The sequence below is a fragment of the Erpetoichthys calabaricus genome, chromosome 3 (genome assembly GCF_900747795.2).
Source record: "Erpetoichthys calabaricus chromosome 3, fErpCal1.3, whole genome shotgun sequence".
Classification (NCBI taxonomy): Eukaryota; Metazoa; Chordata; class Cladistia; order Polypteriformes; family Polypteridae; genus Erpetoichthys; species Erpetoichthys calabaricus.
The window spans coordinates 282,182,028-282,326,206 of NC_041396.2; the positions used below are offsets into that span (position 1 = coordinate 282,182,028).

Sequence of the window (144,179 nt, forward strand, 5' to 3'; positions counted from 1 at the left end):
GGGAGACTAATCAGAGTTAGGGAAGGAAGAATGCAAGCAAGTACTGCAAAATCATTAAATAAAACCTGCTCCAGAATGCAGGTTAAATGACTGAGGTGTGCTTGCTCAGCCAAAACTCAAACTTAAACCCCATTGAACATCTGTGGAGAGACCTGAAGATGGCAGTTTGTAAGAGAATCATCCAAAAAGATTGGGGTAAACAGCCCAAGTCCAGGTGTGCAAAGCTTGTAGAGTCTTACCCAAAAAGATCTGAAGCTGCTACAGGTGCTTCTACAAAGTACTAAATAAAGGGGTTGAAAATTTATATGAATGAGAGATTTCAGTGGATTTTGACAATCTGCAAATCTTTCTGAAAACGTTTTTTTTCACTTTGTTATTATGGGTTATTGGGAGTAGATTAATGAGCAAAAATTATAAATGTACCCATTTACAAAAAAATCAGAAAGTGAAGGGCTCTGAATATTTTTCGAATTTACTGTATAGCAATGAAAAATACCAGCAAGCGAATGCAGAGTTTCAATAACAGATTGGTTTCTAATTTAGGAATCGCACAAGAGTGAAAACGTGCAGCCACTGTCGCCCTCTAGTATGTGACTAGAAGACTCGGGACACTAAAGTTTTAAGATTTGCTTGTCTTCACTTGCGGATCTTTCACCTAAACAAATACTGGGGGAAAAGCGAGCACGCTCTTGTAATGTACTAGCATTTCCTTTTTATTTTATTGATTACTTGTACTTCCGCTTTTACCTTACCTCCAACAGAATCGGTTTCGTGTTTCTTGGCGATCCTATTTTGGCTTGATCGCGTTCCAAAAATGACGAGAAATTAGAAGTAAAAAAACAGCAAAGGCCAGCAGACCACGCGCGAGGATGACGTCATTTCCGTTAGCGCTTTCCCACGCCCTCTCCTCCCTGTCTTTTTCCAAAGGGAAGGTGTACACGGCACGTAGCGGAGGATGGGATTAAGTAGGTGTTGCACTGGAACGTGCCGAGTAAACTTCGAGTCAATCCGGTAAAAACAGAAATCTGTATTAGAATAAATCATCGCAAGGAGATTTCTGGGAGAGGAACAAGGGAGAACGAACAGAGAAAAGCCAATGAAATAAAAAGGTAAGCGCTAGCGGTAATTGAGGTGCACGTAGGGATACCTCCACCTGTCGGAGGCCACTTGTTGTGAAGAGCGTGAAAAAGAATGAAACATTTAAAGGATGCAGTGCTTTTATAACTTTCGTATTTTGACGCTTGGTGGTGTGCGTTAGACCTGTCAGTAAAGTTTCGAGTAATTTTATGTTTTTACACTGAGAAAAACGCGTGTTTGGATTTAGAACGTGAACGTCTCCATACGCAGGCTACGCCGTTTCTGTTACGCTGACTTTTTTCACGGATTCAGTGTGGTAGAAAATAATATATCTATGTGATGAACGAATGATTACATACTAAAAAACACTTCTTACGAAAAGTAACGGACCTTAAGGCCCGCATGCTGCAGTATCTGCTATGTACTTGCACACGCTCGGATTCCCAGTTTCTGCGTGAAAACTGCGCATGCGCTAGGATGACCACGCTGTCCAAAGTCTGGAAAATTGACTTTTAGCCTCCATAATCGGGTCAGTGGTTTAGCAGATAGGAATACACAAAAATAAGATTGTCCTTGTTTATTTTTATTGTATTGTTTTAAGTTTTTCTTTACACACCATTTTGTGTTTTGGGACATTTTAAAAAGTATAATTGGTAGAAAACATTTTTAGTGTGATGAGCTTTGTGCAAGAAATCTTGGTTAGTCTGAGGAAAATGACAGGCTTGTTGAGGTTTTTTTTTTGAAAGTATGAGGATGCTGTCTAGTCGACTACCTGTTCTAAAGCTTTACACAGGTTAATCCTAAAAGATAACTGGGATTTTCACTACGTTATTTGAGTTCCAACAGTGACAGTTTATCTATTCAATTAGTTTTCAGCTGTTTTTTTTCTTCCTCATTTTTCTTGACTAAAGGTCATGTCATAGTTGTTGTTAATGATTATGATTAGTATCGGGGTGGTATTTACATTGAAGTCTTGTTCAAAATTTTTGAAGGAAGCATCCACCCCACAAATGAGCCTCTATCCCAAATTCTAAACTAACTTGTGCCAGAAAACTGGGTGTTATTGTATTTATCATGTAAAGCTGTCCCCACTAGACTTTCAGTTCCATTTATCTTGTCTTCCTTCAGTGATTTTTCTCTCAGTGTGTGCTTGCTGGAGAGATGGGTGCAAGTTTTAGATAGTGTCGCATCAGGAATGCTGAGTTGCATAAAAGACAGGCAAGGGAGGTCTGAGTAAGCTGAACTATTATTTTGGAACTTACAATCTTTATTCAATCAAAGTACTCCAATTCAAATGCTCAGCAAAGCAGACAACTCCCTAGTTGTCTCAGTTACAGCGACTTCAATTATTGAATTTAGAAGAACTTGCAGGTGTCTTCTTTGAGAGGAGTTGACTGTAGACAGAGGTGCAGCAGGAGCTTGGATGGGGTCACAGGCCATCTTCACAGGAGAGCAAGTGAATGAAGTGACTTTAAAGATTGCTTGGTACTTGTGTACTAAATGGACGGACGGCATGACAAAGGAAAACAGAAGTGTTTTGACAAATTAATAACATTTATTGGGATAAAAAAGTGTAGAAATTTACAGAAATTGGAATACAGTACACCCCCAAAATTTGCGGGGGTTATGTTCCTAGAGCACCGGCGAATTGTGAAAAACCGCAACTTTTGGATGTGGTTAAAAAATGCCTTTTAAATGCCTATTTTTATAGTATGCCCCCAAAGCACTTTAATTTCGTTGCAAACTCAGCTTAATACATTACCTAAAGAATTAGCATAATATATTACCTAAAAACAGAATGTAAAGTTAAACCTGTATACTGTACAGTACTGTACTGTTATGTCTCCCGCGGTTCTAGAATGTAAAATTCCGATGGTACCACTCTACGTACTGTAATTCATGCAAGCGTGTTTTCTTTGGTATGTGCTGTCATTTTCTTTGTTATAAATAAAAATACATAATAATTTAATTTAATCACAATACAGTAAAATGTATGGGTACTCGCCAATGATGAATGATATTGTTGATGAAGTAGCTGTGCAGTACAGTGCAGAGGATTTAAAACTCTTTGGTGGCGCCTCATCTTCAGGCGCTTCAGAAGGAGTCGTATCTTTGGACGGTCTTCTTCTGGTGGGGTTTCGTGCTGGCTTTTCTTTATAGGTTTCAGGAACATTCTGATGGGAAGTTGCTACATTGTCTCCTGTAGCGAACTACAATTTCTGTGCTTTCTCACAGATGATGTTACCGTCCAAGAGGATGTTCTTCTTCTTGCAGTCGGTGATCCACAATGCCAAGGCAGATTCCATCCTGACGATATTTTTATTCCTTACGGTCGTTACCTTTTTGGCATTATCACAGAAACTTACAGATACGGTACTCCAGATCGCTGCTTCGTTCTTCTTTATGTAGCATGCAGTGCTTTCATTAATGCCATAGTGGCGTGCTACTGCAGCATACCTTTTTAGTTCCTTGAGCAATTCCAGTAGTTCAACCTTCTCCTGGAGTGTTTTAAACTTCTTATGGCACTTAGGCTCAGTGCAAGAAGCCTTAGAAGGTGCAGGGCGTTTTGCCAACATCTTGTGCGCTTAAGAATAACAAAATGAATACAATAATAAAAAGGAAAGCATGAGGATACTCAGCTGGAGACGCGTCGCAGGGCAGCAGTCAATCAGCAGCAAGGGGAAATGAATAACGCTCTCAGATTGGCTACTTTCGCCATCCCAAACCGCATTTCCCTCAGCGGTTGCGTCCTGTTCTCTCTACAGCACAGTATTGCCATGAAAAAAGCCGTAAAAAAATTGAGGAATATATTTGCGCTTTCTGCTAACAATTAATAGTTAGGTTCTAAGGAAAAATCTGCGAACGACTGAGTCCGCGAACCCTGAACTGCAACTTCGCGGGGGTCTACTGTATTATAGAAATACGCACAATTGTTTTGACGAATTCATAACATATTTATTGGGATAAAAAAAAATATATAGAAATTTTTCCCCCTACCCATTCTAGTGTTGGGCTCAGTGGGGGAGGTTTCACTGCCGTCCGTTTAGTACACAAATACCGATTGCTTTTATGGAGTGCTTTATGCAGTATGGCATTCGCCAAACAAGCAACTGCCACCCAGAGCCTGTGCTTCTTTTGCATTAGAATGCTGGATAAAAGAGGGTTTTCCTTAAGGCTGAAAATGTGCCAGAGGACAACGTGCAGTGCGAATGGTCACAATAGCTGTAATTTACTAGCCGTCCCCTGCAGTTCCGCCTGCATAGTGGTGAAACAGGACAAGCTTTAAAAATCAATAAACAAACGGGTATTGCTAGCTAAGTAGAGGCAAGGAACACTCCAAAACGCAGAGGTTAGAACGACTTGGACGGGGGCTGGCGTGTGAGTGAGAAGGACCCTGCCCAGCTCCCCACTCCTGGTGTCACGCTTCCCCCTCCTCTTGGCCCATAGCCTCTGTCTCGGATCAGCACGAATATATTGCTCCTGCAAGCGAACTGTGATTCTTAGCACGATGAGAGAAGACACAAAATCAACCGAAATGTTCAAGCCAATTATAGAAAAAAACCCGATCTAAATCTGTTAAGTAGTTCTCTCACTCGCTAGCGTAGCAGAGTTAAGGTGAGGCTGGCACTTGAATGTGGAGGGCCCCGACCCCCAACAAATACCCAGTTGCTTCTCTCAAGTCGCAAAATCAACCGGAATGTTCAAGTAAATTATAGAAATAAAAACCTGATCTAAACCCGTTAAGTAGTTCTCTCATTTGCAGTCTAAGCGGAGGTAAGGTACACGCCCTGAGGCTGGCGCTTGAATAAGGAGGGCCCCGCCCCCAAAACCTCGGCCCCCTGCGTCTCTCTTAATTGCGGAAATAAATCGGAACCGCAAGCGAACTATGAGAGAAGTCACAAAATCAACCGGAATATTCAAGCAAATTATAGAAAAAAACAGATCTAAATCCGTTAAGTACTTCTCTCGTGAATAGCGGATTGAAATACAGACAGATGTTGGATTTTATATATATATATATATATAGATAGATAGTTACATGTCAACTTCCTAAACAGTCGACAGATGGCACTTCAGTAAATGTTCCTAGCGCCAACTGGATGATAACATACATACGAGACTGCAAGATTGTTACCATCTGCTTTATATATAAAATTTGTCCCCAGGAGGAAATTAAAACTTCACAGAAGCTCAACAGAGAGAAAACATAACTTTTATCATAAACAAACAACACACCCCAAAACACACATCTGCCGTCAATATCAAGCTTTTATATGGTGAAGATGGTCTAAGCTTTGCAGGTCTACCTTTGAATTCAGCAGGTCTGCCATGTTGTGTTTAGAAGTTTGCTCCATCCAAAGTTCCCTTACTTGAAGTCCCCAAAATTCAGAATAACTTATCATTTTATGGTAGCATTTTAGAAGAAGTTAACAACTAGAATCCTGCAAATGTTTGTATGAGGGCTTTGCATTTTCATGTTACTTGAAGCTTTAATATAGCTAAAGTCGCCATTAAAAACCCTTTCTGATCGTTAAAACTAAGCCTAACATGGGCAACACCATGCAGAAGACAGGAAGTGACTCTTATATTGGAATGCCAGCCCGTCACTGAGAACACCCCCAATGGGGCTGATTCAGAAGTCACAGTGTACCTATCTGGCATGATTTTGGGATGTTGCGGGATGTCCCACATGGACATTGGGTGGACATGCACATTTCACACAGACAATACTAGGGCTGGAACTCAAACCAAAGATTACAAGGTATGAGGGAGGAGTACTAATCATTGTGCCACTGCCATCTCCTTAACAAAATCTTAATTCTAGAGAAAAATGTGCTGATATTTTCTTCTGTTTATATAATTATTACCATGCCCAAAAGACACAGATCCATTTGAAATGAAATTCCAGTTATTTAACAAGTACATGCAAAATTCTGTGTTGTACTGATGAAGAACTTTGATTAGTAAAAAAATTACTTTTAATAATGTAAACAAATATTGTGATATAGTGAACTTTTTTTGTCAAGAAGCAACTTAATACAAATGGGGAAAAGTACAGTTTATAAACCAGCTAAAATTATCTGCTTTGGGGTAACTATGTGATCAAATAAAGGACTTTGATCAGTAAAGTAGCCTACTTAGGTAGATTGCTGCCCTTGTAACTTACGCATTTGTGTGTGGAGACCAGTGGCCAACATCCATTGCGTCAAGATGTGACTCAGCTTTTGCTGTCCTTAGCACTTTGGTCCTGTACCACACCTGAGGTAAACTGTATTACCTAAAACACAGTAGACAGCATTGTTTTAGTTCCATTTAAATTCTGTGTAATCAAGTCGCTGTATTCACTTCGCTCTTACTCTTGGCAGGAGTAATTGTTGGCACATTCATGCACATTCCCACATTTGCTCCCAAAGAGTCCATGGCGGATTACCAGTTAACTGAACACACACACTCCTCTGTGATGTGGATGGATAGTTAGAGCACCCAGAGAAAATCCTGTGCAGACATGGGTAAAGTGTACAAAGTCCGCACACACATGCAGTGTCCAGGGCTGGCATTTGTACTTGCCACTGTGCCAAATAGGACACGTCAAATCAGATTACAGTATCCTTTGTTATTTAAAATGGAAGGGTGCCATAAAAAGCTCTTTCACATACAAGCTTAGCAGCCTTATATACAGGTGCTGGTCATAAAATTAGAATATCATGACAAAGTTGATTTATTTCAGTAATTCCATTCAAAAAGTGAAACTTGTATATTAGATTCATTCATTACACACAAACTGATGTATTTCAAATGTTTATTTCTTTTAATGTTGATGATTATAACTGACAACTAATGAAAGTCCCAAATTCAGTATCTCGGAAAATTAGAATATCAATTAAGACCAATGCAAAAAAAGGATTTTTAGAAATGTTGGCCAACTGAAAGGTATGAACATGAAAAGTATGAGCATGTACAGCACTCAATATTTAGTTGGGTCTCCTTTGGCCTGGATTACTGCAGCAATGCGGCGTGGCATGGAGTCGATCAGTCTGTGGCACTGCTCAGGTGTTATGAGAGTCCATGTTGCTCTGATAGTGGCCTTCAGCTCTTCTGAATTGTTGGGTCTGGCGTATTGCATCTTCCTCTTCACAATACCTCATAGATTTTCTATGGGGTTAAGGTCAGGCGAGTTTGCTGGCCAATCAAGAACAGGGATACCATGGTCCTTAAACCAGGTACTGGTAGCTTTGGCACTGTGTGCAGGTGCCAGGTCCTGTTGGAAAATGAACTCTGCATCTCCATAAAGTTCGTCAGCAGCAGGAAGCATGAAGTGCTCTAAAACTTCCTGGTAGATGGCTGCGTTGACCTTGGACCTCAGAAAACACAATGGACCAACACCAGCAGATGACATGGCACCCCAAACCATCACTGACTGTGGAAACTTTACACTGGACCTCACGCAACGTGGATTCTGTGCCTCTCCTCTCTTCCTCCAGACTCTGGGACCTTGATTTCCAAAGGAAATGCAAAATTTACTTTCATCAGAGAACAAAACTTTGGACCACTCAGCAGCAGTCCAGTCCTTTTTGTCTTTAGCCCAGGCGAGATGCTTCTGATGCTGTCTCTTGTTCAAGATTGGCTTGACACAAGGAATGCGACAGCTGAAACCCATGTTTTGCATACGTCTGTGCGTGGTGGTTCTTGAAGCACTGACTCCAGCTGCAGTCCACTTTTTGTGAATCTCCCCCACATTTTTGAATGGGTTTTGTTTCACAATCCTCTCCAGGGTGCGGTTATCCCTATTGCTTTTACACTTTTTTCTACCACATCTTGTCCTTCCCTTCACCTCTCTATTAATGTGCTTGGACACAGAGCTCTGTGAACAGCCAGCCTCTTTAGCAATGACCTTTTGTGTCTTGCCCTTCCTTGTGCAAGGTGTCAATGGTCGTCTTTTGGAGAACTGTCAAGTCAGCAGTCTTCACCATGATTGTGTAGCCTACAGAACTAGACTGAGAGACCATTTAAAGGCTTTTGCAGGTGTTTTGAGTTAATTAGCTGATTAGAGTGTGGCACCAGGTGTCTTCAATATTGAACCTTTTCACAATATTCTAATTTTCCCAGATACTGAATTTGGGACTTTCATTAGTTGTCAGTTATAATCATCAAAATTAAAAGAAATAAACATTTGATTAAACATCAGTCTGTGTGTAATGAATGAATCTAATATATAAGTTTCACTTTTTGAATGGAATTACTGAAATCAACTTTGTCATGATATTCTAATTTTATGACCGGCACCTGTATACTAGTGAAAAAATATAGCCATGTGGAAGAAAAACACGTTAAAATACACAGACTATATACAAACACTTTTATGCAAAGATTTGGGCACCCTTAATCGCTTTGCCTGTTTCACTGAATCTTTCACTGGAAAAGTCATACACAGTATGTGAATTTGTGAATTTCCCCTTGGGTGTGAATTTCCCCTTGGGATTAATAAAGTATCCATCCATCCATCCAGAGAGAGAGACTATATTTTCTGAGTTACCGGATTGAAAAATAAATACCGACGGAATCTTGGAGCAGGCAGTATGGCCAAAATTACAAATCATTGTCTAATGAAGCATTCTGACAGTTTTGTTACCAACTGGTTTAATGTACCTGTATATACTTTTCTTAATGGTGTGCAACAACAACAACAACATTTATTTATATAGCACATTTTCATACAAAAAGTAGCTCAAAGTGCTTTACATAATGAAGAAAAGAAGAATAAAAGACAAATAAGAAATTAAAATAAGACAACCTTAGTTAACATAAAAAGGAGTAAGGTCCGATGGCCAGGGTGGACAGAAAAAACAAAAAAAAAAAACTCCAGAAGGCTGGAGAAAAAAATAAAATCTGTAGGGGTTCCAGGCCACGAGACCGCCCAGTCCCCTTTGGGCATTCTACCTAACATAAATGAAATAGTCCTCTTTGTAGTTAGGGTTCTCACGGAGTCACTTTATGCTGATGGTTATACAGACTTCTGGCTTTTAATCCATCCATCATTGTTGGAACATCATGGTGCTTTGGGTAGATGGTGGTGGCACAAGCCACCACCAATAGGACACCGGAAAAGGAAACAGAAGAGAGAGTAGGGGTTAGTACAAATTTTGAATGAATAGTTATTATAATGAATTGGATATACAGAGTGTCAGGATTAAATTACAGTGAAGTTATGAGAAGGCCATGTTAAAGTAATGTGTTTTCAGTAGTTTTTTAAAGTGCTCCACTGTATTAGCCTGGCGAATTCCTACTGGCAGGCTATTCCAGATTTTAGGTGCATAACAGCAGAAGGCCGCCTCACCACTTCTTTTAAGTTTTGCTCTTGGAATTCTAAGGAGACACTCAGTTGAGGATCTGAGGTTGCGATTTGGAATATAAGGTGTCAGACATTCCGATATATAAGACGGGGCGAGATTATTTAAAGCTTTATAAACCATAAGCAGAATTTTAAAGTCAATTCTGAATGACACAGGTAACCAGTGTAGTGACATCAAAACTGGAGAAATGTGTTCGGATTTTCTTTTCCTGGTAAGGACTTGTGTGCCTCTTATCTGTCAAAATACTGATTGACACTTTTCTACTCAGATAGATTTGACAGCAGTATTTCTCTCTTGTGTGAGCAGATAAAAGTAAAGTTTTTTTGGTTGCTTGCTTGTTCATGCTGCAGCTCCTGTACCATGTCCTCCAAGCAAACAAAGCATAAAACACAGCTTCTCTTTGTCTTACCTTCATATATGCATTGATCAGTTTGAACCTCAATAAGTCTCATCATACCAAAGAGTTCAATTGTTGACTCGTCAGACCAGAGAATCTGTCTCCTTGTGCTCTCAGGGTCTTTTAAACTGCTGTATGCCTTCTACTCAAGAGTGGCTTATATCTATCTGCTCTCACACAGCATTCTGGGTAATACAATTAATGGGGTACGCTCATGTATAGTTAACATACAAGGCCATACACAAAGGCATTGCCTTCATGACATTTATACACTGACAGAAAATCAGATTTCCCAGTTCCTTTTACATGTACATTTAATTGTGTGTGAAAGTTTTCCATCAATTTTTAGCTTACTAGAATGTTTTTCTTTTATGATATCCATTCTGTAAGAATTTCATCTGGTATACTAGATTAACCATTATATGACACACACCTGTGGTTTTAATTTTTTTTTAAGATATTGCCTTGATACATGATTGATTGATTATTAAAGGAATACTTAACCCAAAAATATTTATCTGTTCCTTACTCTTCATAGTTTGTAGTGATGGCCTGAAAGAAATTTTTAATCTTGCATTTTTACAGAGGATGCAGATAACAAATATCCTCATATAATGAGCATTAGTGGGGACCAGTGGTGGCAAGACCCTAAATATCAGCAAAAAGTATGAAAATGTGCACAAGAAAGTTGTTTGTGTTGTATAGTCCACATGTCAGGTATCCAGTATGCTTACAACATTCAAACCACATGTGTTTTATACTAAAACTAGGGGGCTCCGCCCCCTGCTCGCTTCGCTCGCCAACCCCTGGCGTTGGGACATGACAAAGAGTGCGATGTATGAATTAGATATAGAATAGTGTGCAGCTTTGGATGATGCGCATATAAATAACAAATAGAGTGTTTGGCATATATTAATGTTTTATTGGAATATTTCTTTGTATGTAACATTAGTAGTAAAGATGGTGTCTTGTCCTTGAATGAGTCTTCCTTGGCATGGATCATTTATAATTTTAACTCTAACGTCAGATGAACGTCGAACACGTGAGAAGGCAACATTGCGTTGGAATGTAGGTGTGTTGTTTTTATCAGGACGTAAATGTAGAACAATATCTCTGTGAAATGGAGGCTCACCATCTTTACTTTGAAAGACAATTGCCACTTCATTAAAGACGGGCAGATTGTATCGTCTTGGATCTTGTTCTTTGTCCTTTATCAAGACCAAAGCAATTGTAGTTGCCGCTATACCTTCTGCATTTGCTTTTGTATTTGCCTCCTTTTCAACTTCATGTAGCATTTTTATAGACTTAGCTAATGGGTGATTGTTTATGACATGAGTGACGTTTCTCATTATAAGCTCTGTGCATTGTTTGTTTTCAGGAAGGTTCATGCGTTGATAGATTGCCTCATCTGGATCTAGGATGTAGATTTGTGCATATTTGCGTTGTTGATTTGTTTCAGGGTGCACTGTTCCAATGCGATGCAATATTTGTCCACATATGCGAAAGCAGTATGGGCCATTGCCTTTTGGTGGCCTGATATGTACTCTTTCTTCAATAGTGGATTCCTTATTGAAGGCATTTTCAGCCATTTGGCGTAAGCGTTTAACAGGTGTGTGGCGTTGATGTCCGCGACGGGCATGTTTTGCTTTTTGCGTTTGATTGACTTTTTGTTGCATGTCCATTATTTGTGACGCGCAATTTTTTTCTTTTTTTTTATTCGCCTCCGCTTTGCGCAAAGTCCGTTTCAGTCTACGCCGTGCATTGTTTGTATCGAGCCTTGTCCGTTTTTGTATGTCGGTCATTTGAGCTTGGTGCTTTTCGCGTCTTGCTTTTTTTTTTTTCTGTCAGTTCATTTGCGTGTTGTTCACGTCTCCGTTCATTTATTCTGTCTCTTCGCTCCCTTTTTTGTATGTCTGATACGCGAGCTCTTTCGGTTTGAAATCGTGCTTCTTTCGATGCAGCACTTTGACACGCGCGCTGAATGAGTCTACGTGCATTGTGTCGGTCCATTTGGGCACGTTCCCGTTATCCTTTCCGAATCGTTTTGTACCCGTGACTGTGTATTCATCACTTGTTTCTTTCTCAGCATGCGAAATATGGATAAGTAATAAGGAGGATCGCACTCACTGTTAATATGTATCTTTTTCTGCAGTTGAACGGTTAATAGTGCTTTATTGAAAGGACATCCACCTATGCTGACACCTATGCCGACACCTATGCTGCCTAGTGTGAAGGTGTCGACGTTCACTTTAGAATATGTGGCTTTGGGTGTCACTTCTTATGGATGTGTGGGAGGGATTGTTGTTGCGCGAGCGTCTTCTTTCTTTTTGTGTTCCTGTGTCTTGTTTGAATCCACCTCTTTGTGTGTGTCCCGTCCCTTGCTTGTAGGGTCTGTGGGGTGGTTTTGTGTTCTTTTTTTTTGTCTTCCATGGGCTTGTTGAATCCCCCTCTTGGTGTGTGTCCCGTTCCGTCCCGTGCCTGTAGGGGGGGGGGGGGGGGGGTGTGTGTGTGGTCGTGCCTTGCTGTTGTGCGCTCGTATGTTCTTTTTTTTTGGTGTGTCTAGTTTCGTGTGCAATGTGTTTTGTGCTTTCCCCGCGTCTGACTACTTTTTTATGTGCCTTTTCCTTTTTTCGGTGCGTGCTCACTCCTTGTTTCTGTGGTCTTGTCCGCCTCTCGCGGCCCCTCATCCGCCTTTGTCGCCCTCTTTTGTCCGCCTTTCTCCGACTCTCGCGGACTCTTTTTGTGCCTGCGCCTCTCGCGGACCCTCATCCGCCTCTCTCGCCCTCTTTTGTCCGCCTTTCTCGGCTCCTCAGCCGACTCTCGCAGACTCTTTTTGCGCCTGCGCAGTACGTCTTTTTGCAGCTACGGCCCATGGCCGGATGTGCCTGCGTCCATCATCCGGTTTAGCATTCTCGGTTAGTAATATGGATATTATGAAGTAAATGAGTAGTGCACAAAAGTAAAGAGCATTAAAGTGAATTTGATCTTTTGAATTGGAAACTCGCCTCATGCTCTTATTTATTAGTTGAGCCCTGTATGCATAAAAAAAAAAACTTTCTCCATGAATACATGGCAATATTATCTCGGCCATTACTAAAAACAACATGGGGTTTGCGATGGTTGAAATACACTGTATATACGGCCTGTCTGGATTTAGTATTTTGTAATAATCAGGATAGTATTGAGGGTGTAGAAGTGATTGAACCACTAGGGTCAAGTGACCATAATGTAATACAATTCTCAGTATTTTGTAAGAGTACAGATGCAAAGACTAAAATTAAGTTGAACTTTGGTAGGGCTAATTTTGAGCAGTTGCAACAATGTCTAAGTAGGATACACTGGGATAAGCTTTTAAGTGTGGAGACAGTCGAGGAGCAGTGGAACAGGTTTAAAAATCTTTTACATGTAATGCAGGACAGATACATACCTAAATTTGGAATTAATAGGAAACGAAAAAAAACTCCATGGTGGATTAATAAAGATTTAAAAAGAAGTTGCAAAGGAAAAAATGGCTTTATAAGGCATATAAGACTAATTACTGCAAAGTGAATTGTAGAGCATATGAGAAGATGAGGGCAACCATTAAGAAGGATATCAGGGAAGCTAAAAGATAGTTGGAGAGGAATATAGCAGATAAAGCGAAAGAGATTCTAAGATATTCTTTCAGCATTTTAGTAGTAAAAGAACAGTCAACGAGGCGGTCAAGTGCTTCAGAAATAGTAAAGGGGAATTAAAAGATACAGACAGTGAAAAACCGGACGCCCTAAACTTACATTTTTCTGAGATGTTTACAAGTGAGCAAGGGATAACCTCCCAGAGGTAACAGGGACTACTAAGGAGGTACTGAGGTATTTGGAAATTGTAGAGGGAAAAGTGCTGCTCAGATTAAATAAGCTGAAATCAAACAAATCACTAGGACCAGATAATATTTACCCTCGAGTCCTTAAGTAGGCTAGCAAGTACATAGAGAAACCCTTGACACATTTTTAGGAAGTCACTGTGCACTGGAGAGATTCCGAAGGACTGGAAAATGGCAACTATCATCCCATTATATAAAAAGGGTGACAGGGCAGATCCAAGAAACTATAGGCAACTAAGCTTAACATGCATCACAGGTAAATTAATGGAAGGAATTATTAAGGATAAGATTGAGCAACACCTGGCAAGGACAGGAGTTATTCTGAACAGTCAGCATGGGTTCAGAAGAGGGAGGTTGTGTTTTACTAACATGCTGGAATTCTATGCGGAGGCAACAAAAGGATATGATCAAAGTGGAGCATATGATATTATTTATCTGGACTTTCAGAAAGCATTTGATAAGGTGCCACATGAGAGGTTGGACATCAAATTAAAAGAAGTGGGAGTTTAGGGTGATGTTTTTAGATGGGTGCAGAATTGGCTCAGACACAGGAAGCAGAGGGTGATTGTGCGAGGAACCTTATTACAATTGGCCAATTTTAAGAGTGGTGTTCCACAGGGATAATTAATCTTTTAATTTCTGGTACATGCTTCCTCAGTTGGTTTGCCCAGTTGATTTCATACAAGGGACGCTATTGGCAGATGGCTGAGAAGCTACCCAACTTACTTTTCTCTCTCTCTTGCGCTGATTTTCTCTGATCCTGACGTAGGGGGATTGAGCAGGGGGGCTGTTTGCACACCTAGACGATACGGACACTCGTCTAAAAATGCTGAAAGATTATCTTCACGTTGCTACCTTCTGTGCAGCTGCTTCCTGAAGCGACATGCTGCACGGTGCTTCGCATACTTAAAAGCTCGAAGGGCATGTATTGATTTTTGATTGAAAAACAAACTCTGTCTCTCTCTCTCTCTCTCTCTCTCTTTCTCTGCTCCTGACGGAGGGGGTGTGAGCTGCCGCCTTCAACAGCTTTGTGCCACGGTACTTCGCATACTTAAAAGCAAAACAGCCCTATTGATTTGTTTGCTTTTCTCTATCTCTCTGACATGCTCTGCTCCTGACGCGCACTCCTTTGAAGAGGAAGATATGTTTGCATTCTTTTAATTGTGAGACGGAACTGTCATCTCTGTCTTGTCATGGAGCACAGTTTAAACTTTTGAAAAAGAGACAAATGTTTGTTTGCAGTGTTTGAATAACGTTCCTGTCTCTCTACAACCTCCTGTGTTTCTGCGCAAATCTGTGACCCAAGCATGACAATATAAAAATAACCATATAAACATATGGTTTCTACTTCGCAGATTTTCTTATTTCGCGGGTGGCTCTGGAACGCAACCCCCGCGATGGAGGAGGGATTACTGTAATTTGGAATCCATTTTATCATTACAGAAGGACTTGGATAGCATACAGGCTTGGGCAGATTTGTGGCAGATGAAATTTAATGTCAGTAAATGTAAAGTATTACACATAGGAAGTAAAAATGTTAGGTTTGAATACGCAATGGGCGGTCAGAAAATCGAGATTACACCTTATGAGAAGGACATAGGAGTCATAATGGACTCTAAACTGTTGACTTCCTGACAGTGTTCATGAGCCATTAAGAAGGCTAACAGAATGTTAGGTTATATAACATGATGTGTGGAGTACAAGTGCAAGGAGGTTCTGCTCAACCTTTATAAGGCACTAGTGAAGCCTCATCTTGAGTCCTGTGTGCAGTTTTGGTCTCCAGGCTACAAAAAGGACATAGCAGCACTAGAAAAGTTCCAGAGAAGAGCGATTAGGCTGATTCCAGGGCTACAGCGGTTGAATTATGAGGAAACATTAAAAGAGCTGAGCCTTTACAGTTTAAGCAAAAGAAGATTAAGAGGTGACATGATTGAAGTGTTTAAAATTATGAAGGGAATTAGTACAGTGGATCGAGACTGTTATTTTAAAATGAGTTCATCAAGAACACGGGGACACAGTTGGTAACTTGTTAAGGGTAAATTTCGCACAAACATTAGGAAGTTTTTCTTTACACAAAGAACGATAGACACTTGGAATAAGCTACCAAATAGTGTGGTAGACAGTAAGACATTGGGGACTTTCAAGACTTTTCAAGACTTGATGTTTTTTTGGAAGAAATAAGTGGTTAGGACTGGCGAGCTTTGTTGGGCTGAATGGCCTGTTCTCGTCTAGAGTGTTCTAATGTTCTAGTGTTCTACTGTATGTCTGCTTTTCACAAGAGAACTACTTAATGGATTTAGATCGTGTTTTTTTCTATAATTTGCTTGAACATTACGATTGACTTTGCGAGTTTTGTCATCGCACAAAGTATCAATAGTTCACAAGTAGGAGCGATTTATTCTCGCTAATCCAAGACAGCGGCTGCGGGCCGAGGGGAGGGGGAAGAGTGACGTCAGGAGTGAGGAGCCAGGCAGGGCACTCCTCACTCACACGTCAGCTTCCGTTTGAGTTGGTTTACCACTGGTCACGTTTTGGAGCGTAACTTGCCTCCACTTAGCTAGTGAATCTTGTTTGTTTATCATCATTAAGTAATTGAAGTTAATAGAACATTTAAGTCAAGGCAGGGTCTAGAAGACCAACAAAAATTTCTGAGCTGCTTGGTGATTGATGGTACATTCAAAGAGCAACCCACTGTAAAGAACCTGCAGAGACACCAGAGTGGTGGGCACAATACAGCACTAATTACACAAACATTGTGTTCATAAAAGAATTTTTAAGAGGAAGACCATTTTACAACCTCACTTTAAAAGTCAGTGTTTCAAGAATGTAAAACATTTTTTGGATTAGAAAGTCTTTGGATAAACATACTATGGACTGAACAGAAATAGACGTTTTTGGCCATGTTGCCAAAATATACACTTGGATGATCAGGGGGATGGGAGGGAATTTAAGACAAACACCTTGCCCTCTCTTAAGTATGGAAGAGTACCCACTGTGCTTTTGGATTTTCTGGCAGCCTTTAGCCCAGGGAATAATAATGGAAGAAGCAATGAACTTGACTAAATATCAGCAAATCTTAATTTTTCAGATTAAAAAGATTAAAATTGTATAAAACCAATATAAAACTGCACATCTTTTCTAAACATTTCAGTTGTGGCCTTATTTACATAATCTCAATGCAGTCTTAGAAAGCTGCAGTCACAGTTTGTGCCGTTACCTTAATTTACGTAGTGTGACACTACCAGAGACTTCTTTCTAGTGCTGTACTGTTCACTGCAACACAATCAAACTGCTTTGGTTTTACCATAATCCATCACAAGGTGTATAGGTGGGCTTTGCTTTCTGTTGGAATTAACAATCAATGAGTGCTCAACTCACCCTAAACATTGGTTCCTGCAATGAAAGTTGGAAAGCAAGTGTTTTGGTCTGTACAGAAGAAAGAATTGTCTAATTTTGGAGCCAGATCCAAATGTGTTTTTTTTTTTTTTTTTCTTCTTTTTTGCAGCTTATTTTGATTGTCTACCAGAATGAGGCTACTACTTTCAGAGTTCAACACAAAATTTGGAAACATGATGTAAAGTTCTGAGGAAATGTGTAATATTGCTTCATTCTATTTACCATGAAAGTTGGATGTCAGAGCTGGGAAAGACATCACATCCTAGTTGACCGCTTTCAGGGTAAAAATTCGAAAAAAAACAATATGGACACCTTTAAGAAAACCTTGTTGTGCTGCTGGAATACAGACACCTATTGAACTACACAGTATTTTGCCCATCCAAACATTTTAGCAACCTGTTCAGAGATAAAAGTTAGATAGTACTGTGTGTATGACTGATTTAATGAGACACAACAAACAGGAGTGCTACTAAATAGTATACTGTACTACTACAGCTTTCACTTCTGCCAATGCACGGTGCAGTCATCTTGGATTTTGTGGTTGGGGTTGGTGAGTCTCTCCCAACTTTCCAAGTAGGAAATCCAACTTGGGGGCATTCAAGTTAAATCTACCTGGGAAGTTCAAATGGAATGCAGTATCTAGTCAGAAAATTTGACACCCTCAGAAGCATTGTGATTTAGTAACTGCAGCCATTAAATGAAATGCAGTCTAAATGGAAGTTTCCTACAATGTGACACAAGCCTAAGTCATTTAGTGCTGGCTGACCTTATTAGTAACGACATTCAGTGTTGTTATTTTTACTTTTTGCTTATTCAGTCTGTTAAATTTAGCAGTTAAATGATTATTGTGCATTAAACTTTATAGAGATTTCATGTTCGTTCCCTGCAGCGTCACCACAATCAATTCCCCAAAGTTTTGCATTTTAGTACTGCTAAATTAGGACTTTTCAGCAGAATACCATAACTGTCTGACATTTCTCTGTCATGAATAACAATACTTCCACTCCATGATAAACTTTATGCTATGCAGTATTCTGAGAAGAAAAAAGAAAATTCTCAGTAACAGTTGATCCAAACAGTTGCCACAATAATTAAATAAGCAATATGCACAGCCATAACAGCAGTTCTAATGGGACAAAATTAGTAATGCATTGATGATTCTGCTTTTTCGTGGAAAGTTCTGTTTGGTTTCACCAGTTTTCTGAGTATAAAGTAGTGCTGGGCGGTATACTGGTTCATACCGAAAACTGTTTTTTATTTTTCTTATGATATGGTTTTTTCTTATACCGCAACACCGATTTAAATTGCCTAAACAACGTTCGGAACGTGGTGCAGCGGGAAACTGTTCAGGTGGGGACCTTTTTCACTGCTACACCACTAAACACAGATTTGTTGCACTAGGGCTCTTTTTCACTGCTACACCACCAAATAGTGGGCGGTAGCATAGGTATGCCGCGTGGTGAAAATGGACAGAGAGCCGAAAAAAGCAGTCACATCTGTCGCCTGGAGATGCTTTAGTTTTAAAAGGTCAGATGTGTAAATACTGTTTCTATACTACTGGATAATACTGCAAGCCAAGTTGTACTTGTTTTATTTGTTTTCAATACAGTGTAATGTACCTGGGTACTGTGTAATAGTGTGACAACATTTTGACTTTATTCTCGACATTTCCACTTTAATCTTGACGCTTATGACAAGAATATATTCTTTTGACTTTATTCTCTTAATTTGTCATTAAAGTAGAACATCGTAAACTAAACTTCATCATAAAATGAATATTTAATTTACTAGATTTTGTCAAACCCCGTCATAAGTTATATAGCACATTAAATGCTTTGTGTTAAGTGATTCGTTCAGAGATGGGCGCAACTCTGAATGGATGGCATAATTAACACTAGCATTACCAGAGCCTACGAAAAAACTCGTATATCCGGCCCACCTTAAATCGCTTCTTAAATCCGTTCACACCTCTCCGCCAGCATCCTTTGTCCTCTAAATGTGCTGATAAAAGACAAGCTGCCAGCAGCTGGCTATTCCATCCCCCCACCGACTTAGAACGTGAGCGAACTTTTCCCAGCTCACGACTTGATTGTTTACCTGGGAGTGAAGTGCAGTTTTATAGTGGAAATGATAGATCGTTATTTGGAAGACACGCATGAAATGCGTGTTCCGTTTCTAAAGTAATCTGTGTAAACACATTGTTAAAACAGAAACTTTTTCATATTTTAGTAATAAATGTTACAAAATGTAGTAGGCATAAACTATAGAATATATAAAGCCCGAATTCCAAAGATCAAATAAACACTTTCACAAAAGCTTCAAGAGTGATTCAACAGCTTCTGTGGCGTAGCGCGCTAAGATTTGCCTCTTAGCGCAGAGCAGCTTTTCCTTGCCTCACAGACCTGAGTTCGATTCCCCGCTGGGGATGAAGTGTTGCTTTTTTTTTCTTTTCTTTTAAACCTCAAACGGACATAAAATTTATACATTGGTATGCACTGTCAGTTACTGAGATCGTTATATTTTCATGTGGGATGCTCCTTTTAAAATATTTTTTTAACAATTGAGACTGCAATTAACAGGAACAACTGTCCTTATAACTTATTTTTAAGATCCATAACACACAGACAGACAGAGCACTGCGTAATAGAGAGACAGACAGGCAGAGAAGTCACTAGATATATAAATAAAAAGGGAAGCCACGTGTACTGAAAGAAAAAAAGAACAACATGTGCGTTGTCCCTGCTGTACTGAATAAGCGCAGGCGCTCTAACATCACCCCTCCCCCCATCTTACTTAGAGAGTCAGATGTCTCAATTGTTAAAAAAATATTTTAAAAGGAGCATCCCACATGAAAATCTCAGTAACTGACAGTGCATACCAATGTATAAATTTTATGTCCGTTTGAGGTTTAAAAGAAAAGAAAAAAAAAGCAACACTTCATCCCCAGCGGGGAATTGAACTCAGGTCTGTGAGGCAAGGAAAAGCTGCTCTGCGCTAAAAGGCAAATCTTAGCGCGCTACGCCACAGAAGCTGTTGACTCACTCTTGAAGCTTTTGTGAAAGTGTTTATTTGATCTTTGGAATTCGGGCTTTATATATTCTATAGTTTATGCCTACTACATTTTGTAACATTTATTACTAAAATATGAAAAAGCTTCTGTTTTAACAATGTGTTTACACAGATTACTTTAGAAACGGAACACGCATTTCATGCGTGTCTTCCAAATAACGATCTATCATTTTCACTGTAAAACTGCACTTCACTCCCAGGTTAAACATTTATAACGAAGATATTTTTAAAGTTCTGAACACTCCGTGGGCTAAGTTTATAACTAGTTTTAATTTCACAAAGACGTTTATCATGTGGTGATTGGTTATGTGGTGAAAGAAAAATGAAGGATAGGAACTGGGGTTTTGGTAGCCTACGTCAGATAGAGACAGCATGCATGCAATAAAGAGAGCCCGCTCAGAAGAACATGCATTGAATTCTGTGTTCGTGTCTCCGACCAGCAGATCACAAACCCAACATTTACACAATATTTAAGTTAAATCTATGCGATAGCTATTCATACATCCAGTTTTTTGGAGCCTTGTCACACCTGCTATAAAGTTCTCTACACTGAACATACACCTGGGGACCCCTTACTGTGAGGGAGCAGCACTACCGTGCATGTGTAATACCTGCTTTAATGCATTTCATCATGAAAATGATATCAAGTATTTATCTTAGCATTCTAAATTTTCAGAAAGCAGGAATATCATGAAGTGAATGGATTCTGTATGGTGATCGCTTAAGAAGCGTAGTGATTAACCATTGGGTCGGGGAACGTAACACAACGCATTTAATGTGCTGCATTAATTTATGACGGGGTAAATCAAGTAATTGATTAAACATTGATTTTAGGAAGAAGTTTAGTTTACGACATTCTACTTTAATTATGAAGTAAACTATGAGAATAAAGTGGAAATGTCAACTTTAATCTCGACATAAACGGCAAGAATAAAGTGGAAATGTTGACTTTGTTCTCGACATATAGTTTGTTTTTTTCTTCCCAGTATAGCTTAGCTTGAAGCAAGGTCCATATTAATGCAGTTTGCCTAAATGATGGTTCAGCTGGTAAAGATGTCATCACCAAGTTGCACTTGTTGTATTTTATTTTAATTTGGTGAATACTGCGTAATGCACCTGGGCTTGAAGTCTTGAAGTAATAGTGCAACTATCAGTAATAATACTATTATTTATTTTATTGTTATTATTTATTATTTTAAATATTATGCAGTTTAATGATGATAAAGTTGTTTAAAAAGTCACTTTAACGTGTCAGTGGACAGAGATTGTTAACATTAACAGAAAGTGTAGTTGGTTTACAAAAAATATTTACTATTTATTCCTTTTCTAAGACATATTCGGTGCAATACAATTTTTGACAAGCACTTCTGGATATTTTACTAAGTCTAAATGCCTCTTTGTATGGTTGAAAATATGTTGTCAAAATTATAGTTTGTTTTTGCAAAATTTTTTCAATAAAAAGGTTCTATATTTTGACTGCATCTGTCATGCAATGTGATACCTTCTCCATTAGTGCCACCCCCTTGAAAACTATCACTTTATGGGGCAATGCAAAACTGTATTAATACTTGTGTGCACATTAAAATGTTTTTTTTTGTACAATGTACAATACTCTTGACAGTGGAATAGGTTATTCTTAGCCAGTAATTGCAGTGGAAAATGTGGTTAACATCCACTCATGTATGGGGAAAAAAAATACCGTCGAATACCGTGAAACCGGGATAATTTAGAAAAATACCGTGATATACAATTTTGGTCATACCGCCCACCCCTAGTAGAAAGACTAAACTATCATTCTCCCTGCTGGTGTATTGGATTCAAAAGTATATTTGTGCGTGTTATGCAAGGGTGGGAAAGTATTGTCACATTATTTGAATATTTTTTTTATTTGTATGACTTATTTTATTTCACTAATAATTTTATTTTGAAATATTAAGTTTTGTTTTGATTTTCATTGCAATGTATTTAGATCTTTTCTGTCAAACCTGTTCATTCTGCTAATATGCTTATTATCTAATGTACTTCCAGTTTATAAGCACATTGTATTTTCAAATATGTAAAATATTATGTTGAAGCCATTATAAATATGATGAGTTAAAGAACACTGAAGCCATCATTCTCGAACAGCTGCTTATGAAGTAAACATCAAATAAGGAGACAGAAGAGTAAAAATTGAGAGCAAATTAACAAATTAAAAAAATGTAAATATACATAAATATAAAAAAAACATGTAGCTTTTGGAATTGGGAAAAAGATACTGTTGGTAATAGTCAGTGATAAAACTCATTGCCAAGTGTTTCTGTTATTCATGAGTAACCTGGTTAAATATTACATCATTAGGGCAATCTGGATGAGAACAGGCACATTCAGCCCAACAAAGCTCGCCAGTCCTATCCATTTAATTCTTCTAAAAAAGAAATCAAGTTGAGTTTTGAAAGTCCCTAAAGTCTTACTGTCTACCACACTACTTGGTAGCTTATTCCAAGTGTAAAGAAGAACTTTGTAATGTTTGTGCGAAATTTACCCTTAACAAGTTTCCAACTGTTCTCCGTTGTTCTTGTTGAACTCATTTTAAAATAACAGTCTCGATCCACTGGACTAATTCCCTTCATAATTTTAAACATTTCAGTCATGTCACCTCTTAACCTTCTTTTGCTTAAACTGAAAAGCCTCAGCCCTTTTACTCTTTCTTCATAATTCTTTGGACTTTTTCCAGCACTGCTATGTCCTTTTTGTATCATGGAGACCAAAACTGCCTCCAGATGAGGCCTCACCAGTGGGTTATAAAGCTTGAGCAGAACCTTCTTGGACATGTTCTCCACGCAGCAAGGCACTATATAACCAGACATTCTCTTAGCCTTCTTAATGGCTTCTGATCACTGTCTGGAAGGTGATAGCGTAGAGCCCACTATGACTCCTAAATTCTTCTCATAAGGTGTAATCTCGATTTTCAGACTTCCTATTGTATATTCAATCCTAACATTTTTACTTCCTGTGTCTAATACTTTACATTTACTGACATTAAATTTCATGTGCCACAAATCTGCTCAAACCTTTAAATCTGCCCAACCACTGACCCCTGCGGCACACCACTCTTACCATCGGCCATAAGGTTCCTCACACCATCACCCTCTACTTTCTGTGTCTGATCCAATTCTGCACCCATCTACGAACAGCACAGTGAACTCCCACTTCTTTAGTTTGATGCCCAACCTCTCATGAGGCACCTTATCAAATGCTTTCTGTAAGGCAAGATAAATAATATCATAAGCTTGTGAGGATGCGGGTTCGCTGCATGCTCCTGTCTGCTGTCCGGGAGCCCTTAAACCCAACACCGTCGGTAATGCCTCCGATGAGCTAGGCAGTGAAGCAACAACAATGGAGCAAGGGGATGGTGTATAAAAGTGCCAAGTGCTTTTATTTAAACAATAATCAAAAACAATGTTCACAAAGTACAGTGCCTTCCAAAACAGTCTTCCTTAAATAAAGAATTCATAAAAACAGATGTGAAAAGTGAAGGTTAAAACAATAGAAAAAAATCTTTAAAACAACAAGGTTAAAATACTGTAGGAAGCAGTCTTTTAAAAACCACAACAAGAAGCCCGGTGACTTTTTACCTGGCGGCTCCCCTGCTTCCCCTGTCTGGACCTCTCAATAGGGGAGTCGCCCTACTTGCAGCTGACCTTCACTCTGCCTGCTTCGGCTGTTCAGTTTGCCTTTCCGATCTCTGGCTCCAGTAGGCTTCTCCTGACAGCGACTTGGGTTCCTCAACAACCAGGGCGCCCACGCTGAGGAATACACTCCCCAAGTCCCGACTCCCACTGCCTTCTGCGGCCTTACGCGGAGAGTCATCCACCTTCCGGTCATTCCTGCTCCATGATCAGTCAGCGGGGGTGACCACTACTACTATTCCCCGGGTGTCGGCCCAACACCCAGGCTCCCTGTCCAGCTGCAACGCGAGCCTGCACTCGCTCTCCCGCACAGACTTTCTCCTCCTGCTGCTGCTTCCTGTCTTCTCCTGCAACCACCGTTCTTTTCTTTTTCCCTTCTACCTCCTTAGCTGACCCGCGCTTCTATATATCAAGAGGGCATGGCAGCTGTGGCAAATCAGCAGTCCCAGGAACAATCACGGATGTGGATGGTCTCTCACCTGTGCAGTTAGGTGAGAAACGCCCACATCGTGAATCGCCCTGAGAACTACTTCAGCCGCACAACCACCATGCCCCCTCACCAAGCCGTGAGCGCGGTGATTATTTTAAAACTGGCCTTAGAACGGGAGCTGTGGACCCGATATACCACAAAGCTCCACTTTGATCATATCCTTTTTTTGCTTCCTCACAGAATTCTAGCATGTTAGTAAAACACGACCTCCCTCTTCTGACCCTATGCTGAATGTTCAGTAAAACTCCTGCACTTGCCATGTGCTCCTCAATCTTATCCTTCATAATTCCTTCCATTAATTTTCCTGTGATGCACATTAAGCTTACTGGCCTATAGTTGCTTGGATCTGCCTGGTCACGCTTTTTATATAACGGGATGATATGTGCCATTTTCCAGTCCTTCAGAATGTCTCCAGTGCACACAATATGTCAAGGGTTTCTCTATGTGCTTACTAGCCTCCTTAAGAGCTCAAGGGTAAATATGATCTGGTCCTAGTAATTTGTGTCATTTCAGCCTATTTCATCTGAGTTGCACTTCTCCCTCTACAATTTCTAAATCCCTCAGTACCTTCTTAGTAGCCCCGTTTACCACTGGGATGTTATCCACCTCCTCACTTGTGAAGACCTCAGAAAAATTAAAGTTTAGGGCATCCGCTATTTCACTGTCTGTATCTTTTAATTCCTCTGTACTATTCCTGATGCATTTCACTTCCTCCTTGACTATTCTTTAACTACTAAAATACTGAAAGAATCTGTGAGGGTCATCTTTCACCTTATCTGCTATATTCCTCTCCAGCTGTCTTTTAGCCTCCCTGATATCCTTCTTAATGGTTTCCCTCATGCCATCAAATGTCCTACAATTCACTTTGGAGTTATTAGTCTTGTATGCCTTATTTGTCTGTTTTTTTTCCTTTGCAACATCTTTTTTTTAACTCTTTATTAACCCACTGCAAAGTTTGTTTTTTTTATTTCCTATTAATTCCAAATTTAGGTATGTACCTATCCTGAATTACATGTACAACTTTTTTTTAACCTGTTCCACTGCTCCTCGACTGTCTCCACACTTAAAAGCTTATCCCAGTCTATCCTCTTTAGACTTTGCCACATCACCTCAAAATTTACCCAACCAAACTTAACAATTTTAGTCTTTGCATCCGCACTGAGAATTGTATTACTGTATATTATGGTGACTTGACCCTAGTGGTTCAGTCACCTCTGCACCCTCAGTTCTATCCTGAATATTACAAAAAACTAAATCCAGACAGGCTTTACCCTGTACTTTAAAATATTGTGTTTAAAAACAGTAAAAAAAACAGTAACAAAACAGTAACTGATTATGATATTATGTCACTTCATTGCCAATGAAGAATAATATTACTGACATTTTGGTATATGGTGAAGATTTATGAAGTTATTTCTAAAAAGTGTAGAGTCATTTCTGCTTTTCATCTTTCAACTCTGTGACTATTTGCCAGATCTTGAGTTTGCACAGCCATGACATGGGATCACCTGAAAACAACAGCAACGATGTATTTCTTATTTAAACCAAAATCAAGCAATGTAGGCCCTGTATTTTGACAGTCTCCCCAGTCTTGACTCCCTAAGAAGATAATAACTCCCCCCCAAAAAGCCTTGTAGAGGAGAAAAATGGAAGAATAAGAAAACAAAACACATCAGACTAATGGTGATATTTCTCTCCCACTCACACTTGAAGATAATTCAGCAGCACTCTAAATGTCACTTCCTTTTCTTCTGGCAGCTCAAACTTCTTACCTGACATTGTAGAATCCAAGCTGTCAACAATATACAAACTTTTTATTTTTTATGACGGCAGTGGCTGCTTTTGATAACACACTATAAGGAGAAAAGAGGCTTGCGGTTTGTAAGACTTGGTTCATCTTGTAGTGTTTGCTCTCATATAGCGGACAAAAATCAAACAATATACTCTAGACAACTTTGGTCAACATTTACCAGGGATTTCAGCCTTTCCACCCCTTAATGTTGTATTTTGCTGACAACTGCTTAGACCATTGCTAACATGATTTGTTGCTATGCACATTTTTGGCAAATGTAATTTTAGAGCATATATGTGCAATTTTTAGGAAAGAGAGTATTGTGCAAGGAATAAAACATTTCACATTTGAATAAAATAATAATTCATAATTTTAATCTCCCCGATAAATCAATAATTGTAGTTATGATTACCCAACTAATTGGAAAATTGCCATTAGTTGCAGACTTTTTATTGTTAAAATTTTATGTTAACATTAATTTTAACATTTTAAATTTTTTTTTTTATTATTTATGAAATATTAAACAATTATGTATATGAAAATAATATATGGTACAATGATAATGTTAAATATTAGATCAGTAAGTTGCAAACAAAAAATGTACAAACATGATAATCATAAATCAGAGTACAACAATAGGGCCTTCCGATACAATATAATACTGGCAAAATTATAATATACTGTACATACATACAGGGGTGAGCAAAAATACGTTTACAGTTGTTTTTATGGAAAAAGACATGCAGATTGTGATTATTACAATAGCTTTATTAACAGTCCATTTAGGTACAATCGCGTAAGTACTGAAATTGCTCGCCTTGTGTATTCACAACATAAAAACCTACTTTTCCCCACCCCTTTATTTATATATATATATTATATATTTATAATATATTATTTTTTCCTGCTTTGGTACTGTGTTTCTTAGGAGAATCCTTGGGTACTGGTGGTTTGACTTTCTGTTGAGTGAGTGTTTGCTCACGGGGTCCCGAATGAGGCATATTACCTGCATTGTATGAGAGTTGCCAACCGGGATCCCAAGCTCTTTCATCATGTTGTGGTTGCAGCGTCAAGCTGTACCTAGTGCATTCTCCCCGACCTGACCTTTATTTTCTGATAACCTTGAGGATGCCCGTTAAGATGCAGTAGTAGAAAAAAAAGATGAGGGCAAATACACTTTAGTTGTAATGTATAAAGGGTATAGAAAAGACTCACCCCCCCCCCCCCCCCCATTCAAAATATTAACATTTTGTTGCTTTGCAGCCTCAAAGGAAGACGTACACAAAAAATATTTTTTCAGCTGTATTTATAGCAGCCAAGAGAAAGATATAATAGCAACAGTTCAAACAAATTAAAAAGTAAAAATGCAGAGTCACTGAGATGCTTAAAGGATCACACCACTCCTTTGTTGCAAAGCAACAAAATGTGAATATTTTGAAGGGGGGTGGTTAATTCTTTTCTATACCCACTGCACATACAGGTAACAATGCATAAATACACTAATCAATCACAACATTAAAAACCACCTGCCTCATATTGTGTATGTCCCCCTCGTACTACCAAAACAGCTGTGACCCTCTAAGACATGAACTCTACAAAATCATCTGGAAAGTTCCAGCACTATCTGGTACCAACACTGGAGTAGCAGGTCATTTAAGTTCTGTAACTTGTGAGGTGGGGCCTCAATCTATGGGGCTTGTTTTTCCAACACAGCCCACAGATGCTCAATCACATTGTGGTCTGGGGCATTTGGAGGCCAAGTCCACTTGTTCAACTGTTTGTCGTGTTCCTCAAACCATTCCTGGAAAACTGGGCACATTATCCTGCTGAAAGAGGCCACTGCCGCCAGGAAGTACCACTGTCATGAAGGTTGTAGCAATTCTTATGTAAGTGGTATGTGTCAAATTAACATCCACATGAATGCCAGGACCCAGCGTTTCCCAGCTGAACTTTGCCTCTTTGAGCGTTCCTTCTTCCCATAGTGCTTCCTGTTGCCGTCTCTTCCACCAGGGAAACAACACGTTACTCGGCTATCCACATGATCTAAAAGAAAACATGATTATTCAGACCAGGCCACCTTCTTTCATTGTTCTGTGGTCCAGTTTTGATGCTCATGTGCTCTTTGTTGGGGGTGGACAGGGGTCAGCATGAGCACTGTGACCAGTCAGCAGGTGCGCAGCCTTATATGAAGCAAGCTGCGATGCACTGTAGGTTGGCCTACCTTGGACAACTTTTGGTAGTTACTGACCATTACATACTGGGAACACCACACAAGACCTGCTGTTTTGGAGATGCTGTCACGTAGTTGTCTTGCCATCACTATGTGTCCCTAATCAGAGTTGCTCAGATCCTTATACTTGCCCATTTTTCCTGTTACCAACACATCACCTTCAAGAACTGAATGTTGACTTGCTGCCTAATGTATCCCACCCCTTGATGGGTGTCATTGTAACAATATAATCAATATGATTTGCTTCATCAGACAGTGGTTTTAATGTTGTGCCTGACTGGTGTATATATGACATCTTTGACCCCAGGTACCACAAAAATTTATGTGTTGCTTCAGAACAGTTAATATATTTATTAATGTAAAAAATGTGCTCAATCTTAGCAAGTCAGGTTATGTTTCATTAAGACAATACATGTGTGTAAATTTCCCCTTGGGGATTATCGATCTATCTAAATGAGCGGGAGGTCAGTGGAATGGTGAGGATGCAAGGAGTACAGATGGCAAAGGTGGATGAGTTTAAATACTTGGGATCAACAGTACAGAGTAATGGGGGTTGTGGAAGAGTGGTGAAAAAGAGAGTGCAGGCAGAGTGGAATGGGTGGAGAAGAGTGTCAGGAGTGATTTGTGACAGACGGGTACCAGCAAGAGTGAAAGGTAAAGCCTACAGGACGGTAGTGAGACCAGCTATGTTACATGGGTTGGAGACGATGGCACTGACCAGAAAGCAGGAGACAGAGCTGGAGGTAGCAGAGTTAAAGATACTAAGATTTGTACTGGGTGTGACGAGGTTGGATAGGATTAGAAATGAGTACATTAGATGGTCGGCTCATGTTGGACGGTTGGGACGCAAAGTCAGAGAGACAACATTGTGTTGGTTAGGACATGTGCAGAGGAGAGATGCTGGGTATATTGGGAGAAGGATGCTAAAGATAGAGCTGCCAGGGAAGAGGAAAAGTGGAAGGCCTAAGACAAGATGTATGGATGTGGTGAGAGGAGACATGCAGGTGATGGGTGTAACAGAGCATGATGCAGAGGATAGAAAGATGTGGAAGAAGATGATCCACTGTGGCGACCCCTAACGGAAGTAGCTGAAAGGAGAAGATTTATATAGTGCCTTTCTCATGCTGAAGGTGCAATTTTTTTTTTAAATCTTTAATGTAAAAATACAAAATAAATAGGGTGTATATCATATATTGGCAGAATTCATTAAAATGTCAAGATTTTCTTGTCATATCACCTAGCCCTTGAAGCAGTATTATATTTGAGCCAATGATTGTAAAAAGGCAAAAAGTAAATGCATGACCAGTGGCTCTGTACTACTGTTAATCTTCTTTTTCTTTTGGCTGCTCCCGTTAGGGGTTGCCACAGCTAATCATCTGTCCGTGTCACCAGTGCCAGTAACATTTTAATCTCCTCTTTTATTTGGTTTCTTCATCAAAATAATGGTGTTTGTATCTTTGGCCCACAGTATAGAATTTCCTTCTAGAGTATACTCTTCTGTTTAAAACCAATGGAGTGATTCTCTGTTCATTCTTAACAGGTGGTTTAATGCTGTAAAAATGAAAAATACAGGCCAAAAAAAAAATCCACTTCCTGAGAAACATGGGTTCAGCATATACAGTAAGAAGTGGTCCCTTAGTTCCAAGTGTGAGTCACCAACAGGAAATTGAGTTGCCTTCACCATTCTTCTCAGTGAAAGGGTCAATAGGATGCTGTCAAACTGCTCTTTTAATAGCCAAATGAGGAAAACAGTAAGCAAGTAACAAGACTGTCAAAATGAAGGCAAAATTGAATCGCATCCTTAGATTCTCTCCAATATGTCAGGGGAGGTGGGGAGGCTATAGGGTATAGGACTTTAGTATATTTTTGTTACTTTATTGTATAACACATACAATATATTTTCAATGAATACAAGTTTGTCTAACAAGAATATTTGATAGTGGCTTACAAAACATTTTAGGCTTGGTGATAGTCTGTACACTTGATAAAAATAAACACAGTACTGATACAAGCTTGGCACATACCCAACCATCAGTGACCATCTGGACTGGTCTTGCAATGCAGAGGGACTTTATAAGAAAGCGCTCTGTTTCCTAAGAGAGTAAAAGGAAGGGTTCCTTTGCTTGTTCTATAATTCTATCATAACCAGTGCAGTATGGTGCGCTGGAATCCACAAGCTTATTAAGAAGGCTGGTTTAGTCATGGGATGCACTGTTGACCCACTGAAGGTAGTGAAGGAGGAGAGAATGGAGACACAACAGATAGCCATTTTGAGCAATGCTGCACATCCTCTTTCTGACACACTAGCATTGAGTACTTTCAGCCAATTAATTATTCAGCAGAAGTGTGTCCATAAATGAATACTGGGACTCCTCCATACATACAGAAGTATGCATTTATAGTGCCTCAGTGCGTCTGCTCTGTTCTCTTTAGAAGTCTTCAAAACTTCTTTTTGTAATTTTTGTGTGTATTTTTCAGTGGAAGTGTGTTGGTGTTTTCATAGTATTTCATGAACATTTGTAAGAAGCTAAATTTCCTCTTTGGACAAAAAAAGGTACTATAGTATATGTGTCTATCTCTCTTTCACTCCCTCTGTTCTGTCTTCATATTTAGATACTGTGAATAGCTAAGTAAAATATCTTTAGATTTCAGACAAGTGGTGTATAATGTACAGCTGTACAACTATAACAACATAATCATTCCTAATGATGCCTGCTGATAATATTTGCTTAACCTTTGATAAACTGAGTGTGTCTATGTATAATATATTTGCTATATAGGTTTTTTTTTTTTTTTTTTACTTTTATAGAGTATTAGCCTTTTTTGTGAACGGGCTTCTGTCATTTATTTTTCATTTGTTTCCCAGTACACTTCCATGGCCTCCCTGATAAATGCAGTTGCCCAACGGCCTTCTCCTCCGGGCAAAATGGCAGCTGAGTTTGACTTTCGATCTGGAGCCAACATGGAGCATGTTTGTGAGCTTGTGCTGGACTTGGTTCAGTTTGAGCAGAGGGAGTTTGATGATCAGACAGCGCTGGAGGTACACACTGCCAAAGACTTCATTTTTAGCATGCTAGGTAACTATTTTTCCTGTTTCTCATGTTTTTGTTTTAGATAAAGATAGGTCATGTGCAGAAATCAACAAAACAATTGCACAGATACCTTTGTTTTGAAACTGGAACCATTGCACTATTCACAATCTCTATATATAATCTTCATTTGGATCTTGACCTTTGTTTGTCCACGAATTCCACGCATGCGTAGACCACCTTCCAGTTTAGTACATTGTTGTTACTCACGGATTTCAACAATATGCCGGAATAACGAAAGGGGTGGTGGACATTATAACGCTGGTTAGCTCCTGAGGCCTGGTTAGAGAATGAGATTGCCGAAGATAAAAGGTATGTGCCTACGTAACATATGAATGAAAGAAAGACAGTGGGTAAAATGAATGACAACGTAACGGCATGTTCCGTAAATTATTATCGTTACGTATGTTTTAGTTTGGGAAAATGGTTCAAAGGTTTTAACAGAAAATAAGCAGGCAAGAATCAGAGAGGAAAGGTCCAATACTTCAGTTGTTTACTTGTTCAAATATAATATCAGTTACATACAATATAATAGCAATATACATGCAGATATAGGAATTGTACTATTGACTTACAGTAATATATATAAAGATATATGATTTATACTATTGACTTACAGTAATACAGATATGTGAATTATACTATTGACTTACAGTAATACATATATGTGAATTATACTATACTTACAGTAATATCAAAAGACCCAGAGCCATCATCCTAGACCAGTAGACTGAGGGAGCCCGCATGTCAGTCTCGTCAGAGGATCAACTCGTGAGCCTGGTCCAATACCGGGCGGTGTGCACGTTCCCCACGGTTGAGCTTCCAAAGAAACTGAGGGCGGAACCTTCCCTTATATACTAATTGAGTGTCCTTGCCCAAAATGGCTTACGTGTAAGCAGTGTATACAGAAGTGATCAGTTTCTGCACACCTTCTTCCCACGGGACATCTTATTGTTTTTCTTCTACTTGGCCCTCACTGAGATGGTGCCTAGTATCAGAAGACACACAATAACAAGCGTTGCTTGCAATGAAGCCCCTCGAAGTGAAAAACAAGTACATGGCCTTGACTGTATTCCCATAACATTCTGAAACTCTTTATGAGAAGCAAGTTTTTGCACATTCTTTCGCTATCATCCCAAACATTCCAATCTTTGTAGCTGGTTTTGCACTGAAGCGACCAACCCCCTCTTACTCCTTTATTTTATCCCTTCTCCTGTTACAGAGAAAACCTTTTTTATTACAATCGGTCCCTCGCTCAGCGCAAAATCAGCAACCTTGTCTGTCGTGCTCTGTTATTAATTCGTTTTAAAACACAAAACACATAGCAATTAAATATAGTCATTAAAGCAATAATAATAATAAGCAGCACCAAAGGGCGGAAGAAAACTGACAACATTGTGGATGCCTTTGGTGACCAACCTGTAAAGATTGACCACCACGCATTTACAGATTCACCTTCAATTTTGGTCCCTAAAATTTGTAATTGAGACGTCGTCATGACTGTCTGTACAGTAAGTGCATCTACATGTTTTTGATGTTTAGCAGCCAATTCTTTTAATTGCAGGGAGCTATTTAATAAACGTTCAGCTACAGCCAGTGAAATTGAGGTCGGAGCATGCCAGACTTGCCATTGAACCTTGGTAAGATGGTTTTTAGTGGTGTAATTATTCAGATAGTAAGTATTATTTGCTATTTGCCAAACATATACATTATCAAGACATCCAGAAAACGGAACCTGTGGCAGCCTACGATTAGCGATGGTGGTGGAAACACAGAGTGGGTGAGGTCCCACTTCATACAGAGTGGTGTTCTGATTAACTAGTCTCCAATTACAGGTGGTTGCTTTACCTGAAATACATGGGTTTTCCTGTCCTGACCTCAATCCACAGAACATACCAATATTAGTGTGTTCGCAATTTCGTAAATCATATGTTTTGTTTGTTTTAGGTTCTAGCCACTCACCATCCAATTGCAGCTGCCAAAAGTGTCCGTGTGCAACAACAGGTAAAACGTGATATCTACACAAGGTTATCATAGTGGTAACATTATATTGAAACCAATACCCATTACATATTGTATCATTACACCTAGTGTTTTCAGGTTTAACCGTTAACCATAAGCTACTGCTAATGTTCCATATATCTTGCCATATTTGCATATTATTAGTCCTTAAAGCCATTTGCATGTTATTTTTCTGTATCTGTGCTTGTAATATATTAAAAGTGCATACAGTCCAGTTCATGAAAGTTGAGACATTTAGCCATCGAATGTCATTGCTAGCCGTGATTATCCAATCTGAAGCGCGTTGTTCCCAGTTTACTGTTTGCTGATGAGAGACCATGGACTGAGGTAACCACCTAGCCATTTGGTCTGCCACTTTGTGAGTATGTCGTCCCACATTCTCAAGCTTGTTTGCAGTTATTTCATTATCTATGGTGTTTAAAGTTCCTAGGGTGGTGCCAACCCCTCCTAAGAAAGTGTCATACCATGCCCGTTTAGCACGCTTACACTGTGGCAACGGTGGAAACGTCACTTGCCATGTAACCTTAGTCCTTTTTGCTGTCGTAGAAACAAGTTTACATGTGTCAATTATTGGTTCTACATGTGACTGTCTCGTTATGGGGGTTCTAGCCCACACGGCTATAGCAAGCATTGGTATAGTCCTGTTAATAATTTCAGTTGCATTGATCCAGCCAATGGGCCCAGTCTTATTAGAGGTGTATTCGCCTGATGTTGCATTGACCTCGCACTGTACCTTGGAGCCGTTCCAGGGCCCCATACACCAAGTTACTTTCGACGTCCAGGTAATATTTAAGTTTTCAGAGCACTCAATCAGATACTTCTGTGGTTTTACCCCCGGCACCTTCAAGTTCGAGGAGTAGATGGTGCACCCGTCACCAGTCGTAATGGTGAGGACATTGCAAGACTGATTCTCCGGACACGTGGTGTTCTCCTGACGTCTGGGCTTAGTGGAATTGTTCCACCGCCATCGGACCTGAGTCGTCTCTGTTGCCTCGCCTCCTAATGTGGTGGCTCCTACTTCATTCAGAACACCCCCAATTCTGTAAAACAAGAACACAGCATGTTGCACCCACTCCTCTCCTCCTCCTGAAACAGAATTTATGATTACGATACTACCTATTTACATTGTGTTAATTCTAAAAAAAAAAATAAAAAAATTTTAACTTACACTTTAGCTTTACCCTTAACAATTTCGTGCTGCATGTTCTAATTCTTCAACGGAATATAAAGTCCTTCCTTTATTTTTCCCTTTTTCTTTGCCCTTGGCTTTCTTTCCTCCTTTCTTGTGTTTACTCTTGCGCCGGTTTTTCTCCTTATCTTAACATTACCCTGTGCATCAGCAAAAAGTCTGCGATGCATCACGGGTTTAGCCTGTAAAGGCAGAGGATCAATTACCGACCCTGCATCGGGTCCGTCATCATCCTCATAATCATCATCCCAAATGTTACCGTCCCATTTTTCAGGATCCCACTCATGGACGTTAACTGCGGCTACAAACGCTTTGATCTTCGCAACATCCGGTCTGCGCTTCTTTTTCGCATTCACCTTGGCTATGCAAAAGGCTGCCTTTTCCGACATCCCCTCGGCTCTCTGTACCCGCGGCAATAATACAGCTACCTGGGATTCGGCCATTGAGGCCCACCCTAACGCATCCGCCAAGTCCATTTGCATTTTCTTAATCTCCCTTTCTTTTTCGTCTATCAGACTGTCCAGACTTCTAACCGCAGTTAGCAAAACCCACCCTCGCGTCTGCAAGCCCATTATGGGTTCCTTTGCAGACACCTGACATTTCTTAAGCGCGGCTAGCACATTCACTGGTGTTGGGGGATCCAAGCTCTGCCAATATTGTGCTAATCCCCCCCCACATCTCAATTCTCTGGCGCAGTCTTCCCATACTGTTTCTTCCCAGCCGGGGAGAGGTAAAGGAGCTGCGCCAGGGTTTTTATCCTTTTTCTTAAACATCTCTGATTTCCTTTGCCTCACTTAATAGTTCAATATTTTACCAGATTCCCCAAAATCCTGCAACCGACTACGCCAAAATGTTTTAGTTTGGGAAAATGGTTCAAAGGTTTTAACAGAAAATAAGCAGGCAAGAATCAGAGAGGAAAGGTCCAATACTTCAATTGTTTACTTGTTCAAATATAATATCAGTTACATACAATATAATAGCAATATACATGCAGATATAGGAATTGTACTATTGACTTACAGTAATATATATAAAGATATATGATTTATACTATTGACTTACAGTAATACAGATATGTGAATTATACTATTGACTTACAGTAATACATATATGTGAATTATACTATACTTACAGTAATATCAAAAGACCCAGAGCCATCATCCTAGACCAGTAGACTGAGGGAGCCCGCATGTCAGTCTCGTCAGAGGATCAACTCGTGAGCCTGGTCCAATACCGGGCGGTGTGCACGTTCCCCACGGTTGAGCTTCCAAAGAAACTGAGGGCGGAACCTTCCCTTATATACTAATTGAGTGTCCTTGCCCAAAATGGCTTACGTGTAAGCAGTGTATACAGAAGTGATCAGTTTCTGCACACCTTCTTCCCACGGGACATATTATTGTTTTTCTTCTACTTGGCCCTCACTGAGATGGTGCCTAGTATCAGAAGACACACAATAACGAGCGTTGCTTGCAATGAAGCCCCTCGAAGTGAAAAACAAGTACATGGCCTTGACTGTATTCCCATAACATTCTGAAACTCTTTATGAGAAGCAAGTTTTTGCACATTCTTTCGCTATCATCCCAAACATTCCAATCTTTGTAGCTGGTTTTGCACTGAAGCGACCAACCCCCTCTTACTCCTTTATTTTATCCCTTCTCCTGTTACAGAGAAAACCTTTTTTATTACAACGTTGTAGCTGGCGAGTGCTGCGCGTCTCACGGTTGTACCCTGGCTTGCTCACATGTCAGTGAAGTGATCCCTATTTATGCTTTAAAGAACCTGGATACCTATGTGTCCCCCTTTTATAACCATTGCTCCGTGTATATTGCCTTACTCTTTGGATTGCCACAAAGCAACCTGCGAGATTGGAGAAAGGTTGAGAAGAGATTGTGAGAGGAAACGACAGCATCGTGAAAACGAGACTGACTGTGAACGGAGAGAAGCAGAAATGCTCCTACACCACCACATAATTACTATTCGGACAGTGATTCCAAGTGGGCCGTTCCTGTTGAATCAATGTCCAAGGGTTTTGTTTTGTAATTTTGTTTCCCTTATAAAAAAATCATACTGCTGTGCTACGAAGGGCCCAGTTCACGACTGGCAGGCGCGTTTAAACAGGGAGCCCTTCACAGACGACTTTAACACGCGCAACGTAGTTGAGTGCACATAGCTAGTTAATGTATATATATTTTACACGTAAATAACATTTTTTTTCTGAGAAAATCCATGCTGTAAATAGTAGATATAGGCTTTTGTTAAAAAATGCTTTTTTTGCTTTAGACCCCAGTTTTGGGATGATTCATTTTTCCTGTAAGTATACCTTCGTAGAGCAGTTTTGATAAAAATGGGCCATTCAGCTCAATATAACTCCATAATGTCTGTTCACCTAACTCGGAAAATGTTTTAAGTTCCTCAGGGTACTTCTAATGTATTAGAGTACTTGGTAACGTATTCCACAGATCTACGGTCTTTGTTATAAAATACATTCTAACAAGAGTGCAAGATATACCTTTGATCTAACCTGTCTGTACCACCACGATGTTCTTAAAGAATTCACTTAAAAGTAACAGCTCTCATGTTCCATATTAATTCCCTTCATTATATTAAATGGCTCTTTTCTTTTGTAATTACTTTTTTAAAAGGATTTCATTATCATAAAGTGCAAATCTGTAAGACATATCATATTGCATCTTATTCAGACCATATTTAATCACCATTTTTGCTTATCCAGTGAGCTTAAAAAGGGAAAAAATATATGAAAAATAATCACTTGGGTCAGGTTGGAGGCATGCACTGGTATAGCGTGTTGCCACACCCACCACATGACAAAACCCCCCAGGCAGACACAGTCCAGTCCCACATTCTGGAAATTGCAGTCTATCTGCCGTAGCCAGGTGTTATGTGGGCATCCACTTGGTCTGGTCCAGCCACTCGGGTCCTCAAAAATGAGGATCCTTCGAGTCGGATCACCCTGAGGGAATCGTGCCACATGGCCATAATGCCGTAACTGATGCTCCCACACAATGCTGGTAATGTGCCACATTCAGAACTCCGTGAGCAACTGCTTATTCAACATAAAGTCAAACCAGCAGTACTCAAGGATTCACTAAAGAGACACAGAACTGAAGGAGTCCAGTCTTCGTCTCAGGTCCCTGGATAGCGCCCATGTCTCGCAACCATATAGCAAGACAGGAAGCACCAGGACTCTGAAGACTTTTCCAGCGACCTCATGACCCCCCCATGCTCTCCCAATCCATCTACTGACTTGATAGGAAGAGTCACTAGAGACATGAATGTCACTGCTGAGGTAAGTAAACCTCTTGACAAGATCGACACTCTGTCGTTAAAGGTCATTAAAGACCTGGATCTTGTTTTTTATCCAGAACAGTTGCAAGCCCAGACACTGGAGAGTTTAAATAAGCGATCATCAAATACTGAAATAACCAAACTGATGGCATTGATTCAAGATGTATATTTATTTGAGGAAAACAATAAATGACTCCCTGTTTCTAAGTAAATGTTGGAACTGTTTTGTTTTTTTTCATTTTAAGTTTAAAGTATATTCTTCATATTGTGTTATGGTAGGTTGGTTAGATAAAATGTTGTGTAGCACGAGATATCTCAATAGAGCAATCATTAAGCAGTAATCTCCCATTAGGTATTATACCAAGCAGAATATTGGTGATTGTTTTGAACACAAGACTGATAAATAAGGGAAGACTTTATTCCACTAGGATCTGAGCAGAGGAAATTACCAAAGCATGTGATATGGTGAACCGACTGCATGACAGTATTGTTCAAAAAGGGAAACTTTTGAACAGTCTGAGATGTTGGCAAGAATTTCAGTTGAGTTGGAGTAAAATCATGTTTTAGCTTGCATGTCAGGTGTTTGTTCTGTTAAGTGACAGGTAACAAGATACAATGAGAAATATAATTTGAAAAAAAAATGACAATACAGAAAATCATTTTGTTTCCCACAACAGATCGGTCCAGTCTGAACATTTGTTATAGCCCAGGGGTCCCCCCACTCCCTGAGTCCACCCCTCTAAAGACCTTTAGTATTTTAGAATGATGCCAAAAAACATCCTCATGAAAGAAATGGTCAGGCGACTTCACACATGCTACTGTGCTCAATTGTTAAAGCTGCACTGTTGTCATGGTTTGTTATCCTTGTGCTTACCTGACGGCTGCCAAAGCCCTACGTGATGCTTTTCTTTTCCACCAATGTGATTGTTGTATGTGAAGAGAATACATGTTTACATTTCTAGTTTTGTTAATCATGGCCATTGCTTATTGAAACCTTCCAGGCTGAATCCAGAGGAAAATTAAGTAGCTTCTGTAATTAAATTATGAAAAAGTGTCTGCTGCGAATAATTCTACATTACAAAAAAAAACTTTTCATTTTTTTTTTTATTCCAGGGAATATGTAGAAACTGTACACACTTAATTTAAAAAGTAGTTTTTAGACAAAGTAAGTAGTGAGCAGCTTTTGTTTTGTAAAGTATTTGTATTGACAAATTCTGTATTTTGGTAATTACTTATTATATAACCTAAGAAATAGCCACTATTTTTATATTTTGAGAAATTCACAAATTAGTAAAAAATTTTTATTTAATGACAGGCTCAACGATATACAACTTTAACTTGCACCTTTCATTTAACATGTTAATAAAGAACAAGCGTCTGTGTATTTGTGTGTCCGTTTGGTTGCTATGTCTGTCTTTTCAACAGATGGGTACATCACAAACATTTTAGTTTAGTGCGTATATTTACTGCAGATATTTCTTTGATAACTCTTTCTTACTGTTGCAACAATAGTCATCATCATTTTTAAATCACTATTTTATAATTATGCCAGCTTTTTTACTTAGGATTTTTTTTTTTTGGCTTTGTTTACTTTTTGTGAATGTCATATACATAAATTGTCCCCTTCCTGTTGCTTTTGCTCCTGACTGGAATGCACAGCTTCGGAATCCGGCAGACAGAATTGTACAATTGCACAGCAGGAATCGGTGACATAGTATTCAGCTCTATTCAGACGGAATTCATTTTTACACCAGCTGGTGGTATAAAGTAAGTACCTGAAATGAAGTAGTGACCCACCGGTACTCTGCACTGGCATTTCCCCATTCCAAGTAGTTAATGTATGCTTACCGTCAGCTCAGACCACATCAACAACTCCTGCCTATAAGACCAATATGTCTGTTCACACCTCCAAGTGGAACAACCCTACACTCCTACCTGCTTGTCTATATAATTGTGCTTATTAGAAACCCAGTGGACCTCCAAGGAAATATAACATTCCTCCCCACAAACAGGAGTACAACAAAAGCTTTTTTATTTATTTTTTTGCCCCACCTCAGCCATTGGGTAAAGTAATTATTACCAAGTGCAGTTCTAGTTCCATGCGAATAACTTAAATTGAAAATTTATTGACATGGCGATTGACACAGTATTAGTTTCACCTTGGATGTCTTTTAAAGACTTTTTATAAAAGGTAAACATGTTGTCCATGAAAAGTTATTGTTATGAGCGATTTGAACAGGACTAAAACTATAATTACTTTATGTCACCTCCTGTTGTAAAACAAATCCTACCTGAATAGGACTGAAAATGAAGGCTAGAAAAAGGCTGACGTGTATTTTTGCATGCGATTAATATTGAAATTCAGGAAACTGGCTTGGATTGCTTAATGAATTTGTACCCAGGTTTGTTCTTTATTTGACAAACTGTCAGCTGCCAGTTCATGCCTGTGTGGAGAAATTTAAGGAAACTCGTATCTTCAATTCTTTAAAATGTTAGTGGTCTGACAGCCTTTAACCCTGAATCTGAAAAAAAAATCAGTGACACACACTAACAGATTTCAAACAATGCTCAAGAATAACATGAGCGTAATGAAAATCGTCCTTACTTTTATTCTATGTTAATTAGTGTTCCCTAATTTAAATTCTTATTTATTTTGGTTTTTTTTCTCTTCATCATGTAAAGCACATTGAGCTACATTGTTTGTATGAAAATGTGCTATGTAAATAAATGTTGTTGCAGAAGGCTGCCACCTCTCTAACTCTGACAATAACGACAACCCAGTAGAAAAATGAGGACTTTGTAGGACGCTGTTCTCTGATGCCACGGTTCTCTTATGGCCTTCTAGAAATGTTTCTTTTTGGTCATCTCAAATTAAATATATTCATTGGCAGACTAATAATAGTGTCATTCTCAAACCTGCTTACTCCAATTCGGAAATAAAGAAGGCTTTACGGGAATGCACTTGAGTGAACGTCTCTTGACTGGCACTCCTTCGGACACACGAAGATGCAGGGGAATGGCACTAAGGCGCACACAGGGTGAGAGATATCAAATATTTATTCTATTACCAATTAGCGTGGCTAACACAATTATAACACATAATATAGTGCTAGACAATATGACTTGTGATAAACCAACACAATTAATTTATTGTTAATGATGATGATTAATTTAAAAGAAAAAAACAGACCTGGATCAAAAATATCAATGTTTACTTTTAGTCGTGACTCCCAAGATCTCTAAACAGATGCATTATGCTTTAAACGTTTAAAACTGCTAAAACTGGACACGCCTGGTGATCCCAATGTCTTACAAATAATTGTAGGATATGATTGCTTCTGTGGATGTTTCAGTTCATACCAGAGTACTGGCGATGTTTCTAATAGGTTTTTAATTCGGCTTTAAATCATAAACATGTTATGTAGTGCTGTTTGAATGAAGTATACACATTGCAGATAACAATCTAAATTTATTATAAGCCCAGGAAGGTTGTAAGGTACACATGGAGGGTTAAAATAAAAAGAAAAATCAAGACCAAATACTTGCAAAAAAAATGTAGTCATGTGGAATAATGATAGTCACATTCAAAATACTATTCGATTCTAACCTTTTTTTTTTTTTTTTTTATACAGTATTGTGCTTGTATCACCCCGACAGTTCCTGAAAAACATGATTATATTGATATGTAAAATCTCTTTGGCACTGTTTTATAAGGCCTGCAGGTATTAAGCATGCTTGCTTCTGGAATTCTGTTAGTTTTTTTTTTTTTTAAAGGGAACATTTAAGAGGCTTATCAAATTCCTATTTGGGTGTATTGTGTTTTATTTCATTTATATGTTATGAAATAAAGGGTAAATAGGATTGATGTGCTTGTCAGGCTGAATGTTATAATGAATCTTTAGCACAAGCAACTGTTAGAAGCAGTTATTACTTCTGTATGAAAGTCCCTTTAAAAAAAAAAAAAAATCTTGTCCTAATGTAACCTTGGAGTTTGTTGATCACGATGGTATTTTTAGGAAAGTAACTGCTGATATTAACTTCCCAGTGTTTTTTTGTAATGGCAGCACTCTTGTTTCTAGTAAAACCACCAGAAGAAGAAGCAGCGAAATATGTGGAAATATTGCATGCATAAAATGTGGCTTGTTGGCCTGCTTTCTTAAATTTTTAAATATCCAAGTTTCAGTGGTGTTGTTTATTTGATTACCCTTAGGAAGAAATGGTCGTAAAGCATAATTTTTCCGATATTTGATAAATGTGACGAAAGTCTGTGTTATTGGAAATTTTTAACATATGTTCCTTGAAATACTGTTTCATAATGGTAATGATAAACTTAGTTGTTTTTGAACTGTATGGTCTACCTGCTTATATATATATATATATATATATATATATATATATATATATATATATATATATATATATATATATATATATATTTTTTTTTTTAAACAAACAGCAGAATGTTTTGTTTAAAGGTTTCAATCCTTTACCTGGGAACAGAATAGAGTCGCCATTTCTCAGCATGTCACTAAAGAATTGTCTTTAACAAGAATGCCATTTGCCCTTAAACTATTCCAGTAACCACAAAATGTGTAGTGAAAAGTATGGGTATGGTATACTCCAGAGTAAACGTTGAGACACCTAAACATTTGGAAAATAGACTACATTTGAAGCTACTGGTATTCAAATGTGATTTGAAAGTGAAAGCAAAGGGCATATTTTGCTACCAAAAAGACTTTCTAAACAAGTGTTTTTTTTGTTTGTTAAGATTGTCCCCTTCTTGCATGATTCATTAATCACAGTTGGATTTTCTTCACGGTCCACATAGAGCATGTTGTGCATAAAGATTTACCACATAATGTATTGTTTGGCAGTCAAGAAGGAAAAGTAAAGGCTCCTTGGTCAAGTAACTAACTAAAAGTAGTTTTTCTCTCAGCTTACATAGTCCTTTTGAGCTAATGTTAGGGTTTTAGTTTTGTTTATCTTTGCAGTAGTTTTTTCTGTCCATTTTTCTTGTTGATGGTTGCAATAAGCAATACAGTAGATGAGTCAATCAAAGCAGAGCAACATAACCCCTTTTTTCCTGGGAGTTCCCAGGCCAATACAGAAAGAGGTTTCAATTATTTGTAATATGTATGTCCTAAGCTGAAAAAATGTGCTCCCAACTCCCAAGTAATCATTAAATTCTGTATAGCAGAATACATTCACTGGCCAGGTTACTACACCAAAGTCCTGTTCACAGTTAGACTGATAGCTGTGAAATCTTCACATTTCTCCATACCCACTTACAAGAAACAGAATTCCTGGAGAGCTGCTGTGGATTTAACATTTTTTGCTTTTGGGTGAAACCAAATCAGTTTGTTTGATAGGTGTCAACTCTTGATATAAATGTGGTGCATCTTTAATACATAGTTTGAGCCCACCTCATTTTATTAACAATGATTTATTGATCAGAACAGATTTGTAGCCCTTAGTTCCTCATATTTTTTCTTTAAACATTTTTTTGAAATGAATACTTTATTATGGACAAACTGGAGATAAAGAAACTATTTACCGCAAGGTTACATTTGCTTTTTTCCATAAAAAATAATTAAATCTGTTATACGGACAACTGTTATAAAACATAACTTCTTATATGCACATAAATTATTTTTATTCTTCAAAATACATTTCTCCTTGATCAGTACACTTGTTTGCATGCTCCTTCACCACCTTTATGCTCTCCAGGAAAGCAGTTTTTGAAATATAGTTAAGCTCCCTTGTCACTGCACACTGAATGTCTTCCACTGTATGAAAATGCCTCCCTTTTAAGGGAAAGTTTAACTTGGAGAAGAGAAAGTCGGCAGGTGCAGGATCTGGCAAATAAGGTGGGTGATGAAGAACAGCAACTTTTCTGTTCACCAGAAATTTCTGTACAATTGCAGCGTTATGAGATGGCACGTTATCATCAAGAAGAAGAAACCACTCACTGGATTGGAATTTTGCCATTCTAACTTGTTGAATTCTCTTCAGTAGCCGATCCAAAACACCCACGTAGAATTCTGCATTTACTTTGTCCTTCAGTGACAAACTCTCAATGAATTACACATTCTGTATCAAAAAAAATAACATTGTCTTCACTCACGATTTTTGAATTCGCAGTGTCTTTGGTTTTGGAGTGTTTTGCCCCACCCACTCTGCACTCTGTCATTTGGTGGCCACACCATGTTTTGTCACCGGTAATGATATTTTCCCAAACATGTTCATCTTGTCCCATTAAAAGAAGTTCCTGGCAGTAAACAACACGTTCTTGTTTCTGCTGTGTGGTCAAGACATGAGGAACAAATCTCACACTGATCTTTCTTTTTCCTAAGTCTTCGGTTACAATCCGACAAACTGTGTCCTAATCAATATTCAAACAATCAGCAATCATTTGGAGAGTGGTATGACAGTAACATGAGGCATCGTACTACGTAGTTACGGTGTCAGCCGCTAGATGTAACGCACAATACTCTTTTGAATCAACTCGTCCAAAAACTTTTGGGTCCCAACTTGTATATTTGACAGGTTTGGGAGTAAATGAGATGCCGGTTTGTAGAAGTAATTACTGGTTGTAAAGTCAGTTCAATTCAGTGGCTAGTTCTGGTTTAGTACACAGGCAGAAGCAGTAGTAAAGTCTTGTATCACTTATGTTATGTGAGGCAGCCTGAAGACAACAGTGCAAAGGCTGTTGTACAGGAATTCTGAAATCATAAATTGACAATTGATTTCACAAAGGAGGGAGAGATTTGGAAAAGTTAAAGCATTGGGTGTTGTGATATTTGAAATACAGTAACTTTACAGAGTTTTGTTAATAAGAAATGAGATAAAAGTATTCCATCTAATATCTGTGTTTACCAATGCTACATAGACCAATATTATTAAATTTGTATGTATACTTTTTTTCTTACCAAATATAGAAAATAGAAAGCAGTAGAATACATGCACATTAAAATGGTTATTCTGTTGCGTTGAATCCTTTTTCCAGAATTTTCCATCTGAAGTGTTCATTAAACTATAAGCTGTTTCTTCTGCCAGCAGAGGGTGCTTCAGAGTTGTGTTCAAAGTCTCAACTTTTAATGAAACCTCTTAGTATGGGCATTTATACCTACACCTTAGCCAGGTTGAAATTGGATAATCGTATTATCTTCCTCTCCTGAGCATTATGGAGCATCTTAAATTAGAGACACCCAATTTCTTAACTGTCATGTAAGGTCAGCTGTGTGTTTCCAGGTGATTTGCTTTTGCTTGTTCTCCCTCTCGATGATTGGCACGGTGATAAACGCAGTTTTAATTATGCTTCCCTGCATTTCAGCAAGTCTTTTATTACACAAATCACATGAGACAAATTAAAACGCTTTTGTTCATGTTATATTTAGTAGGATTAAGCTGGAAGGTAATGCTAGTGTATGCACTTTTCCATATTTCTGTTTATGTCTGACTGCCAAAGAAGCTTGTTAAAATTTTCCAGTTTCACATGTACTTCAATATATGTCCGAGCTGAGCAACCCTTATTACTGAAAATGTCTTCAAACTGCTTTTTGTTTTTTATAATCAAGGATTTAAGTTTTTAAGAAAATCAGATATTTAAATTGGTCTTTTAGGTGCAGCAGACAAACTTATAAAGTACTACATTAATTCATTTTATTAACTAGATGTAATTCAGCAACAACCAGTATGTAACATTTATCTAAACCAGAACATAATAACATAAGAAATTTGACAAAAGAGAGGAGACCATTCAGTCCATGGAGCCTGTTCATTTAGCTAATAGCTAAACTGTCCCATTATCTCATCCAAATTCTCCTTAAATGTTGTCAAGATTTCTGCTTCAACTCCAACTCTTGGTAGTTTGTTCCAGAGTCCAAGAAGTCATTCTCTAAAAATCTAAAGATTTGCTCTCTGGCTTGTTCTAAATGCACTTCCCCTTAATATTCTCAAGTAAAACAAGTATACAGTATGTATCAGTTAAGTAAAGACAGATAGAGGTGGGACATTTAGCAGTTTAAGTAGCAAGTCAAACTGTCGTCTTGGAGCCATTTTTAAAATGAAAGGATTCAGTAATTATTCTATTACTACAGTCAGGTCCATACGAAATTTGCACAGTGACACAATTTTTTCACATTTTCACTGTGTACACCACCACAATGAAATAAAGCAATTATTATGTGACTGAAGTATGAACTTTCAGCTTTAATTTAAGGGGTTTACCAAAAATTTCACTTAATTCTTCTAGGAATGACAGCCATTTATATACATAGTCTCACTATTTTCAATGGCTCATAAATATTTGGACATTTGACTGACAAGTTATCCAATAGCCAGTTGGGAGAAGTTCTTTCATTAACTATTAAGTGGGTAAAAGGTCTGGAATTGATTCCAAGTGTGGAATTTGTATTCTTAAGCTGTCACTGTGAACTCTCAATATGAATTCCAAAAAGGTGTCCATCCAAGTAAAAACAGGCCATCATTAGGCAGAGAAAACAAAACAAATCAATCTGAGCAATAGCAGAAACACAAGGAGTGGTCAAATCAGCCATTTGGCACATTCTTAAAAAGAAGGAATGCATTGGTGAGCTCAGCAACTCCAGAAGGCCTGGATAATCATGGAAGACAGCTTTCTGGATGATTGCAGAATTCTGTTCTTGGTGAAGAAGAACCCCTTCACAATGTTTAGCCAAACCAAGAACACTATCTGCAAGTCAGACCTATCATTGCTGAAGTCTACAATCAACAGAAAACTTAATTAAAAGTAAATATAGAGGGTTTACTACAAATTGCAAACCACTGGTAAATCTCAAGTATGGAGAAGAAAAAGAATGGCTCATGATCCAATGAATTCCACATCATCTGTGAAACATGGTACAGGGAAATTTATGGCATGCCAATGGAAGTCGGTCACTGGTGTTTATTGATATGACTGCTGACAGAAGTAGCAGAATGAATTCTGAAGTGCACAATGCTCTATCTGCTCGGATTAAGACAAATGCTGCAAAACTGATAAGGACAACTCTTCACAGTACAGAAACTTTACTCCCTCTTTTCAGCATGAAACTACATGGGTTAAGTATGATATACATAAATATATAATTTTTGGCTGGAGCTTTCCTTTAAGTTGTCTATTACATTATTATATATTGTATATTCCTGTCTCTATGACTAAGGAAGGAGTTTTACATGTGCACACACCGTTTTATCCTGTTATTTTTGGCAATCTTTTTTGTTTAGGAAACTAGTTGATTACCCAGTGGCTTCGCTCACTGAGTGCAAGGGGAAAAAAATGAAATGTAGTCTAAGTTATTAAACAGTAAAACATTAACATTTAAGAAGTAAAGATATATTGAGCACAACTGGAGTGGTTTGGGGTAAACTACATTTTAAAGGCGCCATAACACAAGAGGTAAGTAGTACTAACAGCAGCTAAAATGTATTTGGATTATCTCTCGGTAGTAGATCCCTTGTGAAAGGTGCTACACGACCGCTGTGGTATAAAAATTAAATTTTCTATGTGACCGTCCAAATTTCTGCCTGACAACCTTGCACTATATGCCTCTGATTTACTTCTTAAAATAATTCATCACAAAAGGAACCTTGAATGTTGCGGGGTTTTAGTGACGTGAACTCACCTTAAGGGACAGTAAGTAGTCGTGCAGGGTAATTTACAAACAGAGTCCTGCTTCGATGGGGCAGATTACACTCATTCGCAAAGATTTCCACTCTCCAAGGAGCTGACGGGGCACTTGAAGTATCACAAACAGTGCGAGAAGAGAGGACGCTGCCCGAAACTACGAAGCTCTCGACCCCGCGGTGCAGCCCGACATTCCGCGCCTCCCAGCATCCACTTTGTTCTCAGACACATTGTTTACAGCTTGCTGCAGTTAAAAAGTAGAAAGACGCAAAGCTGTTTTCCTCATCTCTTCTACTATCAAGTACTGCCAACTAAAAAAAAGTTGCAGTGTGGCAGTTTCCATGACGAATAATAAATAAAAGTTCTTTATCAGAACGCGCCTGCTGGTGGACGGCTCATCGCTGTAGTCCAGACAGGAGAGCAGGGAGAGGACGACGTGGGGTTCACTTCTATGGGATAGATCGGTGTGTTTGTGTTCTTTTCAATATCAGTAAAATAACTCTCACACAAATAACAATTCGTAAAGACAATATAAAAATGGCGTCCACAAACGAAGTGATTAGTTCCTGTATTATATAATATGTTCTGTGGTCATACGTAATTTCCATATCGCGTGGTCATATATAATTTCCGTTTCAAACGCGAAAAGAATTTTATATAGCTTATTTTGATGCAACCTGCCAGTTCTAGTATGTTACTAGTTTCTTTATGCATAGGTATGGCTAATTTTAAAAGTAAGATACCTGGCCTTTAATTTTTGCTGTTTCTAGGAATAACATTTTAGAACACAACATGGCAAGGAATTACATTCTTGCCTTTATTTAAAATATGTCTGTTATCACTTACTGGCTGGCAGGCTTTCTGTGGGTGAACTTTATTTTATATCACATTGGCAGAAGTTTCTAACTCCTTTGCAGTTACCTGGATTTCTGCATCAATTACTCATACAAGTTGATATCTGACCTTCGACTGAGACACGATACCATCTGCTTAAACTAATAATACACAAACAATTTCAGTTTTTCTTGTCAAAAGAGAGCACACTGTCTAAACATTCACACACCAGGCTGGAAATAAAAACACCCTTGTATTTAGTAACTGATGAATCTTTCATTAGGAACAATAACTTTCAACAAATAATAATGTTTCCTTTAGCTGCTGATCAGACTTGGGAAATTGTTAGGAGAAATTGTAGATCATTTTCAGTTTGTTGATGCTTGCGGAAACTGCTGTCTTCAGGCCATGCCATTCCAGAATGCAAATTTCCCTTAGTTTAAGCCTTTCTGTTGTTAATTAGTGAAGGCAAGCATAACAAACTTTGCCTAATGAGCCAATAGATTTTCATGACATTACTAAAGAATGTTCCTTAAAGATGTCAATTTATTGTGATTATTTTATTTATTTACTTTTTGCTTTTCTTTTCATTTAACACTTAAAGAGTACTGTGACTTAATATCCTACACAGTTATTTAAATTGGCCATATACTTAGCATTTTCAAATGCTTAAGCTAAACTAATCTGTGGACACCTGCTACTTTGCCTTTTACATGGGTATAGTATTCAAATTTACACCAGCTAAAAAAACACCTGGAAGCTAAATCTGAAGCATATCTTTTTCAGAAATGCAAAGCATTCTTAATGACATAATTTACTTAAACCTTTTCAAAATATTGTTAATTCTGTTATCATGGTACGGTGGTAATAAATTATAGTTTATTTCAGAACTTTTTGCTTCACTTTCAGTTTGTTTTTTGGAATGACTACATATATTTTTAAGGTCTTTATATAACTGGGCTTGAACTATACCAAAAATTCACTGCTGTTGACAATAAGAAGCTTACATCCGATATGTTCAGTATCGTTTGTTTTAAAAGAAAATACAGCATCCAGTCCTATTCCTAACATCCAGTCACATGCTTCCAGCTTTCACCCTTTATTCAAACTAAACACAGTGAGCTAGGCTTGAGAAAACATGAGCATTAACACTGAACCCCAGATATGATTAATTGAATACAAATGAGCACAAGCTGGTATCTGAAAGGATGTAGTGCTGATAGTTTGGTCATATAAGTTAGGACACACATAGATTTAGTTTGCAGTTCATAAATATTCAAAGTTTAAAGTATGTTGTGCAGTATATTAGTATGTCATAAATAAATCTGTCATAAATTATATCCTACAATTATTTGTAAGACATTTAGATCTGGTGTGTGCAACTTTAGTAGTTTCGCACATTTAAAGCCTAATACATTGGTTTAGATATCCTGGGAGTCAATGACTAAAACTATACACTGGTATTTTTGAATCAGGGATTGTTATTGTTGATGTTGATTCAACTTTTTTGATTTATTACAATTCATACTGTCCATCACTATAAAATGTGTTATTGTTATAATAGCCATGCTACCTGTTGAAGACAAGTAGTAGAATAATTAAAAAGATATTTGCAATCACTTGCCCTTTCCTTGGTATCCGCTTGTGTACAACATTCTCTTCATAGCCGCTCCCTCTCTCAGGCGTGTTCCTGTAAATCCTGCTTCTCCGGCTCTCTCGATGTTTTTTTGAGGCACTTTTCTTGCATTCTGTCCCCATTTCACACTTGCGCTTCCTCTTTTATCACGTCATCAAAGCCAAACTAATTAATTACACCAAAGCTCAATTGACTGATCAGATTGCTCAGAGCAACTGGACATACAGACATTAGTGTTTTATTACATAGTATATTTAAAATTATAGTTGTTATTCAGCCTTTAAAGGAATACTCCACCCAAAAGTTATTTTTTTATGTGTTCCTTACCTCATTTACTTTGTATTGGTTGCTGAAAAAAATGTTAAGCTGATGTTCCCATGTTTTAATGCAGAATGGAGAGAAAGAAGTTTATGACATAACAGAAGTCAGTGAAAATGTGCAGAGCCAATGCTTATTTATTTGGCTAAAATATTGTTAAAATTGTTTCCTCCGGAATTATCCGAGTGTACATAAGCAGGAAACCCAAAGACTCACAGGAAGGACCTTTGGAATTGTAGGCAGGACTCTTGACCAACAAATGATTGGGAGAGTCGGGTCATCAAGTCAAAAAGTCACTCTTGTGTGTCTTTGGATTTACTGTGTCATGCATTCACACCAGGGGACAATCTTCTGGGTTCTGTTAAGGTAATTGCCCTACCACGCAGGGTCAAGAGGGGGCCTGGGGCCTCTGTCGTTAATGGTATTTTCTGCTTTGCCCACAGTTCCGAGAAGGCAGTCAGAGAAATCAACTGACCGCATTCCCCTGCCCCTTCCAATCTGGCACCATAAAAGCAGATGTCTCTCACAAGATGGGTTCTCAATTAAAACAGACCTTCACAGAGGACAGAGATACCCTATGATACAACACCACTCCAGATGGGGATATTAAAGTCTTGGGGCTCTGCGAACATTTTTCACAATGTATAGCACTGGCCAGAAGCATTTTTAGGTATTTAAGTATTTCTTTATCATCTTTCAAATAACTATCCAGCTATAATTTGTAAAATACTAGTTGTGTAAGCCCGTGCTGTAAAAAGCATGGGGTCCTAGAAACTATTGAAATCGTCAGAAAAGAGATTGAAATGTAGAGAGGTCAGGTAATTGAAAGGAACTACTCTGGGCATCTCTCTCCTAGAAGGTTTTGTTTTGCTGACGTTCTCACATCGCTTATGCATTAGCAGCCAAGCGACTTTGTCTTTCTCTGGAGGTTTCATTTTGCAGACGAGCTCACCTCGCTTGTGTATTAGCGGTGGGAGGAAAAGTAAAAGGGATACCGTTTTGTCCATGTGTTTGCCTTGCTTCTGTATTAGCGGCTAAGCTAGTGTCTCTTTCTTTGGAGGTTTTGTTTTACTGATGTGCTTGCCTCTCTTGTATATTAGCGGCTAAGCGAGTTTGTTCCCTTACTCCGACTTCATCTCTCACTTTCGGGCCAGACAGACAGACAGACATACAGACACACACACTTCCATGCATAGATGTTTATATATAAGATTATTTTCTTATTATTTAAACAAAAGATGCACCAAAGGTTAGTATTACTTTCATTAGTTTGGTATTCACAATAGTCAAAGGTGTGGATTTCACATTCAAAAAAGAGTTCTACTGTACATGATTATAGAAGTGGCTGCAATCAGTTTTTAGAACACTTTGGTTATAGTCAAGCCTTGCTAAATGTAAATGTAACTATTAAAGGAGGGAATTTCCAGGCTAATATGATGCTGTTGTGATATTTTGTGATCGTGTGGTAATAATGCAATTTTTTTATTCTACAGTATATTATGTATTGTAATTGAGTGTCTTGCAGTGTATTATTCCCTTTTCATTTGAATAAAGTCAAAGCTGATACCATATATTACTGAAACCTGTAATCATGTGTTAAAGTCCTTGTGTTGGTTCTCCCCCTGTAATCATTCTTATGGAAAATGATTTCTAATATCTGGACAGTCTGTGGTATAAAACCTGAAATTCTGTGTTGTGGTACATAAAGCACACATCAGTATGTTGTCTGCCTTTTTGTAAGTATTGGCTTAATTATCCCAAGCTTTGACATACCTCTTCTTTTGGATAAAACAGATCTCCTCCAGCATCCTTCAGCATAGTTTTATTCCATCAGTAAGAGTATGAAATTGACACCGGTATTATCACATATTATGGAAACTGTGGCATATATTACATACATTTAATAGAATAAACTAGTTGCATAAGTCTTTCTGCTTTGCAATAAAAGCTGTCATTTGGTTTTATAGTGGTTTGTAAGTAATCAGATGTTTGCCTTTTATATTGTGCTTAAATTTGCATATCAGGAGAAGGTGGGAGCGGAAGATGCCATCATCTATATGCTACACCGATCCCTCTCTCACTTGGACAGAGGCAGTGGTGCTGTAAGAATTATGTTTCTAGACTTCTCTAGTGCCTTCAACACAATCCAACCTCTGCTCCTTAGGGACAAGCTGACAGAGATGGGATTAGATTCATACCTAGTGGCATGGATCGTGGACTATCTTAAAGACAGACCTCAGTATGTGCGTCTTGGGAACTGCACGTCTGACATTGTGGTCAGCAACACAGGAGCGCCACAAGGGACTGTAGTTTCTCCGGTCCTGTTCAGCCTATATACATCGGACTTCCAATAGAACTCGGAGTCCTGCCATGTACAAAAGTTCGCTGATGACACTACTATTGTGGGCTGTATCAGGAATGGGCTGGAGGAGGAGTATAGGGACCTAATCAATGACTTTGTTAAATGGTGCGACTCAAACCACCTACACCTGAACACCAGCAAAACCAAGGAGCTGGTGGTGGATTTTAGGAGGCCCAGACCTCCTAAAATATTTAAAGGTATTTTTTTATGGTCACTGAACAATTGGCCTACAGAATTTCATTTTATTAATAAAAAATAAATAGGTATTACCTGCGGTCTATAGTTAAATTATAAAAAAATACCTAAGTTAACACTGTAATTAAGAAAATAAGACATCTCCACGTCTATGCAGGAGCTTAATGTAATTTTTTTTTTTTATATAAAGGTATAGAATAAAAATCATAATTAACCAATTCAGTAACATGTGATCTGTATTGGCCCAAATAAAACCATAGTTTTGACCATCTGTATGTCCTATGCAGATATTTTGCTGCTGTTTATTTTAGTGATGGCAGGTGGAAGGACACTGAAGTGAACAGAAAATCTAATTTCATTGTGCATTTCAATGTTACATTCCGATATTCTTGAACTAATTAAACTGACAAATTCTCTGTCTCCAATATTGTCGATTAACACTCAATGTATACGCTTGACGGTAATTACCCATTGTGTCTAGCCTATGTGTTTGTGTGTTGTAGGACATAGCAGACAATGACAGAGTTAGCTCTTTTAGAGGATATTGCCAGTGGTAGGCTAATGGAGATTGTAATGTTTTTTTGGCTCATGGTAATGACTGACTTATAAGCTAATTTAGAATTCGTAGTCTCATCCTCTTAGAGTTGTATACCAAAATGGAGCCTACATTACAGAGACCATCATGCAGAAATCACCTATTCCTTATTCCCTTACTGATTTTAACAAAGGTATTTACCGATGTGCGCTTTTCGGCATAAACCACCTGACTGATCAGGAATCATGCAGTCGTCTCTGAGCCATGTCCCGAAAAATCAATCATAAAATCAGACCCCGACTTGTACACCTGTTCAAAAATACGACACTTGAAATTTTTTTTTAACAATATCTTACTTCCTCCAATCTCACACCAGTTTCTCAGACACATCGAATTTTGTTGCAGCAGCGCAATTACCAATTTCTTTTGCCACTTCAACGACTTTTCATTTAAAACCAGCTTCATATTTTCTTCTGATCGAACGCTTCATCATAAGTAAGGGATGCTCTTACGATAAAGGTGTATGAGGGTGTGAGATGCACAAAACAGTGCAAACATCACTTCAGAATAGTTTGGGTATTACTGTGTGGTCACGTAGGCACAATACATAGAAAAAAAAGGCAGTGTGCGCCGAGGTTACTCTCTCAGGTGGGCGTTAGCATATCATAATCTCTTGGACCAATAGCATGAGTTTTCTGGATTCGACTTATCTGACTGACATTATAAAATACCGGAAATTATACAGTCAAATCAAGCACCGACTTATTAGCGGGAGAACTTTAACGCGAGTATATACGGTAGATGTTGCAAGTCGAACGTAAAGAAACTTTTATATGTATTGCAACATTGACCTTTACTTGGCAAAATTATTTATTTTTACATGTTCAATAAGAATGTTCTTAATATCTCCTAATTCTGCACATACAGCCTGCGTCAGTTCATGTTGTGTTCTGGTGGCTGCACTGCATGATGGCCTATTGCTGCTGTTCTTTCCATTCAGCCCCTGTCACTTGCTCCCATTTTTATATATATATAAATACCATATGTGGGTACTGACACACGACGACTGGCAGATGACTAAAAGCATATGCAAAGTGTTAAGTTGATTTGAGATTTATAAAGAAACTTGGCTTTTTTTTTTGGTGCATGCCCCATTTTTCTCTTTCGAGCGTAAGCAAAATTTTAGTATGGGATATTAACAAGGGTTTATTCATGAGGCCAATTTGTGAGTTGCAGCCCTTCCCCTGCTCGGAATACGTTTTGAATTGCTTCTGCCTTCTCAGTGGTATGTCATGAGATCCTGTTTTGTGGTCTGCTTCCCAGTTTTATCTGGGGTGTTCATCTTTCAAAAATATGCAAGTGTAATCATTGATTTAAATGTCTGATGTACTTGAGCAGCAAAATAATATTCATTAGCATGTGTTTGTCTTTATAGTGTAAGTTAAGAGAAGTCCTGTGCAATGGTCAGTCTATTGTATTTATGCAGTTGCTGCCGTGTGGTCCAGTTCTGAGGCAGCTTACTTTGCGGTAGTTGCGACAAGAAAAGAAGGTGTCATTGGGTGTTAATGTCTCCATGTGTTAGCAGTTTTCTCTTCCACATCTGTGTTTTTGACTGCTCTCTTTATGTCCTTCTTCTATACACTGTGCTTTGCTGCCATTCTTTCCCAGGTTTCATAGGCTAATGTGACATGAAATCATTGTAGATATCCTTGTAGCTTACAACTGGTTTTCCAGCAGGTCTAGTGGCAGTCGTGACCGCTCCATACAGTAAATCTTTTGGGACTTGTTCATCTTCTCTTCCACTGACACAGTAATAGATGGTGTGGTATAACGACGTAAACATGCCTTTTAAATACTGTAACTGCTTTTGTGAGTATGTCTTTGTTTGGTAAATGATCTTGTCATTGAACTTACTATAACCTTGTTTTGGAATTGTGGAATAGGCTTGCCAATATGTTTGCTCAGTTCAGCTTTGAGGAACAAGTCGCAGAAAACAGTAAAGAGAAATTTCATGGTTGAACACCATCATGAAAAGGAAGAATGAATGTTAGTGCCAATGCTGAAGTCTTGGTTTGTAATTTTGGTAATCATGATGATACCAGTTTTACTACTAGCTGATGTTCCTCCAGAGAAGTGGTTCTCACCTGAATGGCTACAGCCCCCTAGGGGTCCTAATAAAATTATAGGGCAGAAACGAGATAACTGAAAATAGTAACAGAATACTTAAATAATGTATGGAAAAACTCCTGAGGCCCACTTCATCTGTATTCAAAATATGTTTATGGCCCAAGGTGGCCGATACATTTCTAAAAACCATTTTATATATTGTTTGTAATCGGTACATAGTTTTGTTGGATTGCATTTACACTTGATGTGGTTTTTATGCCTGCATCCTGTCGCTCTTGTTTATCTGTAATTAAAATAGGAACGGTCTGCTTGCAGTGACCCACCAAGAAAAGTAAAAAGAAGTTGACATTCCTCACTGCCCCAAAGAAATTTAGTGTTTGAGCACAATGGCACAGATTTGACAGTCTTGTGAAGGCCACCACCGCACCGACCTTTTAAAGCTGCACAGGTGTCATGGCTGGCCACCCTTCGCACAGCTTACCTGACTACTACCACAGCCCTATACGAAGCTAGTGTCTCTTCTGACTTAATTGTTGTACAGTAATCCCTCGCTACTTCGCATTTCACTTTTCACGGATTCACGACTTCGCGGATTTTATATGTAAGCATATCTAAATACATAACGCGGATTTTTCGCTGCTTCGCGGGTTTCTGCGGACAACGGGTCTTTTTACTTGCTTCCTCAGTTGGTTTGCCCAGTTGATTTCATACAAGAGATGCTATTGAAGGATGGCTGAGAAGCTACCCAATCAGAGCACGCAGTTAAGTTCCTGTGTGCTGCTGATTGGCTCAGCGACGGAGTGTTGCATTAACCAGGAAGTCTCATCTCACTCATTCATCATTAACGTGCTAATACTTCAGGGGCCGTGTCCAAGCACCAACAGAAGATGCAAATGATTGCAGAAAAGGTAAAAGTTTTGGATATGTTGAAGGAAGGGAACAGCTACACCGCTGCAGGACATCAATTCTTTTTATTTAAAAAGGAGGAAAAGCATATAAGATCTACGGCCGCAGTGTCCTTTAACCAGGGTGCAAAACGAGTTGCAAGTGGACGTGATAAGGCAGTAGTCTGGATGGAATCTGCTTTAGGAATCTTTGCAACAAGGTCGACGACGTCATGACCGCCTACAAGCTGCTACGTGTACTTTGCTATACAGTAAGTGTAAACTTATCTACCGATTTCATATTGCTTAGCAGTTGTCCCTGTTTTTAATAGAGTAAATGGTGGGTTGTAAACAATACAGGGAGGGTTTAAAAACGTCCAAATACATGTTAAATAATTAAATAAATATAGTGTCCCTACTTCGCGGAAATTCAGTTATCGTGGTCGGCCTTGGAACCTATCTCCCGCGATAAGTGAGGGATTACTGTATGTGAATTGAAAGTGTATTTGCATTTTAATTTGTGTTAAATGTGGCTGTTGCTGAAGGAAATACTCCAGTGCTGAATCCAAAGGATAGCAAAGTAGCTTATGTAATTAAGAAAAAATGTTTGCAGTGACCAATTTTTTATTTTAAATATATTTTTGAGTTTTTTGTTTGTTTTTCATAAATACTGAATTATTTTATTCTTCATTTAAAAGGTAATAGCAGCTTTTATTGTTATCAAAAATATCTGTAGTGACAAATTATATTTTATGATAAATACTAGTTATTAACCCCAAAAAATGCATATTCAATGCATTATGATTAAAAATTCAGGCATTAGTAAAAAATAACTTATAAGACTGCTTTTGAAATGGCCTATTAATTTAGTATTATGCTTTAAAAACACAGTCAGTGTATTAGCAGGAGCAGCAAATATGCCTTTGTTAATAAGTATAATTTCAAAAACAAACCGCTTTGTCAAGACTGCTGGGGCACTTACCTTCATTCGAGCAGCACAAGTGTCTGCACAGTGCCTCGATCTGGTGATGGTGGTGCAAAACGTTACCACAGAAGAGAAAGCAGAGAAATAAAAGAGAAAAGTGGCCTTCCAGTATATAGTTTCATAAAATATTATCTGTTTTAAGCAAAATGAAAAGAAGATTTTCAGTGTACTGCAGATTCTTGGAAAAATGCAGCCAATGTAGGTTCAAGGTCAAATCAACACTCTGCTTACACAGAGCTGGTTTAAAAAAAAGGAATGAACACAACATTAAAAAAAAGAAATTGAGAGCACTCATATGCTTTGAATTTAGCAGACAAAGAGGCACTTAGTGTAGAAGGCCTACACTAATCCTCCCAAAACTGAACTAACACAATAAGACATCAGCCTGCACTAAGCATTTTGTGATGGGAGGATTGACATGTACTTCGAAAAAATATGTAAAAGGAACTTCATACGAGTGTAATAGTCAAAACTTAAGCAAGGAAGAATGGATGGATGACAGAACATGAACAAGTTCCATTCTTCCTGACTGAGCATATTAAAATATTTGATTTTCCTCTGTAAGTGCTCATTGTTGATCTGTGACCAAGAAGACTTGGGGTTGGGAGTAAAGGCACTGGAGAACCATTAAGAGTCCAGAGAGGGGACAATAGATTTGTTAGAATCGGCAATTAAGAACTTTTTATGCTTATCTTTTTTGTAACTGAATTTTTATTTTCATTCTTGTTTTCCTTTTTAATTATAATAAAAAATTTTGCTAGGTGTCCAGAAAGATGATCAGAGATAATGCTATTATGCAAGGGAGTGCAGAGGTCATTAAGGGGTGTCAGTTGTCAAAAATGTAAAGCCTCCATTTAACTTACTGTGTAGTTCAAAGAAGTGTTCAGATACTAATGAACTGTTCTAAAAGTAGAAGTCTGTGTTGAAGATTGGGTTCCTTTTCCTTCCCTCCTACAGAGTTCAGCATATGAGGTGCAGCCGTGTCATTTTACACATTACACATTTACTTATTTGATGACTTTATCCTTACAACATTTATGGTACAATTGGTTACATTTTTTTTTTGGTATTCCAACTGGTACACAGACAGGTCAAGTGAGTTGCTCAGGGTCACACAGTGTCAGTAGCGCCATTTGAACCAACATTCTCAGGGTCTGAAGTCCAAAGCCTTAACCACTACACGCTGCCTGCACCAGGTGATATTCTCTGTGGGTCTTTAACAGTCTCATTTGTGCTTACAAAGCATTTGTATTTTTCCTGCATCCTCTTCCCACTCCATATGTACTTTTCCTGCTGTTTTCGTCAAACGCAAGTCACAATTGAAGGCTGGAGTATAGAGAAGCGTGTTTGAAGTTTTGTCAGAGGTTAAAATATCTTTGCTGTTTGGGACACTTTGTTGGCAAGACCCCAAGTGAAAAACATGGCAACTGATGAATATTGGACCAGGACTGTTGTTCCCCACTAGGAGCAAAACCTGTGTGTATTGCAGCATTGAAATTTACTTGGCAAGAAGATTTTATTTATTTAATTTTTTACGAGTTCAGTGAGAATGTTCTTAAAATCTTGCAATTCTGTGCAAAAGCCTGTGTCAATTCATGTATTGGCAGTGTTCTGGGCACTCCCTGATGGCACATTGTTATTGATCTCTCTACTCAGGTGCTGTCCCTTGCTCGCACTCTTGTCTGTATTAAAAGAATGTTTTTGTGGCTCACCACTTAGCTAAATAATAGCTCAAGTTCACATTCACTTAAGACTCACTGTCTGCCTTTTTTCCTCTCTTCTTCCTTGGCTTGTAGTAAAGGTGTCAATTAGGAACATGTGCAAATTTTAGATCATGAATATTCAAAAAAGACATTTTTTACATCATACTGTACATGGTTACTGACACATGACGAAGAGGAGTGATGTAAAGCATATGCACGCATGTAATGTTTTAGGTTGATTTGAGATTTATAAAGAAACTTGGCATGGCAGGTGATGTACATTGTACATATGGTTGATTTTATAAAATAGGTGTGTCCTTTCTTTGGTTATTTTTTTAATGAGCGCGTACCCCACTTTTGCCTTTCGAGTGAAAGCACAAATTTCAGTATGTATTCTAAATAAATTGTGATAAATGAAACCTCTGGTCTTTATAAGTAAGTAAAGTATGTTTCAGTATTTCATTTCCACAGAACAAACTGGCAACTTTTTGGGTTGCAACCTTTCTTCCCCAACTCAGAATACATTTTCAAATGGTTTCTTCTCCTCTGTTGTGTGGTCTGCTTCCCAATTTTATTTCTAGTCTTTGTCTTTCAAAAAATCTTCTTGGATAATCGTTGATTTAAAAGTTTGAATGTCCATTAGCATTTGCTTCCCTTGACATAGAAAAAAACTGCTGTGATCTGAAGAATAGCAGTTGAACACTGCTGTAACAGACCGTCAAAATTTAAGGAGCACTGAGACTACTATAGATTAGTCTAGTTATAACAAACCAGATTCCTCAAAAAGAAATAGCAGTCTCTTCTACCAGCAAATTCTGAAGTATGGTTATACTTTTAGTGGCAGGCCAATTCCAGAAGAACAATAAACAGGTAAGGCAACAGGAATAATACACTGCACTGTTCCGCTGTTTGCTGCAGTACTGTTTATTTGTCAAGGAAGTAGGAGCGGCCCATATGCCAGTTGAAATTCTTTTACAGTATGATTTCATTAAAAGACATTTTACCACTATGTTAAGAATTAGTGAAAAATATTTGAGCACATTTGGAGATCACACAGTTTGCATATAAAAGGAAATCTGATATCAAATGTCAGTGTATAAGCATTTAAGGTTAATTTCTTTGTGTGCAGGCTCGTGTGTACATTGTGTTCAATAAATGAGCCTATTCCTTTAACAATTTTAAGCAGTGTGCTGTGTGGCTCAAAGTGACAGGGGATAAGGGTGGATAGAAAGAGGCTGTGTTCACTTCGCTGCGGTGGCAGTGTGAACAAGCGGCTAAGGAAAAATCTGCACTTTTTATCACATCGAGTGAATACCTGCTATTGAACCTGTTTGAGTAGCAAAATATTAATAATAGGTGCATCAGTGGACACAGTTAAATAGATACTTACTATTTTTTAACTGTTTCACTGAAAAGCATATACAAATAAATTGTACTGATATGGATTGTATGTGATATGGATTTTTGGCTCCACCACTCATTTCAAGAATAAAGCACTTTTCCTGGTTCTGTTCTCAATATAATTCTGTTCACAGTCCTAAAATAACAGACTGTAAGTGGCAATTACAATTTATGCATTTGCTTGTTTGATTTGTTCAATTCACAGTCAAAGTGTGCCAAAGCCAATCCTTGTATTGACTGGTATAAGACAGGGACATTTTCAAAACGTCAAATTCGTACAAACTAAAGTTCACAGTGATGCCCATAGACCATCATTCACTGTATAAACCCACTATGCCCAATAACAAGCTGAGGTGTTCACTTAACTGAATTATGTTCTTAAAAGCTTGCTTTTTCTGTTTGAAAATTCGTTGAGAGCTCTTGCACCATGCTACATTGATTTGAATCCTGCTTGCACCATTTTAACAACTTGGTCTTATTTCTTCTTTTCAGTGACACCACCTTGGTTGCCCTTTCTCCCTAGGTGATTTAATCCTCTTATAGGCCATCTAGCTTTTTGTCTCCTATATATATGGTGGTTGTTTTCTTGATTTTATTTCCTTTAAATAAAACAGAAAATGAGAAGACATCAAATTTTTGATTAAATGCAGAAGGCAGCATTTGGCAATTAGAAAAAGAGCCAACCAAAATCTATTTACTTTTTTTGTCATTCTTTTTTATATGCACATATACTGAGCTGTAATTATGTAACTTAGCTTAATCCTGCTAAATCAGATTAACTATGTTGCTGTGATTGTATTTGAATTCTGCCAAATTTACTTGTGTAGGCCTCTGATAAATAGGGACGAAAACATTTCAAATAAAAGCAATGACTACTTGGCTCACACACTGCCAAAAGAAAAAAAAGTGCAAAAAAATGTCAAGTATTTCCGCCCTGCAGCTGCAGCATTCATTGTGTACTCCCTGCCATCCATCTGGCATCTCCCCTCCTCCTTTGCTGCAAAGATCCTGCAGCACGCTGTTTTGTATGTTAAGTCTTTCCTTAGATTTAAATGTGTGCAAGTGCAGTTTGTAATATGCTGAAAGCTTTTAATAAAATAATATAGTAATTTAAGATTATAAACATTTTTTTTTTCCTCAAAATGTTTTGCTTGCTATAAAGCAGTGGTTATTCATATAGTGAACGAAGCAAAGCACTTCACCAAACATTAACCAGTCCTTGAAGTAAAAACGTAGACACTACCATAGAATGGTCTCAGTAAAAACTTGAAAGCAGCCAAAGACACATTACACACGTGACGGTAAACTCAAATTGATACTGAAAATTTAATATCCCTGCCTAAGAATGAAAATCTTACACTTCAACACCATTTATGGCAATGCCAGATCTTCAGCCTACATTTTAATGTTGTGTCGGAAGGGCTTCCAGAGACGCATTGCAACAATGTTCCAAATTAGTTTGTACCATACTAAATATTTTAAACTTCTAGAATGCTGGCTTTGAAAGATGTAAACTGCCTCCTTGGTATAAAGATAGTAGGATCAGCTGCTGGAAATATTTATTAGTCATGATAGTGAAACTCCTAGTCAGTGTCAGAATGAATGAAAGATTGGCACGGACAAGAATGTAATGTGTTGACAGGATCTGAAGTGCAAGGCGCCAACTGTCTTGAGGCATGGTGTATCTAGTTTGCATATATGGACCACAGTAGGTGATGCTCAAAGGCTGTGTTTCTGTTGTGGATGTGAGCAACACTAGAGCATCCTAAGGAACATTTTTGTCTCATTTTCTGCTCACTCTGTACACCTTGAACTATAAATATTAGATCAGGACCTGTCACTTTGAGATATACTCTGATTTTGACCAAATGGGTTTATATTAACAAGGGGGATAAGACAGGGTATGGGAGTCAGGTGGAGAACTTTCAGAATTCTCTGCAATCTGACATCAGCTTATTGACTTTTACAAAACCAAAGAGCCTCTAGGCCTTGTCACTTTTCAGGCAGTGGACTTGAAGGGGTCCACTACTTGGTGGATTTATATCAATGATAGGCTGGTCTGGTCAGTAACACAGAATTATATAAGAAAGGACAGAGCAGACTCATTTCTTAGGAGACTGCATGTCTTTAATATGAGTAATAACATTCTTTATATGTTCTGTAGCTCTTTGGTGGTCAGTGAAATTTTCTTGACTGCGGTGTCTTGGGCCAGTACCATCACTTCAAAAGTGAAGAGTCCCAAATCAACAAGCTGATTTCAGTTATGTGGCACACTCTGGACCTGCTGGAGGTAGTAATGGAGTAGAGAATGAAGACTAACATAATGGCCATTATGAGCAATGCTTTATATCCTCTTTCTGACACGCTATCATTAAGGACTTTCAGCTAACAAATTATTCAGTAGAAGTGTGTTAAGAAATGTTACGAGGCTTCTTTATGGTACCTGGCCATGCACATTAGTAGTTCTCCTATAAACTTCACAACAGTGTTGCAAACCTTGCACTAAAGTGAGTTTAAGTGTAGATGTAGAGTAGCAATGTTACCAGTTTGCATCAGTATTGATTTCCTATCTTGTATCAATGCAAAATGAAGTTTAATTTTGATATTTTTTGTTTTTTATCCCTTTTCAGGTGTTGTTCAGAAGATTGATCAAAGGTTACCCATTGCAAACGAATACCTATTGCTCTCTGGTGGTACTCGTGATGGTGTTTTAGATTTGAGCCCTGATAGTTTAGGGGATTACGCAAAAGGAGCAGACTATGACCTAGACTTCACTTTACTGGTTCCAGCATTAAAACTACATGATCGTAACCAGCCAGTTACCCTGGACATGTGCCATTCTACACCCTGCCACTCCTGGCTTAGCCTGCGGCTATGTGACCGTGCAACCTTATCTCGCTGGCAGAGTTGCTGCAAGGGTGTGCAAGATGGCGATCAAAGTGATGGATATTATTTCTCTCCTACTTTAGTTGTAGACTGGTTTTCTGGTGCTGTGCTGAAGGCTGTCAACGAACTACGGAGGAATCCACAAAGAGGTACCCCTGTCCCAGAGCGTGTGGAACGAAATGGCCCAGTCACTACCTTGATCCTGACTGCAGGAACCAGTCGTATCCTTTATGACCTAGTTCCTGTAGTATCTTTCAGGGGCTGGCCAGCAGTGGCTCAGGGTTGGCTCATGGAAAACCATTTCTGGGATGGCAAAATCACAGAGGAGGAAGTAATCAGTGGTTTCTATTTGCTGCCTTGTTGTTCTCCACCTTCCAGCACTGATCTGTTGGTTGGCATTAACGGTGGAAGTCAACCAGACAAAGAGTGGCGCTTGGCCTTCTCCCGCAGTGAAGTTCAATTGAAGAAATGCATACCACTGCCTTTGGCTCATGCATTTCAGGCTGCAAAAGCAATCATTTCAAAACTTCTAGCTCGTCCTAAAGCTGGTGTGAGCCCCTATCACCTACGTACTCTTATGTTCTGGGCTTGTGACCGGCTTCCTTCTACATACTTGTCTTCCAAAGAGAGCAGTGTCCAAGGAGGGCTTCTTCTCGGTCTATTGGATGATCTCGCCCATGCACTTTTAAACAAAAGTTGTCCAAATTATTTCCTTCCACAGTGCAATATGTTTGAGCACCTATCAGACACTACCGTTCTCCTGTTGGCACGTAAATTAGCCTGTGTCCGTTCAGATCCTGTCGAGCATTTGAGAACAGCCATTGAACAGGCGAAAGTGACTGGTCATCTCAAGAATGGGCCGATGAGTGCAGGTTCATCCAGGCCTGCAGAAGATGACCGGCTAGCAAAGCGTTTGCAGCAGCTGGTGACTGAAAATCCCGGAAAATCCATTTCAGTCTTCCTCAATCCAGAAGATGTCAGCCGACCACACTTCCGCATAGATGATAAGTTCTACTGAAGTATTATCAAAGATATCATTTTTTTTTTCCCTTATGTTTGTTTTTTTGATTTCACCTGCCTAATTATGTCTTAACTGTTGTGTTGCCCTAGGACCACCTGATATTGGAGTTTCTTTATAGGGCAGAAACTACAGCTGAGGAAATTGATTAATCAGAGAAAGAGCGAGAGGTGTGGATGTCTTTGCCCAAATGCATTCCATTGCAGTAAGACATTATCACCAAAGAGTTTCATCATAACTACTGTTTTAACAGTAAAATTGGTACACTGTAATTTTCAGAATTTTAACATGGTTAAACATATTTTAAATATTTAGTCTTCAGTAATTAAACAACTCCTGAATGTAGCATGTTCATGACCGAAGACAGCAATCGGACAAAGGCACTTCACTTTCAGCCTGGTGATGCAAGGGTTTCCTGGCCTTTTTAAAAAGTACCCTCAAGAGTACAACTGTTTCTCTTTTCAAAATTTGATGGCCTTAGAAAATTTGACAGTTGTTGTTGTGTTTTTAAGTGTCCCAGCTTGAGTCTTAATTCAGAATTAAATGAGCTGCAATGATTTCAGAAGTTTTTGTTTGTCACAAAGCTTGTATGAGCTCTGTTCCTTTTAATACCGTTTAATGTTCTGGATGTGGGTAAAACACATTTTAGTCAAATTTCATTTGTTTTTGAAGTTGAGATACATTTTTGTTGTATTTATATTTCGGTTGTTAAGTGTAAATTCAGTTGACGTTTATCTCAAAGTTATTGTTACTGTGTCTGTTTTACTACCTTTAAGAAACTGCTGATCACGGCTTGCATTAACAGAAAACAGTGTTGTAGGATTTCCCATAATTATTACGTTAAGTGCATATTGTCCAAAGCGTCCATCTTTTACCTACAGTTATACGCCATGATGGGCTACCGCTTTTGACTCGTGTGTACGGTTTATAGGATCTCAATGTGGAGATTTACATACCGCATCTCACATTTCTGCCAACTGTATTCCAGCTGGCGCATATACTGGCTGCAAGAAAAAGACACTGGAATGATCCAAATTTTCAAAGCAAAAATATTTGCTTAACTAAAGCAAAATGAGCTTTTTTAGGCTTTAAAATGTGGATAGATTATGTTCACATGTCAAGGGAAGTATTTAATCTTTGTAAAAAATATGGTTGTATGTCTTGATGCACATTTACATTAACTTACTTTTTCCTGTGGCTCTTTGTTTAAAATAGGAGGACTGCTAACGTTTGTGTATTAGTTTAAAGAAAGAAAGAAAAGAAAAATCAGATTAACAAGGCCTGTTGGCTTTTGTAGTTTAGCTGCATTTTAACAGATATTTTTAAATGAGCCGCCAGTGCTTCTTGAAAGCAGTTTGGTATCTAAACATGAAACATTTAAACTGGAATATGTGGTACATATAAGGAAAATCTCTGATGTGTGCCTCCTTACTGTAAACTGCAGTGCAATATGATAACTTTGTGTTCTCCTTTAGTGTGTGTTCCCCCCCGCTTCACTTGTGTTTTGTCCAGTGTTAATTTAAAAAAAAAAAGTAATTTTTGATGCAATGTTACACAAACTAGGCAAGCAAATGGTTGCTGAATGTATCCAATTACCTCAGTTAATAGTTTCATTTTTTTAATTATGAACATTAGATTATAATCAATGAAGTATTTTATATCTATTTAAATTTAACTTAATTGATTTGTATATTTTGATTTCAGAAATTAAAGCTTTATACGCAGGCAATTCTTACTCTCTGCATTTTGGAAAACTGATCAGTTAGACACTAGAGGGCAGTAACCGATTACAGTAGAGTTCAGCTGGGTCCTCATTGTGAGCTGTTTTATTGATCATTAGCACAGAGTGTGTTCTGAGGTTGAAGCACAGACATTGTTCTAGTTCAGTCAATAGAAGTTAACTTAGAAAGAGAGCACAATTTGTATTTTATTCACTCATGCTGTGCACAGTGCCTTATGATGATGCACACTGTGAAAGGTGCTATGTAAAATAGATTGATAATGTTGAAAGTTGAAACAAAGGATTAGAAGATTTTCATAGAATTATGAATATTTGACACAGTAATGTTTTGGTGAACTTATGACACCCACACTACTTTCATAAATGTTAACATCTGAGACAACTGGAGTATATATTTGTGACCGCAGTTTTGAACATATCATACATGTCCAGTCTCAAGGTATTGAACAGTGTGCAGGAACGTTTTATGCTTTAAAGTGGACATATTCAGTAAGCTTTAAAGTGTTTGCTTCATGCTTCAGTTGCTGCCCTATTATTCATAATTGTAAACTGCTTGTTTTAAATAAAGTTGTATACAAATGTCCTTTTTATACAATTCCTTTAAAAGAAAATGTTTATATTAACTATTGGATTTGAAGATTTCTGTCAAAGTTATGATTTCACTTAATAACAAATTTTGCTTCCTGATTCACAAAAATCACCTTTAAATTTTCCTGTCATGTACCTTTTTTTACAGTTGCTTATTTTTGTGAATTCTTTTCATATTATAAGTATAAATATACAGTACAACAACTACTTTGGTGATCTAAAAGTCGTGGCCTGCTGCTAGGAATGTATCTTGGATATACCAAGAACTGGAATAAGGGAAAGTGGTACATCCAATATTTGTCTTTTAACAAGAACTGGCCCCATCGTAAGGGCAGAAAGATGTGGCACATAAACTCCTTGTCGACGTCACAAAGATATATTTTTGCCTCCACTTTATTTTAAACTTGGACTGATGAAAAATATATTGAGAGCAGTGAGCCACAAAGGTGAAGGATTTCAATATTTTGAGACAGATGTTCCCACAAATAACCAATGCCAAGATTAAGGAAGGTATTTTTGTTGCTCCCAAATAACGTCATCAATGACAAGCGGTTCAGAGACCTATAAAGTGAACCCAGAATAAGTAACATGGAAGGCATTTAAGAATGCTGTTGGCAATTACAGAGTACCAAATTAAGTCCAGCCGGTTGACACATGCTTCAAATATACAAAGTCATGAAGTTCTGCATGTTGCTAAAGATTAATTTCATTTTCGGTGTTCACACTTCAACTTCATCCTTGCTGATCTTGGTTTAGTCAGTGACGAAGGTGGTGGAAGATTTCAACAAAACATTTCAACAATGGAAAAGCAGTATGCAGGCAAGTGAAATCCTTCAATGCTGGCCAGCTATTGTTGGACACTGAACCGAGAAGCAATAAATGGGGAGTACAAACAAAACTCCCTGGAAATACATTTCTAGTTCAATTGAACTAGTGCAATGTGTTGGAATCAATAAGTGAACATACACAATAAGTTCATTAAAACTTTCTCCAAACACCTATGTAAGTTTGAAGCTGTTCATCATAATGAGCAAAATGTTTGAAAAAATGTAACCCGTGTATCTATTACCATGTTGATAGCAGCTTGCACATCCCTGAATGTTGCTTTTTCGGTTCTTTTTTATTTCTTGTTCATCTTTGGATGAATTTGCTGCATCACCCACTCCTGGAAAGACTGACAACTGTCTTGAATGTAATTCATTCACAAATATACCTGCAACAGTGGCGTTGACATTATTTGAAAATGGGATTTTAACTCTTCCTGATCGGTTTGCTTCTCTTGGCCCACTGTATGGTGCTACCACAATCCTGAACTGCCATGGATTCTGCTTTTTTTTAATGAAGGTGGTACAGATTTCTTGATGTCCAGTTCTGCTCTTGGACTGAACGTCCTTATTAATTGATGTAACAAAGTAAAATGTCAGTTGGTTATGTTGATTTAACTTTTAAGAATTGATCAGGACCAGGTGTTAGTTAGGTCCTGATATGTCAGTGAAGAACTAAAAACAGGTGGCCGTATATAGAACCAAGCCTATGCTGCACCCTGTATATTATGTTACATATCCATTGGCAAAGCCAATGTCTCCTCAGTCTCCTATGCTCACTGACAAGATAAATTACTTGAACAGAACTGGACTGTTGACTTTCACTCCTGAAAGGAAACACAGAGACAGATTGTAATGCATCATTTTGCATATTTATGCCCCATAGAAAATAGAAAGTGTCATATCTTTTCTATGACAACTCCCTTCCACTTGTATGTGCATCCAAATCATACTAAATGACGTTTCTCCTATAGCATCCTTATCTAACTATGTCCATTAAGAGTGGAATGGTAATAACTACTACTCTTCAAATACAGAAAAATCAAAAATGTTGTATTACACCAGTGTTCAACATACAGAGAGAATCCAGCTATACATGGCATGGTGACAGCTTCATGAAGCCCTGCCAACTTACTTAGCTTTATATACAAATAATGCAATATGTCTGTTCTGCCTTTAGGTGAAAGATTTTTCTAAAAAAAGACAGCTGAAAAAAATGGACAAGTATTAAAAATTATTAAAAGAACAGTGAAAAAATCATAGGAAAGACAATGACATATATATTATGAAGAAAAATAAAAAAAACAAAGAGAGTTCAACAAATGTGAGGTAAGAGTTTTGAAGTTTACCGTATACAATCATGGCCGAAATTATCGGCACCCCTGGAATTTTCCTTGAAAATGCACCATTTCTCCCAGAAAATTGTTGCAATTACAAATGTTTTGGTATACACGTTTATTTCCTTTATGTGCATTGGAACAACACAAAAAAACAGAAAAAAAAGCCAAATCTGACATCATTTCACACAAAACTCAAAAACCGGGCTGGACAAAATTATTGGCACCCTCTACTTAATATTTGGTTGCACGCCCTTTGGAAAAAGTAACTGAAATCAAGCACTTCCTATAACCATCAACAAGCTTGTTACACCTCTCAACTGGAATTTCCGACCACTCTTCTTTTGCAAACTGCTCAAGGTCTCTTAGATTTGAAGGGTGCCTTCTCCCAACAGCAATTTTGAGATCTCTCCATAAGTGTTCAATCAGATTTAAATCCGGATTCATTGCTGGCCACTTCAGAACTCTCCAGCGCTTTGTATTCAACCATTTCTGAGTGCTTTTAGAGGTATGTTTGGGGTCATTGTCCTGCTGTAACACCCATGACCTCTGAGACAGAACCAGCTTTCTGACACTGGGTCCTTCATTGTGCCCCAATTTCTTTTTGTAGTCTTCAGATTTCATGATGCCTTTCACACAGTCAAGGCATCCAGTGCCAGAGGCAGCACTACATCTCCAAAACATCTTAGAACCTCCACCATGTTTGACTGTAGGTACTGTGTTCTTTTTTTCATAGGCCTCATTCCGTTTTCTGTAAACAGTAGAATGATGAGCTTTACCAAAAAGCTGTACCTTGGTCTCATCTGTCCACAAGACATTCGCCCAGAAGGATTTTGGCTTCCTCAAGTACATTTTGGCAAAGTCCAGTCTGGCTTTTTTATGTTTCTGTGTCAGCAGTGGGTTCCTCCTGGCTCTCCTGCCATAGTGTTTCATTTCGTTCAGATGTCGATGGATAGTTCGAGCTGACACTGTTGCACCCCGAGTCTGCAGAACAGCTTGAATATGTTTTGAAGTTGATTGGGGTTGTTTATCCACCATTCGAACTATCCTTCGTTGCAGTCTTTTATCAGTTTTTCTCTTCCATCCACGTCCAGGGAGATTAGCTACAGTGCCATGTGTTGTGAACTTCTTGATTATGTTGCACACAGTGGACAAAGGAACATGAAGATCTCTGGAGATGGACTTGTAGCCTTGAGATTGTTGATATTTTTCCACAATTTTTGTTCTCAAGTCCTCAGACAATTCTCTGCTCATCTTTCTGTTCTCCATGCTTAGTGTGGCACACTCAGACACATAACAGAAAGGTTGAGTCAACTTTTCTCCATTTTAACTGGCTTCAGGTGTGATTGCTATATTGCCAGCACCTGTTTCTTGCCACAGGCGAGTACAAACGAGCATCATATGCTTGAAATAAAACAATTTACCCACAATTTTGAAAGGGTGCCAATAATTTTGTCCAGCCCATTTTTGGAGTTCTGTGTGATATGATGTCAGATTTGGCTTTTTTTGTGTTGTTCCAATGCACATAAAGGAAATAAACGTGTATACAAAAACATTTGTAATTGCAACAGTTTTCTGGGAGAAATGGTGCATTTTCTGGGAAAATTCCAGGGGTGCCAATAATTTCGGCCATGACTGTATACTCATGTATAAGTTGCGTCTTGAAATCCGAAAAATCGATCATAAAATCGGACCCAGACTTGTAGGCCCGTTCAAAAATGTGACACAATTATATTTTTTAACATCTTCTTGCCTCCTCCAATCCTGTATCAGTTTCTCAGACACATCGAATTTTGTTGCAGCAGCGCAGTTACAAATTTCTTTCACTACTTCAATAACGTTTAATTTAAAACCAGCTTCATATTTTCTTTTGATCGAACGCTCCATCGTAGATAAAGAATGCTCTTACAATAATGGTGTATGAGGGTGTGAGATAGAAAATACACAAAACAGTTCAAATGTCGCTTCAGAATAGTGTGGGTATTATTGTGTGGTCACGTAGGCACAATAGAGAGAGAGGTTAGGAGCACACGCTGATACAGTGCATTGCCACACCCGCATAGAAAAAAAAAAGGCAGTGTGCTCTGTGGTTACTCTCTCAGGTGGGCGTTAGCATATCATAATCTCTTGGACCAATAGGGTGAATTTTCTGCATTCGACTTTTACAAGCAATATAAAATACCGGAATTATATGGTAAAATCAAGTTCCGACTTATCTGCGGGAGAACTTATCCGTGAGTATATATGGTATTCAAATACTAAACAGCAACACCCTGTTTTACTTGTTGATTTAATTATGTATTTTCACGTTCAAATTTTTATTAAACAATTTAATGCTTTACAAAACTTAGTTGTAGTACAAAGACAAACCATTTTGGGTATAATTAAAAGTACAAAACACCCGATTAACTTGTTTTGCCTTAGTTTTAACTGACGTGACTTGGACCCCATAGCTGTTACTTTTTCTTAATGAGCAGCCAAGCAATAATGAGAGACAAAGCAAACTGCCACATGACCAGCTAACCTGAAAATAAAGGAAGGTGAAGGTCTCGGTCATGTTGGTCTGCTCAGGTCACCGAAACATCTTGACAGTGGTCTTAGGAAAAAATGGAAAATCAACAGCCTTGGCTTCTCATTTAAGAAACTGGTTGGAGTGAAATTGGCTGGAGTTTGACGTTCCAATTTAGTTGGTCATCTGTCAGCTCGTTTCACATTTCATTTATGTTTGGCTGCCATTTAATAAAGAAACTAATCAATTCAGAGGACTGAATCCTTAAAAACAGGGCTATTTAAATAAAGGGAAAAGGAGTTAATTAGCAGTGAAAACTGCTTGCTGATTAGGAAAACGGTTAGAATGAAAACCTGCAGCCACTGCGACCCACCAGGACCAGAGTTGGACACCCCTGGATTAGAAGGTGCAATGCAACTGAAAGTTTTGCAGGAGGAATCTTGCTTAATGTTTGTATACCAAACTAACGAAGGACTAAATTGGGAATGTGCTGATGCTGTGGAATATAAAGTTTCTTCCACAATGTTGAACATCTGATGAGAATTACCAAGACTGAGTTTCAAGAATGTGGGATAGAGAAATATGTTGATAAACCAAATTCTTTGCCCTGCTGACAACCAGGTTTGTTGTCTGTCCTTTCTGGGATCTCTGAGAAAAACTAAATACAAACTCCTTTGTTTGTGCTGCTGCGGGCAGTTGCATCAGCGCTGGTAGGACTTGGTAGCAACCAAAGACATCGGTACGACAAGGCTTGGGGTAAGGAAAGACGCCATCTGGTCAAGGAAGAAGTCCTCACAGGTGTGGAGGAAACCCAGTTCTGCAGGGTGGTTAGGCTGCAACCACAAGGGGCATGGACTCAGTGGGAGCAGGTAACGGACTGGAATATCTCGTCGTCAGGGTTGTGGAAAGCAGAGCCACACCAGATTAAATTCCTTATCCAGCCAATCTACGATATCCTCCCTCGCCTCCTGGGGACTGACAGAAACCCCTGCATGCCCATTGTACCAGGGAAGAAGATCCCTGGAACATATTCTAAATTGTTGCTCTAAAGCTGTAGGAGAGGGATGTTATCAGTGGCACCACGACCAGGTACTGAAGGTTAGCACAGAGGGAATCAGCGCAGGGATCTCTCTTGTTAGGCAACAACAACCAGTAAAACACACTATTACTTGTGTCAAGGCCTGAGTGACGCCGAATCAACACACGTACCCAACATGGAGGCTTCAGGTAACAGCCCAGGTCTGGCAACTGAAGGTCGACCTGGGGAGACCACTGAAATTTCCAGAAGCCATCACTGTGACCACAGTATCAAGGGAGGTGGTCCTGCTTGAGTTGACTGTCCCCTGAGAAGACGGATTTGGAGAGGCGTTCAAGATGAACAGAGCGAATTTCAAGGAGCTTGCAAGTGAATGCTGAAGCAGGGGATGGAAGAACCCGTTGTTACCCCTTTGAGGTCGGCTTCCGAGGATTTGCTGGTCAGTTAGCCTGCAGTGCCCTACAGGAGCTGGGGATCAGGGGACTGCACAATAAGAGAAACATCACTGATGCTGCTAAAAAAGCATCAAGATGGCTGTGGACCACATAAGCTACCTAGACAAAAGTTAGGGGCTAATCACCCCTGAATGGGTCACATGGGTAAGGGTGTATGATGCTGAAAGACCCGAAACACCTACTCTCTTCACTGATGATGTGTCTTGGTTGCACTGTAAAGTGTGTGTTAAAGCTTTGGGTTATCCTGGCATGCTTCTGGGCTTTGACCAGCAAATTTTGTGTACACACCTACCTTAAAAATGTAATGATAAGACCATAAAGCTTGATTGAGTCAACATGTGTGAGGAAGATTCTTTGCACTCTTTCAATTTCAAATGTAGCACCACTTAAAGCTTAAAAACAGTTTAGCCTAGCCTTTGATCTAAAATTCTAGTTGTGTAATGACTTGCAGCTCCATTTGGCTGTACGGAATTCACAAACTATACAGGTCATTGCATTTGAGGTTCTGTGGGCCACCTGTTCACATACTTTAACTACCAGTACAGAGTAGCACAAACCAATCTGAGTCCATGTAATGCAATGTTTGTCCACCACTGGATCACACCACCGGTGGGTCACCTAAGCCAGTGTTTCTCATCCACTTGGTCCTGTCGTGGGCTGCCATCATTCATTCATTTGTGAGTGGGGCGAGATGTGTTTCTAAAGTGAGCTTGTTTCACCAAAGGGTGGTTTGCACTTGCTGCTAGTGTGTCATCAATTAATTGAAAATGGTAAGACTGGAGTGTGGGACCATAAATGTTGAGAAACACTAACGTAATATATAAGAATACATAAGAATTTGCCACGTGGAGTGGTGCTTAATTTCTGTTTTAGGAAGAAGTGTTTGCAGTGCAGGATTTTGCCACTATTCACTATGCATTTTTTAAAGAGTTGTCCCCCTTTAAGAATCACATTTATACGTGCGAGACTGTTTATCAGGAATTAAACTAAACTCATTTTCTCTTTTTCCCCTTTGCAGTTACAATTAAAATATAAGATGGGCAACTTTCAATTTATTTTACAGTACATCTTAGGTTAGCAAAATTATAAAAAAAAAAAATCAAAAACTTAGCTCTTTTTCATATACAGTAAGTATTCAGACCTTGTGCTTTGTCACTCCAAATAGTAGTCGGGTCCATCCTTTTTGTTTTAATTCTTCTTGAAATGTGTCGAGAATTTGATTGGAGTTCACCTGTAGCACCTGAATTGGTTTGTTGTCATTTAGAAAGGCACATATCTGTGTATGTCACAATTCACACTGCATGTCAGGACAAAAACCAAGCCAGGAAGTCCAAGGAACTCTCTGTAGACCTCCACGAGCTTCTCTTCTGCCGGTGTGGTCCACGGGTCCACAGGTTTCCTTGCTGCTGCATTAACTGCATTGAACTTCACGATGAGCATTCATTAGTTGTTGACTCTCATGCACACAAAATTGTGATGATATATAGATCAGAGCAAGAGGATTAAACCTTTTGTAAAGATTTGAGCATTTCCAGTAGTACAGTGGCCTTAATAATTGTGAAATTCTAAAAGTTTGGAAACACCAGGACTCGTTTTAGATTTGGCTGTCCAGTCAAACTGAATAACTGAACAAGCAAGGTCCTGGTCATGAGCAGGGTTGGATGACCAAAAACACAATGGTCATGCTAAAAGAGCTTCAGAAGTCCTCTGTTGAGAGACGTCTTCTGCCATCAGCCAGACGTTTATGGTTGGGGTCCACTTGGAGTTTGCCAGACAATTTTTAAAGGACTCATTGAACATGTGGAAAAGATTCCTTGCTCTGAAGAGACAAAACCTGAACTGTTTGGACAGAACTCCAAGCACTGTTTCTGGCAAAGTCCAAGCACTGCCCATCAGCTGCCTAATACCACCCATATGGTTAAGCATAATGGTGGCAGCATCACGTTATTGGGTTGCTCCTTAATGGCAGGAACAAGGAGACCTGGTCAGAATTGGGGGAGGGAAGAATGCAGCCAAATACCGGGTGGTCCTTGAAGAAAACTAGCACCAGTGTACACTTAACCTCAGACTGGGGCAATGGTTCACCTAACATGTCAATGACCAGAAGTATACAGCCAAGACAATACAGAAGTGGCTTTGGGACAAGTCTTTGACTGTTCTTGAGAGGTCCAGCCAAAGTCCAGACCTCATAGAACATCAGTGGCGAGACCTGAAGATGGCAGTTTAGAGACTTTGTTTTAAGTGTTGTTTGTCAGGTCATCAGCCAGTTCATGCTGGCAGAGGTAGCTAAAAAAGTATTGCCGATATTGAAAAAGATTTCTACCAAAGAAAAACTAGAAATAAGGTACTGTATAAAACTATTCAAACGTGAAACGTTTACAAAAGTATATAGAACTGTGATTTAACTTGTGTCACATTCAAACTTACATCAGAGAAATCTGCAAAACTCCCAGTTATGTGTGAGTGTCTTGTCTGTAGAAAATCCATCAGCTCTTAATGTTTTGGTGAATGTAAATTTTTTAATGTTCTCTTTCTCCTTTTTAACTCTACACACGGGCCTGTCATGCTGAGCTGTCCCACAAAAATTTGGAAGACCCCCGTGGGTGTTGGATGTGGTTGCCATTTAAAAGTTTTGGAAAGCTCTGCTTAAAAGTGACTTAAGCAGCAACCGAGGACTATCTGATTACCAGAAGGAGAAAAGAGAGGAGATCCTACAACTGCTGCCAGGACTTGTGCTCCTAACTTTCACCTCTTTTCTGAAACCACACCAACAAAAAAAAAATGGGATCCAATTCAGATCCAAGGGTCTGCTAGTTTGGCTTTTAGTTTGGGAATGCCAAGATGATAATCCATTACCCTAGGGTTGCAAAAGAGTCTGGGCGCAAGTCCTTCATCCACTCCTATGAAATAAGCTTTGTGAATCCTTGGTGGTGTTATCACTTTATTATAAATGATTTTATATTTGGGTTCTCTTTGAATCTGCCTTGTCATTGTAAAGGGTTCAAAAATCAATCAAAGTTATTCTTTTCAGGTGGTAGAAGGAAAAGGCTTAAGTTGCAGTAACTTGACAGTGGATGTATTAAGCAATTGTTTAAATAAAACAAACTGAATCTTGGACAATCTTATGACCAAATGGAAGAAGGGAAATCACAGCGATGTCTCTGTTAGCTTAAACTGATGTCACATTACATGAATTCTTGTTATAAGAGTATTCCAGACTCGCCGACTCCAGTTGTTGATCTTGTTGCCGCATTATGATGGTTTAGACCAGGGGTTCACAATGTCGGTCCTGAGGACCCCCTGTGGCTGTGAGTTTTTGTTCCAACCAGCTTCTGTTTTTAATTGGAACTATTAAATTCCAATGTTTAAATTCCAATTCTGTGTTTTGGGAACTAATGGGTTTGGTAAATATATACAGTGGAACCTCGGTTTGCGAGTAACTTGGTTTACGAGTGTTTTGCAAGACGAGCTAAAATTTTTAATAAATTTTGACTTGATAAACGACCGAGGTCTTGCAATACGAGTAGTATGTATACGCTTTGTCTGCTGAGCATCATGTGATCACAACTGAGCTGATGGTTCTTCTCTCTCTCTCCCTCTTGCTGCGGGATTGTGGGCAATCGCCTCCAATTCTCCATCTGAGTCGGCGTGCCTCACTCATATAGTCAACATCCTTACGAGCGTATACTGTTTACTACAGCATTGTGACTGTGTGTGTGTGTGCGCGCGCTTGTGTACTGTGACGTGTGAGTCCTTGTCTTGCACCCAAAAACACAAAGCTGAGTCTCAGTACTTTAGAAACACCAGCTTTATTCATCTTGAAACAGCAACAGCATGGTTATTTATTGTAGCGGGATCTGCCACTCTCCTATACACAGACACGGCAGTCAGGCAGGGTCGTGGCCAAGTAGTACTGTGCCCTGCGCATTTATAATGTTCCTTGTATCACCTATCGACGGCAGGCGCTTATAGCATGTCCGCAATCTTTTCGGATTCGCTTTTACGGTGAACTGCTACAGCGTTAGGAGACTGCGATTGCTTTGGGACGCTTTTCCACGCTTCATCCTGCTGGGTGGAATCCCACAACAGTTTAGAAACTCACTCACACCAGCCATGATTCTTTTCAAAGGTAAAGTGCAGGTTAATTTGTTTTATGTATTTTTACTTTATATTTTGTATTAATCATTTTTATATGAATAGTTTTGAGTTGTGGAACAAATCATCTGAGTTTCCATTATTTCTTATGGGGAAATTCACTTTGATATATGAGTGCTTTGGACTGTGAGCACGTTTCCAGAACGAATTATGCTCGTAAACAGAGGTTCCACTGTATTTTAAAATGTACTAGCTAGTTATGTGGGAATAATGTATTTTTTTTTTCTTTTTAATAATATTTACATCTTGATGTTCATTCTGTTTTTCCAGGTGTTGTAATTATTTAATTAATCCATTGTTTTCTAATTAGTGGGCCTAACGCTAAAGTAGTTGCAGTCTTTCACAATTCAGTGTTTTGTGCTCCTGGGTGTCTGCTCTGCCCATTTTTGTTATTAATAAGATACAATGAAAGGGGAAAACTGCACAGAGGGCAAAATATAATGAACGTGAGTTAAGCATTTAAATCTGGCAAAAGCAGAAATATTCCTAAATGTCTTATAAATGTAAAAATCATGCCTTTGTGCTTTCCTAATGTAGAATAAAAGAAGAGAAAAAAATTCCAGCTAATTAATGGAGATCAGTGTTATTAGTTGTCACTGATTATGAATCTGGGTGAAGCAAAAACCTGAAGTCACAGTGGGCCCCCAGGACCGACTGTGAGAACGACGACTGAAAACTGCTGGTCATGTGAGACTTGGCGACTGTGTGGTAAATTTCCAGCAGTTTTTCTCTCCCTTTTTTCTTATATTCAATAATGTGCTGATTGAAGGAGCTGGTGCTGTACACAGGGTTAACAGGTATGGCGACTTTAGCCACTCTCTCTGCCCTTTTTACTTTTTAGCCACAGTCTCTGCCGTTTTGTTTCTTTTTTCCATTCTATCATGGTGCATAAAATTTGAATATCTGCTCATCTGAATTTCCCGTTAGGATTAATGAAGTTTAATGTAATCTAATCTGAAACATGAGACAGACAGACAAGCTTCTTTTCTGCTTGTGTGGTCCAAAACACCGGCGTTTGGTATTCCTTGTTCCTCCATTAATTGCATCGAACTTCCAGATGATCATTCATTGGTTGTCAGCTCTCATGCACACAGACCCCGCCCCTCCAACTAAAGACCAGTTTGTGGGGTGAGTCACTGAGCATGTCTGACTAGATGACTTGTGTTGACTCTCTAAAACTATGTAAATGAAGGCTACAACTGAAAATTGCCAGATATGTCACATAATGTGACCGGATGAGTTTTTAACTGTGGTTATGTAACTAAAAAAGAGACAGTGTAAATTAAATAAATAAATAAATTCCCTTCATTGGTACAACTGTGTCCTCACTTTTGCTCTTTATTGCTCGTATGGAAAGGCTTGTAACTATTTATGACTCAATTTTAGGGCACCTCTGAAATTCGAATTTGACCATTTTATGATTCCATTATCTTGAAATGTTACACAAACCATAACGGTCACAATATCCCCAAAATCTGAAAATATGGTAAACCACTATAGGGTACCCTCCTCAGCATCATCCATCACTTGCCAGTATATTTGAGATGGCTTTGTAGACCTCCTTGTGATGGTTCTCTCTTAATTATTATAAGTAATTGCAGACTAGTTAGCACTTGGTTTCAGTAAAATAATGTTACCATCAGGTCAGAGGTCCACCTGCACAGTTCCACCAAGAGCCCAAAACCGGAGCCTCACTGTTCAGGTGGTAGCCATTGGCATCAGATTTCCACAAGGTGACCTGTTGTAGGCAGCATGGTATCGGAGGAAGGTGAGTGTTTGCTCGCAGCATTCTCATCTCCATCCTACTCCCTTGCCTCTCCCTGCTCTCCTCTGAGTATCTTTTAGAGCTCTGCGACTCGGCCATGATGTGCTCCCATTAATCTCCATTAGAGGAGTGTGCGTATTAATAGTTTCTGGGGCGCTCCTCAGGGAGGCTGGGGGGAGTCTATTTGTTTATTAAAGGTAGGAATTGTCTTCTTTTGTTTTTTTTTTTATAAGTAGGGCACTTCCGCCTGTATTTTACTAATACTTGGCATTGAAAAGAAATACATCTTTTTCTACTTTCTTTTCAGATACTAAATTAAATGACCTTTAAGAACATGTGTTTCACTAGCTAATAAACTAAAGCTAAGTTTGTGATTAATTAAAATGTATTAGCACCTTAGGATTTTACCTGTTTTGTTTTTGGTGAATAGTTCACTTGATTATGGTGACCTCTTTTGCAAGTCGTATCTTCTATGTGATTACATTTAAATCTAAATTTTGACGGAGTGTACACGGCCATGGTGTTTCCGGTTTCCAGTCTTGTTCAGTGGAAGTCAAGGGCCGTATTGAGGGACTATCCCTCATCTAGTTCAGATGATTCAGGATTTAAGAACTGGAGTTATGTGTTCGAACAAGAAAATACGAACACATGACTTAAATCCTTACACTGGCTCCTGGTTAAGTTTAGGGCAGATTTCAAAATCCTCCTTTTAACATATAAAGCATTAAATGGCCAAGGTCCAGCTTACTTGTCTGAACTTATCATGACTTACAAACCAGAGCGCACATTAAGATCTCAAGATGCTGGTCTGCTTATGATTCCAAGGATTAATAAAATTATCAGTGGGAGGTCGAGCTTTTAGTTACAGGGCCCCTAAACTGTGGAATGGTCTGCCTGCTACTTTCAGAGATGCCCCTTCGGTCTCGGCTTTTAAATCCCAGCTGAAGACTCACTACTTCAGTTTAGCATACCCTGACTAGAGCTGCTGATTAATTGTGCAGACTGCATCTCTGTTGTTAGTCATTAGCACTAAAACATAAGTAACATGATAGTTATAATTTGTTACTAACCCTCACCTATTCTGTTTCTCTTCTCGGTACTCAAATGTGGCACTTGGTGCAACGGCCCGCCTGCCAAGTTGTTTTGCTTGCCTAAGGTAAAGTCATCCCTGATGGAGGATCGCAGAAATCGTGGGGTAGAGGGGTCCTTTCATCAGATTGGCTGGCCCAGTGCTGTATCAGCTGTAGAATGGCCAAATGGGGGAGGCAGCTTGATGGAGGAGGTCTCCGAGGATTCTGAACAAATCCAAATCTTATTATGTGATATCATCTACTGTTAAATTCTGCTCCATACTTGTAATATTTTTATTTTTGTATTGTGTTGAGGATTACTTGTATTCTGTTATGTGTATTGTATTGTATTGACCCCCTTCTTTTTGACACCCACTGCACGCCCAACCTACCTGGAAAGGGGTCTCTTTTTGAACTGCCTTTCCCAAGGTTTCTTCCATTTTTTCACTACAAGGGTTGTTTTTTTTTGGGGGGGGGGGGGGGGGTCCTTGTCTTCTTAGAGAGTCAAGGCTGGGGGGCTGTCAAAAGGCAGGGCCTGTTAAAGCCCATTGTGGCACTTCTTGTGTAATTTTGGGCTATACAAAAATAAATTGTATTGTATGGCAGAACACCACCACTGGTATTTGAGTCACGGATTCTATTTCAAAACACGTAACATTTGATAAATTAAGTTTGGCGGCAAAGAAGTTTTAGGAAGCATTACTACGTGCCTCTTGATTATGACTTTGCTTTGCATTTTGAATTTTGAGATTCAGTTGTATTTTTTTTTGACATCTGGCTGCATTACAACTTTGATTTTTGCTTATTCAACCATTGTCTGGTTATTTTTGCTACTTTAAGTACTAGAACCATTAAAAAAGGAGGGGCATATTGAGTCATTATTCCTATTATGGAAGAAATTATTAAGGGGAAGATTGAGCAGCAAGAATGGGAGCTTTACTGAACAGTCAGCATGGGGTCAGAAGAGGGAGGTTATGTTTTACTAACATGCTGGAATTCTATGAGGAAGCAACAAAAGGATACGATCAAAGTGGAGCTTAAGATATTATTAACTGGACTTTCAGAAAGCATTTGATAAGGTGCCACGTGAGAGGGTGGGCATCAAACTAAAAGAAGTGAGAGTTCAGGGTGATGGTTGTAGATGGGTGCAGAATTGGCTCAGACACAGGAAGCAGAGGGTGATGGTAGGAGGAACCTCATCAGAATTTGCTGACTTTAAAAGTGGTGGCCAGTAGGGGTCAGTGCTGAGGCTACTGGTATTTTATCCAGCCATCCATCCATTATCCAACCCGCTATATCCTAACTACAGGGTCACAAGGGTCTGCTGGAGCCAATCCCAGCCAACAAAGGGCGCAAGGCAGGAAACAAACCCTGGGCAGGGCGCCAGCCCACCACAGGTTGCGCACGCACACACACACCAAGCACACACTAGGGCCAATTTGGAATCTCCAATCCTACCTAACCTGCATGTCTTTGGACTGTGGGAGGAAACTGGAGTACCCGGAGGAAACCCATGCAGACACGGGGAGAACATGCAAACTCCATGCAGGGAGGACCCGGGAAGCGAACCCGGGTCTCCTAACTGCAAGGCAGGTATTATATAATATATAAATGATTTGGATAGGAATATACCATAAGTAACAAGCTGGTTAATTTTGCAGATGATACCAAGATAGGTAAACTGGCAGATAATCTCTTGGGGGACTTGGACAGCATACAGGCTTGGGCAGATTTGTGGCAAATTAAATTTAATGTCAGTAAATGTATGAAGTCCAAGTCCAAGGAGGTTCTGCTCAAGCTTTATAACACACTGGTGAGGCCTCATCTGGAGTTCTGTGTGCAGTTTTGGTCTCCAGGCTACAAAAAGGACATAGCAGCACTAGAAAAGGTCCAGAGAAGAGTAACTAGGCTGATTGAGGGCTACACGGGTTGAATTATGAAGAAAGATTAAAAGAGCTGAGCCTTTACAGTTTAAGCAAAAGAAGACTAAGAGGAGACCTGACTGAAGTGTTTAAAATCATGAAGGGAATTACTACAGTGGATCGAGACTGAGACTTTAAAATGAGTTTATCAAGAACATGGGGTCACAGTTGGAAGCTTAAGGGTAAATTTCACACAAACATTAGAAAGGTTTCCTTTACACCGAGAGCCATAGACACTTGGAATAAGTGAATAAGTACTGTGGTAGACAATAGGTCTTTAGGGCCCATCAAAATCTGACTTGATTTTATTATAGAAGAAGTTGGTGGATACTGTCACATGTGGTAAGATTTAAAAGTTATCAGGATTTCTGATTCAACTGCTTGACTGTGTAGTTTGTTTCAGATTCCTGTGAATCTCGATGTGAAGAAGTTCTTGCTAGCTTGATTGCACATTCCCTTACTGTATTCACCATTGGGTGTCTTTATAGACCATAAAGGAAAAAAGGCAAAAAAAGAAAAAAACACAAAGCTTAAACCTGTTTAAATCTCCAGCTCAAAAGATGTCTTTTTAATATAGATAGATAGATAGATAGATAGATAGATAGATAGATAGATAGATAGATAAAACTTTATTTGCACCCAGGGGGAAATTTGGCTTTTTACAAAGCCTTGTTAAATAAAAACTAGAAAAATAAACACACAAACACACTATGGTCTGAACACACAACACAATGACTGAAAAGAATAAACATTGAAAGGAAAGAAAAGCTTCTGACTTGGTGGTCCCAGTGAGGCATTATGCAGACATATTACTGTTGGTATAAAGCAGCAACTGTAGTGTTTCTTGACACACTTCTGCGGAGTAATACAATGAAAATATAATAAAACTAGGGGGGTCCCCCCGCTCGCTTCACTCGCCAAAACCCGGACTGCGCTACACACCTGCCACTTCATGTCTCTGCCACTCGCGTTGTGAAGAGGGGGGCTGAACACACCCCAAGGCGACATGGTCGCTCCTCCGAAGCCCCCTCTTAAATGGTGATACAATGGGAAACGAATAGTTTTTTTTAACCACCTCTTTGCTCGATCAGCTGCTGGCTTGCTGTCATGCCTTGTGATCTACATCTTGCACAGCACTTTGAACATTTAAAAGTCTCTACAGCAGCTGTCCTACTCTTTGTCTTTTATTTCCGGCCCTGCATGTGGTTAAATCTCTTGGCACATAGTCTCATCTTAGCAGGACGTGAGTTCTTCATATTTTTTAGCTTATACAGTAATTTAAAAACGGAATGAGAATCTGAAAATCTAACAACATCACATTAAAGTTTGGTATTATTCTTTTCAGAATTTATCAAACATATATATGTAGATTTTAAATTAAGCCCAATTTAAAGCGTGACAAAAAAAGTCACATAAAATCGTTGCACATTTAGGCTTAGGATTTTATATATAGAGAATAGATGGTAAGGTCTGTCCATCTGTCACTAAATTACTTGAGAACTACTAGGGTTAGAACCTTAATCTTGGTCTTAATCAAAAGCGTATGCCATGATAGATTCTGGGAATTCAAAAAAGCAACAAAGTTATTTGTGCTTGTGTGTTTATTACGGCATTGCAAGACCAAATGATGTGGCAAATAGAAAAAGAATCCCAGTGACATCAGCAGAGTGTGGTCGAAATTTAACATCTTAGAAAGAAGCATCCTCTAACAGGACAAATCAGTTATCAGGTAAGAGAAAAGCTGTTCATTGTATATTTTAATTACTCCTCGACAAAATGCCTTAAGAGGGAGCAGTCATCAAAAGCAGTCTGTTACAGCATGGTCAGAATGATCAGAGAAACAAAGGATAGAGGTTCATTTTATAAACTGTTGAATTTACATACAGTGTCAATCAATGCATACATTTTACTCTGGTTGGTTTGTTGGTTTACACCCAAATGATTTATAAAAAATGAAAACCTTTTGAGTTGCGCCACCACCCTTGAAATTTCTGTGCATATGTCCATTCTAGTTAATAGAACATCTGCTGATTTCTTAGTCATCCTTCAGTACATTTTGTTTATTATATCAACCTTTTCTTCTGGCACATTCTTTATTTACTTGACCATCTCAGTATTTTTCCTAAACCAATTCTTATATTTCAGCGTACATTTTGTTGATCACTTGATCTTTATCTCGTTTCTGACATTTATTAACCCTTTATACTATTTCTTAAAGATGAATGCTATGTTACCCTAAAATTATTCTTCCACAGGAGCAACAGGCAAATCATAGCAGGACTTGAAGTGATGAACGACATAATAAGAAGAAAGAAAAAGAATAGTGGTGCCATCTGCTGACTGTCAAGCACATTGCAGAAGGTGATTAAGTGATGCAGAATGAGAAAGGAGTAAGCAGACAAGATGCTGAGCCACACTGACAGGCATGAAGTAATCCTGTGTAAAGAGCAGCAGAGAAACATGATGGCTCATAGGGCATGCAAGACAAAGTCCACAGTATGGAATGCATGGCAACACTTGAGAAGATCGTCAAATTTAGCCTTTTGTCGTAACTATTTACAAAGTATAAGAAGGATCAACAGCTCCTTGTCTGTAATGGGTTTCGTTTGCCTTTTATTTTAGGACCATAGGCTCGCATCTTTTACTAATTATCTTTAAGCTAAGATTCCTCATCTGGCTGGAGTTCAAATTCATGTTTTATGTCTTTTTATTTTATTGGCTCATTCTTGATTATTTATGTCGATTATGCACATCATTCTGTATTTTTGATTTTGTCTGTGCATGTAAGTTGCCTTTCTTATGTTCCATGTGCTTTGTGGTTGCTGCCCATTACCATCAGGGACTGCCCACTCACAGTGCCTGGCACTTCATTTGAATGCACTTGGGAGTTAGTGAGTTCACTTGCGTTTCTACTGGGCTTTTGTGATTTTTGTTCTTTATTTCAATAGATGTCCTGGTTCTGTATGGGGACTTTGTTTGCCTTTGCCTTTTCAGCTATTTTATTTTATTTTATTGCTTTTTGTGCTTCATAGAACTTCCTTTTATGCATCAGAACATTTTTGTGATAATAAACCTTATATTTTATAAAGATTGTATGTTTACCGTTATATCTAACCAGGCTTTGACTTTAAGTCCTCCCCCAGTGAACACATTGAAGAATTGCAGGACTCTGTGCGGTGAGGAAACTCTCGAGTGGCTTAACAGATAGGCGGCCTGTGCAGTGAGTGACCAAGTAGAACTTTAGGGACCTTCAAAACTTGTCTTGATGCAGGCAGTGTGGTGTAGTGGCATTAATGCTTTGGATCTCAAACCCCAAGGCTGTGGGTTCAAATCCCACTACTGACTCCACTGTGTGACCCTGAGCAAGTCACTTGACCTGCCTGTGCTCCAATTAGAAAACCAAAAGAAATGGAAACAATTGTATCATAAATGTTTGTAAGTCGCATTAGATAAAAGTGTCAGCCAAATAAGTAAATGTAAATACTGGACAAATTATGTGGATTGTATTGATGAGCTGGTTGGCCTATTCTCATTAAAATCATTCTGCTATCCAATCCGTATCTATTCCTATATCACCTTTCACAAGGCAAACAGATACAACTGAAATCAGCAAGTTGTTTAGAGCAACTCATCAAGCAATCGGTGAGATTTGAACCCACTGCCTCACCGTGCCAACCTCCGTCAGACCCCATTGCTTTTTTTTTTCCCTTTAGCCGGTGCTGCTGAAGGCTGTGTGCTTATGTCAGCCTATTTCTTTCTTTAGACTCGGCTTTATTTATTTTTAATTACACAGCCTGTCAAGTTTGCCAGTGAGTGACATTTGTTTTTCACAGTTTGTTTTCACTGTCATCTTGTACTCTTGCAACTGACAATCTACAAAATTATTTACATCCCTCATATATAGGCTGTAAGCAGCCAAGGAAGCAGAACGAGAGTGACAGTGCAAGCAAGCAGAAGCGTTCAGCACATGAGACTCACTGACAAACCTAACTGCAGCCTTTTGGGGTGTGTGTGTGTGTGAGACTAAGTGAGTGAAGCGGTATTTTCAAATTGCCTTTACTGGATTGGTACTTACTGTACATTATCTCTTTATTATTGCCTTTTTATGTGTTACATCTTTTTGATATTTTCATTATTACAGCAGCTGTCAGGAATGCAGTTGCCATTGTAGGTTCTGGATGAACATGCACAGTGGAGCACTGCAATATTCACGGATCTCGTCTAAACCTTGTGAGGGAGTCTGTTTCTGAGCAATTCACATTATAGTAAGGACTCCACTATCTAAACATGGGACTCTTTTTCAGATAATGTTTATTCAAGCCCTTTAACCTCATTAGCGTTAGACCCGAGCATCACTCAAGGTGTAAAAACAGTGCTGAAAGCATTAGTCCCGAGTGTCACTTGGGTAACTGTATAGACGCGTCTTGCATAAGACCCGAGGATTACTCGGGCTGTAAAAGTGCCAACAGCATTAGTGCCGAGTTTCAGGAAATGGTGTAGCCATGTCTTGTGTAAGTGTCAGGCCCCAACATTACCTGGCAACGGTGTAGGCGTGTCTTCTGTAAGTGTCAGGCCTGAGTGTTACTGGGCAATGGTATAGGTGTGTGTTGTGTAAGCGTCAGGCCCCAACATTACCCAGGTAATGGTACAGGTGTGTCTTGTGTAAACGTCAGACCTGAGTGTTACCGGGCAATGGTATAGGTGTGTGTTGTGTAAGCGTCAAGCCTGAGTGTTACCAAACAATGGTATAGGTGTGTGTTGTGTAAGCTTCAGGCCCCAACATTACCCAGGTAATGGTGTAGGCATGTCTTCCGTAAGCGTCAGGCCTGAGTGTTACCTGACAATGGTATAGGAGTGTGTTGTGTAAGAGTCAGACCTGAGTGTTACCAAGCAATGGTATAGATATGTCTTGTGTAAGCGTCAGGCCCCAACATTACCCAGGTAATGGTACAGGTGTGTCTTGTGTAAACGTCAGACCTGAGTGTTACCGGGCAATGGTATAGGTGTGTGTTGTGTAAGCGTCAGACCTGAGTGTTACCAAGCAATGGTATAGGTGTGTCTTGTGTAAGTGTCAGGCCCCAACATTACCCAGGTAACGGTATAGGTGTGTCTTGTGTAAGCGTCAGACCTGAGTGTTACCAAGCAATGGTATAGATGTGTCTTGTGTAAGCGTCAGGCCCCAACATTACCCAGGTAACGGTATAGGTGTGTGTTGTGTAAGCGTCAGGCCTGAGTGTTACCAAGCAATGGTATAGGTGTGTGTTGTGTAAGCGTTAGGCCTGAGTGTTACCAAGCAATGGTATAGGTGTGTATTGTGTAAGCGTCAGGCCTGAGTGTTACCAAGCAATGGTATAGGTGTGTGTTGTGTAAGCGTCAGGCCCCAACATTACCCAGATAACGGTGGAGGCATGTCTTCCATAAGCGTCAGGCCTGAGTGTTATCTGGCAATGGTATAGGAGTGTGTTGTGTAAACGTCAGCCCCAAGCGTAACCCAGGCAACAGTGTAGGCGTGTCTTGTGTAAACGTCAGCCCCAAGCGTAACCAAGGCAATAGTGTAGGTGTGTCTTGTGTAAAATTGTCAGGCCCGCGCATTACCCAGGCAACAGTGTAGGTGTGTCTTGTGTAAGTCTCAGGCCTAAGCGTTACCCGGGCAGCAGTGTAGGCGTGTCTTCTGTAAGCGTCAGGCCCGAGCGTTACCTAGGCAACAGGCCTCATAATGGCTTCTCCTAAGAGACATTATCAGCTGCCCAGGTGTGTCACGCTCTTCGCAGTGATGACAAAGTGAATCTGTGCAAACAAAATTGATTCTGGTGAATCCGAAAGTGACACTCGCTTCACTCTCACACGTGCAATGTGTTGTACATATTGTTATTCATCATTATTATTTGTACCATTATTACACTTTCTACACTTCTGACTTTGTACTTTTAGTGTTTTGCATGTTTTACAGTAGAAAGATGAGTTTTAATAAAAAAAAGTAATTTTCAAGCCAAAAAATGTAGCACGTTTTACGTTTTTTTGAGAAAAAATGTAACACTAAGGAGGTTAATGATCGATCCACTACTATGGATTACATTTTTGTATAGCGTCCTTAAATCTCTGCCTCTCCATAAGTAAACACTGTATTAGATCAGGGGATTTCAAGTTCACCCTTCTGAACTTGGGTTTATAAATTGGTTACCCTCGAACATTAGAACAATTCTGACAAGAACAGGCCATTCAGCCCAAAAAGCTTATCCATCCTGTTCACCAAAATTGTCCAAAGAAACTACAAGTTGAGATATGAGGGTCCCCGAGGTCATTGGTAAAGCAGCTGTCAGGAAAGCAATTGGCATTGTGTGTGGCAGGTGAATGTGCACTGTGGCACAGCCTCACTTGCAGAGTTCATCTGGACTTTGTAAGGAAGTCTGTTACTGACCAATGCAATTTCAGCTTCTAAACATGCACTGTTTTTCAACTTATATTTGCTTAGGCCTTTTAAGAATTGATCCAATGTTATTGATTACATTTCTGTATTGCATTCATAAACGTCTACTGCCCCATCAATAAACACTGTAATTAGATCAAAGGATTTCCTGCTCAGTCCTTTGATTCCTGAGACTATGGAGGAAAGTCCTACTCTCCACCACACTACGTGGCCATACATCCCATGTGTCTGTGGTTCTTCACATAATAATTACTTGATGAAGTAAGTGATGTTGTGTGTTAGGTTTATGGTCACATACGATGGAGGTTGAGATGCATTTTGAGTCATCATTCCCCATTCATTGTATCTGAGTCTTGGATTCTTCACTTAACTTAGTGAAAGTCCAAAGAAGATTTAAGAATTTTTGCTGTGTACCTCTTGATTGTGAGTTTGTTTTGCATTTTCAACAGGCGGTGTGGTGGCTCTGAGGCTAGGGATCGGAAGGTTGCCAGTTTGAATCCCGTAAATGCCAAAAAAGGACTCTGCTCTGTTGGGCCCTTGAGCAAGGCCCTTAACTTGCAATTGCTGAGTGCTTTGAGTAGTGAGAAAAGCGTTATATAAATGCAAAGAATTATTATTATTTTGGATTTCGTTTGTTTTTTTCTTTTGCCTTCTGGTTTCCATGACACCTTCCTTCATTACAGCGTTTGAGTTTTGCTTTTTCAACCATATCTTCTTTAAATAATATGCTTACATCACAGCATTGGTGTAAAGTACAATTTTATAACTATTAGGGCATAATGCATCTTTTCTACATGTAGACATGCTAAAACACTCCATTGTGCACATTACTGTGTTTTTTTCCAGATCAATATCTCACTGTATGGGAAGGCCCCTGTTACCTACCAACAATCCTTTCTTGTTTCTTGATTCCCACAGAAGAGGTTGGGGATGTGCAACACTCCAAATGCCGTGGAGCTTCAAGCTTCTTTTCTGTCTTGGTTGCATCTTTAGGATTGCAGTCATTGAGATTCTCATTATAATTGTTGGGGATTGTACAGTTGTGATAAGAACAGGCCGTTCGGCCCAACACGCTCGTCCATCTTATTCATTTAGAAATCAAGCCAAGTTCTGAAGATCCCTAAATTCCTACCCTCCACCACACAACTTGGTTGTTTAAACCATGTACAGTATCTGTGGTTCTTTGTTGTTAGATGGGAATGAATTCATTCTTTTCATCTTCCTCTTTATTATTTTTTGTTTGGTAATAATCAGGTTATTTAAGCCATTATTTGCTAATAAGTAATAATAATGTGTGTAACACTGAAGTCACTACTGCCCATAGACATTCCAAATCACTTGAACCTGTGTCTGATCTACTGATTCACATACAATTAAGAGAGCAAAACCACCAAAAAACTGAATTAACATGTAAATGACAAAACAGAGTCAAGCTTTTGAAGCTCTAGTAATAATAAGGTGTTGTACCGTGTTAGCCATTATGAATGTAGAGAAAAGCCAAGCAAAATGACACCTTTTATTGGCTAACTAAAAAGATTACAATATGCAAGCTTTCGAGGCAACTCAGGCCCTTTCTTCAGGCAAGATGTAATCATTACATTTGTCATCTCCTGTCCTACATGCACTTTCAGCTACTTCCCTCTGTATTTGTGTATGTGTAAAAGTTTCTTCACCACTTCTCAAGTGCGTTCCCATAAGGCCTTCTTTTCAGGCCATGTCATTGTTTTCGGAGTGGCTTTCTCACATCCTCTCCCCTTTTATAACTTACCATCTCACATGCCGTTTCTCTTCCTCATATGTCTCACACTCGCACTTCCTCTTTCGTCACATTTCCAAAGCCAAACTGACCTATCAGATTGCTCAGAGGAACTGAACACCCAAACTTTAGTGTTTTATTATACAGTGGCATGCAATCCCCTTGCAAATCATCACATTTTTCTAAATGACAAAAGATTTGTTGACATATTAATCCATTCAGTATTTTTAATATGAACTCTTATACTGTAACAATGCATTTCCAAAGTCGAAATAAACCTTTTACTGTAGATATTTAACTGAAGAAGAAAAGCTCAAACGTTTGATTTTGCGTAAGTATTCAAGCTTGACATGTTAAATTCTTTTGGTTTAAGTATGTCCCAGTTTTGTTCAGGAGGGATTCTTCCCCATTCTTGAGACCCCTGGACAGCACTCTTCAAATAGTGCCACAGATTGTCAGTAGGGTTAAGATCTGGGGCCTCATGTATAAACGGTGCATACGCACAAAAATGTTGCGTAAGAACGTTTCCACGTTCAAATCGCGATGTATAAAACCTAAACTTGGCGTAAAGCCACGCACATTTCCACAATAGCTCATACCCTGTCGTACGCAAGTACTCCGCTCGGTTTTGCAGACTGGTGGCACCCAGCGTCAACGCAGTGCTACTGTTCCTTTCGTTTTTACATCCACATCCCTGACGCGGCTTTATAAATACACTGAAATTAACCGCATATTGTTTATTAGTTTAATGCTTCTGATTGTAATTAACCTGTAACAATATAATGGTCTACAGAATGGTCAAACTATTCCAAATACCACAAGCTGCTTTAGCGTTGTTACTCTCACTGCACCTTCTTCTTCTTCTTTCAGTTGCTCCCGTTAAGTGTTGCCACATCGGATCATCTTTTTCCATATTACTCTCACTGCACCATTCAGAGTATTTATATCACTGTATCTGAGTGTGGAATCACAGCAGCAGCTGATCGGAAAGAGAATTATCGGTATACAGCATCAGGCACACGCTGCCTCGGCCATGTTGCTCATTGATCTGCTCTCACACGACAAACGCTTCAGTCTTTCCTTTACGGACCTCGCGGTTCAGAAACAGTTTCATCCCAAGAACTTTAAACGCAATCAATCAGCCCATCAAGTGCTCCTTGTAGAACTGTTTGTACTTATATGTACAATTACCTCACTGTAAACATGCGATACAGTTATAATATTACACAACCTGAGCCACTTTATAAAGTGTATATTTACATATGATGACGATATCATTTTTAAGATGAAATGCAGAAAAATGTTTATTATATTATACAGATAAAACTTTAACTCCATTTAAATAATCTATATTGTTGATAATTAAACATGTGAGGACACGGTGCAGCTGGTGCTCCGTTCATGGATTGTTCCTGCCTCGCGCTGTACTCTTACTGGTGCTGGAAGAATAGATGGATAGAATAATTAAACACGTACTACGAAGATATTTTAATGTTCCTTAAAAGTTTTGAAGAATCAGCGTACTAAGCTTACAGATGGCTTAACATCTATTACAGAGCTGATTGTGTGGCGATTGGGTATTTGGAGAAAGAAAAGGAAGGACAGGAATTGGAGGTTAGTGCATTTGAAAGAGACAGTACTGCTACAATAAAGTATTTCAACGGAGGTCGCGCATGGTGCAGCAAGCATCTTGCGTGAGACATGAGCAATCACTTCGCCACTGTGTTCCCATGTTTATTAACATGCTTTAACTTCTATCATCATGAAAATGATATCACGTATACATCTCAGTATTTTAATTATTCAGAGAGCTGTAATATTATGAATGTAATGGATTCTGTGTCCTGTCGGAGAAAGAGAAAGCCCGGAAGCACGTAGTGATTCACACACATAGAGCACATAGAAGATCAAATACAAAACAAAGCATTTAACATGCTACTTTAGTTACGATGGGATTTGAGAAACTAGTAAATTAAACGATTTTAAGATGAAGTTTATGATGTTCTCCTTTAATGACAAAATAAAGTGCGTGATTTCGAGATTGAAGTTGACATTTCGTGCTTTTTTTACACTGTGTGCCTATTTTTTTTTCTCTGTACCCTAATAAGCTTTCATATGACACTCAGACAGTGGGCTACAACTTGCCTTTTCACGGTGACTTTGATATGTGACAACTTTTTTATTTCGAGCACTGTGTGACTTTGTGAACTCGAGCTTTCGAGTTTCTCCGACACGCTACGTCACTCGATCAACTTCCTTTTGTTGTTTATATCACTGTTTAAACCAACAAATAGTAAGTTTTTCTTTGCCTCTTGCATTTACCATTGCCTTTTCACAGAAGGCTAAGCTTAAGGGCTATTTAAATTGATTTGCATATTCAAAGAGGCGTAATTGTGGGAGGAGTTGGGGCAAGACAGCAGACGTGTGCACGTGCATTACTTTTCACGCTGAAGAACGTGGAAGTTGGTGTTCACACAGATTTACGCATCTGGATTTTTTTGTGCGTATGCACATTTCCGCTTTTGTGCTAACGTCATTTTATAGTGCGGATTCTAAACAGGGCGTTATGCATGAGGCCCCAGGACTTTGACTTGGCTATTCCAAAACATTCTCTTTTTTATTTTTGAGCCATTCCACTGTCACTTAGGGCCTCCTGAGTCACAGGTTCACAGCATACTGGATCAAGTTACTCCTGAAATGCTGTGCCGTATTTGTGTCCACCCATTGTCTCTTCAACTCTGAGAAGATTCCCAGTCCCAGCACATGAAAAGCATCCCCATAGCATGATGCTGCCATTTCACTGTAGCTATGTGGTTTATTGAGGCAAGGCCAGTGTTGGTTTTACGCCACACGTCCCTCTTTGAAGTTGGGCCAAAAAGTTCTGTTTTGGTCTCAACTGACCATAAAACCTTCTCCCACATCTTAACTGGGTCTTTCTCATGCTTTGTATTAAATGCCATATGTGAATTTATATAGACCTTCTTAAGAATGGCTTCTTTCTTGCAACCCTTCCATAGAGGCCTGTTTAATGAAGAGCTCTTGAAATTGTGGACCCCTGCGCCTTCACTCCAGTTTCAGCCGAAGAGCACTGCAGATTTCTGAAAGTGACAGTTGGATTTCCAGTCACTTCTCTCACCAGTCAACGTCGTGCTCTGATGTTTAGTTGTGAGGGACAGCCTGTTCTAGTAAGAGTCTGGGTGCTGTGATGAACCTTCTACTTTCTGATGATGGATCCAACAGTGCGAAATGGGACAATCAAACTCCCGATATTTTTTTTAGCTGCTAATGAGATAGCAAGGTAGGATCCAGTATCCTCATAGCAAAAGAAATTTCTTAGTCCAATAAATTTGTTTTAAAAAGGTTTAATGAACATTTTAAAAAGGAACAAATCACAAAATTCGCAAAAAAGTTATTACACACACACAATAAAAGGAAAAATAGGTTTCTTCTCCATTTCATTACAGTCTTAGCTTTCTCCGGTTAAACTTCTGTTACTTTCTATACTTCAAGGTTGTTACTTTTCTATGGCAAACTTACATAGGCTTCACCTTAGTGCCTCAGTATGTTCAATTCATTCATCATGTTTAATACGTTCTGTACGCTTTGAAAATGTTTGTCCTCCATGTCTTACCAAGTGCAAGGCAGATCATAAACTAAGCTAGTCTGTACTCAGAATGATAAGAAATGATGAGATTATTCTGTTTTCCTTTTTATTTTCTAGGGTTTATACAGTAATAGAACCTCCCATTGACTATGCACTAATACAGGCAAACATTTTAACAAAACTAAGAAAATACTTCTATCAATTGAACATGACCTAACTAACTAACAAATGGCTTTTACAGAAGCCATTTCCTGCTTTGTGCATTTCAATGACTTTGATTCTCACATCAGCAGAAAGCTCCATTGTCTTAATTTTTGCAGTGATTATCCAACAAAGACTATGATCCTCACAAAGGGGGCATTTTATATTCAGAGAGATAGAAAGGACTCCCAAGTAGCACCTAATTATGTTTAATTAGGGCTGTCAAGTAAATCCATCCATCCATTATCCAACCCGCTATATCCTAACTACAGGGTTACAGGGGTCTGCTGAAGCCAATCCCAGCCAACACAGGGCGCAAGGCAGGAAACAAACCCCGGGCAGGGCACCAGCCCACCACAGGGCACACACACACACACCAAGCACACACTAGGGACAATTTAGAATCACCAATCCACCTAACCTGCATGTCTTTGGACTGTGGGAGGAAACCGGAGCGCCCGGAGGAAACCCACGCAGACACGGGGAGAACATGCAAACTCCACGCAGGGAGGACACGGGAAGCAAACCCGGGTCTCCTTACTGTAAGGCAGCAGCACTACCACTGCGCCATCGTGCCACCCTGTCAAGTAAATGATATATATATATATAATATATATATAATATTATGACAGATGGCCGGGGCCCATGGTTGTCTAGGAAGCCCCTTCACCACATCTGCCAGGGGGACAAGGGTGGGAAGCCCAGTATCTCCCCCTGGACGCTAGATGGCAGCCTCCCTGGGGTGCAGCGGTGCCTCGGACTCCCCCAGGGCTTCATGGGGGTTGGAGTTCTATGCAGCTCTGTTGGGTTCCACAGGTGCCACCAGGGGGTGCTGCAACAGGAGCTGCTGACCCCTTTTGAGCACTGGTTTCACCACACCTGGAAGTGCAGCTGGATATCGGACATCAACTACCTGGAGCACTTCTGGGTACCCAAATAAAGGGAGTCAGTGACCACCACTCAGCGGCCAGAGTCAGGTGGAGGTGGACAAAGCCTGTGGAGGAGTGGTGGTGGAAGAAGGAGAGATTTTGTGGTAGTGCTTGGTGACTGTACTGTGCATTAGGACTGTGTTGTGGCTGGGGGGATTACGGGAAATACGTACCCTCCAGCTGACGAAAAATAAATAGTTTATTTGTTTTTACATGTGCCTCCATGTCAATCTTTGTCGGGTTGGGCACAATATAGCACCTTTCTTACTATATATATATATATATACATATATATATATATATATATATATTCACGGCATTCGTAGTCTGTGTCACAATCTGATTGTATGGGTGGTTACCTACCAGGTAACGCTTGTGGATGGCCAGCAATCTGCTAACATCCACCACGGTGCCCTCAGTTTGTGAGGAGCAGATCATAGAATGGTTGAAATAGTTTACTGTCAAATAAATGCAAAGAGTACGCGACACGTGTTTCGCCCTCATTCTGGGCTCATCAGGCGTACACACTCCACTGCACTCCCTCTCAGGAATCGAACCTCGGACGTCAGCGTCAGAGGCGATGCCCCTAACGTTGCACCATGGCATGTGGTTCGTTTATTTGACAGCATGTAGATTGGGGTAATTACATTCACGGCATTCGTAGTCTGTGTCACAACCAGAATGAGGGCGAAACACGTGTCGCGTACTCTTTGCATTTATTTGACAGTAAACTATTTCAACCATATATATATATATTTATATATATATATATATATATATATATATACATATATATATATATATATATACATATAATACAGGGTTTTGTTTCCTGTGTCCTCCCTGCGTGGAGTTTGCATGTTCTCCCCGTGTCTGTGTGGGTTTCCTCCGGGCGCTCCGGTTTCCTCCCACAGTCCAAAGACATGCAGGTTAGGTGCATTGGTGATCCTAAATTGTCCCTAGTGTGTGCTTGGTGTGTGGGTGTGTTTGTGTGTGCCCTGCAGTGGGCTGACGCCCTGCCCAGGGTTTGCTTCCTGCCTTGTGGTCTGTGTTGGCCGGGATTGGCTCCAGCAGACCCCCATGGCCTTGTAGTTAGGATATAGCGGGTTGGATGATGGATGGATGGATATATATATATATATATATATATATATATATATATATATGTATATGTACACATGAGTCATTGTCTTCCACCCCAAAAATAAAGCTGAGTCTTACTATTTTAGCAAAACCAGATTTATTCAACTTGATACAGGAACAGCAGGGTTATTTATTGCAGCCGCGGCTACCACTTCATATTTGGGGTCAGATCAGAGGCCACGTTATACTGTTCCTTGCATTTATAATGTCCCTTGCATCATCCATTGGTGGCAGGCACATATAGCTCAATTTCGATTGGCTCATAGTTGTTTCGGTGGCGCTCTACTGCTGCTCTGTGAACCTGTGGTTGCCTCGGTAACATACAAGCAGACCTCAACAGACGCGGCCGGCGCACTTTGGCGTACCATCCCTTTGGGGAGGGGGTCCTGAAAAGTTCAGAAAACTTGCTATATATATATATATATATATATAGAGAGAGAGAGAGAGGGAGAGAGATAAAATATATGTATGTGTATATATATGTCTATGTAAGCGGAGGTATGTGATACAGTTTGCATATTTGTAGCTAGAGATCCACAAAGGGAGAAAATGAGTGACATATCTTAAAATAGTTTTATATTCCTTAGCTTTCAACAACCTGCCAGGTGTCATCATCAGAGGAGAATGATTAGACGTACAGCACAGGTGTCGAACTCCGGTCCTCGAGGTCCGCAGTGGCTGCAGGTTTTCATTCAAACCATCTTCTTCATTAGTGAGCCATTTTTACTGCTAATTATCTTATTTTGCTTTAGTTTTAATTAACTTGACTCAGGCCCCTTAGTTGTTTCTTTTTCCTTAATTAGTAGCCAATCAATAATGAGACACAAAACAAGCCGCCAAATGACCAGCTCACCTGTGCCCATCACTCAATATCTGAAAATAAATAAAGGTGAAGGTCTCAGTAAGGTTGATCTCTCAGGTCACCAAAACATTTTGAAAATGTTTTTAGAAAAAATAGAAAAATCAACAGATTTGGAAATGTCTGCTGTGGCAGAATGAGAGCAGCAACAAGCCATTGAATTAAATAACGGGCTTAATTAACAGCAAGAATCAGCTTCTCATTAAGAGACTTTTTGGAGTGATATTGGTTAGAGTTTGAAATCCCAGTTTAGCTGGTCATCTGTCGGCTCGTTTCACGTCTCATTTCTGTTTGGCTGTCATTTAATGAAGAAAGGAATAAATTCAGAGGACTGAATCCTTAAAAACAGGGCTATTAAAATGAATGGAAAAGGACTTAATTAGCAGTAAAAACTGCTCGCTGATTAGGAAAAGGATTAGAATGAAAACCTGTAGCCACTGCGGCCCTCCAGGCCCGGAGTTCGACACCACTAACGTACAGGAATCAAAGGCAATATAGAGCTGGTGGAGGGTGGGGATAGAGGGGGAGGTTGTTTGGGGGGTGGATTAGTAAGGTGGGGTTTGTCATAAAGTCTTTTTGATTATTTAGATGTTCTTCTTCTTAAGCCTGCCTATGCTGGTTTCAAGTCCGAGTGTCTGTTAATGGAGTTTTCATTAGAGAGCCACAATTCAGCCAGCTCTCTGTTTAATGCATTTTATCATGAAAATGATATCAAGTATTTATCTTAACATTCTAAATGTTCAGAGAGCAAAAATATCATAAAGTGAATGTATTCTCCCTGGCGATCACTGCCTGCACCTTCTCTCACGTAGTGATTACCAACTGGATCGGGAAACACTTAACACAAAGTAATGTGCTACATTACTTATGATGGGGTTTGAGAAAATCTAGTAAATTAAACATCTAAAGATGAAGTTTACAACATTCTACTTTAAAGACAAAATAAACTACGAGAATAAAGTCAACATGTCGACTTTATTCTCAACACACACTTTTTTATCTTCACTCTGTGTCTGTATTTTCTTGTTCTTCTCCGTGGCCCTAATACGCTTCCATAAAGTTTAACATTTATCCATTCTAACATTTTTAAACATACAGTACATGTGAAAAAAAACAAAAGATATATTCAATGACTTACATATAACTTTTCCAGTTTTTGTTTCTTCTTAGTTTTTTGGATCGAAAAATTTGATGGCCTGTGCTTTTTCCCGCTTTTTCTTGTACATGTGAATGAATCATCCAGCAGAAGCCTGCCATTATGCTGACATCCCAACGTCCCTGTTGCCTTCCATGTCCTTGATATTCTGATGGAATCATTCACCCTGCTCTTCACTTAACACTACAAGATTTTCAGAGAGAAATTCCAAATGCAAATGCTGTAAGCCCATTCTTTAGATACTTAACGTGACGCGTATGCTTGTGAAGACTGCCGTTACTCAAGCAGTGTACTGCCTATACTTGTGGGCTTACTTTATATAGATCTGGAGGATTCCACCAGGTGGCAGTGTGAGAAATCATCATGGTGAGAAAACAACATCTGATTTCGTTGTGTTGTAAGTTGAGGGAAGAAAGATATTGAAGATACAACAACAACAACATTTATTTATATAGCACATTTTCATACAAAAAGTAGCTCAAAGTGCTTTACATAATGAAGAAAAGAAGAATAAAAGACAAAAAAGAAATTAAAATAAGACAACCTTAGTTAACATAATAAGGAGTAAGGTCCGATGGCCAGGGTGGACAGAAAAAACAAAAAAAAACTCCAGAAAGCTGGAGAAAAAAATAAAATCTGTAGGGGTTCCAGGCCACGAGACCGCCCAGTCCACTCTGGGCATTCTACCTAACATAAATGAAATAGTCCTCTTTGTAGTTAGGGTTCTCACGGAGTCACTTGATGCTGATGGTCATACAGACTTCTGGCTTTTAATCCATCCATCATTGTTGGAACATCATGGTGCTTTGGGTAGATGGTGGTGGCACAAGCCACCACCAATAGGACACCGGAAAAGGAAACAGAAGAGAGAGTAGGGGTTAGTACAAATTTTGAATGAATAGTTATTATAATGAATTGGATATACAGAGTGTCAGGATTAAATTACAGTGAAGTTATGAGAAGGCCATGTTAAAGTAATGTGTTTTCAGTAGTTTTTTAAAGTGCTCCACTGTATTAGCCTGGCGAATTCCTACTGGCAGGCTATTCCAGATTTTAGGTGCATAACAGCAGAAGGCCGCCTCACCACTTCTTTTAAGTTTTGCTCTTGGAATTCTAAGGAGACACTCAGTTGAGGATCTGAGGTTGCGATTTGGAATATAAGGTGTCAGACATTCCGATATATAAGACGGGGCGAGATTATTTAAAGCTTTATAAACCATAAGCAGAATTTTAAAGTCAATTCTGAATGACACAGGTAACCAGTGTAGTGACATCAAAACTGGAGAAATGTGTTCGGATTTTCTTTTCCTGGTAAGGATTCTAGCAGCTGCATTCTGCACTAACTGCAAACGATTGATGTCTTTTTTGGGGAGTCCTGAGAGGAGTGCATTACAGTAATCTAGCCGACTAAAGACAAACGCATGAACTAATTTCTCTGCATCTTTCGATGATATAAGAGGTCTAACTTTTGCTATGTTCCTTAGGTGAAAAAATGCTGTCCTAGTGATTTTATTAATATGCGATTTAAAATTCAGATTACAATCAACGGTTACCCCTAAGCTTTTTACCTCCGATTTGACTTTTAATCCTAATGCATCCAGTTTATTTCTAATAGCCTCATTGTATCCATTATTGCCAATCACTAAGATTTCGGTTTTTTCTTTATTTAATTTGAGAAAGTTACTATTCATCCATTCTGAGATACAGGTTAGACATTGTGTTAGCGAATCAAGAGATTTGGGGTCATCAGGTGCTATTGATAAATACAGCTGTGTGTCATCAGCATAGCTGTGGTAGCTCACGTTATGTCCCGAGATAATCTGACCTAATGGAAGCATGTAGATGGAGAAGAGCAGCGGACCCAGGATAGAGCCTTGTGGAACACCATATAGAATATCATGTGTCTTTGAGTTATAATTACCACAACTAACAAAGAATTTTCTCCCTGCCAGGTAGGATTCAAACCAGTTTAAGACACTGCCAGAGAGGCCCACCCATTGACTAAGGCGATTCTTAAGAATATTATGATCAATGGTGTCAAATGCGGCACTCAAATCTAAGAGGATGAGAACAGATAAATGGCCTCTGTCTGCATTTACCCGCAAGTCATTTACTACTTTAACGAGTGCAGTTTCTGTGCTGTGATTTGTTCTAAAACCTGACTGAAATTTATCAAGAATAGCATGTTTATTGAGGTGCTCATTTAACTGCATAATGACTGCCTTCTCTAGAATTTTACTTAAGAAAGGCAGGTTAGAGATGGGTCTATAATTTTCAAGAGCAGAGGGGTCGAGATTATTTTTCTTAAGTAGGGGTTTAACTACCGCAGTCTTAAGACAGTCTGGGAAGACCCCCGTATCTAATGACGAATTTACTATGTCAAGAACATTATCAATAAGCACACCCGATACTTCTTTGAAAAAATTTGTTGGTATTGGGTCAAGGGCACAGGTGGATGGTTTCATTTGAGAAATTATTTTATGTAAATCAGGTAAATCTATCCTAGTGAAAGACTCTAATTTATTTATTATGGAGTACTGGGGTTTCGGGGGATCCTTAGTGTTGAGATGAAAAATCTTTGCATTCTGATGCTATTGCCAAGGTGCAAAAATAATAAAAAAAAAAGATTTTATGTGAGACCTCTAAACGTATTGCGTCATTACGATGAGGAATATGCAACACCTGTATTGCCTGTGCGACAAATGGATGAAAAAAGCACTACAAAGACATTCTCATGTCAGCATTTAACACTAGAATTACCAGAGCCTACGAAAAAACTTGTAGATCCATCCCACCTTAAATTGCTTCTTAAATCCGTTCGCACCTCTCCACCATCATCTTTTGTCATCTAAATGTGCTGATAAACACAAGCTGCAATTAGCCGGCCATTCCATACAGCCATCCGACTTAGAATGTGCACAAACTTCTCCCAGCTTAGACCTTGATTGATTATCTGGGAGTTTTAGAGTGGAAATAATAGATCGTTATTTGGAATACACGCATTTCATGTGTGTTCCGTTTCTACAGTAATCTGTGTAAACACATTTTTAAAAAAGAAACGTTTTCCATATTCTAGTAGTAAATGACAAAATGTAGGCATAAACTATATAATGTATGAAGCCTGAAGTCCAAATATCAAAGAAACACTTTCACGAAAGGTACAAATATAACAGAACAAGTGTGCTTGTATTCAAAAATATAACTGCAGAAAAAAAAAGGCGCCTTAGTGTGCGACATTGACACTCATTTACTATAAGTACCGCTGTAGCGCAACAGTATCAGTTGCTGAATTTAATTCAAAAGGTCACGAGTTTGATCCTGCATGACTCCCTTTTGAGGAGTGAACTGCTCTTATTTTTACTATTTTAGAATAAAAAGATACATTTGATTTCAGTCTGTAACAACCGGTGTAATTTATGATATTTGTAAAGGTTAGCTTTGTTTTTGATTTTTTTTTATTCACTTTTCTGTCAGTCACGTTCAGGATCCTTCCTTACCCCATCTGACACTGCTGTTTTCACATAAAGTCGCGCTATAGCTCTGCAGTGTATCACGATACATACAACCGTGTTTTTTCCCCCCAATCTTGCCCGTCTCCACATGTTGCTGTATGCTGTTTCTTTTGTACTCCAGGACATGCAGAGGAAAGCATAGTAAAGAGCAGTCACTTCAGCGCTATATGCAATCATCAGACACTCCCCATCTGACACTGCTGTTCTCACATAATGACGCGCTATAGCTCACCCAAGGAGTGCCCTTCCTACATTTACGACATGTGTACTTGTTGCAGTGTACACATCTCTCTGTGCTATGGTTCCTATTACACTGAACACGCACCTGTAATTTGCAGCTCTATTCATTATCTCAAAACACCACACACATTCACAGTAATTCCCAGTTATGTCCACCACTCACACCCACGCCCACGACCATACAGAACTGATTCCACATCAGAGAATTTTCAGTTCCAGCATAAATTCACACCCGATCTGACGCTGTTCGTTTTCAAATAATATTGCATTAGTGCGATGATGTTTTCACATATATTGTCTTTCTTTCAGGTGTGTAATAAAAACCACAGCATAGAGAGAAGTGAGTACATTGTAACAGGTACACACGTTGCAAATGTAAGAAAGACGATCCTTGCGTGTGTGTGAACTGTGAACTGTTAACATCTGAATCTGATGATTGCATATAGAACATCTTATTCAGTGTGCCCAAGAACATGCAGGTGGCCAGTTGCTGTGTGCTACAACATGCTGACGATATCAACGCACATTTTAAAAAAAGAAAGACCCGTTTTGAAGAAATCATTTTATGATGCGAAAAGTACCAATCAGAAAACATAATCGCACTAATGCAATATTATTTGAAAACGAACAGTGTCAGATTGGGTGTGAATTTATACTGTGGCGCTGTTAGAGTCAGATCAGAAGCTGAATAAGCTGAATAAGCTCCTGTTCTGACTCTAAGTAAAAAAGTATGAATTAATCAACAGAAATAACAGCGATCGACGTTTTAAACTTAATGATTTACCATACCAATTAATAAATTTTATGTCCGTTTGAGGTTACAAAGAAAAAAAAAACTCTTCCTCCCCAGCGGGGACTTGAACTGGGGTCTCTAAGGCACGGCATGGATGCTGTGCTCTGAGTCAGCAAATCTTACCGCTACACCACAAAAAGATGCTGTAACAGCTTTGAACCTTTTGTGAAAGTGTTTATTTGATGTTTGGACATCAGGCTTCACAAATTCTATAGTTTATGCCACATTTTGTAACATTTACTACTAAAATATGAAAAAGTTTCTGTTTTAACAATGTGTTTACACAGATTACCGTAGAAACAGAACACTCATGAAATGCGGGTGTTCCAAATAACAATCTATTATTTCCACTCTAAAACTCTAGCAGTTCAGAAGTTACTCCCAGATAATCAAACAAGGCATGAGCTGGGAAAACTTAGTGAACGTTCTGCGATGGTGGGGGATGGAATAGCCTGCTGCTTGCTACTCATCTTAATCTGCACATTTAGAAGACAAAAAAGAGATGAGAACGGTTTTAAGGTGGGCCAGATCTAACGAGTTTTTTCATAGACTCTGGTAATTCTAGTGTTAAGTTTGATGATTTGCTTCACAACATCAAACCATTCATCAAATACCGAAGTGCGCAGATTGATCTTTCTGGAGCTGCAATGTGATTTGCCATCATACTGCGTTATCTTGCAGTCGCCGAATCCCCACTTCTTTTCTCAGACATCTTCCACTGCATGGACGTATCTGCCTCAAAATTTCTTCCATTTTGCCTTGCACATTTCCACATCAACTCTCAAATGCAGGCACTGTGCTTAGTGGTTAAGGTTTTTGGACTTCCAATTATGTGGGTTAAAATCCCACTACTGACACCACTGTGTGACTATAAGCAAGTCATGTGACCTGCCTGTGCTCCAATTGGAAAACCAAAAAGAAATGGAACCAGTAGTGTCATAAATGCTGTTAAGCTGCCTTGGATAAAGACATCAGCCAAATATGTAAATAAGTAAAGAGCTGGCCATTTGATGCCAGCTGTTCTGACAGGCATGTCTGTCACTATGGAGATGTTGACAGTAAACAACGATGTTGACGTCACTCACCAAAACTTGAACACACACGCCACCCACATCTTTGCTGGTACTGCAACTCACGTATGCTTTGTGTTAATTTCTGACGATGTGCCCAGAGGATGTGTCAAAAGAGCACTGGACACACGTGGCAGCCATGATGTGTGCCCGTAAGCGTTCTGAGCATCCAGTATAAACCCCTCCTTAAACTTCACTAATCAATTGTTTACAGTTTCTTTATAATTTGGATCTGTATTGTTACAGAACAACTCTGTAGTCAAGCATCAAGGATTTGAACTTAATATGTGACACTACTGTACAGGAAGCCAATGTTGTGATCTGAAAAGAGGAGTGAGGTGTGTGTGCCTCGGCTGCTTGAACACCAGATGCATTGCTGAATTTTGAATCATCTACAGTGGCGTGGTGATACTTCGGCCAGCAGAGAGTTACGGTAGTCCAGACGTGACAAGACCAAAGCCTGGACCAGGAGTTGTACTGCACACTCTGTCAGATACATCTGATCTTGTAGATGTTGCACAGAGTGAATCTGCAAGACTTAGAGGCAGTAGCAGCAATGCCCTGGAGGAGAGCTAGTCATCAATCATCACCTCAAGGTGGGTGTTAATGATAATGAGCCAAACTGAACAGAGATGGTGGGTACTGAATAGATAGACAAGCTGGCATAGTAAGAAGGTCTATCTTTACCAGCTGGAGATGGTGCACCTTCAGCCAAGTTATAATATTAGTGTAACATGCTGTGGCAAAAATGTCCTTTTCCACTTTAGCCTCAGCCAAACCCGAAAACATTCAGCACAAATCCATCAAACAGGTTCCATCTTTTGACAGGCCTCTTTTGTCCAAGCAGTGGTAGCTGTACTTTAAATGCACCAAGCTTGGTCTGATGATTTTTTTCGTAAAGAAGCTGTAGCTTTATTCTCGCTGGCCATTCTTTCTGAACCCAATGTCAATTCCTGGCTCTGCTGCCCTGCTTATAGAGGAGACATGGGTAGGGCCGCCAACTCTCTCTCTCTGGAAATGAGGACATTTGGGTCAAAACATGAGGACTTTTGAGGACACCTTTCCCTGAGATGCCCTTTACTATATACTGTCTTATGGTTTTTACAAATGTTATAAATCTTTAGTAGCAGTTTATCACGATAATTATGATATGATAGCCACAATCACAGTCACTGGCAAACTAATAACACATTAAATATTTTGAATATGTCAAGCCTTTTAATTTAACAGACTTAATTCCTCCCATTCTTATTGGAATAGCTTAACTGTTGTAACAATGATGAAGGAAAGTCATTGTAAAGGTTTGGGCAGTTCCACAGCTGCAAAATAAGTTTAAATATGAACACTCATCATTGTATGGAGGCAAGATGGTGGCTTTAAAGGCCAGTACAGGAAGTGACATCATCATTGGAGCTGGAACCGGACGTGATGTCGTCATTGGCGACGGAGACAGAAGTGACAAAGTCGGGACCGGAAGTGTAGTCATCATTGGGGGCGGAGCCAAAAGTGACATCATCGGGGTCGGAAGTGATGTTGTCAATGGTGCCAGAACCGGAAGTGACGTCTTCAGAGAATGGTCTACAAGGAACTGAGAGAGACAATCAGCGCACCCCGCTGTCCCCTGGTCTCTTGTGGAATTACAATTCCTCTGGCCCTTAAGCTGCCTCCTACTCGCACGTTTGTGTCGTAAACCTGTAAGAAATGATACACATGGTGTGAAATGATTAGACTTGACACACTCAAAAAGGTTTGGGGCAGCCACTGTATAATTTCTCTGACTGCAAAAAAAGGTTTGAAAATAGAACTGATGTGCATGGATTGGAGTCCGTAACTGAACTGAGGATGGTTGGAAAAGATGGCGGTTTTAAATGTCCAGACAGGAAGTGGCATAGTGAACCAGGAAGTGATGTGCTTCTGGGCGCCTTGTACCGGAATTAATGTCTTCAGTGTTGGATCAGACAGGTTTTTCGGCATAATGGGTATTCCTGAATTTATGTAAATGAAAGAATTATGAAAATATTAACTTACTTGAAGAAGTGACTTATTACTTTATCAACTGATAACTAAAAAGATATTGCATTTATATGACAGGATAATCGTGTGATTTTATTTTAATTAACTGAAAGTTTAATAGTTGACTCATTCATTTGCAATCATAAATCTTTTTGGAACAACGGGTGGTAATATTATTTTCCATTAAAATATTACAAAGCAGTACTTACTCGCACTTAAATACGACGGACTGGACTTGGATGTATGAAATTTCTGGTTTTACCAAGCTGCTGAAAGAAGAATCGAAAATAAGATCTCATGTGAAAATCTTCACGTGAAAACGTGAAATTGTAATTTCAATTTTGAATAAATTCACTTAGTTACGGTGAATTAGGATTACAAATAATTAAGGAAAGGAACAACATTTATAATAAACTGTCTACTCGCCAAGAAGAGGAAGCTGAGTTCAAAAGATGAAGTGAAAAGGCCAAGTTGGACAGATATCGACTATTCTCTCATCAATATCTGCGTTATTTACTACCGGAATGGAAGTGAAGATTCTGGGAAAAAATGTGTGTGCATTACTTCCGCAAATGCTGATTGGTGTACGGCTTTCAATTTTTACCAATTAAAAGTATATGGAGATTTTCATATTTTAGGAGCCAAAATTACGGACATTTTGAAAATTTTATAAATTCCCCCCCAGACAGTCCATGGCGCATTAAAAATGAGGATATGTCTGAGAAAATGAGGACAGTTGGCAGCCCTAGACATGGGGGTTGTCTGTGCCCTCACTGTTGACCTGTAAGGCACGAAGAACTTTCAGGTCCCCCCATAGGAACCAACACTACTCATTGTCCTTAATTTTCTCAAGAATCTTTTCAAAGTTCTAGAAACATTATGACACGTAACATTCAAGCAAATTAGATTGATTAATTCTTGTGCAGAAAACCACACATGAACTATAATTGCCAGCTAAAAATTGTGTTATGTGATGAAGGAAAATGGTTTGAATTCAGTGCCCAAAAACCCTTAAAGATGACATGAAATAATCCAAAGTGTTTTTTCAAAGTATTCCTGTGTAACGGATGAACAGGTGGAGTGTTTTTGAGCCAGAACTGAGGCCTCAGACACAAAGTCTACCGTACACAACCACACCATAAAACAATTAGTTTGATTTTTCTTCATGGGCTGACTAAACGACTCGCACACCGTTACAAGGATAGGAGGTGGCAGACACCTAATAACTGTCGACAGAAAGGTAGACAAAAGAAAAAAAAAGAAGAATGGATGCCATTAGGGGAAGATTCTGAAGTGCAGGTACAAGAAATGTAAGGCATCGGCACTGATAGGAATGCCTGCTGAGCGTTCGCCAGGTCACCCCATTGTCATTAATCACTGTTTACTTTTGATTTAGCAAATTCAGTTAACGTAATTGTGGTCTTCGTTATTTTGAGCAGGCCGTCATTTGTACTTGACTCATTTATCTCAATTGGACGTCTTTTGGATTCTATTAAAGGGGTGCTGTCAGCGTACCTCACGTTATTCTTGGCGGAATTATGCCTAGTGAAATAAGAAACTTGAAGAGTCGGGGCCTTAATGGGATCCATGGTGTGTCCCGTACTTAGTATGTGTCCATGTGTGTAGACGCACAAAATAAGCTTGACACCAACTTTAAGAGACGCACATCACTCGGTGAGCAAGTCGTTCTCTCATCTGGCTGCCTTTGGGATTTATCAGAGCTGCGGCTTTTCAAAAACAGCTTGTGTGCTCCCACACATTTAATGACATTACTTTTGGACACCTTGTTACTGCAGCTGTGACTAATACAAGTGCACTTTGTCTTTTTCTCACCAGCTCCTGCCATTTAGTGTATCACTGAAAAACACGGGCAGTAAATCATTTTTAAAATGTGCCTGTAACTGTTATCATAAAGGAGAATGTACAAGAGGAAATGGCAACAAGCAAAAAATTTAAATTGGGGTCTTCTTAGGCACAGCTTGGGAACGGGAAGCCAGGCTACTTTCTTTCTTTCTTTCTTTCTTTCTTTCTTTCTTTCTTTCTTTCTTTCTTTCTTTCTTTCTTTCTTTCTTTCTTTCTTTCTTTCTTTCTTTCTTTCTTTCCGACAATAACAAGTGAATTCACAGCACAGTCAATGAACCGCAAGGGACTGCTTGTTTTGTCAGCCTTTATAGGCTTGAGGGCAGTCCCTTGATTGAGATGGAAGGGTGGCCCTGCCTCCCTGTCCACAAAACACAAAGAACATAGTAGAGCAAGCATAGGCGCATAATGAAATGATACACAAAACCAATAAATCACACAGAATAATGCAAATAATTAAAATAAGTAACAATATTAACATAAACAAAAGAATCTCAAATGAACAAAAAAGGCATTAAACAGGAATTTGATCATCAGCCTGTTGTATCTTAGCCAGGATTCCTGCCTTGACTCTTGTGTATGTATTAATTTTATTTATGTTTATTTGCCATTTTATTTATGTTTCAGTGCCTGTGCTACGTTCCATTTGATTTGTGGGTGGTCCTCTAAACCCTGGCTAGAGGCCTCGTAGAATATTTTATAAAATGAAAAGATTTATACTTAATGAAAATCCTCAGCCATAACAGGGAGCTCCAAGGATCCCAAAAGGCCAAGAGGAAATAGCCTTAAACAATAAAGGCAATTCAATGCAAACCAGCCCCAAAAACAGAAATCAAGAAGGCATAGTCAAATCTGGAGCTCAGAGGTAAAAAAAAAGTCCAGCAAATCAACAAAATTCAAAAATCACAAATGAACTCATCAACACTACAAATCACATTTAATGAACCGCAAGGGACTGCTTGTTTTGTCAGCCAGTTCTTTAACCAAGATGGATAGGTGATCCTCCCACCCTCTCGACTCCTGGGGAACACCCCACAAAACACTTGGAGCATAACAGAACAAGCATAGGCACAAAATAAAATGAAATAATGGACAAAACTAGCAAAAATGCACACAATTAAAATAAGTAACAATGTTAATATAAGCTAAATGATTAAAAATTCACAAAAAGGCATTACACAGGAAATGGAATACCAGTCTGTTATATCTCAGCCAGGGTTCCTCTCTTGTTTGGAGTTCAGATTCATGTGTTTTGTCATCGTTGCTCATTTTCAATTCTTGCTTATGTATTCATTCTATATATGCTGTCACACACGCACGCTTAGGGGACAAGTAAAGGGCTTGAATAAAAGTAATTCCACGCCTGACCAGGGGGTGGCGAAGTGCACTGATTCTCTCTCTCAATTCCTTGCAGACCATTCTTGGGGAGATTACGGGGCAACCAATGATGTCACTGAAGGTTCCGGCCCTGATGACATCACTTCCTCTACTTAATTTAAAGTCAGTTCTGTTTTGGATTCAGTCGTGTGAACATGTCTGTTCTTTTTGATCGATTTTGCAGCCGGGAAATGTTATACGGGTGGCTGTCCCAAACCTTCCCAATGTCTCTTTGTTCTTGTGACAATGCCTATTTGCTATTAATTGTTTTCAAGTTTCAAGACCTGTGCTATGTTCCATGTGTTTTGGGGTGGTCCCCCAGTGGGTGGGATCAATTGCCAATCACCACCAGGAACCACCCTCCACCTATAAATCTGGATGGGTCTCACACAGTTCTTGGTGGTTCATTCCGACTGCGCTCTGGAGTTGGTGAGTTCTTGTGTTGCCCTGCTTGTGCTTTTGTTATTTACCACATGTTTGACACTTTGACTTTGTTTTTGACTACGACTTGGATTCTGTTTTGGGACTTTGTTTGCTTGGGATTGTCTTACTGATTCTGAAAATTCCTTTATGTCTTTGTGTTCAATGGAGCTTCATGATATGTCAGAGCATTTTCTTTAAGAATAAACTTTCTTTGTTATTATGTAGTTTCTACAAGGTCCTAGCTGGGGTTTGACAGTAAATTCGCCCCTTAGTGGCCATTATTGGAAATGTCTTGGAAATCATTAGTGCTTGAGACTCCTAGTCCAAAACACAGCCAGAGGAGCAACACCGGCTAAAACATAACTCTTTCTTTCTTTCTTTCTTTCTTTCTTTCTTTCTTTCTTTCTTTCTTTCTTTCTTTCTTTCTTTCTTTCTTTCTTTCTTTCTTTCTTTCTTTCTTTCCAATCAATTACTGTTTTTTATATCCAGTTGTTTCCATCAGCAATGACCAGAGACCACTGCGTTCAAGGACATTCTCACAGTTGTCCCTAAGCCACTCCTTTGTTGTCTTTGCTTTATGCTTAGGGTCATGAATGTCTGGCCCAGTCTGAGGTGCAGACCACTCTGGAGCAGGTGTTCATTAAGGTCATCTCTATACTTTGCTCAGTTCAGCTTTCCTTTGACTCTTTCTAGTCTCCCAAACCCTGCTGCTGAAAACAGCCTCGCAGCCTGATGCTGGCATCACCGTGCTTCACCATTGGAATTCATATTGTGTGATGAGTGGTGCTTCATTTCTTCCACATGTGATGCATAAACTGGAGACCAAACAGTTTATTCTTGGTTTCATCAAATCTGAGTGTACTTTAGGAGCCTTTTTGCATCACAGATAACAACAACGTGGGCTTCCTTGTTTCCTTTAGTGAGGAGAGGTTACTGGCTGCCCTAAAGTTGTAATTGGTGGAATGTTGCAGTAATGGTTGTCCTTTTGGAATTTTCTCACATCTTCACACAGTTTCCCTGGACCTCAGCCAGGGAGACCATCAGGTTTTTGATAACCCCTTCTCAGTCAATAGCTCAGTCTGGCCAGTTGTCCATGTCTAGGAAGACTTGTGGTTCTTCTAAACATCTTCCAGTTAAGAGTTATGGAAGCCGCCATGCTCTTAAGAAGCTATTGAAGACCCCAGCTGTCTGGGCTGTATTGCTGTGGCATTACTTTGCATGAGCAACTTTGCTCTTTGCTTTCTCTTTTGTCCTACTCCATTTTTTCAAGGTTTGTGGTTTTCAGACCATTCAGGCTTTTGGATTTTTTGGGGTTTAGATTTATAGCTGTGGTATCTATGATGATTTTTGGACTATTGGCCAGTCACTGATTTGCTTTTGCTGTTTTATTTTTAATCTGTTTTATCTTTTTGTTTCAGTTTTTGAGTAGTTTTCTTATTTTTTTTTTGGTTTAGTTATTTGTTACAGTTATTCGCTTTTTGGTTTAGTCTTTGAAATGCTGCTTGATAACATATTGTGTTGGTCCATATTTTGGTGGGTTTGGCCTTCCTAGTTGAGAATATTTCTTGACATCATCTTGAAGAGTCCTGTTAAGCTCGCTCACTGCCAGAATTGCATGGTTGGTTGTACTTCTGTGTGTTTGCATGGATGAGAGAAAACTTCTAGATCCTGAAAACAGAATGTGCACACTTTAAAACAAGGAACATCAAGGAAGTTTCATCATGAATTGGCTTTCAGTCAACGCAAAAACTAGAGGTTTGGCCCAGCTTACATTCCAAATCAAAGATTCAATTATTCAACAAGCCATCCAATTTATTAACATGGAATTAAACATCTAGTTGTGACACCACGGTAAACCAAGAAAGACAAACGTTCATGGCTCAGACCCAGCAAGGAGTTACTAAAATTATAGAATCCAATCAAACACAAAAGGAAAAAATCTCAGACAAATTAATTGAGATGTAGTGCAGATGGCTGGTAAGCCAGGCAGCAATGACAACATGGGTAATATTTGAAAACACATAAATATTTGCTTTCTCACCTTAACCCATTATAGAAACAAAATAAAAGTAAAAGTAAACAAACGAAAAACGCAATAGAGGCAAAAGATTTCCCATAGAACCTCTAGGCGAGAAGCAAAAGTTTTTCAAAATAGTTGACCCTGACAGTGTCCAATTCAGTGTCCAGTCAATTTGGCTTTGGTCTGATTGATCAGAGTGGCTTTGGTGACAGGAGAAGTGCCGGGCAAGAGAGGCTGAGACACAAGAGAAGGAGTCACGGTGTAGGAGGCATGCAGACAGTCGCCTTCAAAGATGGAAAGTATTCACAAGAACTTGAATGATATTCTTATAGCAGGTAATGGGGGCCCGTGTACCAAACAATGAATAGAAGTCTGAAATGACAACGTCTGAGAAGCAGGGTCTACGGGAATGTGATCCCGAGAAGAAGTGCTGGGCAAGAGAGGCTGAGACACACAAGGATACCAAAGAGAGGCTAGGAGATATGCTGCAGGTACTCATGAGGCATAAGGTGATATCAAATATTTTTAAGTGTATTCTTTTTCCTGTCTTTGACAGATAATGTAGCTAGTTTTACATAAAATAGACAGACAGACAGACAGACAGACAGATAGACAGACAGACAGACAGACAGATAGATAGATAGATAGATAGATAGATAGATAGATAGATAGATAGATAGATAGATAGATAGATAGATAGATAGATAGATAGATAGATAGATAGATAGAAGGCACTATATAACAGACAGACAGACAGACAGACAGACAGACAGACAGACAGACAGACAGACAGATAGATAGATAGATAGATAGATAGATAGATAGATAGATAGATAGATAGATAGATAGATAGATAGATAGATAGATAGATAGAAGGCAGTCGCCTCTTCACCTCATGACTAAAGGCAAGTGGCCCTTATGTCTCGTATCATGAAGACCTTTGAATGGCTGCTCCTTGACTATAGGAGTTCTCTTGTGGTAGACCACCTGGACCCCCTGCAGTTTGCCTATCAGGTGTACATTGGAGTGGAGGATGTGATTATCTGTCTGCTCCACAAGGCTCATTCTCACCTGGACAAAGGTGGCAGCACCAAGAGGATTCTGTTTTTTGATTTCTCCAGTACCTTCAGTACCATCCAGCCATCCCTGTTAAGGGGTAAACTCAGAAATTTGCAGTTGGATGAGCTTGTGGTGTCCTGGGTGATGAACTATCTGTCAGGCAGACTGCAGTTTGTGAGGCTCAAGGACTGTGTCTCTGATATGGATGTGAGCAACACTAGAGCACCAGAAGAAACAGTCCTGTCTATTTTTCTCTTCACTCTGTGCACCTCAAACTATAAATATAACATCAGGTCATGTCACTTGCAGAAATTCTCTGATGACAACAACCCCCTAAACACACATAGAAACCTCTGGTTTGGATACTGAAGAACTGCTGCAATCAATAACAGGGCTATAGGAGGCAGTAAGATGTCAGGCCTGTCCAGATGTTCATTTGACGGTGTTACCATTTGAGTAAAGCAGGTCCAGCTTGTTGTGTCTGAAAAAGGAGCATGCCGTTAGACGCTGGTTCAGATTTACTCATCGTTCTGTTACAGAGTTTAAAATTAAACATCTACAAGATGATGCAACCGCTCCTGGGCATCAACGTGGACAAATTCAGTCAGGTTTTCAATGTTTGGATCAAACACACCTGGGCAATGCCAGGTATTCCAGGTGGTATTGCATTTTCTATTGTGTTTGTACAGCTTTAATGTTTTAATGGATTATTTTTTCATATCACATATGTGACCTCAGTTTAGAATAAGGCCACTGTTCCCCTTACATGTCATAAAAGGTGACTAAGGGAAGCTGCCATCAGGAAGGACATCCAGCTGTAAACATTACTGCTCCAATATGAAGGGGCAACCTGCTATCCTGGATGAACTGGACATTGGCACAGAGACCGCCACTTATGTTCCTCATTGTAGTGGCAGAGCGGATTTGAAGTTGCTGCTGACTCCATTTCAGTTTGAATATCCCACCCCAGTATGACATCCTTCGTAGCATCACTTGTCTCCATTTCTGCCCTATTTTAGCCACATCAGCGTTTCTTGAAGTTTCAGCCTTCAGGTCAGCTCCAGCGAGGTATACCTGACCTTATTGCAGTGTCGGAGACGCTGAATCTCTGTAAGCCGAACATATCGATTTCAGGAAGTCCAATTGACTCCACATTACAGCTAAGCCTGCTGAGCAATAAACATTCTGCAGCAACGCAGGTTTATCTGTTACAACTGTAAGGCTGCTTCAAATCTTAATCCTCTCAGACAAGGCACGGCAATAAGTATTTAGGCAGTTGAGCTCGATCTTAACAAAGGGGACGGTTCTGAGCAAGAAAAGCTACTTGGAAGTCATTAATTTACCTGAAACAAGAAAACACCAAACAAGATCTACTGACAGGAAGAAAAGCCAACAATTAATTCTGAAGACAGCCTTGACACATGGCAACTGCAAAGTTTTGCCATTAAATCACAAGGAACAAGACTCCATCTCTCATCAGATTAGAACCGAGAAGAGAGGACAATTGGCAGTCAGCTATTCTGCGCTCGGGAAGTGAGGCCTTTCTGGCAGGATGGCTTTGCCTCGCATTGTTAGGTTTTTAGTGCTGGCAGATTATATCAGGCTTCCTATGATTATTTCAAACTGAGTCTGGGGGGGCTTCACCATAAAACATAAAAGGCAGACGACTCTCTTAATGTTCGAATTTGTTTTATAAGAATGTCATTCCCAGTTTTTAGGGCAAATTTTTCTTTAAAGAATCAGAATTCAGAAGTAGTGCGAGTAGCTGCATTTGTCGAAGGTTTCCAAAGTAGAGCGGTTCGAGCAAATTAGTACGACTAGCTTACAACAGAAGTCCAAAGTGAGTTTGTTTTAAAAGTTTTGGTCAAAATCAACCCAAACAGTTCACACAAAAAAGAAAAAACAAGTCTTGTCTGTGATGTTTTGCTTTAAGTCTTTAGTATCTTAGTTACATTTCTTAAAGTTTCTATCTGTTATCACATACACTGAGACTGTGCGTACATAACATAACGTAAAGTATTAGTCAGAAAAGTATATGCGTTTATAGCTTTCTGTCTGGCGGTTCATGTTTCTATCTAGCACTTGGATGGGGGACTAAAAAGCTTGGGTTGCTGCCTGGATCCCAATGCCCCAGTGCAGCGAGGGGGGCACTGTGCTGTAAACATGGCACCGTCCTTCGCATAAGACGTAAAACCGAGGTTCTGACTCTCTGTGGTCATTAAAGATACCCAGGCATCCTTCATAAAGAGCTGGGTGCATCTTGATGACCAGGCTAAATTGGCCATCAAGGCCCCATTCATTCTGGACCCCTAATCAACCCCTGTCTCTACTTGGCCATGTCTGTCACCCCTTCAACACCTGACAGCTATTGTGTGATGAGTGTACTGGCAAAAGAATGGCTGCCGTCACATCATCCAGGTCAGTGCCACACATTGGTCGTGGTTCAAGTGGTTCCATGATAGATAGACAGATAGATAGATAGATAGATAGATAGATAGATAGATAGATAGATAGATAGATAGATAGATAGATAGATAGATAGATAGATAGATAGATAGATAGATAGATAGATAGATAGATAGATAGATAGATAGATAGATAGATACTTTATTAATCCCAAGGGGAAATTCACATACTCCAGCAGCAGAAAACTGATAAAAAACAATATTAAATTAAAGAGTGATAAAAATGCAGATATAACAGACAATAACTTTGAATAATGTTAACGTTTACCCCCCAGGTGGAATTGAAGAGTCGCATAGTTTTGGGGAGGAATGATCTCCTGAGTCTGTCAGTGGAGCAGGACAGTGACAGCAGTCTGTCGCTGAAGCTGCTCCTCTGTCTGGAGATGATACTGTTTAGTGGATGCAGTGGATTCTCCATGAATGACAGGAGCCTGCTGAGCACCCGTCGTTCTGCCACAGATGTCAAACTGTCCAGCTCCGTGCCTACAATAGAGCCTGCCTTCCTCACCAGTTTGACCAGGCGTGAGGCGTCCTTCTTCTTTATGCTGCCTCCTCAGCACACCACCACATAGAAGAGGGCACTCGCCACAACCGTCTGATAGAACATCTGCAGCATCTTATTGCAGATGTTGAAGGACGCCAGCCTTCTAAGGAAGGTCTTAGAGACCTTCTGTCTAAGTGCTTTGAGTAGTGAGAAAAGTGCTACATAAATGTAATTAATTAATTATTATTTATTATTATTATTAGCTGTCTACCTGCAACCTCATATATAGGACAGCATTAAGGATATTCCATTAACACGTTAGCTTATAGGGGGTGAAGTAGAATCTTCTGTTATCGACGCAGTTATGTGAATCCTGCATTCTGTTCAAATGAAGCAAATGCTTACATAAATTAACAAAACAGGTGCTTGTGGGTGCAAAAACAGAATATAATTTGCCTCTCAGGCTTTCTTGTAATTAAGCAGGCATCTTGGAGCTCAATCCTATAGATACTGTATGTCCGAGTCCAAATGGGACCCCATCATTTGGGAACGTTGGGCTTTAATAGCTGTCTGAGTGTAAGGGGTGGTCTAGTTGTCCTCAAGGGGTGTCTTCTCGCTGCTGAAGAAGAGAAAGAAGATGACACTGCTAACCGTACCTCCCCCTTCCTCCCCGGTGGTGCATTACATACCTTGGATGGACCCTGAAGGTATCCCTCAGACATGCATGTGTGACAGAACATACATAAAGACACACATTTGTTTAACAGACAGGAAATAAAGTAGATTGCAATTGATTATCATAAACAGAACCCTGCAATATCTGCCCATTAACTAATTGTTGGACTATAGACTTAAATAAAGAACAAAACTGAATTGTAGCCACCCAGCAGTGAGCGGCAGTAGCAGGGCGCTATGATTGAGTTGCTGGAGACATGACTGATGGTAATGGGTATGCGCTGCAACTGTCCACATCTTGCTGTGATTTTCTGAAGATTCTGAAAATAAAGTACAATGTAGAGTGACTCTGGCCTTACTGTATGTTTCAGGTAAGAGAATGGATTGACTTAAACGGATTGCGAACATCCGTAAATCGTTCATTTCAGTTTATTCTTAAGTAGTAGAAAACAGACTCAGAATGCTTACGCAAATTTAGAAATCTAAAACAGTGAAAATACTTAAGGGTTTAGAGATTGCACTAAGAGAGCACAGGGCACACTTGCAGTGATGATGATGTATAAACAAATACAGTAAATAAATAAGAGTAACAAGATGAATGTATACATAAACACATTAAATAAGGCTAAATAATAATAATTTTAAAATCTGTAACATACAGTACAATTGCACATAAACCAGCAGGTGGGTACAGTACCAGTATAAGGCAGGTAGGATCAGCAGGTTACTGGGAGTTCAATGACCTTATGGCCTGGGGAAAGAAGCTTATAGCGAGGCCCAAGAGCACTTCCCAGAGGTTAGAAGTAAAAACAGAGGATGAGCCGGGCTGAGGGTATCAAATGTTGATGATGGCAGCTCTCCTCAGACAACTGGTTGAGTTGATGGTGTGAAGCTGTGCAGGGTTGACAGTCCTTTGGAGGAGTTTGCAATCCTGGCAAGTCAGGTTACCAAACCACCATCAATCATTTCTCCTGCATCCTTTATTTGCGTAAACTCCCTGCCATGCACAGAGCAGCACAGCTACAGGTTTGACCCCAAAATATTGATTATATTAGATCAAAAATTGTAGATAGTGTTGTAAATTGTGTTCTGAGATGCCTCAGGTAAGGACATTTTGAGATGAGCTAGTTCTAGTCACTAATCAGGGTTCCAGACAGTTTTAATGTGTTTCATGGTAATAAGCTCTAACAAGTAAGAATTTCGTTGTACTATGCACATATGACAATAACGACTTAAACCTAGAGTTCCTTCAGAAAGTATTCAGATACCTTCACTTGTTTTATGTTTTCTTTGGTGAAATTCACCAAAGAATGTTGGCTCAGTGTGGAAGTCAGAACAGCAGGACTCAATGAAAAGTTTATGAATGGATAAGAAAGGTTTCAAGCGAGAAGGACATGTGTAACCGACGAAGCTCGATGTGGTTGATCATCAATACAAGCCCACATCGACATGGTGAATGCATTCATCTGAGATGATCAACAGATTACATTGTCTGCTGTTGTTGCTCTTTTTGATACCAGCTCTGAATCTGAACAAGACCTGAGATTTGTGCAAGGTGGGTAATCAAATAACTTTGTAATCTGCACAAGCCGACTTCCATCGGTGAACTTCAGCAGGTTTCATTCCCTCTCATTTTGGAACAATGTTCAACAATGGCGGAGCATCCATGTCCATTTGATCTTGGCTTCAACTATACTAATGTTAAAGCACTGCGCTGTGCGTGTTCTGATTACCCATAAGCCATTGTGAACTTGTTGTATCGCATCAGCTTCTATCCATTGAGGTTACCAGGTAATTTTGTTTTTTGATTTCCCCTCATACATTGACTGTTGTGGATGTTAGAGGGCGCTATTGCCCCATGAAACCCAACGGACAGATGCTCCGGAAACAAGTTTAAAAGCACTAAGTAGATTTTTAATCTTTTCTTCAATATAGTGCCTCCAAAGCACCACATGCACCAAACACACCACAAATCAATACAATACATTTCCTCCTTTCGTCCCAGCAGCTCCGTCATACTCCCTCCTAACTCTGGCTCACTTACTGGGTCTCCACCAGTCCTTTATATAGTCCTTGGTCTTCTGTTCACATGACTTGTCAGCACTTCCGGGTCAGATGGAGAATTACATTTTTCTTCAGCCCGGAAGTACTTCTGTTCTTCCGTCCCCGTGACTTGGAAATACTTCTGGGCTATATGGAAAATAAAAATCCCTGTGTCTTCCTGCAGCATCACACGGTGGCACCCACGGTACCCAGCAGGGCTGTGAAGCCGAACTCCGTCTCCCATGGTGCCCTGCGGGAATCCGGGGCACCTCTAAGCTGCAGGGAAGTCGCCATCTAGCGTCCTGGGTGTGTCGGCCGGGTTGAGCTGCCGACTGTCCATCACACTGTTTAAGAGAGATTGCTACAGGAAAAGGTTACAAAATTGTGTCATCACAAGTGAGGAGTTCTAAACTAAACCGAACAACACAGCACCAACATTTCCTTAATTCCAAGAAGTCTTCAATTTTATTATCTATTAGACGGATATTCACAAAACACGAGTGTCTTCAGAATCTTCTTAAACTTAGTGAGGGAGTCAGCAGTTTGGACTTAGGCAAGACAAGGGAGAAAGTGAAGAATCCTTTGGAAGCAGATGACAGCCGAGACCCCAGGTTCTGTCCCGTGCCCATTAAGCTTGTTTCAGCATGTCAGCTGTTTTCTGTGCTTAATACAATGAAAAAAAATGCCCTTCATTGAACAACAGCAAAGTCAAAGCGCATAAATCAGTTGCACTGGGCCAAGAAATTAAATGAACAGTAATCAGAATGCAGGGGGTTACAAAGGCAGAAGGGCCTTTTAATCTGCTTATTGATGTAAGGCCGCATCTCAAAGCAGAAACAGACAGCTGCTTTGATTCAGTCATTTGAATTGAAACTTGTCACAGCAAAACATACAGAATGTCTGCCTGGGCACATCTTCCATGACTTATGAACTTGTTTGAGGAAATACGTTCTTCTGCTTTAGAACCCCTAACGCTTTATTTCTGGTCAAAGTGAGCTCTACTCTCAAGCAGAGTCTGATGGACTGAAACAGAAGATAGCGAGCGAGAGGATATGGTGCACTATCACTATGGCATAACATTCATCCATTCTTCAGATCTGCTCATCCAGAACAGGATTGCAAAGAAGATTGAGATGGTCCGTGTACTTTTTGGTATTTGAAATTGCATTTTAGAAGCAAAAACGGAAAAACGAAAATGAAAGGAATGTTCAGATTTTGATTTTTGATCAAAGAATGAAATGAGGGAAAATAAGGTATTTTTTAATTCTGTGGTAACAAATAGCAGTCATAAACTTAAAATGACACATACTTTTCTCGATTTATTTGTGAATCAAATAATGAAAGTGTTATAGCTCAGAAACAACAAACAGACGCATTTTCGTTGTGTGAAACCGGAGGTCTTCTTCTGCGCGATTTTTGACGACACGTGCGAACAGCCCTCCTCCTCACAACACATCGACCGACGGCCTTGAAGGTACACTGCATGGCATCAGCAGAGGATGGATCATTAGATAGATAGATAGATAGATAGATAGATAGATAGATAGATAGATAGATAGATAGATAGATAGATAGATAGATAGATAGATAGATAGATAGATAGATAGATAGATAGATAGATAGATAGATAGATACTTTATTAATCTCAAGGGGAAATTCACATACTCCAGCAGCACCTTACTGATACAAAAAAACAATATTAAATTAAAGATTGATAATAATGCAGGTAAAAACAGACAATAACTTTATATAATGTTAACGTTTACCCCCCCGGGTGGAATTGAAAAGTCGCATAGTTTGGGGGAGGAACGATCTCCTCAATCTGTCAGTGGAGCAGGACGGTGACAGCAGTCTGTCGCTGAAGCTGCTCCTCTGTCTGGAGATGATACTGTTCAGTGGATGCAGTGGATTTTCCATAATTGACAGGAGCCTGCTCAGCGCCCTTCGCTCTGCCACAGATGTTAAACTGTCCAGTTCCATGCCAACAATAGAGCTTGCCTTCCTCACCAGTTTGTCCAGGCGTGAGGCATCTTTCTTCTTAATGCTGCCTCCCCAGCACACCACTGCGTAGAAGAGGGCGCTCGCCACAACCGTCTCACATTACGTTGTTTTTTCGGAACAGTAAAAGAGTGACACTCCGGGACGAGGACATAACTGCAGAAAAATGAGTCGCATCTTTCAGGTAAAAATACAAGCTTTGCAAACTTTGCTTCATTGATGTGGCAGTTCTTTTATGAATGTTATTGTTATTACTTACTGTGAAACTGATAAAATTTGGTGATTTCATTTACTAACACTAAATCTGGCAATTTTTATAGTGCTAGCATTTTGAATGGTTGCTCATTGACTTTTACCGGCTACTATACAGTAAACATTTCGAGTATTAACAGTGCGCACAAATGTAACGCATGTTAGGAGAGCAACGTAATTTACAGAAAGTTTTCTTAACATGTGTTACACTTGTCGATGAGCAACCATTCACACATTTACACACATTCAAAATGCTACCACTATAAAAATTGCCAGATTTAGTGTTAGTAAATGAAATCACCAAATGTTAGCTGTTTCACAGTAAGTAACAACATTAACGTTCATAAAAGAACTGCCACATCAATGAAGCCAAGTTTGCAAAGCTTGTATTTTTACCTGAAAGATGCGACACATTTTTTCTGCAGTCATGTCCTCGTCCCGGAGTGTCACTCTTTTACTGTTCTGAAAAACAACATAATGGTCCATCCTCTGCTGATGCCATGCAGTGTAACTCAAGGCCGTCAGTCGATGTGTTGTGAGGAGGAGGGCTGTTCGTACGTGTCGTCAAAAATCGCGCAGAAGAAGAAGTACCTCCGGTTTCAGACAACGAAAATGCGTCAATTTTGGTTTTTTTGAGCTATAACACATTCATTATTTGAATCGCAAATAAATCGAGAAAAGTATGTGTAATTTTAAGTTTATGACTGCTATTTGTTACCACAGAATTAAAAAAATACCTTATTTTCCCTCATTTTATTCTTTGATCAAAAATCAAAATCTGAACATTCCTTTCATTTTCGTTTTTCCGTTTTTGCTTCTAAAATGCAATTTCAAATACCAAAAAGTACACGGACCTTGAGACCCATCTCAGGGAGTGTTGCGTGCAAAGCAGGACCAATCCTTGCACAGGGTGCCAGTCCATCACAGGGTGTCACACTGGGGTCAAATTAGCAACACCAATAAACCTGTATAATACCATATGAAACTGAAAAACAAGAGAAGACCATTCAGTTCTTCATCCTGGTTGTTTAGCTAATAGCTAAGCTGACCCAACATCTCATCTGATAGAACATCTGCAGCATCTTACTGCAGATGTTGAAGGATGCCAGCCTTCTAAGGAAGTACAGGCGGCTCTGTCCATTCTTGCACAGAGAATCAGTATTGGCAGTCCAGTCTAATTTATCGTCCAGCTGCACTCCTAGGTATTTATAGGTCTGCACCCTCTGCACACAGTCACCTCTGATGATCACGGGGTCCATGAGGGGCCTGTGTCTCCTAAAATCCACCACCAGTTCCTTGGTTTTGCTGGTGTTCAGTTGTAGGTGGTTTAAGTCGCACCATTTAACAAAGTCCTTGATGAGGTTTCTATACTCCTCCTCCTGCCCACTCTTGATGCAGCCCACGATAGCAGTGTCGTCAGCAAACTTTTGCACGTGGCAGGACTCCGAGTTATATTGGAAGTCCGATGTATATAGGCTGAATAGGACCGGAGAAAGTACAGTCCCCTGCGGCGCTCCTGTGTTGCTGACCACAATGTCAGACGTGCAGTTCCCAAGACGCACATACTGAGGTCTGTCTTTAAGATAGTCCACGATCCATGCCACTAGGTATGAATCTACTCCCATCTCTGTCAGCTTGTCCCTAAGGAGCAGAGGTTGGATGGTGTTGAAGGCGCTAGAGAAGTCTAGAAACATAATTCTTACAGCGCCACTGCCTCTGTCCAAGTGGGAGAGGGATCGATGTAGCATATAGATGATGGCATCTTCCGCTCCCACCTTCTCCTGGTATGCGAACTGTAGAGGGTCGAGGGCGTGTTGGACCTGTGGCCTCAGGTGTTGAAGCAGGATTAATAAAGTATCTATCTATCTATCTATCTATCTATCTATCTATCTATCTATCTATCTATCTATCTATCTATCTATCTATCTATCTATCTATCTATCTATCTATCTATCTATCTATCTATCTATCTATCTATCTATCTATCTATCACAATGCTTGTACTTTGGGTGGAAACCCACAGGGACATGGAGCAAGCATGCATAGCAAATTCCATGCAGGGAGAACCGTGATTTCTTCTTGCAAGGCAGCACAGCTAACCCTGTGCTACCATGCCACCATATAGCATAACATTCTTAAATCTGTTTCTTTCAGATCAGGTTGGTGGAGGGCTCTCGACTGGGCACCATACCATTGCAGGGCTGACACAGACACATATTTAGGACAATTTGGAATTTCCTATCACCCCAAGTAGAAAGTCTTTGAGTTTGTGAGAGGATAACCCACACAGAAACTGGGGGAAACCACATACAAACTTTGGCAAACCCATAAGGCATTAAGGATAATCACTGCACCAGCACATTGCCCAGAAGCACATACTGGCTCTCCTTTCAGACTTATTTATGCCAATGGTTGCCTTCATTTTCATCTTATTTATGCCATTTCTAAATGGCTTGACCATAAGAAGGATTTGAGAGAAGAGCCTCCTAGCCTTGGGGAATAAAGAAAACATTTTAAAATGGTGGCTTTAATGGCATCCTGGGGTGCATGTATTAGTCTCTTATTGCTAGATAACACAGACAAATCCATAGTCAAGGCCTTATGGTCATATGCAATCAAGCTATAAGAAATCTTTTCCAGTCGACCTCATGTTAACATTACGTTACCTAAAAGTCACTATTGTTTTTGAGGATTACCACCTTTTGAGTCTGGAATCCACCCTTCAGACTAATGTGTCAAAGCAAGGAAAGCTGCACATAATCCCAATAGGACTGTTGAATATAACAAGCTTCCATGCTGTGACAGTACAATGTGGAAAAATTTTACATGGGCAATACTTGATTTGGACCCAAATAACTGGTGGTACTCTGTTTGTTGCAATGCAGTAGGATTCGATTGAAGAGCTGGGTGTATGTGTCCCTGTGAAACTTCAAGCAGAGCGGGTACAGCATATAGCTGCTCACCAGTACACTAAAGAGAAACTGGAAGAGGTGGCAGTGCTACGTAGTGGTGAGTATCGGCCCACTTAAGCACTGAACGAGGATGACCTATAAATACCTGGGAGTGCAGCTGGATGATAAATTAAACTGGACTGTCAATACTGATGCTCTGTGTAAGAAAGTACAGAGCCAGTTATACTTCCTTAGAAGGCTGGCGTCCTTCAACATCTGCAATAAGATTCTGCAGATGTTCAATCAGACAGTTGTGGCGAGCGCCCTCTTCTACGCGGTGGTGTGCTGGGGAGGCAGCATTAAGAAGAAGGACGCCTCACGCCTGGACAAACTGGTGTAGGAAGGCAGGCTCTATTGTAGGCATGGAGCTGGACAGTTTAACATCTGTGGCAGAGCGAAGGGCGCTCAGCAGGCTCCTGTCAATCATGGAGAATCCACTGCATCCACTAAACAATGTCATCTCCAGACAGAAGAGCAGCTTCAGCGACAGACTGCTGTCACTGTCCTGCTCCACTGACAGACTGAGGAGATCGTTCCTCCCCCACGCTATGCGACTCTTCAATTCCACCCGGGGGGGTAAACGTTATCATTATAAAAAGTTATTGTCTGTTTTTACCTGCATTATTATCAATCTTTAATTTAATATTGTTTTTTGTATCAGTATGCTGCTGCTGGAGAATGTGAATTTTCCCTTGGGATTAATAAAGTATCTATCTATCTATCTATCTATCTATCTATCTATCTATCTATCTATCTATCTATCTATCTATCTATCTATCTATCTATCTATCTATCTATCTATCTATCTATCTATCTATCTATCTATCTATCTGAATACTTTCACATTAACTTAACATTCTATTATAATTCTAAATTTGACATAAGGTTATTTCAGACTATCCACGGTATGTTTCAAAGACAGGTAATAGGATCAATAAAAAATATTTATCTCTTGCCCTATGAGGAACTTCAGCACCTTTCTTCTGCATCTGCATGTGTGTGAACGTCTTTTTATCGTTGCTCCGTCTGTCGAGCGCATTCCTGTAAAGCCTGCTTCTCAGACTCTGTTATTATTTTCGATATGCCTTTCTTGCCTCCTCATGGCCTACCTATGATGATTGTTTTGGAGCATTGCTTTTCTTATCTTTTAACATTCTAAACTCATAAATACCGAAACAATAAGCAACAAGACAGAAATGCATCTGTATTAAACATACAAAGAAATCCTGAAAAAAAGAATGTTTTGTTTCAGTGCTGTTTATAAAAACACCACTTAAAATGCCCATGTAAAAATACTGACACTTCACCACATTTGGGGATGCTAGAGACCCAGAACATTTTAGGTAAACAAATGACCATAACAAAAAAAAATAAACAATTTGGGCATATTTTTGGGAGTGAAATTTTCAGATGAAATGAATGAAGCACACTTGGGGAACTGTATCCACACCCTGTCATCAGATCCCGTGAGTGCTGCAAGCTTGAAGTCATGGGTCACGAGCAACCTGAGATATGTATACACAAGGATTAAAAAATTATAAACAAGGTTTATATGAGATTACTTGCTTGGGCTTAATTATCCAATACCCCCGCAACAGGTACCAGTATGTGTGTTTGCTAATTTGAGGGCAAGATGGTGGGAGGTGAAGATGGAGGAGGTCATTCCTAAGGCTTAATTTTAAAAAGAATACTGTCTTTCTCCATATCACTATGTCTTTGTTTTGATAGATAGATAGATAGATAGATAGATAGATAGATAGATAGATAGATAGATAGATAGATAGATAGATAGATAGATAGATAGATAGATAGATAGATAGATAGATAGATAGATAGATAGATAGATAGATAGAACGTTGTCCCCAGAGCACATATGTTGTGTACTGGAGTCTCACACATGGTGAAAAGGGGTTGAGGCCTCTAGAAATAACCAAAAAGCAGGCAAGGACTATCAATGGTCAACCCAAAGGAGATTTAACCCAGACCAGCTTGCCCCAGAAATCCACGTGCAGAGTTTAGCACTGGCTGTGCCCAAATAGGCAACACAGCCTTAACAGTTCAAAATATAAAGAAATGCTCCAAAATACAGAAAAAGTCCCACAAGAGGAAGGGTGACTATAAATCCTCATCTTGTGTACCAAAAGGGCAAGCAAAGAATATTTCTAAATAAAGTATCTATTAACAAAAAGAATAGTTAAATACAAGGAAAAGTTAAAATGAGCAAAAACTGGCATAAAGGAATTGCTTAAAATCCAAATCCTCAATCATCTTCATCTTTCTTTCTGTCCTCTGACTCTTGCTCTGTTACACCCATCACCTGTATGTCTTCTCTCACCACATCCATAAACCTTCTCTTAGGCCTTCCTCTTTTCCTTTTACCTGGCAGCTCTATCCTTAGCATCCTTCTCCCAATATACTCAGCATCTCTCCTCTGCACATGTCCAAACCAACGCAATCTCACCTCTCTGACTTTGACTCCAAACCATCCAACTTGAGCCGATCCTCTAATGTCCTCATTTCTAATCCTCTCCATCCTCATCACACCCAATGCAAATCTTTAACTCTGCCACCTCTAGCTCTGTCTCTAGAATAGAAAACCAGGGGCAGAAGCAAAATAAATCAAGAAAAACAAAAGAAAACAGCAATACTCACAAAATTCCTTCACAAACTCAATGTTCTCCTACTGCCATGTACTCTCTCTGCTCCGACTAAATAGTTGGAGGGACAAATCAAGAGTGGTGAAGTCAGGGTGGCCCCACCACCTGGAGTTAAACCCACAAAACATAGGAGGTATCAGAACATTTAAACAAACAGTATGTACATCATTGAAAATACATAAAAAATTTGAAAAATAATTTAAAAACAATAATTAAAACACATAAATATACTATTATGTACTCGAGACTCCCATTTACATTTACATTTACATTTACATCATTTAGCAGACGCTCTTATCCAGAGCGACTTACAACAGTGCTTAGTAGTCTACGACTGTTCTTCAGTCTTTAAGGCTAGGATTAAATCTACTGTCATTAAACAAGTTACCGCTGACCAAGTTGTATACAAAACCATGCTAGAAGAAAATAGTAAGTTAGTACAAAAATTTATTTTTTTTTTGAAAAAAAAAAAAAAAAAAAAAAAAAAAAAGGGTAGAAAAAAAGTATGGGGACTTTAGTCCAAGTGCTGTTGAAAGAAGTGTGTCTTCAGGCGACGTTTGAAGACAGTGAGGGTCTCCGCTGTTCGTACAGCAAGAGGAAGTTCGTTCCACCACTGAGGAGCCAACACTGCAAAGAGTCTTGATGAATGTCGTCCTCTTCTTTTAAGTAAGGGTGGTTCGAGACGTGCAGTGCTTGATGTTCTGAGACAGCGAGAAGTGACACGCTGCTTGACCAGTGCTGATATGTAAGGTGGTGCAGCTCCAGTTTTGGCCTTAAAGGCAAGTGTTAGGGTTTTGAACCTGATGCGGGCAGCCACAGGGAGCCAGTGCAGGTTCCGCAGCAGAGGTGTAGTGTGCGAGAATTTGGGAATATCAAAAACGAGTCTTGCAGCTGCATTCTGGATCAGTTGAAGTGGTCGTGTTGCCTTTAGTGAAAGTCCAGACAGCAGAGAGTTGCAGTAGTCCAGCTTAGAGATGACCAAGGTCTGGACGAGAAGCTGAGTAGCCTCTGTAGTGAGAAAGGGGAGGATTCTCCTAATGTTGTAAAGGAGATATCTGCAGGACCTGGAGAGGTTGCTGATGTGTGGAGAGAAAGACAATTCTTCATCTAGAGTGACACCAAGACTTCTTGCCGTTTTTGAGGGGACGATAACCGAGTTGTCAAGAGAGATTGCAAGGTCAAGATTCGGAGATGAGTTGCCTCTGATATACAAGAGTTCAGTCTTGCTGGGATTCAACTTGAGGTGGTGGGAAGTCATCCAAGAGGAGATATCAGCAAGGCAGTTTGAGATGCCAAAACATGTAAGTTCTGAACAGTTTATGAAATGTCTACTAGAGCAGAAAACACCATTGAAAAATAAAACATATGTCCATGTAGAATCTTTATAATAAAAATATTTAAAAATGCAAAAAAACTCCATAGAGCACAAAAGGCAAAAGGAGTTGCCTATGAAAAAAGGCAATGCAAAAGCACACAAAGTTTCAATACAATGTCATAGTCAAAGAAAAAAATAGAGTAGAAGGTCAAAAATCTAGTAATCACAATAAGCAAAAGACACAATAAACAATCAGTGACTCCCTAGCACATTCCAGTGAACCGCCAGGAACTGTGGGAAACCCTCGCTTTTATGGTGCTGGCAATGATAAGCCTTTTGGGGACCCACCCACAGACCACAGGGCACGTCATAAAGGCTTAGAGACACAAATCAAAAACAAAGAATAATGCAAATAATTAACAATAGTAGCATTAACATAAATAAAATAACCAAAAATGAACAAAACAGACATAAAACAAGAATCTGAACTCCATCTGTGGGGGACGCAGACACGTCAATACTTCACAACATAACCTTCAAGAAAAGAAGACACCTGGGAATATCATGGCCTTCAGTATGTTATTACTTCTACTCAGACTCAATGATAATTTAAAAAACCCAGGTTGTATAATTCTATGTATTGCCATATATCTCATATTAATGGTTTTAATTCAAATAAATCAAATTTTTAAGCACAAACCTAAAAGTCAGTGCCTTTGTCGAATTATGTCTAGCATTGCTGAGAATCACATGTATTGGTAACGTCTGCTCACATACAAGGAATTTGCTTTTTGATGGCTCTGTTATACGACAGACAGACAGCCAATCGATAAGTACACATCTCTATATATATATATATATAAAATCCAGTGTCTGTCTCTCTGTATGTCTGTCTGCTTTTCACAAGAGAATACTTAACGGATTTAGATTGGGCTTTTTTCTATAATTTGCTTGAACATTCCAGTAGATTTTGTGACTCTCGTGGTGCTGAGAATCATAGTTCGCTTGCAGGAGTGATATATTTGCGCTAATCCGAGACAGAGGCTGCGGGCCGAGGGGACGGGGAAGTGTGACATCAGGAGTGGGGAGCCGGGCCGGGCCCTCCTCACTGTTCTGTTTCACTACTACGCAGGTGGAGCCTTAGGGAATGGCTAGTCTGAGATAAATACAAGACAAAGAATGGAAACCCGTGTGTACAAAGAGCAAGGCAGTGCAAGAAATAATTAAATAAATACTGAACTAAGCCTTGGCTATATTTAAAAATATGGCAAGTTATTGTGTTACCCAAACTCAGCAAGAACAGATGGATTAACCATTAGTGAGCTTGATGGAGGAGTTAATCTGTAATGCCTGAAAGATCTGAAACTTCAAAGAGGTTTTGCCCTGGATATGACGGGTTGGTGACGATTCTCCCTGCCCTCTTCATGACTCTGGAATGGTGCAGGTCCTCTAAGGTGGGAAGGCTGGTGCCATGGATATTTTTGGCAGACCTGACTATTCATTAGAGCCTGTTCTTGCTATTTTAGTTACTGTGATGGAAAGCAGAGACCAGACTTGATGGTTGTCATGTAGAACTGAATCAGCATCTCCTGTGGAGAAGCTAGATCGTTCATTCCTTGTCTAGCTGTGGCCTCCTTAAGGGCACAATGGGACACCTTAATAAAGTTTTCAGTTGGTGGTAAAGTGGGCTGAACTAAAGGAGTGAGCGTAAAGACAGTCCCAGTCAGAGAGCAGCCTGCCATCAGTGGCCCCAAGGGTTGAATATGTGGGCTACAATGTGGAATGTGAGATAGGTAAGAGGTTACAGACAGGGGTACTGCTGGAAATTTTGGGTCTTCTGAAACGATATCATATTGGGCCCCCCCCCACCATGATCAAATCAGCCTTGTCCAATGCTTGTGTCACCATATCCCCAACACAGACCCCATTTGAAGCTTTTGATAATTTTACCTATGCAGGTTGGTGTAGCTCAAGTTGAGTTCCACACTTACTAGGGCTTTCAAACAAGCCAAACAATCAAAAATAACTAAATATCAGAATATATTGGAACTTAGGTTAACAAGTACATGCCTTACTTGTTTGTAAACACTTTTTACTAGATTATTATATTTAGTAATGGCAGCAACAGCAAGAACAAAAGCCAGAAGGAAAAAAATAGCCATACTTTGGTAACTGTTATTTAAATACGAGTGCCATTAAAATCCCACACATGTGCACTCAATAAAAGAGAAGCATCTGCACAGCCATCTTCTCTTCAGTTTAGAAATGACGGCTGGGTGAGCAAGAACTTTCTTGGATAGCAAGCCATGAAATTCTTAAAAGCCACGCATGCTGGCACTTCACTTTGCTACCTTATTATGAATAGTTTTACTTTTTTTAGTCATGGTATATCTGCAAAGCATGAAGTGTTTATGATATTGTTGTGTTGTGGCCTTCAAATAAAAGGGGCACTTGAAAACACCCTTCTCTGTATGTGATCACAAAGAAATATATCAATTACAGGCAGCAATGAAGCCCACACAAAATTGACCAGGATCACTTAAACCAGGGGTAGGCACCTTTGGTCCAGGAGGGCCGCAGTGCCTGCAGGTCATTTAACGAGTGACAAGTGACATTTTCCTGTTTCATGTTAGTGGTCTCACTTGTTAAGGTTCCCCCAGTTTTAATTGCTTCTGGCCTTAAACAGCTTCATTCCCTGTTTTTTAATGGCTCCTTATTAGCAATAAGGTCATTAGCAAATGACCAAGGAGTTCTTCATCTAACTTGATAGCATTTACACTTGTGTGTGTGTTCATCGTGCACTCTTTGGTTTAATAAAACACAGGAGAAAAATGTGACAGACTGAAAAATTTAGGCTTCAAATCATTTGGATGATTTCTTTGGAAAGGAAAAAAAAATCTATGAGATAAGAACATTACATTGCAGAATGACATGCCACAAAATCTGAATTGACAATCATGTGTTTCTAATTAAGCAATTGGGTTAAAATGAAAACCTGCAGCTACTGCGGCCCTCCAGGACTGACACTGCCTACCCCGTGCTTAAATGAGCTAAAAGTCATTATTATATTTTTTCCCAGCTAAATGAATTTTTTGCTCCTTAAGGCCATGAGACAATCTCATTCATATAAACAGAAGCTCTGTAACTCACTTAAGTAAAATGATGCCTGTGTTGGTGTCTCACAAAAGAAGCAACTGTATATACTAAATGTTACATTGTAATCACCTGTAAATGTTCAGTCCTCATTTTAAGTTTTATTTAGCTGAAGCTTGCAAAGCATCTTAAATTCTATAAAATGTCTTTGTATGTTGATAAGGAAAGTACTAAGTTAGCAAACATTACAAAGCTGTCTAATATTAAAATCATTTGCAACAGAAACATGACGTTTACTATTTACTGCGACACAGTCCATTCCTTGTCGGTTACTTAATAATAAGCATAAACTGACTTCTAATTAGATTTTTTTAACTTTAGTTTTTTTGGATTAGTTTGGACAGTAGTGTAAACTGGTTTGTTTGCACTATATATATTGAGAATGAACTAATTTAATTAAACTGACCTTTCTCTGAGAAATATTGGGTGACCATCTGGTGCCCTGTTTTCTCCCGTTCAAGCATTTCTTGCCTTTCTTTTCTAAAACCTGGAATTTGGCTTTGACATTTTGATTGTAGCGAAACAGAAACACATTAGACATCGGCTAGCAAGTATGGGGATTACCACTCTATAGTTCAAGTTTGTGAGGACAGGGCTGAACAATTCTGACTTAAAGCAGTGGTTGAGTGTGCGTGACTGGGGAGTTGGGGGGTATACTGTAGAGACCGCCTGCATAGCTAATTTTGGCAAAAACCATTACTTTAAAATTTGTAAGAAAATCATTTTTTGAGATGGAACTTCAATAATAATAATAAAAACTGATACAATTATGTGTCAATATTTCTGAGCACCCCTGTCAGTCAAAAACCCTTAAAATTGTCATAAAATCAACCCCCCACCACCACCATTATGCTATCTCTGGTAACATTTCTTCCTTTATCCCACTAAAATAAAAACCTAAGTGATCATTTGATAGCTTTTGAGTTAAGTTGATAACCTAATCATGGGGTATATTAGATTTGAAGATGTGAGTTCCAAAATCTGCTAATTACACCTTTTGGTAAAATTTAATGAACACGTGATTGTGACTTTTCATGCAGTTGGTCATGCATCGAAAATTATGTTTGAGCTTCAAAACCTGCTAATTGCAACAGTGTAGCGCTATAGTTTTAGGGATTTAGTTTCAAAATCTGCTAAGTACGGACCCAGATTAATTCCAAAATCTGTTAAGTAGGGCAGCCACTCAGCACCTTGCATTCTGTCACGTGATCGAGTTTAATAGCGGACATTAGCATAAAAATAAAGAACATTTCACCAACTGTACTACCACTTCACTGCTGTGTCAATCCTACAAAGGCTAAGGATGGGAAAATGCTCTTAAGCAAAATGGAAGTCAACATTGATGATTCAGAGACACTCAGACAGTTTTTCAGCCCCATGATAGTAAAGGCCAGCCAAAACAGTAAAACAGTTGCTGAGAGTGATATGGAAATGGATGACGATGAAGATATAGACTATTAACGTCTCGAGATTTGATATCCGGTCTGTAAACAAATATTTTGGATTTTAGGTTTCTCAAACTTGCCACATACTATTCAGTAAATGCATACTTTTGAAGAGTTTTTCAAATATTTTTGTTAGGACACTAGTTAGACTTATTTTTGTGAAGTTCTTTGTTTTCTATTAAATATTTCTTGATCAGCTTGAGTAAAGATGAAACTTTCTTACAGTAAATCTAAAATGTAGCCTTTGGTTAGCGCCAAAACCTGCTAAATATATATTTTTTTCATTTATTTGCAAAAAATAAAAAAATCAGATTTCTCATCTATACTGTAAATGACATTCACATATGAGGCAAATAACATTCAGCAAATAGAAGTTTCAAAATTTGATTGTAATTTCTTGAAATGTATTTTCCTATTTATCTCCAAAATTTATCTTTTATGCTTAGCTGATTTTGGAACTGAGCTCTTCATTTATGGACCGCAGTTGCTGATCTCATCGTGAGTCATGTCAGTTTCAATGACTGAAAATCGCTGGCCATGAAACATTTATTGAGTGTTTTAGCACTGTCCCCTTGTCTGACAGACTGACAGAGCCAGCACTGTATGACAGGTTAACAGGTATGGTGAGTTCAGCCCTTTTTTCTTTTATTCATTCTTTTGTGATATATAGAACACAAGGCATCAAATGGATGAACTTCTCTTCTGTTTGCGAGATCCAAAACACCCATATTTCTTATTCCTCATTACTTCATGAAATGTATTGTACGTCTGGATGAGCATTCATTAGTTGTCAGCCCTCATGCACACAGAACCATCCCACCAACTAAAGAAAAAATCAAATCTGTTTGATCTGTTTTAATATCTAATACAAAATCATCAAAGGATGTAAATTTGCTTAAATTTTAAGAGGCAATTTTCAGTTTGTCAAACAGAATTATCCAAAGGCCACCTCCTTGACAAGTATCTTTTGATTTCTGAAGGAATCTATTACCATTTGATGATGCCTCAACTAAAGGAATAGTGTCAGATTCGCTAATCCAGATTTCAGTGAGAAGACACAAATCAGATTTTGAACTGAATATAATATCATTTTCCAAAGAAGGTTTATTTCTAGTAGAGTGATTGTTTAGTAAGTAGCAGATGTTTCTGTACTGGTGTCATCTCTTTTGTATGAATTTGAATTAATTTACTAATATAGATACTCCTAGTGGAGGATTTGATTTGAATGCTTGATCTAATTATACTCTATATTTTTTATAAAGTGATTTAGATTTTGATTGAGGCTAAATTTATAGGATGCCCCACAACAGGAAATCTGGGTAAAAGCTACAGGATAGTAACAGATGGGAGAAACAACAGCCTGCAATTTAGGATCACAAGGCTGCGGACTGAATTGTGCTCTGATCAGTCAGCCCAGCAGTTTTGCTGCCATATGTTGTGATTAAATAGAAGATCCCCGCCAATTAAGACCATCTCTCTTGAAAAATCGAGGACTTTCACAAAAATCACCCCAGTTATTCACAAAGCTTTTATTTGTACACGAGTTTTCTAGCCACCAGTGAAGGGAATGCAATGTGCTATAAATCACATCCCCTCTACATACACTTTATATGAGGTCATACACAATATAAATTCCGAAATTTTTCTTTAGCTTTGGTAAATGCAGATATGAAGTTTCTCTTTAACGTTGCAGATTGCTGTACATAAATATCATAAGTGCTGACATGTGTCAATTAGTTAGATACTTCATTGTCAGCCAAAGGGTCCAATTTAAGTTGGATAGTTTAACTGCTGGATTAACATAGTTTGGAATTCTAACATTCCACAGTTTAGGGTCGCTGATTACAAACACTGTTTTGGTTTTAGTCTCAACAGACGCACCAGTGAGTGCTGAGAATCTATTCTGAATCCAAATTGGTGATCTGGGTAACCAGGGGCCTCATGCATATCGCTGTGCGTAGAGCTCACACTAAAACATGGCATATGGACAAAAGTGGAAATGTGCATACACACAAAAAAATTCAGATGCACAAAACCGTCCGTATGCCATCTTCCACGCACTTCCGCTAAAATCCTGCTCAGTGTAAAGAGTAACATTCATGCACGCGCCTGCCACCCCCACCCTGACTCCTCCCAGAATTTCACATATTTTAAGATCCAAATCAATATAAATAGCCCCTTAAGTTTAGCATTCTATGAAAAGACAATGGCAAAAGAAAGGGGAAAATAGAAGTATTTCAGCGAATAGTGAAGTGAAGGCAAGGAAAAACGTACTATTTGTTGGTTTAATTAGTGGTATAAAGAACAAAAGGAAGCTGATTGAGTGACAGAGTGACAAAGAAACTCGAAAGTTGAAGTTTAGAAAGTCGCACAGTGCCCAAAATAAAAAAGTTGTCCGATATCAAAGTCACCATAAAAAAGGCACCGTCTGAGTGTCATATGGAAGCATATTAGGGTACAGAGAAAAGAAAAAAAATAGGGGCACAGTTTAAAAAAGGTCAAAATGTCCACTTCAATCTCGTAGCTTATTTTGTCATTAAAGTAGAATGTCATAAACTTCATCTTAAAATCGTTTAATTTATTAGTTTCTCAAATCCCATCGTAACTAAAATAGCATGTTAAATACTTCGTATTCTATATGTTCTTCTATGCACTCTTACATGTGTGAATCACAATGTTACACTGACAGGACACAGAATACATTACATTCATGATATTACAGCTTTTTGAACAATTTAAATACTAAAATGTATACTTGATATCATTTTCAGGATGATAGGAATTAAAGCACGTACTAAACATGAGTGCACGGTGGCACACTGGTAGTGACGAGCTGGCGCCCTGTCCAAAGATTGTTCCTGCCTCCTGCAAGATGCTTGCTGTGCTGTGCGCAACCTTCAATGAAATAATTTATTGCAGCAGTACTGTCTCTTTCAAACGTATTAACTCCCAATTCCTGTCCTTCCTTTTCTTTCTCCAAGTAACCAATCGCCACACAATAAGTTCTTTAAATGTAAAACCATATCTAAGCTTAGAACGCTGATTCTTCAAAACTTGTATGGAACATTGAAATATCTTCATTGTACATGGTTAATTATTCCATCCATCTGTCCATCTAGGGTCGCGCCAGTCTCTGCAAGCATACAGCGAGAGGCAGGAACAATCCCCGAATGGGATGTCAGCTCATCACTACCAGAATGAAGTTAAAAATGTATCTGCATAATGTAATATACATATTTTACTGCTTTATTTCATCTTAAAAATTATATCAAGACCTTCAAGAAGATAGCGCTTGGAAATCTAAATCAATTTAAAAGCTTGCCATCATCATCTCTAAATATCTCTTGAATTCCTTTATTGTTATTGTATGGTACAATGAGATTCAATATAAAAATCCTCCATAAACTTATTTTCCTATAAAATGATAAAATAATAATAACAATAACAATATTATTATTGTTATTATTGTTATTATTATTATTATTATTATTACGATAAAAACCAATGAAAAATATTCAATATGTAAGCATAAGTGGCTCGGGTTGTGCAATATTACAATTGTAGTGCAAGTTTAAAGTGAGGTAATTGCACTTATAAGTACAAACAGTTTTACCAGGAACACTTGATGGACTGATTGAGTGCGTTTATAGTTCTTTGGATGAAAACGTCTGAACGTCAAGGTCCCTACAGGAAAGGCTCTGAAGCGTTATATTTTGCATATAAGTTGATAAACATTTTGTATGTCTTTATTTGTAACTTAGACAAAGCAATGTAATATTAGTGTTACATTAGTGAGAAGCATTCATGCTTACAACCCCACTTCCCCCCACCAGGACTGAGTCTCTTTGAATTTTATGCCAGGATTTGGGGGAAGTGCCTGAAACAAGTTTGATAATTGTTTCTCTGAAGTCTCTCGACTCCCAAACAAAGCCAGGCTGCCTAACTGCCAAGCTTTACCTTAACATATGGTTTTGGAGGATGGCGGGTGTTAAGATGTTCTTTGCCCAGGGTCTGAAGTATGGCTGTTTGGATTTGGCTTGTATCAAAAGCCTTTAAGTACCATGATGCCCTATTGGTTGTAAGGGTTGGACAGAAAACCCATAACAAACTGATGAAGGAGCAGCTCACACACATCATGAACTGAAAAGGGCAACACAATGAAGAACACAGCTCGGCAGCCATATTGAGACAGGCATGCGGCCTGTTCTAAAGAAAGCTGACCACCAATGATGCCTTAACTAGAGACATTTTTAAGTAACTAACAAGTCTGTGTGCCGCCTGACACTACACATCACCATTTATCAGGTTGTATGGTTGCCAATATTCAAATGTACTTTGCATATTGTTATTATTTATGAATATTATCAATAATACATTGTTTAAATTGTAACTTAACTCCTGCTTGTCTTTTACTACACCTAATTGCCTGTGGTTATAAATGTAGAGGGGAAGGTGGGGAAAAGTTATATACTATATAATACCTTATAAATGGTGGTAAGTCTGGGAGATTTGAGGCATTCTGACAAAGGCTACATATTAATAATACAAAAGGGGAAAGTAGAGTAATATATTTCTCTACCAAGACAAAACAGTATGAGGAAGTTCAAATAGACTGTGCACATGGCTGAGGCAGCTTGTGCTTAATGCTGAATCCTAATAATCCTCTTTCTGATCAGCTGCTGTAGAGCTGTGATTCCATACTCAGATACAGTGGGATAAAATACTCTGAGTGGTGCATCGAGATTAACAACTCTAAAGCAGCTATAGCATTTGAAATAGTTTGGCAATTCCATGCACCATTATATTAGGTGAGACACAAAAATAACCAGATTGGTAAAAAAAAATATTTATTGATGAATTACCTGTCACCTTCTATATACTCCCCCTCCCGATCTCTTCACTACTCTACACGTATCTTCCATTGATTGAAACAGTGCTGGAAGTCTTCTTGCTCGAGGCTCTTCAACAGGCTTGACGTTTTTGTCTTCACTTCATCCATTGAAGAAAAATTCCATTTTCGGAAACAATTAAAAATTACAAGGAGCTAAATCGGGCAGGGAGGGGAGGATGATCGAGGACAGGAATGTTGTTGTCAGTCAAAAACTACTTTACAGAGAAGAGAAAATTCATGAGAAATTTGATGTTGATTTACTGTTTGATTTTTTCACCTGACTCGTGTCGTGATTGTTGTGCAAATACTGACTGGGCTATTCACAGGATATACCTAGCCGGTTGTCGGTTTGAGAGGGCGTATAGGAGGGGATATAGTTTTATGATTCACGTCCGGCCGACCTCCAGATGGTTTTCCAGGAAAGGCCCAAGCCCAGTTCGGTTATTTTTGTGTCTTATCTCGTATTGTTACAGGTTGATTACAATCAGATGCCTTAAACTAATAAACGATATGTGGTTAATTTCAGTGTATTTGATAAAGCCGCATCAGGGATGTGAATCTAAAAAATAAAGGGAAACCACACAGGAACAGTAGCACACTTTGTCGCTGGGTGCCGCCAGTTTGCAAAACCAAGCCAAAAACTTGCAGAGGTTAAGCCTGGCATGAGAATGTGTGTGGCTTTACACCAGGTTTACTTTTTATACATTCCAATGAGCATGGAAACGGAGGTACGCAACATTTTCGTGCATAAGCACTATTTTTCCAGGAGACTAAATTGTGACCCTGTCTTACTGTAATCCACTTACTCTATGGTTTGAATTGGTACTGCTGATTTTTGCCATGAATTGATTACAGTGGGGACTGGGCAGACTGAGACCAAATCAGTAATGGCCAAATTGTCTAACCAAAATAAGATTCCTAAACGTGACCTTCCAAAACGTGTATTTTCACGACCAACTCTAAATTAACTGTACATATTAGGCAGGTGAAACTGTCTGTATTGTCAGCCAGAAAATCTAAACTGTGCATACTGCTAGACAAACAACATATTAAAGTTCCCTCATCAGGCAGAGAATAAATTAAACTTACATTTAGCGCTGACTGAGTTCATTCTTATCTTTTTCTGTAGTAATCCTGCCACCTTCCATGATCTGCTGGTTTACTGAGAGACCCACATGTTCAAGCTTTTACAACCCCACCTAGTGATTGACTTTGCACTTTTGATTTCTTCTCCTAGTCGGATGTTGGCTTTTACTCCAATAGTAATTTTTTCTTTATTGATAGATTTGATTACTTTTTTGCAGGTGTCCTAGACTAACAAGTCTACATGTGTAAAGCAGTTTGTTCACAGAAGAGCTGGAGCAATGACATGGATGAATGTCTACTTCCAACAGTGACGTAGGTGGGAAGTTCATGGTAGTCCAGTCAGAATAAATGGAATTGTCTTCTTCACTTAATACCATCAAAGAGACATCTGATGGACCCCAAGTTCAATGACCCCAGACACATGGCCAGGGTCATTAAGCGCTATCTTCAGCCAATACAGTCCTGCCACAAATGGTATATTATATTATATTATATTATATTATATTATATTATATTATATTATATTATATTATATTATATTATATTATATTTTCCTGCCAATGTATATGTTTAAAATTGTGATCTGTAGGGAGTGTAGGTCAAGGAGACCCTGAAGAGGTGGAGTTATGCTCTAAAGATGAGTGGAATGAAGGTCAGTAGGAACAAAACAGAATAAATGTGTGTGAATGAGAGGGAGGTCAGAGGAATCAACAATTCAGAGTAACAGGGGTTGTGGAAGAGAGATGAAAAAGAGAGTGTAGGTAGAGTGGAATGGGTGGAGAAGAGTGTCAGGGGTGATTTGTGGCAGGCGGATATCAGCAAGAGTGAAAGGGAAGATGTACCGGATGGTAGTGAGACCAGCTTTGTTATATGGGTTGGAGACGGTGGCATTGTCCAGAAAGTAGGAGACAGAGCTGGAGGTAGCAGAGTTAAAGATGTTAAGATTTGCATTGGGTGTGACGCGGATGGACAGGATTAGAAATGAGGACATTAGAGGGTCAGCTCAAGTTGGACGGTTAGGGAACAAAGTCAGAGAGGCGAGATTACGTTGGTTTGGACATGTGCAGAGGAGAGATGCTTGGTATATTGGGAGAAGGATGTTTAAGAATAGAGCTCCCAGGCAAGAGGAAGGCCTAAGAAGAAGTTAATGGATGTGCTGAGAGAGGACATGCAGGTGATGGGTGTAACAGAACAAGATGTAGAGGACAGGACAATATGGAAGAAGATGATCCGCTGTGGCAACCCTTAACGGGAGCAGCCGTAAGAAGAAGAAGAAGTATATGTTTAAAATTATTCATAATGGAGCAGAAATGGTTAAGCTCTCTTCTATTTCTTTAACTAAGCCTCAACTGTGAAATACTCTATGATGGATTTTTTACAGAGGCTTTGCAACCAGCCTGACAGTGATTGTCTGTGATATTAAAACAATTGCCTGAGGCCAGCTTTGCACAAAGGACTGGGAGGCAGCAGTGCCATTCCTGGGATTAAACTCCACTGCTCGCTTTGCCCCTTAGTCAGTGATGTAACCGCTTATATCATAGGAGTGCTTAACTCGCACACCAGCTAGTGAACTTCTTTGCTAATGAAACAGCCTCGTATAGGGCAGCAGCTGCTGGGGGGCAAGGGGGGGTTAAATCATCTGTGAGTGATGTAACAGAGAAGACCCACGTGCCCTCATTTCACAGCAAACCATTCTGTCTAAGAGCATTAGAATGGGGAATAAAATTAATCATCTCATGTTTTTATGTCTATTATGGGATAGGTATTAAATAACATCTCTGTTTAATCCAGTTCAGTCTCAAAGGGAACCACAGCCTGTCCTAGGAGTGTTGAGCACAAGGCAGGAAGCAACCCTGGAGAGGGCGTCTATCCATATAATGTACACCAACACTCCCATGGGGTCAGTTAACCAATGTGTGAAAGAAAATGTTTAATATCTTGACAGTAATTTATTAGTTTATATATAAGCAGTATGAATAATGGTAAATGGTTCATTCTGTTATTGTTTTTTTATTGAGTCTGTCATGGTGACTGTAAAATCTGATTGATAGATAGATAGATAGATATCTATCTATCTATCTATCTATCTATCTATCTATCTATCTATCTATCTATCTATCTATCTATCTATCTATCTATCTATCTATCTATCTATCTATCTATCTATCTATCTATCTATCTATCTTTTACCTGTCTATGGAAGAAGTAGCTGTATATTTAGATTCAATATTTCAGAAATGAGGAGTAATAAAGATAAGAATGCTTTAACTACTGAAGTTTTACTGATATATATTAAATGTGATTACAATTTGAGCGGCAAGGTGGCGCAGTGGTAGCGCTGCTGTCTCGCAGTTAGGGTTCACTTCCAGGGTCCTCCCTGCATGGAGTTTGCATGTTCTCCCCGTGTCTGCATGGGTTTCCTCCGGGTACTCCTTGGTGATCCTAAATTGTCCCTAGTGTGTGCTTGGTGTGTAGATGTGTGTGTCTGTGTGCCCTGCGGTGGGTTGGTGCCCTACCACGGGTTTGTTTCCTGCCTTGCGCCCTGTGTTGGCTGGGATTGGCTCCAGCAGACCCCCGTGACCCTGTAGTTAGGATATAGCGGGTTGGATAAAGGAATGAAATAATATAATATAATATATGCTCTTCCTTACTACCCTGAATAAGAAGATGGATGGATAATAGTGTATAATAAGTGATTAAATGGAGCATTACATGTATAAATTTTAATAGCACAAGTGACCCAAAGAGGTGTGAGGCCTTCAAAAACAGCCAGTAAAACAGCCCTGAGCCCCACCAGCCTGCCCAGAAAAGGCACACACAAAAGGCAGACTCACTTCAACTTCAACTGCATCTGGCAAAAATGCACTTCACTCTCAAAGTACAAAAAATATATTCTGTAAGGTCAAAAAACACTCTCAAATTGCTGTACAAGGGAGTGGATCACCATCAACCCCTGGCATTTATAGAGCAAGGCCATGTAAATTATTTATAAAAGGAGGGTTTATTAGCAAAAATATGAATGTACAACACAAAGAACATAGGAGCTTAACTAACTAACTAACTAACTAACTAACTAACTAACTAACTAACTAACTAACTAACTAACTAACTAACTAACTAAATAATCAAAAAGACCCTGACTAGAAAGAGAATCCAAGACAAACAAGATTCAAATGGAAGTCATTAAGGATAATCCAAGAAGCAGCAGAAAAAAACTCAAGAACCAGAACAAAAGATTAAAAAAAAAACTTATGAGGGCCCCCTAAATTTGAATGATCCATCATGGACTTCGATTCAAAGCCTAACTTTATAAGGCTGGGGGGAGGAGGTGGTCCTTAACAGTGATGAACAGGTGGCCTGCCTGTTGGGGATCTACTCACAATATACACGAAACATGAGAGAATTACAAGATACACATAGATGCTAAATAATAATCAAATAGAATAACAGGTAATACATAATTCAACAAATAATCCATGAATAGATCATAACTATAACAAAAAATAATAGAAAACAACGAATGATAATGAAAATAAAAGAACAAAGAAGATACAAAAAGGCACTTTAAACACAAGCCAGGGAAAAACCCTGAGATTGTGATAAAACACCAGTAGCCATCCCATGCTCCTCAAAATGAGTGGACAAAGTTAATTGGTGTCTTTAAATGGTGGTGCCCATGAATGGACCCCATGATATACCGGTGGTCTTCTTTCTAGGGGTGTTTTCTGGATTGTGCTTAATGTTTTGGGAATAATCTAATGTAATATAATATTAGACAGGTGGCACTTTGGTGCAGTGGTAGCACTGCTGCCTCCCAGTAAGGAGACCAGACTTTCTGATGCAGGTATTCCCCTGCATGGAGTTTGCATGTTCTCCATCTCTCCATGTGGGTTTCGTCCAGGTACACCAGTTTCCTACCAGAGTCCAAACACGAGCGGTAAGGTGGTTTGGAGATGTTAAACTGGCCCTGTTTGTGTGTGTGTGTGTGTGTGTGTGTGTGTGTGTGGGTGTGCAATGGACTGGTGGCCTGTTTGAGTGTTACTCCTGCCTTGAGCCCGATGACTGCTGGGAAAGGCTTCAGCTGCCCTGCCCTGCCCTGGATAAGTGGTTTAGAACAATAGATAATATAATATAATATAATATAATATAATATAATATAATATAATATAATATAATATAATATATCCATCCATCCATCCATTTTCCAACCCGCTGAATCCGAACACAGGGTCACGGGGGTCTGCTGGAGCCAATCCCAGCCAACACAGGGCACAAGGCAGGAAACAATCCTGGGCAGGGTGCCAACCCACCGCAGGACACACACAAACACACCCACACACCAAGCACACACTAGGGCCAATTTAGAATCGCCAATCCACCTAACCTGCATGTCTTTGGACTGTGGGAGGAAACCAGAGCACCCGGAGGAAACCCACGCAGACACGGGGAGAACATGCAAACTCCACGCAGGGAGGACCTGGGAAGCGAACCCGGGTCTCCCATAATATAATATAATATAATATAATATAATATAATATAATATAATATAATATAATATAATATAATATAAAATCCTAAGCCTAAAAGTGCAATGATTTTGTGCAACGATTTTATGTCACATTTTTATGTCATGTTTTTTGTCACGTTTTGAATCAGGCTTATTTTAAAACCTACATATATATGTTTAGTATCATTCTTTTCAGAGTTTATCAAACTTTATTGTAATGTTGTTAGATTTTCAGATTCTTATTCTGTTTTTAAGTTATAAACTAAAAAATATCAAGAACTCATATCCCACCAGACGAGACTTTGTGCCAAGAGATTTAACCATGCCTGGGACGGGAAATAAAAGACAAAGAGTAGGACAGCTGCTTTACTGGCTTTTAAATGTTCGAAGTGCCGCACGAGATGGAGATCACAAGGCATTGCAGCAGCAGCAAGCCAGCAGCTGATCGAGCAAAGAGGAGGAAAAACAAAATCTGTATTTGTTTCCCATTGTATTACCATTTAAGAGGGGTCTTTAGGAGGAGTTACTGCGTTGCCTTGGGCTGCGTTCAGTAAACTTCACAATGTGAGTAGTAGAGATGCGAAGTGACTGGCACGTAGCGCAGGCTGGGGGGGTTGGCGAGCGAAGTGAGCAGGGGGCGAACCCTTTAGTATAATATAATATTGTAAGACAATCAAAGGACAATGATAAAGAGTCTGGAGTACCAGCCTGGTACTCCTGGATAATTGGAATGAAAACATGCAATAATTGTAGAAATGCCTTTCCAGACGTGAGTTCAGGACTGAACAGATTCTGGTTTTCCATCATCCCAGCTGGAAGACACAGAGACAGACACTGGATGTGACATCAGCTGCTTTATAGCCGTCAGTTATCCGGTCTCCAGAGGTTGGAAGAGAGACGCTTTAGGACGCAGGGCCAACCCCTGGTGTGGCGGTAGAATTGCAGTCACTAGAGCCCTTCAGCTGTCCCCTGTGCACACACACATGACATATAATCTTATATATAAATGTCTACGCGTGGAAGTGTGTGTGTCTGTCCGGCCCACAAGTGAGAGGTGGAGTCGGGGAAACGGCTTCACCTCAGAGGATACACAAGCGAGGAGAGCACATTGGTAAAGCGAAAGAGTCACTCACTTATCCGCTATTACAGAAGCGTGGCGAGCACATTGGCCAAACGGTATCCCTTTTACTTTTTACTCCCGCCGCTAATACACAATGGAAGCGAGCACGTCAGCAAAACGAAACCTCTGAAGAAAGACAGTTGCTTAGCCGCTAATAAACAAAAACGATGCGAGCATGTCGTCAAAACGAATCCTCCTAGGAGAGAGATGCCCAGAGTAGTTCCTTTCAATTACCTGACATCTCTACATTTCAATTTTTTTTTCTGACAATTTCAATAGTTTCTAGGACCACAGGCTTTTTACAGCACGGCTAGTATAATATAACATAATATAATATCACTCTGAGCTAGACTGGTGCTCTGTCCAGGGCTGTGTCATGCCTTGCATCCATTTGCTGCTAGAATGGACTCCAGCCCCTCTCGCCTCCCCTAAACTGTCTTAAGCAGGATTTAAAATGTGATGTTCTAATATAACATAAAAAAGACAGATGTAAAAGTCCATTATGTGCCTTTAGCACACTAAACGCTTTCGTCCCTAAGCACTTTTCTGAGTGTCTGACTGATTGAGTACCAGGTCCCTGTTTGAAGATCTTCCTGTTCAGGACTCGTAAATGGCCCAGTGGTAAAACATAAAAGAGGCGGCAGCAGGCAGCTGTATTCTCATTTTATGCTCCTAAGCTGTGGAACTCCTCACGACAAGAACTTTGGCAGACGGCCACGATTAGTAATTTAAGTAAGCAATAAAATAAAAATACCTTTTTAATACAGCTTTAGCCTTATTCATTCTTCTATAAATTTGATCATTTCATAGCCTTTATCCAGCTTT

The 144,179-nt window shown here is 39.3% G+C and overlaps 1 protein-coding gene across 1 annotated transcript; it reads left to right on the forward strand.

Annotated features, from left to right (window-relative positions):
• The first annotated feature begins 893 nt into the window (after nucleotides 1-893).
• On the forward strand, nucleotides 894-66,792 carry tmem102 (transmembrane protein 102). Its single transcript, XM_028798444.2, has 3 exons — nucleotides 894-1,109; nucleotides 31,199-31,409; nucleotides 63,195-66,792. Exons 2-3 carry the CDS (start codon nucleotides 31,208-31,210, stop codon nucleotides 64,466-64,468), a joined length of 1,476 nt encoding a protein of 491 aa, XP_028654277.2. The 5' UTR covers nucleotides 894-1,109; nucleotides 31,199-31,207; the 3' UTR covers nucleotides 64,469-66,792.
• The last annotated feature ends 77,387 nt before the right edge of the window (nucleotides 66,793-144,179 follow it).

Coding starts and splice junctions, on each gene's coding strand:
- tmem102 (XM_028798444.2), top strand. CDS start 31,208: ATGGCCTCCCTGATAAATGCAGTTGCCCAACGGCCTTCTCCTCCGGGC. Junction 31,410..63,194: donor CTTCATTTTTAGCATGCTAG/GTAACTATTTTT, acceptor ATCCCTTTTCAG/GTGTTGTTCAGAAGATTGAT.